At 50.4% G+C, this 108,470-nt stretch overlaps 5 protein-coding genes and 2 long non-coding RNA genes across 15 annotated transcripts in view; 3 read left to right on the top strand and 4 right to left on the bottom strand.

Annotated features, from left to right (window-relative positions):
• Positions 1-13,226, bottom strand: part of FBRS (fibrosin) — a 13,539-nt gene extending 313 nt beyond the window's left edge. Inside the window, exons 1-18 of one of the 3 annotated variants that reach the window (XM_002826353.6) lie at positions 10,512-13,224; positions 10,047-10,226; positions 9,278-9,313; positions 9,160-9,189; positions 8,026-8,074; positions 7,635-7,935; positions 5,981-6,282; positions 5,577-5,782; positions 5,418-5,462; positions 5,096-5,191; positions 4,791-4,859; positions 3,958-3,987; positions 3,509-3,580; positions 3,062-3,179; positions 2,877-2,957; positions 1,860-1,943; positions 1,521-1,728; positions 1-1,431 (exon numbers count right to left, since the gene is read on the bottom strand). The exon at positions 1-1,431 is cut by the window's left edge and continues 313 nt beyond it. In XM_002826353.6, coding sequence (XP_002826399.3) covers positions 852-1,431; positions 1,521-1,728; positions 1,860-1,943; positions 2,877-2,957; positions 3,062-3,179; positions 3,509-3,580; positions 3,958-3,987; positions 4,791-4,859; positions 5,096-5,191; positions 5,418-5,462; positions 5,577-5,782; positions 5,981-6,282; positions 7,635-7,935; positions 8,026-8,074; positions 9,160-9,189; positions 9,278-9,313; positions 10,047-10,226; positions 10,512-10,970 — 2,946 coding nt within the window. In that variant the 5' untranslated portion in view covers positions 10,971-13,224 and the 3' untranslated portion in view covers positions 1-851. Of the gene's footprint in view, positions 1,432-1,520; positions 1,729-1,859; positions 1,944-2,876; positions 2,958-3,061; positions 3,180-3,508; positions 3,581-3,957; positions 3,988-4,790; positions 4,860-5,095; positions 5,192-5,417; positions 5,463-5,576; positions 5,783-5,980; positions 6,283-7,634; positions 7,936-8,025; positions 8,075-9,159; positions 9,190-9,277; positions 9,314-10,046; positions 10,227-10,511 lie in introns of all 3 variants that reach the window. The other 2 variants (XM_054534869.2, XM_054534870.2) reach the window with 2 other exon arrangements.
• An 823-nt stretch (positions 13,227-14,049) lies between these two features.
• PRR14 (proline rich 14) lies at positions 14,050-19,893 on the bottom strand. Of its 2 annotated transcripts, none has more exons than XM_024233597.3 (12): positions 19,671-19,893; positions 18,810-18,881; positions 18,518-18,686; positions 17,633-17,754; positions 17,372-17,561; positions 17,064-17,107; positions 16,127-16,236; positions 15,249-15,837; positions 15,043-15,112; positions 14,870-14,961; positions 14,524-14,595; positions 14,050-14,433 (listed from the first exon to the last, which is right to left on the bottom strand). In XM_024233597.3, the coding sequence occupies exons 2-12, from the start codon at positions 18,830-18,832 to the stop codon at positions 14,154-14,156; spliced, it is 1,761 nt and encodes a 586-aa protein (XP_024089365.1). In that variant the 5' UTR covers positions 18,833-18,881; positions 19,671-19,893; the 3' UTR covers positions 14,050-14,153. The 2 variants fall into 2 exon arrangements, with proteins under 2 accessions (XP_024089365.1, XP_024089366.1); XM_024233598.3 differs by lacking the exon at positions 19,671-19,893 and adding an exon at positions 19,350-19,657.
• A 15,664-nt stretch (positions 19,894-35,557) lies between these two features.
• LOC134760385 (uncharacterized) lies at positions 35,558-37,218 on the bottom strand. The gene is made up of 2 exons (XR_010137743.1): positions 37,086-37,218; positions 35,558-36,678 (listed from the first exon to the last, which is right to left on the bottom strand). It is a non-coding gene; the product is annotated as an uncharacterized LOC134760385 (long non-coding RNA).
• On the top strand, positions 37,097-67,073 carry ZNF689 (zinc finger protein 689). 3 transcript variants are annotated; one of them, XR_008514863.2, is made up of 6 exons: positions 37,097-37,223; positions 41,710-41,895; positions 46,049-46,178; positions 51,471-51,767; positions 58,840-59,034; positions 59,984-60,097. XR_008514863.2 is itself a non-coding variant. In XM_002826345.4 (3 exons), the coding sequence occupies exons 1-3, from the start codon at positions 59,581-59,583 to the stop codon at positions 65,373-65,375; spliced, it is 1,503 nt and encodes a 500-aa protein (XP_002826391.1). In that variant the 5' UTR covers positions 59,048-59,580; the 3' UTR covers positions 65,376-67,073. The 3 variants fall into 3 exon arrangements, 1 of the variants encoding a protein (XP_002826391.1); XR_002911844.3 differs by lacking the exons at positions 41,710-41,895; positions 58,840-59,034; positions 59,984-60,097 and having other exon boundaries at positions 37,106-37,223; positions 51,471-54,194; XM_002826345.4 differs by lacking the exons at positions 37,097-37,223; positions 41,710-41,895; positions 46,049-46,178; positions 51,471-51,767; positions 58,840-59,034 and adding exons at positions 59,048-59,785; positions 64,192-67,073.
• A 12,120-nt stretch (positions 67,074-79,193) lies between these two features.
• On the bottom strand, positions 79,194-83,774 carry LOC134760384 (uncharacterized). Its single transcript, XR_010137742.1, has 2 exons — positions 83,537-83,774; positions 79,194-83,312 (listed from the first exon to the last, which is right to left on the bottom strand). It is a non-coding gene; the product is annotated as an uncharacterized LOC134760384 (long non-coding RNA).
• An 82-nt stretch (positions 83,775-83,856) lies between these two features.
• ZNF785 (zinc finger protein 785) lies at positions 83,857-94,126 on the top strand. 2 transcript variants are annotated; one of them, XM_054534865.2, is made up of 3 exons: positions 83,857-84,218; positions 84,336-84,464; positions 86,143-94,126. In XM_054534865.2, the coding sequence occupies exons 1-3, from the start codon at positions 83,975-83,977 to the stop codon at positions 87,024-87,026; spliced, it is 1,257 nt and encodes a 418-aa protein (XP_054390840.1). In that variant the 5' UTR covers positions 83,857-83,974; the 3' UTR covers positions 87,027-94,126. The 2 variants fall into 2 exon arrangements, with proteins under 2 accessions (XP_054390840.1, XP_009248920.1); XM_009250645.4 differs by having other exon boundaries at positions 83,961-84,179.
• A 2,179-nt stretch (positions 94,127-96,305) lies between these two features.
• Positions 96,306-100,435, top strand: ZNF688 (zinc finger protein 688). Of its 3 annotated transcripts, none has more exons than XM_054534866.2 (3): positions 96,306-97,219; positions 98,214-98,327; positions 99,723-100,435. In XM_054534866.2, the coding sequence occupies exons 1-3, from the start codon at positions 97,066-97,068 to the stop codon at positions 100,241-100,243; spliced, it is 789 nt and encodes a 262-aa protein (XP_054390841.1). In that variant the 5' UTR covers positions 96,306-97,065; the 3' UTR covers positions 100,244-100,435. The 3 variants fall into 3 exon arrangements, with proteins under 3 accessions (XP_054390841.1, XP_009248922.1, XP_054390842.1); XM_009250647.3 differs by lacking the exon at positions 96,306-97,219 and adding an exon at positions 97,563-97,903; XM_054534867.2 differs by lacking the exons at positions 96,306-97,219; positions 98,214-98,327 and adding an exon at positions 97,563-97,903.
• Positions 100,436-108,470: the final 8,035 nt, after the last annotated feature.

Genomic DNA, 108,470 nt, shown 5'->3' with positions numbered 1-108,470 from the left:
GTCCTGGGGGCACTTGGAAATGGGGTGAGGGGGACTGAGCCATTAAGAGGTGGTGGAGTCTGAGATTTAGAGGCTGAGCCTTTGGGGGTGGGGGCAGAGTGAACGGGAACATGTTGGGGGAACCGGGGCTGTCAGCCAAGCAGGAAGCTTCTGCCCTTCCCTCCAGCCCAGGTCCCCAGGTCCCGCCCCCTGTTGGTCATCTCCTGCTGGCCCCACCTTCCCAGGGAGAAGCCTGACTGTCCCTTCCCAGCTCTTCCTCCTGTAGTCCCCTTCCCCCACAGAGAGGCCAGAGGCTAGGAACACAGCACCAGTCTGAGGGTTTAATTAACCAGGAAGGGGACTGTTGGGAGGGGCACCCCTGTAAAAATGTACAAAAGGTCTTGGGGCTATGTGAAAGGGGTGATAAATATGTACATGGAACCCCCCTTCCTTGAGCCCCTCCTCCCCCAGCCCTCGGAGGGCATGAGGACTTGGGTGGTAGGTGAAGGGGAGGGGGCACTTTGGCCTCTGGCTTAGTGAGCCCTTGGGGAGGCAGGCCCAGGGCCTAGAGGCCCTTAGAGGGGCAAAGGTGTACCTCAGTAGGCCCCATGGCCCCCAAGATGAGCCACACTCCCATGCACACGCCCCTCTCCCTCTCTAGAGGCTGTGAGCTCTGCTCTCCCAGTGACCCTATACTCCATGTGATGCTTGGTCTCATGGGGGTTGAGGCTTCTGTTCCCAGGTTCCATGACCTCAGAGGTGGCTGGTGAGGTTATGACCTTTGCCCTCCAGCCCTGGCTTAAAACCTCAGCCCTAGGACCTGGTTAAAGGAAGGGGAGATGGAGCTTTGCCCCGACCCCCCCACCTTCCCCTCACCTGTCAGCCCGAGCTGGGCCAGGACCCCTAGGTGGGGAACTGGGCCGGGGGGCGGGCACAAGCGGAGGTGGTGCCCCCAAAAGGGCTCCCGGTGGGGTCTTGCTGAGAAGGTGAGGGGTTCCCGGGGCCGCAGCAGGTGGTGGTGGAGGAGCCAAGCGGCTGTAGAGCAAGGGGTGAGCAGGTTCCAGACCGTAGAGGCGGGCAGCGGCCACGGCCCCGGGTCCAGTTAGCTCCTCACCCGCCTCATAGAAGCGGGGTGGCCTTGCCAGGCGTGGGGGTGCTGCCAACCAGGTTGGCTCCAGGAAGCCAGCACAGCGATCTGGTGGGCTAGGGCCCAGAAACGGGGGCGGCCGGGGCCTCTCAAACAGCAGGTGAAGGCCCTGGGGCCCAGTGGCTGCTGCGGCGGCGGCAGCAGCAGCAGCGGCAGCAGCAGCAGCAGCGGCGGCGGCAGCCTCCTCCTTCCGCTCTTCCTTTACCCGCACGGATTCCTTGGTTGGCCGAGGCCCCTCCTCACCAGCCCGGGCCTTGGGAGTAGCAGGAGAAACTCGGAGCTGGGGCCGTGAGAAGGGGAGGTCCCTGGAGGGCAGGTGTGGGCAGAGAATGAAGTTCTCCAGGGACAGCAGGGGCTGAGAGTGGGGCAGAGGTGGGGTGGGCGGGAAGCACACCTGTCCTTCTCCTCCTTGGTGATGGAGGGCTCCCTCCGCTCCACAGGCCGCTCCTTGTCTGAGCCTGGAGTCCGGGCGGCCTCAGGGGGCCGGACCCAGGCAGGAAAGGTCAGAGGACTGCGGTGCAGGCGGCCCCATGGGTCCGGTGGGGAGGCGAAGGCTGGTGGGGCCCCTGGGCTTTCTTTCTGGGCAAAGACGGCGCCGGAGTCTGGGCAGAGGGTGAAGCAGAGAGTGACAGGGGCCAGGAGTGGGAGGCCCCATTCAGGCCTCCTCCCAGACCCCCGCCTGAGCTCTCACCCCGTGGCCGCAGCGCCCCCACCCCACCGCACCCGCACTCACTGAATGTGGGGCTGCCCAGGCCTCCAAAGGCCCCGTTGGAGAGGGCAGCCAAAGAGGCGAAGCTTGTGGGACGCCCAAAGGGATCTGTAGGAGGAAACGGGGGTGGTCAGAGCACTGGGCAGCCGGTGCTGAGCAGGCACCAGGCCTGGCTGGGCAGAGGCAGGACCGGCGCCTGGAATCCTCAGCTGCCTGCTTTCAGCAGCCATGTGCTGAGCACTTCCTTGGGCCAGGAAGGTGTTGAGCTTTGACAAGCACCCTGTCGGTTAACCTCACAAAAAGCCCAAGAGGTGGTTAGGATCATGCCCACTTGAAGATGATGAAACAGGCTCAGAGAGGTGAAATGACTTGCCAGTGGTCATCTAGCCAGGGAGCGGTACCAACCCAGGGCTTCCTTGACATGAAGTCACGCTCTTCTCCCCAACTCCCCAACACCAGCCGCCCGGACCCATCACAGCAGATCTCCGCTCCGCAGCAAGCCTGAAGACCTTGTTGGCTTCCCCCCACCTGACATGCAGGGCACTTCCCGACCTGACCCTAACTTCATGCATGCGTCACACAGCCAGACAAAACAACTAACCTATCCCGCCACTGGAATGTCACCATGTCCCCAGCCAGGAACACCTTTCTCCAAGCCACCAGGCTGAACTCCTCCTTGTCCACCCAAACCCAGGTGAAACCTCCCCAAGAAGCCTGCCAAGATCCTAGGAGTCAGTGGCCATGCTCTCCCCTGGGCCAGCATGGCCTCCCCACCTTCCCCTTCTAGGTGGCATACTGCCCCTGCCACTGGCTACTGGGAGACAGGGCTCCAGCTGGCAGAGACTGAAGTAGCCCTGCCTTTCCCTACTCATTTTACAGATGAGGAAATCAAGGCTCAGAGAGGGTAGAGTAACCTGCCCAAGGTCACTAAGCAAGTGCAACCAGGTCTATCCTGCATTCCAGCTGCCTGCTGGGTCTGATTTCCATCTCCTGGAAGTCAGGGACAAAGCCTGGGTTGCCCAACACGCCCTTGGCTCTTACCAATGTGGGTGCTGGGGCTCAGGAAGGGTCCGTGGGCCCCGGGAGCTGCCGTGAAAGGGTTGGCTGCAGCGTGGACGGCACCTGGGGCAGAGAGGTGGGAGATTCTGATGAGGCTGAGTGGGCACAAGCTGGGCCTCAGGCTATAGACAGGGAACCTCAGGCCCGAGGGGGCTGGCCAGACTCACCAGTCGCAGTGAAGAGGGAGGCCGGGTGGGAGAGCTCCTGCCCAGGGGGCAGGGCCCCATAGGGCCCCGGAAGGCAGGGCAGGAGGTCGTTCCGAAAGTCAAGCTTGTGGGAGTCACCCTGTGTGGGACACAGGGAGAGGGGCAGTACATGAGGAGCCGGTCTGGTCTCCCTCTTGTTCTCTCACCCGTGGTTCCCCTCCAAAGGCTGGCTGGCACCCAGATGGGGCCTGGATGCCTATCTTCTGCCTCTCTCGGAGCCTTCTCTGAGCAGCCCCCTAATGAGCCAGAGAACTAAGGTGCCAGCCATAGAACTGTTCAGCAGTGATGGCGGACAGGAGACAATGTTTCTGGCCAAGATTCTGCTGAGCTCTGTTGAGAGCCAATGCCCAGAGCTCAGTCCTCCCCTGACTCTGAGACCCACTCTCCCCAGCCCTCCGGCCCCAGTACCTTCATTTTCTCCTGGTGTCTCAGGATCATGTAAGCCACACGCACGTGCATGGCACACCACTTCCCTGGTTTCTGCCGCCCCAGAAGGATGACCAAAGGGAAAGGGAAGGAAAGAACGTTCACTCATCATCCACTCCAAGCCTGGCTCTGGGCCCAGCCTCGCCACAAAATATCCCTACTCATCATTCCTACAACCAAGGGATGACTAGGTTCATTTTACAGCCTAGGAAACTGAGGCTCAGAGAGATCAACTGCCTTGCCCAAGGTCCCATGGCCAGTTCCATCCGAGCCCAGGTCTGCAACTTGAAAGCCCTCACTCTCTGCTGTTCCACATCTGGCTGCCTCCATGTTCTGGGCTTCTCACTTATTCCCAAGCAAAACCCCCCTTAGCCAAACACGCTAACACCAGCCCCCAGCCTCATGCAGCCTGAGGTCCTCACACAACTCACCCTCAAAGGTGGCCGGAAATGGTCGGGGATCTGGGGATGGCAAAGGAGAGATGGGAGGCGACTCAGACCCGAGTCCTGGGCCAGGCGCCTCGCATCTCCACAGCATCCACTCACCCCCAACATGCCTGAGACACTGGGACTCCCTCAAACCCTTCCTGCTCAGGCCCAAACTCCTTTCCCCATCTCTCCCAGTCTAGGCATCTCTCCTCCAGCACAAGGTTTCTGAACCAAGCCCCAGGGAGGTGCCCTGCTGGAAGGCTGCGGGTGGTGAGGGGGCAGGCAGGACAGGTTTCTCAGAGAAGCTATCCTATTACCAACTTTAGAGTATAGCAGTCTGTTTAAGATTTCTTTAGGAAAAATGCCTTTGAAGGAAGTTGGAAAACCTCTGGCCTAGTCTTCCCTGTAGGAAACTGGTCCTGTGCGTTTCACAATGTTCCCGCAGCCCTGGGGTCTACGCTGCCGCAAGTGCTAAGGGGAGGGAGGCTCTGGCTCTCCTCACTTCACCAAGGGGCAGCTTATCTTTTGTTTTCCGAACAGGGCTTCCTGGTATGATGTCATTTGGAAAAAAAGTGTTTTGTAACTTTATTAAAAAGTTTGAAAACCACTACAAAAATCACTGTGCTAATCATCTTATTTCTGGGACAAGCTCATGAAACTCTCATTCCTCATGCCTGGGAAAGCCAGCTATTTACAGAAATTCCCTCTATTAGACACCCAGGAACACCCGATTGTGAATTCAAGGGAGGAATCAGCAGTTCACTCTCCTCAAGTCAGTTCTGTTCTCCCCGCAACACACCTTCCAGCTCCCCCAGGACCTGCCCTGGCCCCCTCACCTGTGTCCCCTTCTGGGAGAGCCCGCTCGGCACCGGCCCCAGTCGTGGTGGCAGCTCAGGGTTCGTGCTCTGGGAAAGGGGAGTGGAGGGATCAGACAGGAGAGCTGGCACCAAGCACAAAGGGGTCCAGAACCAAGCTGGGACACTGGGCAGGGAGGGATCATGGCTTTGGAGAAAACTGGGTGCAGCAGGGCAGGGCAGGAGGATAGGCAGGACTTTGGGGAATGGGAGGAGGGTGCTCGGACCCAGCGTGTCTGGGTTTGTCAAGATGGTAGGCGGTGGTGGTGTCTGGATTGGGAGCTCACCTTGGGCTGGAAGGCCCCCTGCAGGGAGCCAAAGGAGACAGCCGGCGGGAGGCCTGGAGGCAGCCCGGGCACTGCGGGAGGGAAGGCCGTGTACGGCTGTGGAGAGAAGGGGGACTAGTCCAGGTGGGGGTGGAGGCGCAGCCCAAGTCCAGCCTGCCCGTCAGTCCACGGGCCTCCACCCTAAAGCCCCCCAGGGAGCTGTCCCAGGCTCAAGGCTCTTGCTTTTGTGCTGAAGACTGGACCCCAGCAGTCAGGGTCACACGCATGGACGCAACCACGCCCACACCACACACCCCACACGCACACACACACACACACTCACATTATGTCGGAAAAGGCCTTCCATCTTTCCTGGATATTTCTCAAACTAGGGAAGAGAAGGGAAGAGTAAGCTGCCAGCCAGGGACCCGGGCCTTCCCCCGGAAGCCATGCCCTCCCCTGAGGCCTCCGAGCCTCATCGCCAGCCCAATGAGGAGCTCACCATGTGGGGGCCGTGGGGTGGCAGCAGGCCCGGGGGATAAGGGGTGAAGTGCTGGTGGGTGTGCTGGTGGGTGTGCTGGTGCTGGTGGTTGTGCTGGTGGAACTGGAAGGCCAGGGGCCGGGCCGAGCCCCCTGTCCCCACCACCTCAGGGCCACCCTGGGCATTCAGGTAGCGAGAGTTCAGGTCCTGGCCGATCAGGTCCTGCTCTGTGGGAGGGGACGGGAGAAGGCTTTAATGCTGTCGCCACATCAGCCTCCTTAGGCCCAGGTGACTGCCTTCCCTCTGGCCTCGAGCCACTCCCTCCTCAAGCCCTGCTGTCTGCTGAGGCCCAGGTGCCCCAAAGCCAACTGGGCCCGAGCCTGGGGTGATGGCCCCCCACCCCCCGGCCAGGACCCCAAACTCACCAGAAAGGGCGTTAGCGGCTGAGGCCCCAGGGTGCCCTGGCACCTGCAGCAGGGGTGGGGGTGGGGGCAGGGTGGGGCCAGGGGAGAACAAGGAGGGGTGGTGGGGTGGTGGGGGGGGCCGCAGCCCGGGAGGGGGAAAGCTGTGGGTGGACAAAGGCAGGGGCAGTGAGGGCGTCGGGGGCCGGTGGGTGAGCTGCGCGGACGAGGAGGAGGCAGATGAGGAGGAGGAGGACGAAGAGGATGATGAGGGGGGAGGCTGAGCCACGGGAGGGGCCGGGGCCTTGGGGGGCGGCCGTGAAGAGCTGGGGAGAGAAGTGGGGAGATGAGTGAGGGGTTGGGAGGTGCCAGCTCTGACGGGAGGGGGTCAGAAGCCTGGGTGATATCGTGACCCTGGTTCTCCAACACGGGAGGTGGCAGAACCCGGCCCCAGGACTGCCCCCCACAAGGGAATCCGTTCTCAGACTGAGGTGCCTCCCACACCCAGCAACCCCCACTTCTCCCTAAGTCTCTGCATCCACACAGCTGCCTCTGCCATCTCTGGCCAGATGACTTTCCCTTTCTGACTCAACCACAGCACAGAACAGATCATTCATGTTGACGCTTAATTAGAACAAGCCACCTGGGGTCCCACCCTACAACAGTGGAAGCAGCACCACACTGGCCTGGCCTGGGAGTCAGAAGACCTGAATTCTAGGCCCATCTTGCCATGAATGCCCGGGGTGACCTTGAGCAAGTCACTGCCCCTCTCTGAGCCTTAGTTTTCTCAATAATAACAATGACAATGACGGTGACAAAAGAGAGCATCAATAGTAAGTGTCAATAGTTCTTACCCTGTGGCGAGCACCTGCTGTAGGCCAAGTGCTGGCACCTGCTTTAAAAGCTAATCCAAGTCTCCAACACTCCACGCCACCTTCCCCACTGCTGCCCAGCAGAGTAACCATCTGAACTGCATTAATGGCTTCTTTTAAGAACTCAACTCAATTTCCTTTTTTTTTTTTTAACTTAGCCTCCCCCTAAGCAATCGCGTGTGAAATCAAGGGGCCGAGGCATGACACTCAGCTTTCTAAAGCTCACAAAAGCTAACTCAGGACTATTTTTTAAAGTGTACTCACGTAAGACCTGAAATCATCCCATATATCACTGATGCTGAATGTACACACTTTGGGAAACACTGCATTCACTCGTAGTTAATCCTCATAACAGCTTTAAGATGAAAGTACTATGATTATTCCATTTGACAAAAAGAGGAAATCAAGGCTCAGAGGGGTTAAGTGACTTGTCAAAAATCACACAGCCAGGAAGCGTCAGAGCAAGAATTTAAATCTGGGTCTGACACCAAAGCCAGCGCTCTTAACCATCATGTCAGCATTTCCCAAAGTATGTTCCAAAGAACACTATTCCGAGCAGACTTGCCTGCCTGAAAAAGCCTTCTCACCAGCAAATACAACTGGGAAACAGCACAGCCTGGATTCCCCTGCACGGGAATGTGTAACGGACTAAATAAGTCCTGCAGTCATCTCTTTCCATTTGTTTTCCTCAAACTTTTCAGCCTCAGAATCCTTCTTTAAGTCATACCCCACAGGTACCATCCTGTGTCTCCGCCACCAAATTGACCAGGCCCTTCCGGACCGCATCAACCCCCCAGACCACTCACCTGCCAGTGCTGAGGTCCAGGCTGCTGCCATATGGAGAAGTGCGGAGGCCGAAGGGTGAGACCCGAAGCTGCAGCTGGGGCTGGGGTGGGGGTGGCAGACTGGGAGTGGCCGGCAGGGGTGCAGGGGGTGAGACAGGAGGCCGAGGGACCGGTGGAGGCGGTGGTTCCTTTGGGGGGAAAGGCACTAGCAGCGGGTCGGGCCCCGGGGGCTGTTCTTGGCTCCGCTCCAGGCCCGACACTTTAGGGACCACGGAGAGTTTTGCTTCACAGTTCCCATTGAAGGCGCCGTGGGGGCCCGAGGCTGTGGGGCAGGATGGCAGACATGCTCAGTTGAAGCTCATGCTCACCCCACTGCCCTCCCGTGCCTCCAGCCCCAGACCTTGGGACCAACCTTTGCTGGTTGAGACAGTAAAGGATGGGTCGAGGTCATCATCGGAGACCTGGGGAAGAAGGGCAAGGGATAGAGTTAGGTTGTGGGTGGGCCAGGCCTCCATCCAGGAAGGCCAAATAGCCTCTGGAGGCTGCTAGGAACTGGTGGTAGTGGCAAGTCTGTTCCTTCAGTTTAGCTGAGATCCATCAAAGACTGGGCTCTAGGGGGCTGAGCTTGGAGAAAAAGCAGAGTGGAGCAGCTGACCCCAAGAATCCGATAGGCCAGGAGGACTAAATGGAGGCAGCGTTGAAGCAGCAGAGAAGCAGGCAAACCAAACCAAAACGTCCGAGGTCACTAGCTGCTGGCCCACAGGCCTCCCTGGCTTACAGATTTATTTGGTCCACCAGCGTTGGTAAAAGTTTTAAACCAACTGCAGATATTTAAGAATCCGGAGATTCCTCATTAAAACTCAGGCTTGCAGATTGCCTCAAGAATGGGCCCCCTGTTCTCGTAGCAACAATCAGCCTAGACAGATAGAGATGGATGAAGGAAATGGACAAGAACCCTCTGGTTCACCACAGTCCTATCCAGCCAACTTTTGAAACAAAAACAAGACACACATCAGGGAGTGCAAATTGACTTACTTACATGGGCCCAATGGGTAGAGCATTAACTTCTAGGACATACTATCTCACAACAAGCAAATCGCCTCTAAGAATAAACTCAAATACACCTTTATGGGCTGAGTCCCTACACTGACTATAATGATTTAGCGTCCTCACTACTCTATCTGTGGTCTCTGCTCAGACCTGAATCTAGATCTTCATTCTAAGATGGGCAGAAGGCCCATCTCAGTGCCACAGCCACTCTGGGTTTCCGTGGAGAACCAGAAGTAGCTCAAGGGCTTTGGAAAGGATAGTATGCCAAAGCACGGACCGTCCATTCCTTGGTCAGCTAACCCTAGTCACCAAAAGAAAAAATGACGCCATTTACCCTCGCAATCCACCCCCGTTCCTCCCAAAAACCTAATCCTGACTCAACCTAAGCCATGTTTCTCACTCAAGGGAAGGCTGTCTGCTGCACGTAGAAGGCCTTTATGCTGCAGTCCCTTTTACAAGCAGTGACACTGCCCACCCAAGCTCTAGCCCCACTCACCCTCTCGTCCAGATCACTTTCCGCGTCACACTGGGGAGAAGGAAAGACAGAGGTGTCACGAGAGGGAAGAGGCCCAGGGTGGAGCGGGGAGGGGCCAGGACAGGTGGATAGCACTTACTATGTATCCAGCTTCCAGAGAGTGACGGGAGGACGCCTGAGGAAGACCAGAGTCCAGAGGTGAGGGAGGCGGCTGCTGAGGCGGCTGGGAAAGTCACAGCTCCCAGCAGGGCGCTCACGGGCCTCCAGGATCTACTCTCAGCCTCTCCTCCCAGCTGCTTCTCCCGCCACTGCCCACTCGGGTCCCAGTGCTCTCACCATTCCCTAAATACGCCAGGTCCTCACGTCTTCGTGCTCTTGCTCAAAACAACTTTTCCCCGTGTCTTTTCTTAGCAAACTTCTGACTATACTTCAGGACCTGACTAAGACATCCTAGGGGGCTTTCCCCAACCACAACTCTCCTCCCATCCCCCAGGCAGCACAAGCGGCTTCCTCATGTGGGTTTCTGTAGCATCTCTCCCCATCTTTGTCTTCTGTAGCTTCTCAAATTAAGGTCTAGGTGTTTGCTTGCTATTTCTTTGCTGCTGGACTGCCACCACCTCGAGGAAGGGCAGGGACCACAATTAATTTATGACCCAACTAAGTTCCTTTGACGCCTCTCTGAATTACCAAAACGTTAGAAGTAGACACAAAATCAGGCAAAACTAGGTGCACCTGACTGTAGACAGGCCTTCGTCAGACCCAGATGAGTGAGAGCTCAAATTTACCCTACTTGCCTCTTTGCCCTTAGAGACTGGGGTCTCTGTTTACAAGGGGCAGTGGCGTTGCTGATGAAAAACGGGGCTGCGGGAAATACATTCTGCCTAAAGAGTTTTAAAGGACAAGCTCACCTCTTTTCTTCTCCGCTTATTGGGCCATTTTCGGGCCCGATCCCCAGGGGGCCGGCCAGGCTCTCGATCAGAGCTGTCCCCTGGCTCCCCGGTGGCCCCACTGGAGCCCCCCCTCTTCCGCTTCCCAGAATGCTTCAGCCGATGTTCCAGTCGCTCTGGGGGCTGAAGAGATGCATCCTTCTGTGGAGGAGGAGGTGGGGCTGAGGTGGATGGAAAAGGGCAAGCTCCCGATCCCTCTAGGGGTGACCAGGCTGCCGAAGTACCCCTCGGGCCGGGAAACCGGGTCCCCAGAGACGAGCTCTACCTCCTCCCACCCCAGGGCGGGGCAGAGGCCTGGCCAGAGGAGCCGGTTGCTCTGGTTTGGGGTGCCAGCATTCCCCCTTCAACTCCACCCACTAGGGGCACTGCACCCTCCTTGCTGCCCCTCGGAAACCCCCAAAGCCCCCCAGCCCCATTAGGCCCCACCTGCAAGGCCTCGAGGGTGGCGAAGCTAGCGATGGCGAAGCCATCGATCAAGTCCTCCTCCTCCTCTTCCTCCTCCTCAGGCTCCTCCTCGGCTTCCCCGTCGTCTGCGCCCCCCTCCTCCTCCTCCTCCTCCTCTTCCTCCCCGCGGCTGCCCGAGCCGGCAGGCCGCTTCCGAGCTCGGGGTCGCGGGGGTCGAGGTCTCGGACGGGGCCGCCGGCGTCTCGGGCCCCCAGGCCGCTCTCCAGACGAAGCTGACGACCAAGGCCTGGCGGGCGGCGGCGGCGACGACGAGGACGAGGAGCCGCGCGGGGCGGCCAACAGGGCCCGGGGCGCGTCGCCGCCTGGACCTCGGCGGCGCCGCTGCTCCCGGTCTCGGTCTCGGCGCGAGCAGCGCCGCCGTCGGCGCTCCCCCTCTGCTGCCCAGCCCGGGCCCGGGGCCGCGGCCGCTGCCGTCTCCATGGCGACCGCCCTCAGCGCCGCATCCGGAGGCGGCGGGGCCCGAAGCGGCCTGTCCGCAGGCCCGGGGTCGCAGGCGCGGCGCTGGCGGCTGCACAGGGACGAGAGGGCCACGGCTTCCCCTTTAAAGCCGGATCTGCTGGCCCCGAGCTTGCCCCAAGGCCACGGCCCGGGGAGCCGGCGCCGCCCCCGGGGCGACAAGCCCGAGGGCCCCCCTTGCGGGCTCGGCGGGGCCGCGACGGCGAAAACGGGGCGGCCGTCCCTTTAAGGCGAGGCCCCAAGTTGTCCAGCTCCCGGCCCCTTTAAGACGACCCGACAGCGTCCGGCGGCCTAGTGCGGTGACCGCCCCCTGCCAGGGGTCGAGGCAAGTCTCCCCGAGGAAGAGGAAGGGCCACCCCTTTAAAAGGGGCCGAAAGCTCGCCCCGAAACGCAGACCGCCCCTTTAAAAGTGTCTCAAGTCCTCCGGCTCAAAGAGGCCACCCCTTTAAGGAGTCCACGGTCCTTCTAACAGCAAACCGTCCCTTTAAGGGCTCGGAGTTAATTTCTAGTCCTCCACAAGCGGCCACTTCCCCTTTAAGTTGAATTTAAAAGACTTCTTGTGTGTGGGAGAGGAGGACGTAAAGAAAAACCCCACTCCCCCAGTTCTCCCAACGGCACAGTTCTCAATTTGTCAGCGTCTGTTCGGCGGCTTCCCCTTTAAGGCTGGCGTTGGAGTCCGCCAAGTTCAGTGGCCACCCCTTTAAGGAGATTTAAAGGGGCCTCCTCCAGGCCCAGCTCCTCCAGCCTCCGCCTCCGGTCGCCATGAAAGGCGCGAGGCGGGGCGGGGCCGCGAGGCCAGCCCTCCAAAGCCCCGGATGTGAGGCAACGGTGACGGGTACAGCTCCTCTGTCCGCCGACATAAAAGTCTCTTCCTCCTTTCCTCCGTCTCTGTCCGACTTGGGCCTTAGGGGATCCGGAACGGCCGATGGGCAGCGGGGGAGCTCCAGCGCAAACTCCTGTTGTCTCCTTTGGAGTCTTAAGGCGCTTCTCCGCCAGGACTTCCCTGCCCCTCCTCCCTCTTCCTCCTCAGCCTACGCCTCCTTCCTCTCTCGGCCTCCTCCCACTCTCCGCCCCCTTCCCCTCACCCCCCCCACGAGCGCAGTCGCTGATAGGCTGGGAGGGCTACGTCAAGGCGAGGGGCGGAGCCAAACCCGAGGGAGTGGGTGCATGTAACCGCCTTCAAATCTTGGATTGGGTTACGTCAGATTGGCTCCGCCCTTCCCCCAGTCTTGTGACTCGACTGGTTAGAAGTAGGTGTTTGGGGCGGTTCCCGCAGGGCCCCGCCTCTTCCTGCTGTTTGTTTATTGGCCGGTCTCCTGATGGCGTCGAGGCGAGGGGCGGAGACGCGGGGCCTGAGGCGTTGGGGGCGGTTGGCCGCTGGGGGGCGCGCGGCTGCGAGAGCTTCCATTCTACAGCCAGTTAGGTCATCGCCTCCTTTCCGCCGCTCAGCGCGGCCCACAGACAGCCTGGCGTCTCGCGCACGCGCGTGGCGGCGCTGCCGTCAGGCTGGCTGCTTGCGGGTCGTTCCGCGGCCCGGGGTGGCCCGAGCGGCCGCGTGTTATGCCTGCGCCGGCCGCACTAACTGGCAGCCGCGTCCCTTCCAGGCGCGGCTGCTGGCAGCGGTCCCAAGTGCTAGCAATTCGAAAATGCCTTGCACCTGCATGAGCGCTTCTCCGCGTTTGTGACTGCGTTTGGTAATAATTCCACGAGGGAGATGCTGTCAGACCCATTTTACTGGGACGGAAAGGAATGCGCGCACAGACGGGCTGGTAGTCTCCTAGCCACGTCTATGTCAGCCACTGCCCTGTGATGCCTCTCAGTTATGAAAGATGCACCCCACTGCTCAATGTGACTGGCTTAAAAAAAAAAAAAAGAGAAAGCCATTTCTGGCCTTCGGTTGCCCGGGTTACCGTTTTAAAAGTGGACAGCGTGCTGAGATGCCTGCTTTGCTTTCTCGTCCATAAAATGACTAATTCCCTGTCGCAGGGACATGTGCAGGTCAAGCGCCTATGACAGTCGTCGTGAGTGCTTCATTATGGCCCATTACTCTTAGCTCTTTGTTTTGTTTTGCTTTTTTGGAGGGACAGAGTCTGGCTGTGTCCCCTAAGCTGGAGTGCAGTGGTGCGATCTCAGCTCATTACAACCTCTGCCTCTCGGGTTCAAGTAATTCTCCTGGCTCAGCCTCCTGAGTAGCTGGGATTACAGGTACACACCAAGACACCCAGCTAATTTTTGTATTTTTAGTGGAGACGGGGTTTCACCATGTTGGCCAAGCTGGTCTCGAACTCCTAGCCTCCTGTGATCCACCTGCCTCGGCCTCCCAAAGTGCTGGGATTACAGGCGTGAGCCACCGCACCTGGCCTAGCCGTAGCTCTTGAATCCAGCAGCAGGTCCTGGCCTGCATGTTAGCAGGAATTCAGGGCCATCTTGATCTTCAAGGCCTTGACCCACTATAGGCCTTTCAGTCTCCTTGATATAAATGAATTGGGAGAACCCAGACCAGGGTCTAGGGTCACAGTATCATCTGGCACTGATTCAGAAGTGTCCCTCCACACAGGAGAATCCTCTAATCAAGAGAGTATCTCTAGGCCGGGCATGGTGGCTCATGCCTGTAATCCCAGCACTTAGGGAGGCCAAAGCAGGCAGATCACCTGAGGTCAGAAGTTCAAGACCAGCCTGGCCAACATGGTGAAGCCCAGTTTCTACTAAAAATCCAAAAATTAGCGGGTGTGGTGGTGCACGCCTATAGTCCCAGATACTTGGGAAGCTGAGGCAGGAGAATCGCTTGAATACGGGAGACAGAGGTTGCAGTGAGCCAAGATCGTGCCATTGTACTCCAGCCTGAGTGACATGAGTGGATCTATCTATCTATCTATCTATCTATCTATCTATCTATCTCAAGTGACCACTTCACCCCCTCCCTGTACTCTGTACCCAACCCCTGTCACCATCTCTGGCACCAGCCCCAGTTCCCAGACCTTTAGGGGTCAATGTAGAAACATCGGCCAAATCAATCTTAAACTCAGCTAGAGAGACAAAAGAATCAGAAACATATCGAAAACTTTACTAGAAATATATAGAAAAAAAAAAATAACTGCCTGGGAGGTTTCCCGTCCCTTCAGGATGGATAACCAGCAGATGGGGCACCTAGGTCCAGTGGGGCTGCTCCCGATCTACTGTTTCTTCCTCCAGGAGCAAGGCATCTAGCTCCTCCAGCCGCTGCTGGAGCAGAGGGCCCACATCAGGGCTGGGGGCCACATTGGGAGGAACAGTCCTGCCCCCTGCAGCCCGGACCCCACGGGACGGCCTTCGTGATCGAGGAAGGCTGCTGTCCCGAAATTCCACAGCCCGCCGGAGCTTCCTTGAGCTGGTGAAAATCAGAGTCCCATTGCGCTCCCGGGGTTCCTCGAAGATGGTCTCAAAGGTCCTGGACAAGGCAAGGAGAGGAGCTGGTTATCAGGGTGCCCCACAGCTCCAGATTTCCCTCTGCCACCCTCTAGCCTTCCAAGTGTCTCACCTCCTGGTTGTGGGTGATTGGTAATTCTTGTTGGTGTAAATTTCTTCCAAGCTGAACTCCTTCTTGTTCAACCTGTGAGCAAAGAGCAGAGGCCACTGAGAAACCTTGGGCCAGTGGGGCCTGAAGGGACAGGTAAGGCCTGGTCTGTATTTCAGTTTCTCGGACATGTCAGGGCCAGGAGTGCTACATAAGGCAGACAGGCAATTTTGAGTACAAACCATCCCCACACCGAATTGAATCCTCCAGGCTGGACTGTGCTCCCTGAGGGGAGACAAAGCTATACTTCAGGGGACATAAGCCTGCATCTGTTTGGCCAAGACAGCTCAATGCCCAGTGAGCCCCTCACCTGATTGGTCGAGGCAGTCCCATTGGTGTAAGGTTTAGCTGAGGACGGGCTGGTGTTCTGCGTATTCTAAATCGAGAAACCTTTCCCATGGTCTGCAAAAATGGGGCAGAGGGTGAAAGGGTGACATGGGCTCAGGCCCCCACTAGTCTCTTCTACCCGATCTGAATGCCTACCTTGGTCTCAGGGTCTGAAAGCACCTGGTCCTTTGAGGCTCTTGGCTCCTTCCCTTTGGTTGAACCCAACCTGCCAAGAAGGTCAAGGCTCAGGGACAAACAGGATTCACTGCATTATCCCCCGTCTCCTGCCCACTGGATACTCAGGGAAGCAGGCTTGGACCAGGCTGCGGCCAGGCTTCAAGGGGGTTTTTTGAGAGCACTACCTGGGTTCTGCTGGTTCGGAGAAGGAGGAAGTGGATGCCGTGGACGAGCAAGATGTGGCGAGAGAAGGGGAGGCTCCCACTCCTCCGAGAGGGAAGACCTCTTTCCGGAGACAGGGCCGAGGGGGTGGCGGGGCTCGGGCCATTTCCCCACCACCCACAGTGTGCCGCCGCGGCCGTGGCCGGCTTGGTTGGGGTGGAGCAGGTGGCCAGGTGCAGGTACCTGGGCCAGGGGGCCTCAGATCAGGGCAGGAGTAGCTTCGGCCCAGAGAGGGCTTAGGGAGAGGTGCTGGGGTATTGTGGTCCTGAGTCCGCCACTGGCGGATTGGGGGCCGGGGGCTGACAGACGCAGTGCCCTCAGCAGCCCCAGACTGCTCGGCCTCTGAGATGGCGATCTTCAACTCCAGCTTCATTGGGGGGGACGGGGGTGGGGGCTGTGGGGTTTTGTTGGGCGTGAGGAAGATGTCAGCAAAGCTCTCCAGCTTGGAGCGGACGGAACGGAAGAGCGGGGCCAAGCCCCAGGGACTGAGGCGGGGGCGTAAAAGGCTGGACGGTGGTGGGGTGGATGGGAGCTCCAGAGCAGGATCTGGGGCTGAGGAAAGGAGAGGGTCACAGGTGGATATTCCTTGGCTGCAGTGTCTCAGCCCCTCCCCACATGCTCCACTTTGTGCACAGGGGAATTAGCCCACCCTTAAAACACTAAGTTCTGCATTTAAGAATTGAACTTCAAGCCTCTGACATTGATATCCCATCTTCATATACAAAGCCCTGCCCTGGGAGGTGGTTTAAGCCCTATCCCCACCTCTGTACCTGACACTTCCAAGCTCAACTAGGATGTCCCAGACCCCCAAGTCTCATCCGATCTCTACCCAAGTCCTTACCTGGTGGTGGGCTCTCCAGAGGATCTGCAGGCAGAGCAGATGGCTGGAATGGGGGTTCTAGGTCCCCGGGTGGAGGCGTTGGCTGGCGAACTATCCTCGTGGGCTCAGCTCTGGGGTGAAGGGAAGGTAAAGGCTAGGGGAACTTCCAGGTATCCCACCTGAGCCAGCAACTCCCCTATCCCTTAAGGCTTCTTCTGTTTTTTTTTTTTTTTTTTTTGAGACAGAGCCTTGCTCTGTGGCCCAGGCTGGAGTGCAGGGGCACAATCTCAGCTCACTGCAGCCTTGAACTCCCGGGCTCAGGCAGTCCTCCCACCTCAGCCTCCCAAGTGGCTAGAACTACATGCATGGACCACCACATCCAACTAATTTAAAACAATATCTTGTCTGAGCGTGGTGGCTCTCGCCGGTAATCCCAGCACTTTGGGAGGCCGAGGCGGGTGGATCACCTGAGGTCAGGAGTTCAAGAGCCTGGCCAACATGGTGAAACCTCTTCTCTACTAAAAATACAAAAATTAGCCAGGCATGGTGGCAGATGCCTGTAATCCCAGCTACTTGGGAGGCTGAGGCAGGAGAATCACTTGAACCCAGGACGCAGAGGTTGCAGTGAGCCGAGATCACACCATTGCACTCCAGCCTGAGCGACAGAGCAAAAACTCCGTCTCAAAAACAAACAAATAAATAAACACAACGTTTTGTAGAGATATGGTCACAGTGATGTGGTTGCCCAGGCTGGCCTCAAACTCCTGGGCTCAAGCAATACTCCTGCCTTGGCCTCCTAAAGTGCTGGCATTAGGCATGAGCGTGCCCTGCCCCTTAAGGCTTTTTAAGATGCCACAAGGAAGGATTGGATCAATCAGTCCCGATGCCCCTAGCTCTGGCTACCTGGATGATGGCTGTTGCCTGGATCCTTTGATAATCCCTACTCCAGCCCTCTCACCTTTGTGCTGGGATGATGAAGTTGGGGGTCTCATCAATGAAGCCCTGGATAAAAATAGGGGATGTTTGTGGGGAGGCAGGGAAGCCTCCTTAGTGCCCCACATCCTGACTCTTTCAGTTCCCGGATACCTGCTTGGGTTCACGCCAAAGATGTTTTTATATAGTCTTTGCTCAGGCAGTGTCTGCCACCTAAAATGCCATCCTCCTCACCCCAAGAAAAACCCACCTAAGACTCAGGCCTCCTACCCTTCTTCTATCCCTGCTGGAACCCAGCAGAACCCTTGACATCCGTACCCTCAGTTCCCATACCTCAGCTGGGGGTCTAGGACTGGCGATGTCTTCTAGCATCACCACCAGGGTGGGCTGGGGGGCCCGGTCCACCTTTTGTGAAGGGCCCTCCTCTGGGCCAGGGGTTGTCCTTGATCGCCGCCTCAGGGTGGAAGAGGTCCGGTGGATGCGGCTCAAGGGCTCGCGACACAAACACAGAGGGTCGGGAGGCCTAGCAAGGGAACAGCAAGATTAAAATGGCTCAGCTGGGCCCTCGGCTTGCCCCCATCCTGCCATGCTCACCTGGCCTGCAAGGACCACCCGGCCTGCAGGGGTGGCGAGGCAGGCGGCTGCCTGTGGACAGGATCCTGACGGTAGCTGTGGTGCCGTGGGATGGAGGTCTCCTTTGAGGGCACCACGGGGACCTGGAAGAGAAAGAGGTGTCAAGAGCAAGGTGATAGAATGAAGCTGGACGGGACAAGGTCTCCCTGTGCCTAACAGTGCCCTGAGCCACAAACATAACAGAGATTGGGGCTAGAATTCACTTGGATCCAAAGAGATGAAGTGGACTGAATTAGGGGCCAGATATTAAGAGTCCTAAACTGCAGGTGTGTGGGACCTGGGTCATCTCATCCACGCTGTTTAGAGAAATGAAAAAGACAGGGTGAGCTAGGGTGAGTCACTGCCTTTTTTGGGCCACAGTTTTTCTTATCTGTGCAGTGGAGTCAAAGACCTCAGCCTGCTTCCTAAGGAGGCTGGGCTGGGAAGGAAGCAGAAGAGTTTCGGCCCGGCGCCGTGGCTCACGCCTGTAATCCCAATACTTTGGGAGGCAGAGATGGGAAGATCGCTTGATGCCAGTTTGAGACCAGCTTGTGCAACATAGCAAGACCCTGTCTCTAAAAAAAAAAAAAAAAAACAGATAGAAAAAAAAAAAAAAAGCAGAAGAGTTTCTCAGAGTTACAGGGATGTGGTTCCAGCCCAAAATCGTTGGTGGGGGGAATGGGCATTGCGCAATTCTAGGTTGGAGTAAGTGGGAGCCAAGCAGGACTCTAGCATGAGGGAGGCTGCCTGAGGGCTCAGTACAATGATGGATTTGGACTTAAGTTATCCTCAGTAGGGATCTGGCCCGAGTTTGGTAGTGAGGAATGTCATGGGGGAATAGAGGGTCTCTTGGTTCAGGGGACTCACCATGTGAACAGCCATGACATCTTCTAGCACCACGGCCAGGACCCGCCGAGAGGCCTTTTCCAGGGGAGAAGGGGCCCCCGGGAGCTGCAGCCTCGGCCGTTTCGGGCTCCTGGCTCCCCATAATGCTCGAGTCAGAGGCTGGCGGCACAGACGCGGCTGGCCAGGCGGGCTGGAGGATGAAAGAAGCAGAGGACGGTCGCCCGAACCTGTCGCTGGGTCTGTAGTTTCCCGGCACGGTCGCCAGGATCCCCATCTCCCGGGGTCAAGACAGGCGGGCCGGGTGCGCTCTCACCTGGAGTCCCCGGGCAAGTCCATGGGAGACGCAGCGGCTCCGGGGGGTCCCTGGGGAATCCCAGGCTGCGGCCTGGGGTAAGGGGGGAGCGGGGGAGCGGGGGGTGAGGGCTGGCCCCTTCCCTGGGGCTCCGCCCTTCATGGTCCGCCCGCAGCTCCCCGTAGCCCAGCGGCCGCAGCCCTGGGGCGCGAAAGGGCGCCCCCGGCCGGTCGCCCGGAGCGGGTGTCCTCCCGCTGCCACCGCCTCGATCAGCGGATCACTCGCGCCCTGCCTGGCACCTGCCGCCAGAACCCAGAATGCAGCGGCCCCAGTTCTCCCGCGGCCCGAGCCTCCCGAGGCCTTTGTCCCTGCAGATTATGCCCCGAGATCCCCCGGGATCCACGGGGATCCCGGTCCTGGGAGGCTATTTCCGCTGGATCCCTCTGCGATCCTCCTCCTCTCCCAGCGAGTGGCCGAGGACTCCAAAGCAATACTCCACACATCGACGACCCTCCATCCCACCAGATCCCCTAGACTGGATCCCTGAGGAAAGAATCCTACAGCGCGGTTCCACCAATCAGACGCCGGGCGAGGCTTCTCCTTCCCCTGTAAGCTTCAGCGCCGCAAAGCTCCGCTCAGACAGGGGCGGCCCGAGCTGGAGCATCTCCGAACTCAGCGTAGATCCCCAGGGATCCACTGTCAAGCAGATACCCACTTCACTCCAATCCCGGGAGGTCCCGCCCACAGACGCCCCCTCCCTCCTCGCGTCCCCGCCCAGCGGTCTCCCCCGGCCCGGGACCAGATGGTTCAGAAGTTTCCCTCCCCGCCCCCACTCCCGCCCTCTCTCCAGCCACTCCTTGCCCTCCCCCAAGCGCTGCTCACCGCCGCCTCCCGTGGATCCCGGGTCTTCCGCAGCTCCCACCTCCGGCTCCTTTAAAACCAAGCTTACCCAACGCTGCCCAACCGCGGATGGCCTTCTTCTCGGAGCCTCTGGACACCGCCCAATCGCCGGTCCCCGTCTTCCGGGGTGGTGAGAAACTAAGTGAAGCCACCTGGCGGCCATCATCCCTAGGGGCAGGAAGCCAAACTGAGTGGCGCCGCCATGATGGTTGAGGGCAGATGTCTTAGTCCTCGTTGAACCGTGGTGGACCGGGTGGCGTCATCTTTTGAGGGCCATATACAATGCCAGGTTTCTTGAGATGTTGAGACAACCGATTGAAGCTAGAGTGCCGCCACGTTTTTTAAGGGCATCTTCCGGTTCTTTCGTTCTTAGGCCAATAAACGTCGACTGAGTGCTAACGATATGTGAAATTCCCAATTTCCTAGAGTGGCCTCGTTTGAGGAAGGTTCCGGCATCTTCTTGGGTTCATTAATTGGGTTCCCACGGCCCAGGGTCCGAGTTTAGGAGGGGGTGGCGGAGGCCCTGAGTCCGAACACCCGGGATCAAAGACGGGCTGGTGCGGCCTGTGGCTTGGTTGCTGGCGCCTTGTCCTGGAGAGATGGGGCCGAGCTGAAGTGGGGAGGAGACTGGGGGCGCTGAGCTTGACTTCCTCTGAGTGTTGCCTACCTACTTCTTCCTGGAGAAGTGGGGGTGCCCGCTATCCGCGCAGAGGTCTATAGGACAGGGGCATCTTTGCAGGAAGCCAAGAATATACCTTGGTTTGCTCGTGGGGCCCGGCTCTCAGGAACCACTCTCTCAAGTGGGGCCTGCATGATGGGGGAGGTGTAAATAGTCCTGAGGAGTAAGGGATCAGGGTGGGACGCTGCTGCTTGGAGGAGCTGCGTCATGGACCCTTTACCGGGAGCTGGGCTATTGGTGGGGAGGAAGTGGGCATGTAGTGGCTTCTTGCAGCACTATGAAGGTGCCCTGACCGCTTAACCAAAGCCCATGTCTGCACTAGTTCTCCTTCCCCAGATTCCCTGGTCCAAACCAGTCCTTCTTTTCTTTTTTAATTTTTTTTTTTTTTTTAATTTGAGGCAGGATCTCGCTATGTTGCCCAGGCTGATCTTGAACACCTGGGCTCAAGTAGTCCTTCCGTCTCAGCGTCCCAAAGTGCTGGGATTACAGGCGTGAGCGCCCAGCACCAGTCGTTATTTTGTTTTCTTAACAGAACGAGAGACCCTGAAGCCTAGAATCCTGGGTCCGAGATAAGGAGCAGAGGTGCTTCCTGGTTTACGTGTCATAATTCTTTCTCAGGGGATTGAGTGATGAAAGTGATAAAACAGGGCCGGGTGTGGTGGCTCACACCTGTTATCCCAGCGCTTTGGGAGGCAGAAGATAGCGGATCACTTGAGGCCAGGAGTTCAAGACCAGCCTGGCCAACATTGGCAAGACCCCATCTCTAAAAAAAAAAAAATACAAAAAAATGAGCCGAGCATGGTGGCGCACGCCTGTAGTCCCAGCTACTCAGGAGGCTCAGGTGGGAGGCTCTCTTGAGCCTGGGAGGTCGCAGCTGCAGTGAGCTATGATCACACCACTGCACTGTAGCCTGGGCGACAGAGACCCTGTCTCAAAACAGACAAACAAACAAGGGATGATATGGAAAGAGCATAATCGGGAAGAGCTTATGTGGGAAATGGAGGCTCCCCAGCTCCGTCTCTAAGGACTCATGCAGGGGGACGTTCTTCCAGGACTACAGCATCTCTGTAACAGGAGGTCCGCTGGGTCCTCTGGAAACCCGTTCAGACTTCTGGTGGGAGCAGGCCGCCGTGGTTCTTCCACGTAGAGGTGTTCTCTCTCCCTCTGGATTAGGACTGGCAGTATGGGTGCCTGAGGAGGTACAGTGATGTTTCATCCAGCTGTGAGTGCTTGGAGATTCTTCCAACCTTGCCAAATTAAGAGCTAAACCCCACAGGTGCTTTTCAGGCCCCAGGGCAGGAAAAACCTTCAAAAGCAGAGCAGGCCTAACCTGAGTTTTTAGGTATTTTTTGTTTGTTTGTTTTTTGTTTTTGAGACGCTCTGTCGCCCAGGCTGGAGTGCAGTGGCGCCATCTCAGCTCACTGCAACCTCCACCTCCTGGGTTCAAGTGATTCTCGTGCCTTAGCCTCCCAAGTATCTGGGACGACAGGTGCTCACCACCACGGCCGGCTAGTTTTTTGTATTTTTAGTAGAGACGGGGTTTCGCCATGTTGGCCAAGCTGGTCTCAAACTCCTGGCCTCAAGTGATCCGCCTGCCTCGGCCTCCCAAAGTGCTGGGATTATAGGCATGAGCCACCACACCCGGCCCTAATCTGAGTTTTGATTCTCCAGGTCTCTTGAAGTCAGTGACACCAAGGGTAAAAGATGTAGTCCAAAGAAAAGTCCTGGACCTGAGTATTTGGTAGGAAGAGCCCACCCGTGTGACACTAACTTGGGGTGCTAGAGTTCATCAAATGGAAGTCTAAGGTAGACTGTGGCAGTCTTGGCCCTTAGCCCAGGCCAGCAAATGTGAGCCCTCATGATCTTGCGGTCTTACCTCTGCTCTTTTTGTGACTTCCCATTTCAACAACTTTACTTTGCCCACTGCCTTACACAGGTGGTGGGCACACTGGGGTGTACCCCAGTGTATGCTGATGCATTAGCAAGAGGGCCCCACACAGCCTCCAGTGGGGCTGCTGGTGTGGCTGTGGGTGCACTTCAGTGTGTCATTATTCAGAAACTCAGGGTCCGTTTAGACTCTGTGTGGCCCATCTTTCTTTTTTCTTTTCTTAGACAAGGTCTTGGTCTGTCACCCAGGCTGGAGTGCAGTGGTGTGATCATGGCTCACTGTAGCCTTGGCCTCCTGGGCTCGAGTGATCCTCCCACCTCAGCCTTCCGAGTAGCTGGGATCACAGGTGTGCACTGCCACACTCAGCTAATTTTTTTATTTTTATTTTTTTGAGACGGAGTCTTGCTGTGTCACCCAGGCTGGAGTGCAGTGGCACGATCTCACTCGCTGCAACCTCTGCCTCCCAGGTTCAAACGATTCTTCTGCCTCAGCTTCCTGAGTAGCTGGGATTACAGGCATGCACCACCATGCCCAGCTAATTTTTGTATTTTTAGTAGAGACAGGGTTTTGTCATGTTGGCCAGCCTGGTATCAAACCCCTGACCTCAGGGGATCTGCCCGCCTTGGCCTCCCAAAATTCTGGGATTACAGGTGTGAGCCACTGTGCTCCGCCAGTGATATAATTTTTTTTTAAATTTTTAGTATAGACAAGGTCTTGTTATGTTGCCCAGGCTGGTCTCAAACTCCTGGGCTCAAGAGATCCTCCTGCCTCAGCATCCCAAAGTACTGGGATCACAGGCATGAGCCACCATGCCTGCCTCCCTGAGAGTTTAGAGTTAATATCACTGCATTTATATCCCTATGTGCAAGATTATCACTGGGTCTGCTGCTTTCCTCAACTTGAGTCCCTCTCCACCCTGAAGTACTTGGTTCAACTAAGTTTCAGCACATTCCTGCCAGTTTAACTCTCCTGATGAGGAGCTTTCTAGACTTCCCCCAGGGGCTCCTCTACTTTGGCCAGCTACCTCAGCTCAGGTTGCTTTTTTTTTTTTTTTTTTTTTTTTTTGAGACAGAATCTTGTTCTGTCATCCAGGCTGGAGGACAGTGGCTCAATCTCGGATCACTGCAACCTCTGCCTCCAAAATTCAAGCGATTCTCATGCATCAGCCTCCCAAATAGCTGGGACTATAGGCACATGCCTCCACACCTGGCTACTTTTTTGTTTTTTGTTTTTTTTTGAGACAGAGTCTTGCTCTGTTGCCCAGGCTGGAGTGCAGTGGCACGATCTCGGCTCACTGCAAGCTGCGCGTCCCGGGTTCATGCCATTCTCCTGCCTCAGCCTCCCGAGTAGCTGGGACTACAGGCGCCCACCACCATGCCCAGCTAATTTTTTGTATTTTTAGTAGAGACGGGGTTTCACTGTGTTAGCCAGGATGGTCTCGATCTCCTGACCTTGTGATCCGCCCACCTCAGCTTCCCCAAGTGCTGGGATTACAGGCGTGAGCCACCGCGCCCGGCCTGGACCCTTTAAATATATATATATTTAAATTTTTTTACCAGCCAGCATCATGCTAAGTTTTGTCAATAGATGTCTGGAGAGACATTGCAGGAAGAAAGAGTTTTGCTTCCCGGTTCAGCAAACCCTCCTGGGAGGCTCCTGAAGCACAAGTGGGTTCCCAGCTCCCTGCCTCTGCAGGGCAGGGTGGCCAGCAGAACCCCAGGGTCAGCAGCTCCCCCAGGTGCCCTCTGGATGGTTTTGCAGTGGAGTCCCTCTGCGGAGACACCTGCCCATGAACAGCTTTCCCTGGCACCCAAGAGAGTGGATTTCCAGCAAGTTCCACCAGACTGGCACTCCAGCGACTACTGTACTTCAGCGACTTCTGTACTTCTGTGCCCTCTCCAAAAACTTGTGGATCTCAGGAAGGAAGGAGGCCTCTTTCTTTCCTTCCTTTCTTTCTTTCTTTTTTCTTTCTTTCTTTCCTTCCCTTCCTCCCTCCTTCCTTCCCTTTCCTTCCTTCCTTTCTTTCTCTCTCTTTCTTTCTCTCTCTCTCTCTTTCCTTCCTTCCTTCTCTCTCTCTCTTTCTTTCTTTCGACAGGGTCTCACTCTGTCACCCAGACTGGAGTGTGGTGGCTCACCACAACCTCCATCTCCCAGGCTCAAGCGATTCTGCCTCAGCCTCCCAAGTAGCCGGGATTATGGGCACGTGCCACCACGCCTGTCTAATTTTTGTATTTTTAGTATAGTTGGGGTTTCACCATGTTGACTAGGCTTGTCTCAAACTCCTGACCTCAAATGATCCACCCGCTATGGCCTCCCAAAGTGCTGGGGTTACAGGCATGAGCCACCGCGCCTGGCCAGAAGGAGGCTTTTTCTTGTATGCTCTGTCTCCGCCTAAGAGGAGTTGTGGCTGCTCCTTGTATTAGGTTGGTGCAAAAATAATTGTGGTTTTTGTCATTAAAAGTAATGGCAAAACCGCGATTACTTTTGCACCAACCTAATATCTGCTTTTCTTGCATTTTTTTTTCTTAGAATTCTGTTTACTTCTTATTATCTGTAGTGGGCAGAATTTTGTCTCCCCACCTCCCCCCACCCCACCAAAGATATTTTCAAATCTTGAACCTTTCACTTCCTCTGAATGTGACCTTATTTTGTTGTTGTTGTTGTTGCTGTTGTTGTTTGACACAGGATCTTGCTCTGTTACCCAGGCTGCAGTGCAGTGGCTGGATCTTGGCTCACTGCAGCCCCAACCCCCTGGGTTCAAGCAGTCCTCCTGCCTCAGCCTCCTGAGTAGCTGGGACCACAGTCACATACCTCCACACCCTACTAATTTTTATTTTTATTTATTTATTTTTTTTTGAGATGGAATCTCACTCTGTCGCCAGGCTGGAGTGCAATGGCGCGATCTCGCCTCACTGCAACCTCCACCTGCAGGGTTCAAGTGATTCTCCTGCCTCAGCCTCCCAAGTAGCTGGGACTACAGGCATGTACCACCATGCCCAGCTAATTTTTGTATTTTTAGTACAGACGGGGTTTCACCATGTTGGCCAGGATGGTCTCAATCTCTTGACCTCGTGATCCACCTGCCTTGGCCTCCCAAAGTAATTTTTAATTTTTTTTAGTATAGACGAGGTCTCACTATGTGGCCCAGGCTGGTCTTGAACTCCTGAGCTCAAGCAATGCTCCTGCGTTGGCCTCCCAAAGTGCTGGGATTACAGGAATGATCCACCACGCCCAGCCATGACCTTATTAGGAAATAGAGTCTGCAGATGTAATCAAGATCATACTGGATTAGGATGGGCCGTAATATAATGACTGGTGTCCTTGCAGGAAGAGGGAAATTTGGACACAGACACGTAGAAAGGAGACTGTTATGTGAAGACAGGCACAGACGTACAGTGGGAGAATGACATGTAGCAATGGAGGCAGGAATTGGAGTGTGGCATCTGCAAGCCAAGGAATGCCAAAGATTGTCGGCAGCCACCAAAAGCTTGGAAAAGGCAAGGAAGGATTCTTGCCAGGCGGGGTGGCTCACTCCTGTCGTCCCAGCACTCTGGGAGGCTGAGGCGGGAGGATTGCTTGAAGCAAAGAGTTTGAGACCAGCCTGGGCAACAAAGCGAGACCTCACCTCTACAAAAAAATAAAATAAATTAGCGGGGCATGGTGGTGCATGCCTGTAGTCCCAGCACTTTGGGAGGCAGAGGTGGGAGAATCGCTTGAGCTCAGAAGTTTGAGGCTGCAGTGAGCTATGACTGTACCATTGCATTCCAGTCTGGGAGATGGGGTGAAATTGAGCTCTCCTGAATGAATCTATGGTAATTTGTTATGTCAGTTTTAGAAAAATAATACACAATCTAATCATTTCTCTAATCCTGTTATTGTTATATTATTATTATTTTTTTGAGATGAAGTCTCACTCTGTCACTCAGGCTGGAGTGCAGTGGCACGATCTCAGCTCACTGCAACCTCTGCCTCCCGGGTTCAAGAGATTCTCCTGCCTCAGGCTTCCGAGTAGCTGGGACTACAGGTGCCTGCCGCCATACCCGGCTAATTTTTTGTATTTTTAGTAGAAACAGGTTTTCACCATGTTAGCCAGGATGGTCTCGATCTCCTGAACTCGTGATCTGCCCGCGTCAGCCTCCCAGAGTGCTTGGATTACAGGCATGAGCCACTGCACCTGGCTATTGTTGATTTTTTAAAAATATTAAACCTTTCCTTGTTCAAATTACCATGTGGTTTCTCTGTCTTGATTTGACCCAGACTTAATCATCACCAACAAATGTAGGTACGAGTGTTTCAGCATTAAATAAAATGGAATATCTGAATTTTGAAAGTCCCCACTTGCAATTACTGTGCAGATATTTTAGAGGATGGGCCATTTGCAGGAGAGGTGTAAAGTCTGCATTGAAGACATAATCCTTAAAGTCGTTTTGAATGCTGCTGTCACACCTGAAAAAAAAAATGAGCACAGATGGTGCCTCTGAGGACAGATGGCTCAGATGAAGTGGAGGAAGCTGGGCTGGGCAGCTGCCAGCTTGTCTAAAGGTGATTCCCGGCATCCTATACTTTCATGTGGAGGCCAGATCTAGGCAACATTCAGAAAGCGAGTCCAGCCGGGGATGGTGGCCTGCACCCAGAGTCCCAGCTACTCCAGAGGCTGAGGCAGGAGGATCACTTGAGCCCGGTAGGTCAAGGCTGCAATGAGCTGTTTATGGAGCCACTGAACTCCAGCCTGGGCAGCAGAGCGAGACCCTGTCTCTAAAAAAAAAATAAAAAATTTCCAGATAGAGGTGTCTAGAAATCAATACTCACGGCTAGAGTGGCAATGCTGGGGCATTGAGGTCTAAGAGACAGAAAACAGATTCACACCACTGTGACCTTTCCTCTAGAGAAAGAGGAAGGCCTAAACACGGGACAGTCAGGGTTTTTGGGGGAGCAGGAAGGCTCTAAATATGGGCTGAGGTGTCTATTTATTTGTTCAGTACATTTGTTGAACTCCAGCTGTGAGCCAGACACAAAAACACTATGGTGAACAAGACAGTGAGAGTCCTTGTCTTTAGAGACAATGAAATAGACCAACACAATGAGATAAATGCTCAACTTATATACAGGTTCCCAAAAGGGCACATTGCAGAGCTACAGGAGAATGCTTCCCAGAGAAGGTGATGAACAATGTGACTTTAAGGAAAGGAGTTGGGAAGGAAGACTGTGCATCAGTCATCACCGCACGTGCAGAGATCCAGGGGCAGAAATTGAGGAGAATGTAGATAATTTGGTTGTCAGCCCATCAGAGCTAACACATGTCTTTTTTTTTCTTGAGACAGAGTCTGGCTCGGTCACCCAGGCTGGGTGCATTGGCGTGATCATAGCTCACTGTAGCCTTGACCTCCCAGGCTCAAGTGATCCTGCCACCTCAGCCTCCCAAGTAGCTAACACCACAGGCACATGCCACCACACCCAGGTAATTAAGAAACAATTTTTGGGCTGGGTGCAGTGGCTTATGCCTGTAATGCCAACACTTTTGGGAGGCTGAGGTGGGCAGATCATTTGAGGTCAGGAGTTCGAGACCAGCCTGGCCAACATGGCAAAACCCTGTCTCTAACAAAAATACAAAAAATTAGCCCAGTGTGGTGGCTTGAGCCTGTAATCCTAGCTACTTGGGAGGCTGAGGCAGGAGAATGCTTGAACCCGGGAGGCAGAGGTTGCAGTGAGCTGAGATCATGCCACTGCACTCCAGCCTGCCCGAAAGAGCAAGACTCTGTCTTAAAAAAAAAAAAAAAAAGAAAAATTTTTATAGAGATAAGGGTGTTCTCGCTATGTTGCCCAGGCTGGTCTTGAACTCCTGGGCTCAAGTGATCCTCCTGCCTCAGCCTCCCAAAGCTCTGGGATTACAGGTGTGAGCCACTGGGCCTGGCCACACATGTCTAAACAAAAAAGTTTTTTTTGTTTGTTTGTTTGGTTTTTTCTTTTTTGAGACAGAGTCTCGCTCTGTCACCAGGCTGGAGTGCAGTGGCACAATCTCGGCTCACTGCAACCTCTGCCTCCTGGATTCAAACAATTCCCCTGCCTCAGCCTTCCGAGTAGCTGGGACTATAGGCACATGCCACCATGCCCAGCTAATTTTTTGTATTTTAGTAGAGACGGGGTTTCACCGTGTTGGCCAGGCTGGTCTCAATCTCCTGACCTCGTGATCCGCCCACCTCGGCCTCCCAAACTGCTGGGATTACAGGCATGAGCCACGGTGCCCGGCCAAAAAAAAAAAATGTTTTGAACACTCCTTTTACTCTGATGCAATAAATGAATAGATAAATAAAACATCTATAATACTACTTTTAAAAGTCAATATAGGCTGGACACATTGGCTGATGCCTGTAATCCCAGCACTTTGGAAGGCCAAGGCAAGCAGATCACCTGAAGTTGGGAGTTTGGGACCAGCCTGGCCAACATGGCAAAACTGCGTCTCTACTAAAAACACAAAAAATTAGCTGGGCATGGTGATGTGCACCCGTAATCCCAGCTACTCAGGAGGCTAAGGTGTGAGAATTGCTTGAACCGGGGAGGCAGAGGTTGCAGGGGGCTGAGATCGTGCTGCTGCACTCCAGCCTAGACTCCGCTCAAAAATAAATAAATAAATAAATAAATAAATAAATAAATAAATAAATAAATAGTACAGGCCGGGTGCTGTGGCTCACGTCTGTAATCCCAGCACTTTGGGAGGCCGAGATGGCTGGATCACCTGAGGTTGGGAGTTTGAGACCAGCCTGACCAACATGGAGAAACCCCGTCTCTACTAAAAGTACAAAATTAGCCGAGTGTGGTGGCACATTCTTGTAATCCCAGCTACTCGGGAGGCTGAGGCAGGAGAATCACTTGAACCCGGAAGGCAGAAGCTGCAGTGAGCCGAGATTGCACCATTGCACTCTAGCCTGAGCAATAAGACCGGAACGCCATCTCAAAAAATAAATAAATAAGTAAATAAAAATAAAATAAAAAATAAATGTTACAACTACACGGTGGGCATGGTGGCTCACAACTGTAACCCCAGCTACTTGGGGGGCTGTGGTGGGAGGATTGTTTGAAGCTAGGAGTTCAAGACTCCCATCTCTACCAGAAAATAAAGAAAGAAAAATAAATTGAACTAGTGGTTACTCTTGTGGTAGGGTAGTAATTAGGACGGACATGAGGAGCCTTTAGGATGCTACAGATGTTTTGTTTTGCTTTGTAGAGACGGTCTCTGCTGGAGAGAAGTAGAGTAAAGAAAAAAAAAAAGGGAGGGAGGGTCTTGCTCAGTTGCCCAGGCTTGAGTGCAGTGTTGTGATCATGGCTCACTGCAACCTTGAACTCCTGAGCTCAAGCAATCCTCCCACCTCAGCCTCCTAAGTAGCTGGGACTACAGGTGTGAACCCCCATGCCCAGCTAAATATATATATATTTTTTGTTTGTTTGTTTGTTTTGTTTTTGTAGAGAGGGGGTCTCACTCTGTTGTCCAGGCTCCTCTTGAACTCCTGGCCTCACCCAATCCTCCCCAGCCTCAGCTCCCAAAGCGCTGGGATTGTAGTCATGAGCCACCACACCCAGCCAATGTTTTGGTTTCTTGATATGGGTACTGGTTTCTTGATATGGGTGTGTTTACTTTGTGACAATGCATTGAGCCTACACTTAGGATTTGTGCACTTTTCTGTATTACATAATTCTTTAAAAAAATTTTTAAATACAGCTGGGAGCAGTGGCTCACGCCTGTAATCCCAGCATTTTGGGAGGCTGAGGCAGGCAGACTGCTTGAATTCAGGAGTTTGAGATCAGCCTGGGCAATGTGGCATAACCCTGTCTCTAAAAAAAAAAAAAAAAATTAGCCAGGAATGGTGGTGTGAGCCTGTAGTCCCAGCTACTCCAGAGGCTGAGGTGGGAGGATGGCTTAAGCCCAGGAGGTAGAGGTTGCAGTGAGCTGAGATGCCATGACTGCAATCCAGCCTGGGCAACAGAGCCAGAACCTGTCTCAAAATATATACATATTTTTTTTTGGCTAGGTGCGGTGGTTCATGCCTGTAATCCCAGCACTTTGGGAGGCCGAGGCAAGTGGATCACGAGGTCAGGAGTTCAAGACCAGCCTGGCCAATATGGTGAAACTCCATCTCTACTGAAAATTCAAAAATTAGCCGGGCACAGTGGTGCATGCCTGTAGTCCCAGCTACTCAGGAGGCTGAGGGAGGAGAATCTCTTGAACCTGGAGGCGGAGGTTGCAGTGAGCTGAGATTGCACCATTGCACTCCAGCCTAGGCAACAGAGCAAGACTACGTCTCAAAAAAATAAAAATTTAAGTAATGTATATGTCAGTATGTAATGCTTGGGTAGGGCTTTGCTAGGAGATTTGGTGAAGTTGTCATATTGAAGTTGTCATATGCTTGTACCTCCTCATAGGATTTCTATGAATATGACAGCCGCAAATTCAGAGTGTCACAGGTGAGTGGTGTTGGCGATTCAGATTCCAAAAGTGTGGCCACCTGTGTCATGATTTTGCAAAATGACAATTCTTGGTAATATTCCAGACAAAACAAAATACAATCTTTGCTCAATTTATACATGTCTGCCTTCCCAGAAAAGTCAGGATTAAAACCATGCGTATATGTTCGTGTTTATATAAAAAATGAATTTAGATTCTCTACTCAGTTATTAACCTGTTCTCATGTACATGGATGGCCATGGGGCATTCTGAAAATGATGGTGGACGACGGACAGTTTTTCACTGAGTGAGACTGTCTGGCACTGTGTAGGACACAACTGATCCCCATGGGTTAACCCATTAATGCCAGAGGTCCACCATCACTCACTGCGACCAAAACACCCCCTCCTAAAAATTCACAAAACAACCCCTAAGGGGTGGCACTGCCCCTGAGGAGAGCCACTGCTTTCAGGCCACGGAATTAGAGCACAAGGTTCAGCATCTGAGGAGGGATCTGCACGGATTGGGAGGTGAAAGGATTATTCAGGACTCAGGGAAGCTCAGCTTAATTGGAAGAAAAAGGTAGTGGGGAAAAAATGGGGACTGCTTAGCTTTGCAATACTTGACTCCATAAAGATTTGATATAAATGAACAAGTGAGCCAATGAGTGAATGAGTGCTACAGGAAATAAGAAACTATTCACATTTTAAATTAAATTAAAAAAAATTTTTTTGAGACAGAGTCTCGATCTGTCGCCCAGGCTGGAATGAAATGTCATGATCTTGGCTCACCACAACCTCCACCTCCTGGGTTCAAGCGATTCTCCTGCCTCAGCCTCCCAAGTAGCTAGGATTACAGGTGCACACCACCATGCCCAGCTAATTTTTGTATTTTTAGTAGAGACAGGTTTCATCATGTTGGCCAGGCTGGTCTTGAAATCCTGACCTCAAGTGATCCACCCGCCTCGCCTCCCAAAGTGCTGGGATTATAGGCATGACCACCGCGTCCAGCCCTAATTTTTATTTTAAGAGACAGGGTCTTGCTCTGTTGCTCAGGGTGGAGTGCAACGGTGCAGGCATGGCTCACTGCAGCCTCCAGCTACTGGGCTCAAGCGATCCTCCCGCCTCAGCCTCCTGAGTAGTTGGGACTACAGGCACGCACTGCCACGCTCAGCTAAGTTTTTATGTTTTCATTTTTTGTAGAGACAGGGTCTTGTTTTGTTACCCAGGTTATCTTGATCTCTTGGACCCCAGCAGTCCTACCACTTCGGCCTCCCAAAGTGCTGGTATTATAGGCATGAGCACCTGACTCTGTTTTCTTGTTTTATTTATTTATTTATTTTTGAGACAGGGTGTCACTCTGTTGCCTAGGCTGGAGAGCAGGGGCACAATCTCACCTCATTGCAACCTCTGCCTCCCAGGCTCAAGGGATCCTCCCACCTCCACCTCCCAAGTAACTGGGACTACAGGCGCACACCACCATGCTAGGACAATTTTTTTTTTTTTTTTTTGAGATGGAGTCTTGCTCTGTCGCCCAGGCTGGAGTGCAGTGGTGCAATCTTGGCTCACTGCAACCTCTGTTTCCTGGGTTCAACCAATTCTCCTACCTCAGCCTCCCGAGTAGCTGGGATTACAGGCACCTGCCACCACACCCTGATAATTTTTGCTTTTCTTTTTTTTTGAGATGGAATCTCACTCTGTTGCCCAGGCTGGAGTGCAGTGGCATGATCTTGGCTCATTTCAACCTCTGCCTCCCAGGTTCAAACAATTCTCTGCCTCAGCCTCCCAAGTAGCTGGGATTACAGGTAGCTGCCACCACACCCAGCTAATTTTTGTATTTTTAGTAGAGACGGGGTTTCACCATATTGGTCAGGCTGGTCTTGAACTCCTGACCTCATGATCCACCTGCCTTGGCCTCCCAAAGTGCTGGGATTACAGGCATAAGCCACCGCGCCCGGCCGCTAGGACAATTATTTATTTATTTTTGTTGTTGTTGTTGAAACAGAGTCTTGCTCTGTCGCCCAGGCTGGAGTGCAGTGGTGTGATCTCGGCTCACTGCACCCTCTGCCTCCTGGCTTCCAGCAATTCTCCTGCCTCAGCCTCCTAGGTAGCTGGGATTACAGGTGCCTGTCACCACATCTGGCTAATTTTTGTATTATTTTATTTTATTTTATTTTATTCTGTAGAGACGGGGTTTCGCCATGTTGGCCAGGCTGCTCTCAAACTCCTGTCCTCAGGTGATCCTCCCGCCTCAGCCTCCCAAAGTGCTGGGACTACCAGCGTGAGCCACTGTGCCAGGCCATTGTTGTTGTTGTTGTTGTTGAGACAGAGTTTTGCTCTCGTCATCCAGGCTGGAGTGCAATAGTGCCATCTCAACTCACTGCAACCTCCGCCTCCCAGGTTCAAGTGATTCTCCTGCCTCGGCCTCCCCAGTAGCTGGGATTGCAGGCACCCACGACCATGCCCGGCTAATTTTTGTATTTTTAGTAGAGATGGGGTTTCACCATGTTGGCCAGGCTGGTCTCGAACTCCTGACCTCAGGTGATCTGCCTTCCTTGGCCTCTCAAAGTGCTGGGATTACAGGCGTGAGCCACTGTGCCTGGCCTCAGAATGAATATTTTTAAATAAAATAACTGATTTATCCTAATCTACCAGTACATAAGGGACTCTCAGGACTGGCAGGGAAAAGCCATGAAAAGGAGGGACTCAGATAACGCCCATGTTTTGGGACATTAGGTCCAAAACATATTGCTAGTAACAGGAGGGAAGTCTAATTGAAGAGTCAATGAAAGTTTCTAGGAAAAATAAACTCGTAACCCAACAATCATGTGAAAATATTTAGCAGCCATTTAGATGTGTCGGCCTAGAAGGAGGTTACTCAACCTCAGAGCAATTAATATTTTGGACCAGATAATTCCTGTGAAGAGCTGTCCTGTGCATTGTAGGATGTAGTATTAATAGCAGCATCCCTAGCCTCTACCCACTAGATGTCAGTAGCACTTACGTCTCCTCCCTGTCTTTCTGCCCATTTGTGACAAACAAAAATGTCTCCAGACATTGCCAAATGCCCTTTAGGGGCAATCACCCCTAGTTGGGAATCACTGGCCTACAGAATATTGAAACCAAGGCAAAGAGGGTGGAGGCTTGAACCTTGGGGAAATATATTTTATTTATTTATTTTTATTTTTTTTTTTTGAGATGGAGTTTCACTCTTTTTGCCCAGGCTGGAATGCAATGCCGTGATCTTGGCTCACTGCAACCTCCACCTGCTGGGTTCAAGTGATTCTCCTGCCTCAGCCTCCTGAGTAGCTGGTATTACAGGCGGGTGCCACCACGCCCGGCTAATTTTTTTTTTTTTTTTCAGATTTTCGCTCTTGTTGTCCAGGCTGGAGTGCGATGGCACGATCTCAGCTCACTGCAACCTCTGCCTCCCCAGTTTAAGCGATTCTCCTGCCTCAGCCTCCTGAGTAGCTGGGATTACAGGCACCTGCCACCATGCCCAGCTAATTATTTGTATTTAGTAGAGAAGGGGCTTTACCATTTTGGCTAGGCTGGTCTCCAACTCCTGACCTCAGGTGATCCTCCCACCTTAGCCTCCCAAAGTGCTGGATTACGGACATGAGCCATGGCGCCTGGCCAGAAATTTTTTTTTTTTTTTTTTTTCAGACTGAGTCTCACTCTATCACCCAGGCTGGAGTGCAGTGGTGCTATCTCAGCTTGCTGCAACCTCTGTCTCCGGGGCTCAAGCTATTCTCGTGCCTCAGCCGCCTGAGTAGCTGGAATTACAGGTTCACACAACCACTCCCAGCTAATTTTTGTATTTTTAGTACAGATGGGGTTTCATCATGTTGGCCAAGCTGGTCTTGAAGTCCTCACCTCAAGTGATCGGCCCACCTCGGACTCCCAACGTGCTGGGATTACAGGCATGAGCCACCGCACCTGGCCAGAAATGTACTTTTAAAATGAAGGGTGGCCAGGTGCGGTGGCTCACGCCTGTAATCCCAGCACTTTAGGAGGCTGAGGCATGAAGATTGCTTGAAACAGGAGTTCGAGACCAGACTGGGCAACACAGGGAGGCCCTGTTTCTGGGATTTCAGGCACGAGTCACCACGTAGGGCCTTCATCTAATTATTACCTCTGTATATTTTCCATGGTTTCCCATTTTTTACCTCTTTCATTACTATTGCATTTGTTTAGATTCTATCATCCTTGAAGGTCCAGCTGCAATAGCAGCCCCACCCATGCATCGAAGCCTTCTGAGGTCTTTCGTTCTTCTGAGTTCCTAGGGCATCTTTTAATGTCCCTTCTGCCTCCAATTGTGCCACCTCCAGCCTGGCCAACATGGCAAAACGCCGTCTCTGCTAAAAATACAAAAATTAGCCGGGTGTGGTGGCACATGCCTGTAATCCCAGCTACTCAGGAGGCTGAGGCAGGAGAATTGCTTTAGCTCTGGGAGGCGGAGGCTGTAGTAAGCCGAAATAGTGCCACTGCACTCTAGCCTGGACGACAGAGACTCTGTCTCTAAATAAATAAATAAATAAGCAGGGCGCAGTGGCTCACACCTGTACTCCCAGCAATTTGGGAGGCTGAGGTGGGTGGATCACCTGAAGTCAGGAATTCGAGACTAGCCCGGCCAACATGGTGAAACCCCGTCTCTACTAAAAATACAAAAATTAGCCAAGCATGGTAGTGCGCGCCTGTAATCCCAGCTACACGGGAAGCTGAAGCAGGAGAATCGCTTGAACCCGGGAGGCAGAGGTTGCAGTGAGCTGAAATTGCACCATTGCACTCCAGTCTAGGCAACAAGAGCGAGACTCCATCTCAAAACAAACAAACAAAAAAAACAAACAAAATGCTGCTGACCTCAGAAGACTGGATGGAGAAATTTTTTTTTTTTTTTTTTTGAGTCAGAGTTTTGTTCTTGTTGCCCAGGCTGGAGAATAATGGTGCGATCTCAGCTCACTGCAACCTCTGCCTCCCGGGCTCAAGCGATTCTCCTGCCTCAGCCTCCCGAGTAAGTGGGATTACAGGCATGCGCCACCACGCCCGGCTAATTTTGTATTTTTAGTAGAGACGGGGTTTCACAATATTGGTCGGGCTGGTCTTGAACTCCTCACCTCAGGTGATCCGCCCGCCTCGGCCTCCCAGAGTGCTGGGATTACAGGTGTGAGCCACCGTGCCCTGCCTGGATGGGGATAGTTTTGTAAACTATAGAGTGAACCCAATTTTTGGTAAAGTTACAAAGAATTTTCACACATTTTGAAAGTTTTATGGAGCTAGAATGCACATATCACAAATATACCTATTTGAAGTGTACAATTCAATTTTTGTGCTAGCATCAAAATTTTAGTGCACTTTCATGATCACAAAAAGAAACTGCATATTCATTAGCATTCACTCCCCATTCCCCCTCGTCCTTCTTTTCCCTGGGCCATAGCGTCTGGCCAATTAAACAGATTTTTGTGCTAGCGTGGCCACAATCAGTACTAGCACATTTTCATTACCCCGGAAAGAAACTCTGTATTTATTAGCATTCACTCCCCTTTCCCCGAGTCCTTCTATAGATTTGTGTATTCTGGATATTTCATATTTTATAAAAACACCTTCACACATTTTTACTTGACTTCCAGGAGGATTTTTCTTTTCTTCTTTTTTTTTTTTTCTTTTTTTTTGAGACAGAATTTCGCTCTTGTTGCCCAGGTTGGAGTGCAATGGCGCGGTCTCGGCTCACCACAACCTCTGCCTCCCGGGTTCAAGCGATTCTCCTGTCTCAGCCTCCAGAGTAGCTGGGATTACAGGCATGCGCCACTACGCCCGGCTAATTTTCTGTTTTAGTAGAGACGGGGTTTCTCCATGTTGGTCAGGTTGGTCTCGAACTCCCTACATCAGGTGATCCGTTCAAAGTGCTGGGATTACAGGCGTGAGCCACCGTGCCCGGCCCAGGAGGATTTTTCTTTGTAAGAATCATCTGTGGGGGTCCATCCCTCCTATTTTACAGGAGAAAACAGACGGTTATCTAGGCTTTGTGAATGCCAAGTTCGCACGCGGCTTTCGGACTCCGTGGCTACATTGTCTGGCCGGGATTTCGCGATTTCGAGGGGGGATGCTCGGCCTCCTCCCACTAGCGTGGTTGGGGCCTCGGCCAGGGCCGCGTTCCGCGGGGGCGAGCCCCAGGGTTCTGCCACCGCACCGTTGACCTAGAATGCACGTGGGGACAGCCAAAGGTCCAGTCTCCAGTCTCGGAACCCGCGGGCCCCTGAACACGTCTGCCTGCTTGGTCTTCTTTGAACCCAAGTCCCACCGCCCACCAGGATCCTAACGACGCCGGCCTCGGGAACTCCCACGCACGCGCCGTTCAAACGCCTCCGCCCTCCGCGGCCCAATCAACGCGCACCTTGTTTGGACGTTCGACCGGAAGCGTCCTATCAGCGAGCGCGATCCTAGAGACTGACCAGGACCCGCGACGCCCGTTTGGGTGGGCAGTGCCAGTGCGCTGAAGGGCAAGCCGCAGGGGAAGCCTGTGCCTTATATGGTAAGGTTAGCTTGACTAAGGGAGCGAAGGGCGTCACAATGCTTTTGGAAACAGGTGGTGAGGCTGGCATCGCCATGTTTTCTAAGGGACTTTCTCAGGATCAGATCCAAAAATGAGTGGTCCTTTAGGGGCTTTTTTTTTTTTTTTTTTTTTTTTTTTGAGACGTTGTCTCGCTCTGTCACCCAGGCTGGAGTGCAGTGGCGCGATCTCGGCTCACTGCAACTTCCGCCTCTCGGGTTCAAGCAATTCTCCTGCCTCAGCCTCCAGAGTAACTGCGATTACAGGCGCCCGCCACCACGCCAGGCTAATTTTTGTATTTTAAGTAGAGACGGGGTTTCACCATGTTGTCCAGGCTGGTCTTCAACCTCTGACTTCAAGTGATCCGCCAACCTCAGCTTCCCAAAGGGGCTTTTAAATGTAAGGGCCGCGCAGGGGCTCCGAGTGGGCATGAAAGGTTGGGAGGGGCCCTAGCCATTGCCTTTTTTGTTATTGTTAAGGCTGACTTTTTTTTTTTTTTTTTTTTGAGGCTGTTGCCCGTTCTAGAATGCAGCGGCGTGATCTTGGCTCACTGCAGCCTCGACTTCCCTGGCTCAAGTGATCCTCCCACCTCAGCCTCCCGAGTTGCTGGTACCACAGGTGCCACCACCGCGCCCGCCTAATTTTTTTTCTTTATATATATTTTTTTGTAGTGACGGGGTTTCGAACTCCGGGACTCAACGGAGCCTCCCATCTCAGCCTCTGGGTGAGATTATAGGCGTTAACCGTGACTCTCTACCCAGTATTAAAAAACTCAAACACTCCAGGCGCAGCAGCTCACGCCTGTAATCCCAGCACTTTGGGAGGCCAAGGCAGGTGGATCACCTGAAGTCGGGAGTTCGAGACCAGCCTGGCCAACATGGCGAAATCCCGTCTCTACTAAAAATAACAAAAATTAGCAGGGCGTGGTGGCGGGCGCCTCTAATACCAGCGATTCGGGAGGCTGAGGCAGGAGAATCGCATGAACCCAGGAGGCGAAAGTTGCAGCTAGCCAACATCACGCCATTGCACTCCAGCTGGGGCAACAAGAGTGAAACTCTGTCTCAAAAAAACAAAAACAAATAAAACATTGCTGGGTGCGGTGGCTAACGCCTGTAATCCCAGCACTTTGGGAGGCCAAGGCGGGCGGATCACTTGAGGTCAGGAGTTTGAAACCAGCCTGGCCAACATGGTGAAACCTTTTCTCTACTAAAAATACAAAAAAATTAGCCCAGCGCGGCAGTGGATGCCTGTAATCCCAGGTACTTGGGAGGCTGAGACAGGAGAATCCCTTGAACTCGGGAGGTGGAGGTTGCAGTGAGCCGAGATCATGCCATTGCACTCCAGCCTGGGCGACAGAGCAAGACTTTGTCTCAAAAAAAAAAAAAAACCAAACATTTAAAAAATAAAAAACCAAACAAGGCCGGGCACGGTGGCTCATGCCTCTAATCCCAGCACTTTGGGAGGCGCAGGCAGGCAGATCACTTGAGGCCAGGAGTTGGAGACCAGCCTGGCCAACATGGTGAAACCCTGTTTCTACTAAAAATACAAAAATTAGCCAGGCATGGTGGTGGGAACCTCTAATCCCACAGGCTGTGGCAGAAGAATCGCTTGAACCTGGGAGGTGGAAGTTGCAGTGAACCAAGATTGCGCCACTGCACTCCAGCCTAGGCGACGGAGCGAGACTCCATCTCAAAAAACAAAACAAGACAAAACAAAAATGAAAAAAAAAATTAGCTGGGCATGGTGGCAGGCACCTGTGGTCCTAGCTCCTCAGGAGGCTGAGGTGGGAGGATCTCTTGAGCCCAGGAGTTTGAGGCTGTAGTGAGCTGTGATTGCACCACTGCACCCCAGCCTGAGTGACACAGTGAGACCCTGTGTCCATACACAACAAAAGCAAAAGAGGAATACAAAAATAGCTATATATTTTTAGTGTTTGCATTTAAGAAACTGATGCTTTTAACACACTAATACATTACAATATAATTATTATACTCATTGTTATAAGAGAAAAATAATACATAAGGCAAGGTAATGAGGCCTAGTTCCTAATGAGGGTTTTCTTCCAATTCAATGTCTCTGGGTCCAGAATACTTGCTTGAGGCTAAAATAAAGGTTTAAATTTTAGAGTTTTGACTGAGTGTGTTGGCTCGGGCCTGTAATCCTTGCACTTTGGGGAGCCAAGGTAGGAGAATGGCTGGAGCCCAGGAATTTGAGGTTACAGAGAGCTATGATCATGCCATTGCACTTCAGCCTGGGCAACAGAGTGAAACCCTGGCTCTTAAGAAGGAAAAAAGTTCGATAAGTATCCCCAACTTCCTAGTTGAGGACCTGTGAGTTGTTTCCCTTTTCCACCAGGGACTTCCTCTGGGTCTCCTACACCTGCTCTGCCTAATTTCTTCTCCCTCAGGATCTAAGAGGTCCAAACCACCTTTTTAATTTTTTTTAATTTTGTATATCAATGGGTTTCTAAAAGTAACACAACTGGCCAGGCACAGTGGCTCATGCCTGTAATCTCAGCACTTTGGGAGGCCGAGATGGGCAGATCACCTGATGTCAGGAGTTCGAGACCAGCCTGAACAACATAGCGAAACCCCGTCTCTACTAAAAATACAAAAATTACCTGGGCATGTTGGCATGCACCTGTAGTCCCAGCTACTCAGGAGGCTGAGATAGGAGAATCACTTGAAGCTGGGAAGCGGAGGTTGCAGTGAGCCGAGATCCCGCCACTGCACTCCAGCCTGGGCGACAGAGTGAGATTCTGTCTCTAAATAAATAAATAAATAAATGTAACACAACTAAAATCTTTTCTTCACTGACCCCTTTCCCTGTGAATGATACAGAGAGAGAGGGCTGCAACGTACAGGTAGGGAGGGAAGCTACATTTTGTTTAGCATATAACTGAACTCAGGTCTTGTACCACATTCTTTTTAAAGAGGGTCCCTTTAATTATCACACTTAATCTTCGTGACAGCCCTAAGAGGGAGAAATTATTATCCGTGGAAATTAAAGCAGAAAGGCTAAGTCTCTTGCCAGTGAGGAGCAGAGGTTAAATTTGCTTTGTAAATGGGAATTCTCAAGGAAACATAAGCTCTTTGGAAAGGGGCCCAAAGATGACTTTTAAGTGTTTGAAGCTTTAGGTACATTGCTTTTGGTTGGAGTGGGAGAGTTGTGAAGGTCAGTCCACGCCTGGAATCCCTCCAAGGTGAAAATCAGTGTTTCCTGTGCCAGTCATTTAAAAAGATTAGAATGGGCCGGGCACGGTGGCTCATGCCTGTAATCCCAGGGATTGGGAGGCTGAGGCAGGAGGATCACTTGAGCCGCGAAGTTCGAGACCAGCCTGGGCAACATGATGAAACCAGGTCCCTACAAAAAATGCAATAATTAGCCGGGCATGGTGGTGCATGCCTGTAGTCTTAGCTCCTTGGTAGGCTGAGGTGGGAGGATCACTTGAGCCTAGGAAGTCGAGGCTGCAGTGAACTGTGATTGCACCACTACACTGCAGCCTAGTGATGGAGTGAGACCCTGTATCTGTCTCTGTCTCTCTCTCTCTCACACACACATGCACGCACGCACACACACACACAGTAGCACGAGTTGGGATCTCAGTTCTTTTATCCAGATTGAGGGTGATATCTTCTAGAAGTCTAAATGAATCAGCCTGAGAGAGTGATGGAAATGGGAGATACCCTAGTAGCCAAGGAATGGAACACTGAAGCCGACTGTACTTCTGTTGATGGCTGTTGTGATATCTCGATTCTTCTTGGTTTAAAAGAATTTAGACAAGAGACACAACAAAAAAAGTGTAGCATATAGTAATTTATTGCAAAAGAAAAAATATTTTGTAAGTTAGATGCCACAGCCTGGGCAACCCGTTTCTACTAAGAATAGAAAAATTAGCTGTGCGTGGTGGCACACACCTGTAGTCCCAGATACTCGGGAGGCTGAGGTGGGAGGATTGCTTGAGCCCGGGATGCGGAGGTTGTAGTGAGGCGAGATCGCATCTCTGCACTCCAGCCTGGGTGACAGAGCAAGACTCTGTCTCAAAGGAAAAAAAAAAGTTATTTGCAGAATAGACAGGACATTCTGAGAGTGTGAGGATTCGGGGCGGGCTGCTGTTAAGGATGAGACAGCAAAGACTGACACTAGGAAGAGTCCCTTTATGGGAGTCTTACACGATTATTCACAAGGGGATGGGAAGAGGTGTCACTAGTAAGCTTGTTTTGGGTGGTCCTCTGGGTGCACATGCGCAGTAGCTGTACATGCTTGTTCATACCTCGTCATTCAGCATCTTAAATCTCCACCCAGGGGTGTATTTTTACTATGATAATGAGGAAAGGATCAGTTTGAGGATGGGTAAAATGAAAATGTGTATGCTCTCTAGAAGGGACAGTCCCTACTGAAGATAGCTTTGCTTGAATGAGCTCAATTACAATGCGAATGCTGAGGCTTATTATGTTGGTTACCACAGCTGCTGGATCCCGAGAACATGATCATCAACCTTCAAGTCTTCTCCAAGAATGTATACTGTAGTGTGTCTCACTGCTTAGAGATAGCAGAACATACTAGGAAGCAGCCTTCCTGTTGGCCAAGCTCTGTCTCCCTCAGATAACCCTTTGGAAATAACTGCCTACCACAGACCCCATACTTTACACAGGTAATGCATTTAAATCTCACATGACATTTCTGTGAAATAGGTAGCATGATCCCAGCTTCACAGATGAACCCCCCACTTGCTTACTTCCAACAGCTGCCGCCAGGTGGAGCCACGGTTCAAAGGAGGTTCTCCTGATTCCAAGGCCTGACCTCTTCCCTCTGAACTACGAATGAACCTATTTGCATTTCCTGTGCCTCATAGCCTGTAAAGGGGGTGAATTATGGAATGAGGGTCCGCTGTACGCCACTAGGAGTAAAAAGACAATCTGTTCCTTTGGGTAGAGAAGAAGCACCGAGGAAAGAGGAAAGCAAAGACAATCGTTTTCTTTTTTCTTTCTTTTTTTTAATTGAGACGGAGTTTCCCTCTGTCGCCCAGGCTGGAGTGCAGTGGCCCGATTTCGGCTCACTGCAACCTCCACCTCCCAGGTTCAAGCGATTCTCCTGCCTCAGTCTTCCGAGTAGCTGGGACTACAGGTGCGCACCACCACGCCCAGCTAATTTTTTTTTTCGAGACAGAGTCTCGCTCTCTCTCCCAGGCTGGAGTGCAGTAGCGGGATCTCAGTTCACTGCAAGCTCCACCTCCCGGGTTCACGCCATTCTCCTGCCTCAGCCTCCCGAGTAGCTGGGACTATAGGCGCCCGCCACCACGTCCGGCTAATTTTTTGTATTTTTGGTAGAGACGGGGTTTCACCATGTTAGCCAGGATGGTCTCGATCTCCTGACCTCGTGCTCCGCCCATCTTGGCCTCCCAAAGTGATGGGATTATAGGCATGAGCCACCGTGCCTGGCTGAGACTCTACTTTCAGTTCTTTTGCCTAGTACCTGGAATTGCCGGATTATATCGTAATTCTGTGTTTCTGCTTTTACTTTTTTGAGAAACTACCATATTGTTTTCCACAACAGCCGCACCATTTTTGCTTTCCCATCAACACTGCACAAGAGTTTCAGTTTCTCCACATTATCATCAGCACTTACTTTCTGAATGTTAATAGTTCTTTTTTTTTTTTTTTTTAAGACGGAGTCTTGCTCTGTCACCCAGGCTGGAGTGCAGTGGTGTGATCTCGGCTCACTGCAACCTCCACCTCCCAGGTTCAAGCAATTCTCCTAACTCAGCCTCCTGAGTAGCTGGGATTACAGGCGCCGGCCACCACGCCCGGCTAATTTTTGTATTTTTAGTAGAGACGGGGTTTCACCATGTTGGCCAGGCCAGGCCAGTCTCAAACTCCTGACCTTGTGATCCGCCTGCCTCGGCCTCCCAAAGTGTTGGAATTACAGGCATGAGCCACCGTACCTGCCCTGATGTTTCTAATGGTTGCCATTATAATGAGGGTGAGGAAAGTATATATTTTTGAATATTGACCACAGCCTCACCCTAATCATCCCTGCTGAAAACAATTGCTTTATTAATTTGTTTGTTTTATTTGAGAGACAGGGTCTCCCTTAGTTGCCCAGGCTGGAATGCAGTGGCACAGTCATAGCCCATTGTAGCCTCAAACCTTTGGGCTCAAGTGATCCCTTTCAGCCTCCTGAGTAGCTGAGAATACAGGCGCATGCCACCATGCCCTATTGCTTTATTTTTTATATTTTTGAGATGGAGTCTTGCTCTGTCGCTCAGGCTGGAGTGCAGTGGTGCGATCTTGGCTCACTGCAACCTCTGCCTCCTGGGTTCAAGTGATTCTCCTGCCTCAGCCTCCTGAGTAGCTGAGATTACAGGCACACACCACCATGACTGGCTAATTTTTATATTTTTAGTAGAAATGGTGTTTCACCATGTTAGTCAGGCTGGTCTCAAACTCCTGACCTCGTGATCTGCCCACCTTGGCCTCCCAAAGTGCTGGGATTACAGGCGTGAGCTACCATGCCTGGCCTATCATATTCCCTTCTACACAGGCATAAGCAATCTGACAAATGATATCTCTGTTTGTTGCACACACGATCATCCTGTATTTGGATGTGTTGTATTTATTTTTATCCTTTATCACCAAGTATTTCCGAGCATAGTAATGTGGTTTTACCCTCTTGTTGTCTTCTAAATTTCACTTGGTATCTCTTAAAGTAGCCCTTATTCTTTTTTTCCTTCTTTCTTTCTTTCTTTTTTTTTTTTTTCTGAGACACGCAAGCTGGAGTGGGCATGGAAGTGCAGTGGCACCATCTCGGCTCACATCTCCGTGTGAGCCACCATGCCTGGTCTTTTTTTTTTTTTTTTTTTTTGAGACAAAGTCTCGCTCTGTCACCCAGGCTGGAGTGCAGTGGTGCGATCTCAGCTCACTGCAACTTCCATCTCCTGGGTTCAAGGGATTCTCCTGCCTCAACCTCCCAAGTAGCTGGGATTATAGGCACCCGCCACCATGCCGGGCTGATTTTTTTTTTTTTTTTTTTTTGAGACGGAGTCTCACTGTGTACCCCAGGCTGGAGTGCAGTGGCGTGATCTCCGCTCACTACAAGCTCCGCCTCCTGGGTTCACGCCATTCTCCTGCCTCAGCCTCCCGAGTAGCTGGGACTACAGGCGCCCACCACCACACCTGGCTATTTTTTAAAATATTTTTAGTAGAGACAGGGTTTCACCATGTTAGCCAGGATGGTCTTGATCTCCTGAACTCGTGATCCGCCTGCCTCAGCCTCCCAAAGTGCTGGGATTACAGGCGTGAGCCACCACGCCCGGCTGTCAGGCTGATTTTTATATTTTTAGTAGAGACAGGGTTTCACCAGGTTGGTCTCCAATTCCAGGGCTCCAGTAAGTTGAGCTGCCATGCCCAGACCACCTTATAATTCTTAGTTCCAATTATCTTGTCTCTGCAAAACAAGAATAAGAAAGAACAGGAGGAAGAAATGATGGCCAAAAGTGAAACAAGAAAAAAAGAGAATTAAAAAATAAACTTAAAAAAATGCAAAGGAAAAAATAGAAACAACAACCAAACAAACAAATAATAAATAAATGGGGGTCAATGGCCGGGCGCGGTGGCTCATGCCTGTAATCTCAGCACTTTGGGAGGCCGAGACGGGCGGATCACGAGGTCAGGAGATCGAGTCCATCCTGGCTAGCATGGTGAAATCCCGTCTCTACTAAAAATACAAAAAATTAGCCGGACGTGGTGGCGGGCGCTAATAGTAGTCCCAGTAGCTAGTAGTCCCAGCTACTGGGGAGGCTGAGGCAGGAGAATGGCGTGAACCCGGGAGGCGGAGCTTGCAGTGAGCCGAGATCGCGCCACTGCCCTCCAGCCTGGGCGACAGAGCGAGACTCCATCTCAAAAAAAAGAAATGGGGGTCAAGAAACTGAATGTGGCCTGTGTGAGGAAGTGGTCAGTATGTCACAGGTGGCGGGACCCCTGGAGAAGCCAAAGGCCCTATCTGCAGGGCCTGTGGCCAGACATGGCCTGGGGGCTCCTCAACCATGGGGTGACAGTGCACTCAGGCTCCAGTGGCTTTGGCTCCCTCCTCTTCCTGGGCAGCCCCTCCAAATCCACTTGCTGGAGCAGCCCTTCCCTGTAACTGCTCAAAGCAAGGGTCTGCTCCTCAAAGCAAGGGTCTGCTCCAGCATCCGCTCATTCATCCGTAGAGACGAGACACCCTGCTGCTGCCCCCAGAGTGTCCACTGCATTCGAACAAGTGGGGCTCTGGCCACCCACAGGCACACACATGAGGGAGAAGCCGTAGGCATGTCTTGACCGTGGGCAGCTCTTTGCCTCCACCTCACTGTTGGTCTGATACCAGGAAATCCACTCTGGTGACCGTCCCCATGTTTGTGTGTTGGAAGCCAAAAGAATGAGGGTTGTGACCAACTCAGTATACCACTGGAGGCTATATGAGCAAACAGCAAACTGTTCTCATGAATGCGGGATGTCGGCAAGCTGACAACTGCTGCTGCCAGAAGGATTGCTGAGGATGGTCATGCCGCAGGTGAAGTGTTCCTTGTGGTTATCTATAGGAACATCTGGAGCCTGTTGTATAAAGAAAGCAATTATGTGAGCCTGTGATAAATCAAGCAGCTGATCAACTGTTGCCTCTTCCTCCCTGTTGATTCTACCTAATAAATACGAAGGGCTGTAGAAGCTCAGGGCCCTTATTCCCTAGAAGCAAGGAGCCCCCTGACCCCTTCCTTAAAACAGATCCTTTTGTCTTTGTCTTCATTTCTGCGTTTATCCTCCTTCGTTCAGTCTCAAACCAACAGCCACAAGTGGTGCCCGATCAGGGACATGAAGGAAGAAGGTCTGCTGGAGCAGAGAAACTGAAACTGACCAGACGAACGAGAAACCCCGGGACAAATCTGCTGGCAGAGGATATAAGGTCAGTGCCCTAAAGAGATACTGGGAGTGGGAAGTTTGTGAATCAGGGTAACATGGGGCAGAATTTTTCAACTGAGGAGCAACATTATGTGCAGTTGCTTAAAGTTTTACTTAAACAATCTGGTGCTCAGGTTAGTTCTCAAACACTAAGCTGCTGCAGGAGGTTGTTATGCATAACCCATGGTTTCCACAGACAGGCACTCTCGATGCGGAAAATTGGGACGGTGTAGGGGAAGGATTAAAACAGGCTTATCAAAAAGGTCTTAAAGTTGATCCTTCTGTTTTGACTTTATTCCATACTGTCCTCCTGCCGTTGTCTCCTTCTTATTCTGCCGGATAGCAGGAGCCATGTTCTGAATCTCAAATTTCAAAAGAATCTTTTGTCCCACCCACAGCGCCCATTGAAATAATAAACAGGAGAGGAAGGATGAAAATTGGCCTGTACCGCCTCCTCCAGTAGCGGAAACACCTGTACTGTCTCCTTCAGTAACAGAAATAGAGACCCCAATACAAAGAATTCTACACTCTGCTGCCATAGCTGGAGAGCCCTTCGAACCTTGTGCTTTTCCTATTTCTATAAGGCTGGATCCAAATAATCCACAGCAGTTTATTCATGAACACACCCCACTAGAGTTTAAGTTGTTGAAGGAATTAAAAGCTCATGTACTGAATAATGGAGTTTAGAGCCCATTTACTTTAGGATTGCTAGAATCTTTATTTGGAGCTATGCGCCTTCCACCCTTTGATGTAAAGCATTTGGCCCGCACTTGTTTGTCTGCTAGTTCATACCTGACATGGAATTTAAATTGGCAAGAACTGTGTGCAGACCAGGCTAGACAGAATAGTGCTGCTGGACACAGGGACATTACAGAGGATATGCTGTTGGGTAATGGCCCTTATTCAGACCTGGAACATCAAATGGCACTCCCAGAAGCTGCTTATCAGCAGTGTGCACTGGCTGCTAAACGCACGTTGGCCACAATTCCAGAGAAAGGGGGTCCCAATACAATTTTTTTCATGTGCCATGCAAGGGTTGCAGGAGCCCTCTGCACATTTTCTTGCATGATTACTAGAGGAGTGAGGTGTCAGATTCCTCATACCGTGGCTGCAGAGATGCTAACTTTAACTTTAGCTTTTGAGAATGCAAACGTGGATTGTAAACGTGCGCTGGCTCCTGTGAGATGTACAAAAAACAGGAAATTTTCTCAAAGCCTGTCAAGATGTGGGAACTGAGCTTCATCGCTCTACAATGTTAGCTCAAGCAACAGCTAATTTAGTAGTAGCCAAATCTAGAAAGGGCCAAAGGTCAAACTCTAAAAGGGGAAAATGTTATAATCGTGGAAAAATCAGACGTTTCAAAAAGGAATGCCGTCATACCTCTGGGCAGAAGGGATCTTATAATGCATTACCCCACCCCCAACAGAAAAAAACGCCAGGACTTTGCCCTCATTGCAATAAAGGAAATCATTGGGCTAATCAATGCCATTCACAATTTCATCAGAATGGCACTGCCCACATTGGGAAATGAGAAGGGGGCCTGGACCCAGGCCCCTCAAGCAATGAGGGTGTTCCCCATCCAGGCCACAACCCCGCTTCAGGGGTGGATCTCCAGAGGCACATTGATTCCCTCTCCCCAGGAACACCTGGAAGTGCAGGAATAGATCTCCCAGTCGGAGAACGGGTTACGTTAGTCAGAGGAGACAAAAACCGCTAAAATTCCCACTGGCATTTGGGGTCCTTGGCCAACAGGATATATGGGATTAATTTTGGGTAGAAGCCGTCTCAACTTACAGGGCATTACTATAGTCCCAGGAATTGATTCTGATCATGAAGGAGAAATTCAAGTAGTGGTAATGTCACAAGATCTGTGGGTTTTTGAACCAGGAGAATATACAACTACTGCTTATTCCCTGCAAATTACACCCTTCTCCACATAAGGAGAAATGAGGGAATCAAGGATTTGGGAGTACAACTAGGAGGGAAATTTACCCCAAACGATAGCTTCTAATCAACCCACCTGTACAGTGCAAATTAAAGGAAAAAAGTTCTATGAGCTTATGGATATGGGAGCTGACGTATCAGTAATATCTAAAAACAATTGGCCCCCATCCTGGCCCCTGCAATTAACTTCTACATCCTTAGTGGGAGTAGGAAAAGTTCAAAGTGTTCAACAGAGTGTTGAGATTTTACCCGTCTCAGACCAGATGGACAGTCGTGTACTTTTCAACCTTATGTTGCAAATATAGCTGTTAACCTATGGGGCCAAGATTTACTTACAGCATGGGATATGAGACTTACAGCATGGGATATGAGACTTACAAATGAAACTATTGACAATCCAGGATTTAAAATGTTAAAGAAAATGGGATATCAGAATGGAAAAGGCTTAGGAAAGTCCCTACAGGAAAACCCTGATCCTATATCAATAACTGGGCAAACAGAAAAGGGCTAGGTCGTCAGGATTTCTGACAGGGGGCATTAATATTTCTCCTCCACCCACTGCTTTGCCGCTAGAGTGGCTGACTGACAAACCTGTATGGGTGGATCAATGGCCCCTATCACAGGAGAAACTAACTCAACTCCATCAGCTAGTAAAAGAGCAGTTGGATGCAGGACATATTGAAGAGTCAGCCCCTGGAATTCATCAGTATTTGTAATTCCAAAAAAGTTAGGAAAATGGCAACTGTTTCATGATTTGAGAGCTATTAATGCACAGATTAAACCACTGGGTGCATTACAGCAAGGTCTGCCATCCCCGGCAGTCATTCCAAGAGACTGGCCTCTTGTAGTATAGATCTTAAAGACTGCTTTTTGTTGTTGTTGTTGTTCTTATACTATTACATGAGCAGGATAGGCCTTGATTTGCCTTCTCTGTGCCTTCTGTTAATCAAAAAGAGTCTGTCTCTCATTATCAATGGAAAGTTTTACCCCAAGGCATGCTCAACAGTCCTATGTTATGTCAGCATTTTGCAGGACAGGCATTAAAGGAGCCTTGGAATATGTTTCCCACTGCCTACATCATTCATTATATGGATGATATTCTTTTGGCTGCTTCTACAGATCAAATTTTACATCAGTTATTCAGATAAATAAAATGGGCTTTGACTAAATGGAATCTCAAAGTAGCTCCAGAAAAGGTGCAAACAACCTCCCCATACCAGTACTTAGGCACTACTGTTACTGAAAGAAGTGTTTGGCCTCAAAAAGTAGCTCTCCGTAAGGACAGATTACAAATTCTGAACGATTTCCAACAATTATTGGGGGATATTAACTGGCTGCGCCCAATGCTAGGTATTGCTACTTATTAACTCAAACAGCTTTATCAGACCCTCCAAGGAGATTCTTCATTAAGCTCGCCTCTGCAACTTACTAAGGAGGCAGAAGCTGAGTTACAGCTTGTAGAGCAGGTGCTTCAGCAACGACATGCCTCCCGGCTACAGCCACAAAAGCCTTTGCTTCTGTTTATTCTTCCTACCCTCCATTCTCCAACAAGACCTTTAGGCCAATTCATAGACAAATCTGTAGTAGTATTAGAATGGCTTTTTAAAAAATCTAGTCAGACAGTGAAATCTTTGCAAGTTTATCTTTAATTACTCAACTTATAACAATAGGTAGGCAGAGATCAAAAATGCTTATGGGATATGATCCAGAAAAAATTATTGTTCCCTTAGATTCCCAACAACAGGCAGCAGCATGGGAAATGTTGACTGCATGGCAAATTGCTCTCACAGATTTTGTAGAAATAATAGTTAACCATTATCTATCAGACAAAATTTTGCAATTTGATAAAGCTCACCCTTTTATCCTTCCTGTGATTACTCATCACAAGCCTATTCCAGGCGGACAGACTTATTTCACTGATGGCTCTTCCAAAGGCCAAGCAGCTGTTTATGGACCTAAGCATACTCAAACAATAAAGACCTCTGGAGTTTCAGCTCAGTGCTCAGAACTAATGGCAGTTATTCAGGTTTCACAGCTCACCGCTTCATCTCCTATTAACATTGTCTGTGATTCAGCCTATGTTGTGAATGTAGCCAGTCGCATTGAAACTGCCACTATTAAAAGCACCCTAGAACCAGAGCTGTTTAACTTATTTCTAAGACTTCAACAAGCCATTTTCTCTCGTGCTGTTCCTTTTGATATTTCTCATATCCACTCTCACACACAACTCCCTAGACCACTATCTCTAGGTAATGATAGAGCAGATAAAATGATAAGTTCTGCATTTCAACAAGCCCTAGTTTCTCATGCATTATTGCATCAAAACACCTCTGCCCTTACTCGTATGTTTCATCTGCTTCGCAGCCAGGCTCAAGCTATTGTGCAAGCCTGCCCTACTTGCCAGCATGTCCCTGGTGTTGCACCCATGGAAGGATGCAACCCATGAGGCTTGGCTCCAAATGAAATCTGGCAGATGGATGTTACACATATAGCAGCCTTTGGCACACTCAGCTATGTTCATGTGACTATAGACACCTACTCTCATATGTTACATGCCACATGTCAAACAGGGGAAACAGCTGTCCATGTCCGATGACATTGTGATTATTCGCCCATATGGGGGTTCCTAAACAATTAAAAACTGACAATGGATCTGCTTATGTTAGTCATGCTTTTCAAAATTTTTATAGTTATGGGCAATCACTCATAAAACAGGAATTCCTCATAACCCTCGAGGACAAGGAATCATAGAGCAGGCACATCAAACATTACAATGTATGTTGAAACAACAAAAAGGGGGAATAGGAGACCAATTAACCACTTGAAACAAAATTACATTTAGCCTTATTTACTTTAAATTTTTTGACTCCTGGTACAGATAGTAAGACTCTGGCAGAATGACATTGGCAAATGTTAGAGGGAAAGAGGAAAGTTTATCCAAAGGTATTATGGAAATCCCTGGAAGAAGGACAATGGAAAGGCCCAGTGGATTTACTGACGTGGGGACGAGGATATGCTTGTGTTTTTTTTTTTGTTGTTGTTGTTGGTTTTTTTTTTTGGGGGGGGACAGAGTCTCGCTCTGTCACCCAGGCTGGAGTGCAGTGGCGTGATCTTAGCTCACTGCAAGCTCTGCCTCCCGGGTTCATGCCATTCTCCTGCCTCAGCCTCTCCGAGTAGCTGGGACTATAGGCGCCCGCCACAATGCCAGGCTAATTTTTTGTATTTTTAGTAGAGACGGGGTTTCACTGTGGTCTCGATCTCCTGACCTCGTGATCTGCCCACCTTGGCCTCCCAAAGTGCTGGGATTACAAGCGTGAGCCACCGCACCCAGCCTATGCTTGTGTTCTTACAGGAGATGGACAAACCACGTGGGTGCCCTCTAGGTGTGTGCGACCATGGAATGGGGGACTGGAGGGATCTGTGGATCCCAACCATGCGTCCGGTTCCCCCAGTATGAGCCATGAGCCAGTGGAATCTGAATGCGAAGACGGAACGAGGGCCGACTGGAGTCACAATGACATCAACCCCCATAACATGGGGACCGATCAAGAAGACCACACAGGAAGCTGAAAAACTGCTGGAGCGCCAGGGTCAGGCAAAAACCCCTGACTCCATGTTTATGGCCACGCTAGCTGTAATATCCTGTGAGGTATGTTTTCCCTGTGCAGAGGCAAAAACATATTGGGCATATGTTCCTAACCCACTGGTAGGGTGACCATACTCTGGAGTGACACTCCTCCTGAGATATATCATGATCAAGGAGCACAGGTACCAGGACCCCTAATCCCCCCTGACACAGAGCAATTAGACTCTCAGAACAATGGTATCAATTATACCACTCCATTGGAGGAACTTCCTTTATGCATCACCCAGGATACCTCACTCAACTGCAGTTGCCTTGCAATTCAATCCCAAGCATGGCTGAGTTATCATGGAAATATTATGTACCTATTAGGCCTTAGCTCTATTAATATCACTGGTGTGGTTACTAATCACTCCCGACCCCATCACCCAAATTGTATTGATTGTACAGAATGGGCTCCCTTTGATAATTCTCACCCCCCTCCTTGGGCCCACTGTCTTGGCCCCTTAGCTAGACAACAGTCCATGTTAATGGGAGACATTATTGACTGGGGTCCCCGTGGTCATTTAGATGGGAGAGATGAGAATCAGACCTCATGGCATAAACTTCACTAGCACTGGTGGCAAAACTTTAACATCTCTTCACTACATCGCACTGGGATTCAATCCCAATCTGTCATGTAACTTGCTTGGCACGGAATGGGCTTTAGCCCACCTTTGCCTCAATGGCATTATCAAGGAAAGAGAGGTCCAATTCAGGAGTCGATATGGAAGGCAGCACTCACATTTATGAATGGCAGCATTTGGGTTGGGACACTATCCAATAATAGTGCTCAACACAGTTTTAATGTTACCTTTATAGAAAATATTACCACCCAATTCACAATTTGTGTTTTTTTGTTTGTTTTTTGTTTGTTTTTTTTTTTGAGATGGAGTCTTGTACTGTCGCCCAGGCTGGAGTGCAGTGGTGCGATCTCAGCTCACTGCAAGCTCCGCCTCCCGGGTTCACACCATTCTCTTGCCTCAGCCTCCTGAGTAGCTGGGACTACAGGCTCCCGCCACCACACCCGGCTAATCTTTTTGTATTTTTAGTAGAGACGGGATTTCACCCTGTTAGCCAGGATGATCTCGATCTCCTGAACTCGTGATCTGCCCGTCTTGGCCTCCCAAAGTGCTGGGATTACAGGCGTGAGCCACCGCGCCTGGCCTACAATTTGTGTTTTTAAGCCCTATGTCTTTCTAGTAGCAAAAAAGGACCAACTCCAGGTAAACGATGCCCAGTTGACTTGTGATTCCTGTCAGCTGTATAATTGCCTTAATCATAGCACAATACAAACACACAGCATATCCACCCTAATAATTCTAGGTCACATTCCCGGATTATGGATTCCTGTAAATCTGTCCAAGCCTTGGGCCCCTGCTTTGCATTTTGTAAAACTCCTTATTACTCAGCTTACTCATCGTGCTCGTAGAGCCTTAGGCATGATAATTTTTGCTATAGTCTCCTTAGTTACATTAATAACCTCTGTTGTGGTGTCCTCTGTAGCACTGCATAGCTCCATTTAAACAGCTCAATATGTAGAAAATTGGACGCGTATAGCCGACCAGGCATGGATGCTTCAAAATAAAATTAACACCGAGATACAAACAGAAGTGGCAATGTTAAAGACTACTCTTCTGTGGCTAGGAGAACAAGTACAAAGCTTGCAGTTGCAGCAGCAATTGCATTGTCATTTTAACCATACTCATATTTGTGTAACCAATTTGGAATACAATCAAAGTGAATATCCATGGAACCTTGTAAAGGCCCATTTACAGGGAGCTTTTACATCCAATGTTACTTTTGATATTAATGATTTACAAAGTAAAATCCTTAACTTGAATAAGCAAACTCAAGCATTTCAGCCCTCTTTAAAATATTGGGCAGAATTCCAGCAACTTTTAGAGAGCCTTAACCCTTGGACCTACTTCAAATAGCACCTCAGTGTCTTTTGTGTAATTATCGGAAAAATGTTATGTTTCTGTTTTTTGTTCATAGTCTGTAAAGTCAGCTGGACCACCAGCTGGCAATTGAGAGCTGCACAGCCTGCAATTACCTTTATTCAATTAATGCAAAAACAGAAAGGGGGAGATGTTGGAGGCCGAAAGAATGAGGGTCGTGACCAACTCAGTATACCACTGGAGGCTATATGAGCAAACAGCAAACTGTTCTCATGAATGCAGGATGTTGGCAAGCTGACAACTGCGTCTGCCGCCAGAAGGAATGCTGAGGACAGTCACACACCAGGCGCAGTTGTTCCTTGTGTTATCTATAGGAACATCTGGAACCTGTTGTATAAAGAAAGCAATTATGTGAGCCTGTGCTAAATCAAGCAGCTGACCAATTACTACATCTTCGTCCCTGTTGATTCTACCTAATAAATATGAAGGGCTGTAGAAGCTCAGGGCCCTTATTCCCTAGAAGCAAGGAGCCCCTGACCCTTTCTTTACAACAGATCCTTTTCTTTGTCTTCATTTCTGCGTTCGTCCTCCTTTGTTCACTCCCGAACCGACAGCCACATTTGTGGGTCATGCAGTGTCTAATTCTCCCAGAGAGCTCACCTGGTCCAGCACCAGCTGCCCCCACACAGGGGACGAGCTCTGCCAGGGCTCCGACTGCAGCCACCTCTTCCACCTGAGGAGGGCGTTGTCCATGCACATATGCAGATGTGTGCACAGATGTGGGTGCCAGGTTGCATTCCCCTCCCTTGTGGCTACCACCAGGCACATGCACTTGGGTGAGCACTGCCACCACTGCCTACAGTGTGGCACTCCCCTTGCTGACTGGGAAACTTGCTCCAGCACCAGCTTATCCACACAGGAGAGAAGCCCTACTGGTGCTTTGACTGCGTGTGGCGCATGCACCAAAGAGGCTCCCTTGGCCATTTATAGACACACGCATATAGGTGAGAAGCCTCAGTCCTGCTCAGAGTGTGGCATCTGCTTCTCCTGCTAAAAAAAAGAAAAAAATAAATAAAAGCTTGACTTTTCCCTTTTTAGACGGAGTCTCACTTTGTCCCCTAGGCTGGAGTGCAGTGGTGTGATCTTGGCTCACTGCAACCTCTGCCTCCCGTGTCCAAGTGATTCTCCTGCCTCAGCCTCCCAAGTAGCTGGGATTACAGGCATGCACCACCACTCTCGGCTAATTTTTTGTATTTAGTAGAGACAGGGTTTCACCATTTGGGTCAGGCTGGTCTTGAACTCCTGACCTCAGGCGATCCACCCGCCTCAGCCTCCTGAAGTGCTGGGATGGATTACAGGTGTAAGCCACCACGCCCAGCTGGCCTGACTTTTCTTAACAGATTCATGCAGCCCAGGTTTTTTGTTTGTTTGTTTTTGTTTTGTTTATTTATTTAAACACAGAGTCTCACTCTGTTGACCACGCTGGAGCACATGGTGTAATAATCATAGTTAACTGCAGCCTTGAACTCTTGGGCTCAAGTCATCCTCTCGCCTTAGCCTCCCAAAAAGCTGGGACTACAGGCATGAGCCATCATGCCCACACGCCCAGCCACAATTAGGAGGCTAGAGCTCCTGCCTTTTTTTTTTTTTTTTTTTTTGAGGCAGGGTCTCATTCTTTCGCCCAGGCTGGAGTGCAGTGGTGCAATCTTGGCTTACTGTAGCCTTGACCTCCCAAGTCTCAAGCGATCCTCCCACCTCAGCTTCCCAAGTAGCTGGGACTATAAGTGCCCGACACCATGCCTAGCTAATTTTTGTATTTTTTGTAGAGACAGGGTTTTGCCATGTTGGCCAGGCTGGTCTTGAACTCCTGGGCTCAAGCAATCCCCCCACCTCAGCCTCCCAAAGTGCTGGGATTATAAGTGTGAGCCACCACACCTAGCCTGTAACTGTAGTTTTTTTTCCACCACCTCTGTTCAAACATCTCCTTCCTCTGAATATCTCACTGCTGCCTCCTCATCCTCCTCCTCCTTCTTCTTTCTTCTCCTTCCTCTTTTTTTTTTTTTTTTTTTTGAGACGAGTCTCGCTCGGTCGAAAGCTCCGCCTCCCGGGTTCATGCCATTCTCCTGCCTCAGCCTCCTAAGTAGCTGGGACTACAGGAGCCCACCTCCATGCCCGGCTAATTTTTTATATTTTTCGTAGAGACGGGATTTCACCATGTTAGCCAGGATGGTCTTGATCTCCTGACCTGGTGATCCGCCCGCCTCGGCCTCCCAAAGTGCTGGGATTACAGGTATGACCCACCAAGCCCAGCCTTTTTTTTTTTTTTTTTTTGAGACTTAGTCTTACTCTGTCACCCAGGCTGGAGTGCAGTGGCACCATCTTGGATCACTGCATCCTCCGCCTTCCAGTTTCAAACGATTCTCTTCAGCTGGGCCTGGTGGCTCATGCCTGTAATCCAAGCACTTTGGGAGGTCGAGGCGGGCAGATCAGCTGAGGTCGGAAGTTCAAGACCAGCCTGACCAACATGAAGAAACCCCATCTCTACTAAAAATACAAAATTAGCTGGGTGTAGTGGCGCACGCCTGTAATTCCAGCTACTCAGGAGGCTGAGGCGGGAGAATCACTTGAACCCGGGAGGCGGAGGTTGCGGTGAGCCGAGATTGCTCCATTGCACTCCAGCCTGGGGGACAAGAGCAAAACTCCGTCTCAAAACAAAACAAAACAAAAAACAATTCTCATGCCTCAACCTCCCAAGTAGCAGGGACCATAGGCATGTGCCACCAAGCCCAGCTAATTTTTGTATTTTTAGTAGAGACAGGGTTTTGCCATGTTGGCCAGGCTGGTCTTGAACTCCTGGCCTCACGTGATCCACCCACCTCGGCCTCCCAAACTGCTGGGATTACAGGTGTGAGCCACTGCTACCGGCCTCATTGCCTTCTAATTTTGTGACTTTTCCTGCCACATTGTTTGTCTTTATTCCTTGAAAGCTTTGAGGTTAGTGTTTTGCCCATAGTATGTGCTTTACAATATGAATTAAAGGGTTAGAGAGATAGATATGTATGTCACTAGCTAAGAGATGTGGCAAATGGTATATTCTCCTGCTTGCAGGACCCTTGGGGGTGGCATTGAGCTGGTGAAACTCTGCAGTATAACACATACATAGAAGTAGGGGCTAGGCCGGGCGTGGTGGCTCATGCCTGTAATCCCAGCACTTTGGGAGGCAGAGGCGGGTGGATCATGAGGTCAGGAGTTCGAGACCAGCCTGGCCAAGATGGTGAAACCCCGTCGCTACTAAAAATACAAAAATTAGCCGAGCACAGTGGCGGGTGCCTGTAATCTCAGCTACTCGGGAGGCTGAGGCAGGAGAATCACTTGAACCCAGGAGGCAGAGGTTGCAGTGAGCCGAGTTCGCACCACTGCACTCTAGCTTGGGCAACGGAGCAAGACTCCGTCTCAAAAAAAAAAAAAAAAATGGCTGGGCACGGTGGCTCACACCTGTAATCCCAGCACTTTGGGAGGCCGAGACAGGTGGATCATGAGGTCAGGAGATCAAGACCATCCTGGCTAACACGGTGAAACCCCGTCTCTACTAAAAATACAAAAAATTAGCTGGGCGTGGTGGCGGGCGCCTGTAGTCCCAGCTACTCGGGAGGCTGAGGCAGGAGAATGGCGTGAGCCCGGCAGGCAGAACTTGCAGTGAGCCAAGATTGCGCCACTGCCCTCCAGCTTGGGTGACAGAGCGAGACTCCATCTCAAAAAAAAAAAAAAAAAAAAAAAAAAAAGTGGCGGCTAATGGGGTGGGTGCTGGCTTGTTCCATCAGCAATTTTCAGTTCAGTGCCTTTCATATACATGCTTGTATCATTCTGTTATGATTCATTGTGAATTTACATGCTTTACTAGACTGTAAGCTCCATTCAAAGCATGGCCTATGACTTATTTATGTAGGCTCTCCCAATTGCCTAGCACTATGCTTTGTACGTTGAACAAACGTCACGTGAAAATAATGTAGGGAGATTATGCAGAATATTGAACTTGAGAAGAAAACAAGAGCTCAGGTGGATTCCTGGTTTAGCAAGCAAATTAGGATACTGTAAAGGAAGGATGCCTATCAGTGGTATGAATAAAGCCTCTGTCTGCCCCAGGTTTAAATCTTTATTCCCGCTCCTTACTAGCAGTATGGCCCTGGAAACTCATGGAATCCCTCTGAGATTGTTTCTTCATTAGTAGAACCAGGATGATAACCATTGGTTCACAAAATGCTAGTAAAGAATTAATAATGGGCTGGGTGTGGTGGCTCACTCCTGTAATCCCAGCACTTTGGGAGACCGAGGTGGGCGGATTGCTTGAGTTCAGGAGTTCGAGACCAGCCTGGGAAATATGGCGAAACCCCATCTCTACCAAAAATACAAAAAATTAGCAGAGCACTGTGGGTGCGTGCCTTCACTCCAGTCTGGGCAATGGAATGAGACCCAGTCTCAAAAAAAGAAAAAAAAGCGAATAACTAATGGCCCTGGTGCTGTGGCTTATGCCAGTAATCCCAGCCCTTTGGGAGGACGAGGCAGGAGGATCACTTAGCCTAGGGGTTTGAGACCAGCCTGGGAAACACAGGGAAACCCTGACTCAACAAATAACATAAAAAATTAGCCAGGCGTGGTAGTGCACACCAGTAGTCCCAGTTACTCTGAAGGCTGAGGCGGGACGATTGCTTGACCCCAGGAGTTAGAGGCTGCAGTGAGCTGAGATTGCACTACTGCATTCCATCCAGCCCAGGTAACAGAGTGAGACACTGTCTCAAAAAAATAAAAATAAGGCCGGGCATAGTGGCTCACGCCTGTAATCCTAGCACTTTGTGGGGCCGAGGTGGGTGGATCACTTGAGGTCAGAAGTTCGAGACCAGCCTGGCTAACATGGTGAAACCCTGTCTCTACTAATAAATATGAATATTAGTAGTGCGTGGTGGCACGCGCCTGTAATCTCAGTTACTCGGGAGGCTGAGGCAGGAGAATCGCTTGAACGTGGGAGGCGGAAGTTGCAGTGAGCCGAGATTTCACCACTGCACTCCAGCCTGGGCGACAGAGCACGACTCTGTCTCAAAAATAAATAAATAAAAATAAAAAATAATAAAGATGAAATATGTAACATGCTGGGCATGGCGCCTGCCCCCAGGAAATGCTAACCATAATTCCCTCCCCTAAAGGGCAAACAAAGAAGATAACCAGTCTCCAAAGTCAAGGATGCCCTGAGAACACCAGTAAAAGGAACTCAGGATAATCTCAGCTCTAACTCGGCCAGAGTGGCTCCATCGCTCAAATCGTTCCCTCCTTCAGTGATTGGCTGAGCCTGCCAGAGTCGAACAGCGGAAAGCAGCCCCAGGGCCTCTTGCTGCCCCCAGGTCGGTGCAAGTCGCTTCACAACTCCTTGTAGCCGCCTGATCCTAGCAGTCCAGCTTCCTGCCCTTATGCAGCTCTTGGCTTCGTTCAAACGGACCGCCTTTGCTAGCACCCAATCAGAACGCTCGATCTTCGGCTCTCGTCCAATGAACGCGCGTAATGGGGAGGGGAAAAAAGACGGCGTGAAGCCCAATCGCAGCGCCATTACACTTGAGGGCAAAGAGGTTAGGAAGCCGGCATGGCGCTCCGGTCAATAAAATCGATAGCTGGAAGCTGCCTGTGTTCCAGGCAAAGGCGGTGCGGTAGCAGCGCCGCCATTTTCCCCGAAGGCATCTTCCGGTGCCTTTCACCCAAGTTCGGGCAGGAGTTTCCTGAATAACAGCAAAAGGTTTCCGTTAGCCCCGCGGGCGGCCGATTCCGATTCCCTCCGGGCCTCCCCGGCCACGCTCAGCCCTGGTCCGGCAGGGGCTCCTCGATCCCAGGGGCCGCCAGCGCCCGAGGGCCGAGGCCTGGACGGGGAAGGCCGTGGCGCCGGCTCCTCGGGTCCCATGGCGCCACCTTCGGCTCCGCTCCCCTCGCAGGGACCAGGAGAGGCCAGACCCAGTCGGAAAAGGGGCAGGAGGCCGAGGGCTCTGAAGTTCGTGGACGTGGCCGTGTACTTCTCCCCGGAGGAGTGGGGCTGCCTGCGGCCCGCACAGAGGGCCCTGTACCGGGACGTGATGCGGGAGACCTACGGTCACCTGGGCGCGCTCGGTGAGGCCGGCCCCATCCGCTGCCGCGGGGCGCGAAGGGATGCAGGAGCCGGAGAGGGTGTAGGCAGGGAGGCCACGGTCCTGGCAGGCGACCAGGTTGTCAGGGGAGGTGGGCAGGGGCTTAGCAGGAGGTGCCGTCGGGGAGATACTACTCGGCGTGATCTAGGAGCTGGCCTTATGATTTGTTCTCTTTCCCCAGGGTGCGCAGGTCCCAAACCAGCCCTCATCTCCTGGTTGGAACGAAACACCGATGACTGGGAACCGGCTGCTCTAGATCCGCAGGAGTACCCGAGAGGGCTAACAGTCCGGAGAAGTGAGTGCTAAATAACCACGCAGAGCCTGCAGCCCTCCTATAACGTTCTACCTCTAACGGCTCCGTCCAGAGTTTTGGTTTGGCTAGGGGTGGTTGCCGCGTATTTAGTGTATTCATCTTCCCAGCCTCTTGTGTCTGGTGGTGTGGGGCCGGTCCACCACACAGAGATTCCTATGTCAGTCTGCAAGCTGCAGTTTTCCATTGTGTGAATGAATCAGTGGGCTGCTTCTTCGTCTTTTTTTTTTTTTTTTTTTTTTTGTAGAGACATAGTCTTGCTGTGTTGCCCAGTTTGGTCTTGAACTTCTGGCCTCAAGCGATCCTCCGGCCTTGGCCTCCCAAAATGCAGGGGTTACTGGCGTGAGCCATTGCAGCCAGCCAGAATCAGTGAGTTTTTAACAGGTGCTACCCTCTGCCTCCTTTCCAGGATCTCTGCCTCTAGCCACCTTTGAGTTGGACCAAAGAGATCCTAAACTTCTCAGAGTTTTCTGGGTTTTGGTTGAAGGGAGCTCACGGGGAACAGCTGCCTGGGATGCAGGGGCCTCTTTCTGCTCTTACGGCAGGATGACCCTTATCAGCGAAGGACATACTGCAATCTCCCCAGAATCCAACAAGGCTCTGCTTAACCCCATTCAGGTAGAAGGGTCCCAGATCCACTCATAGAAGATGCAGCTGTCTGGGCTGGAATTTCAGAGCCAGATTCTTCAAGACCAGGGATAGCTGTCCAAGATTCAGATCTGACCATTGTATTTCCTTGCTTAAAACTTTTCAGTTAATTTTTGCCAAGGTTGTTAAATGGCCATTGGTTATATCTAAATCACCTGGGGAACTTGGTAAAAACGCAGGTTCCAGGACCCCATCCCAGAGCTATTCATTCACTCGTGTGAATGTTTAGGAACTTCCATTTTTTAAATAGCCTCAGCTGATTCAGATGTGCATCTAGGTTTGAAAACTGGCCGGGTGGTGGCTCATGCCTGTAATCCCAGCACTTTGGGAGGCCGAGGCGGGTAGATCACTTGAGGTCCGGAGTTCAAGACCAGCCTGACCAACATCGTGAAACCCCATCTCTACTAAAAAAATACAAAAATTAGCCAGGCATTATGGTGGGCGCCTGTAATCCCAGCTACTCAGGAGGCTGAGGCAGGGAGAATTGCATGATCCTGGGAGGTGGAAGTTGCAGTGAGCCGAGATCATACCACTGTACTCCAGCCTGGGTGCCACAGTGAGACTCCATCTCGGGGGAAAAAAAAAGAAAAGAAAACCATTGGGTAAAATACAGTCCAAGGTCTTTAACAATGCTAACAGCAGTGGTTCTCAAAGCGTGGTCTCAGACCAGAAGCAGCATTACTTGGAAACTTGTTAGAAATGCACATTCTTGGACCCTCCCCCAGACCTGCTGAATCCAAAACGGGCACTAGGGCCTGGCAGTCTGTTTCAGTAGATCCTCCAAATGATTCTGATCACAGTGGAGTTTGAGAACCATTGGCTTAGAGGGCCTTTTGACCCAGTCACTGCTAGCTCATACCTCGCAGGTTTCCATATCTTGCCTTACACTCTTTTTTGTGTGTGTGTGAGACGGAGTCTTGCTCTGTTGCCCAGGCAGGAGTGCAGTGGCACAATCTCAGCTCACTGTAACCTCTTCCTCCCAGGTTCAAGCAATTCTCCTGTCTCAGCCTCTGGAGTAGCTGGGACTACAGGTGCCCACCACCACGCCCGGCTAATTTTGAGTAGAGACAGGGTTTCTCCATATTGGTCAGGCTGGTCTCGAACTCCTGACCTCAGGTGATCCGCCTGCCTTGGCCTTCCAAAGTGATGGGATTGCAGGTGTAAGCCACTGCGCCTGGCCTGTCTTGCTTTACACTTTGTGTCTAAGAAGATCTTAGGGCCTGTGCACACTGTACACTGAGCCTTGGGACTTATGTTTCTTTTCTTTTTTTGAGACGGAGTTTCGCTCTTCCACCCAGGCTGGAGTGTAGTGGTGCAATCTCGGCTCGCTGCAACCTTTGCCTTCCGGTTTCAAGTAATCATCTTGACTCAGTTTCCCAAGTAGCTGGGATTACAGGCGCCTGCCACCATGCCCGGCTAATTTTTGTATTTTTAGTAGAGGCAGGGTTTCACCATGTTGGCCAGTCTGGTCTCGAACTCCTGACCTCGCAGTCCGCCCACCTTGGCCTCCCAAAGTGCTGGGATTATAGGAATGAGCCACTGTGCTTGGCCGGGACTTAACGTTTCTAACACTGCATAATTTTAATTCTTTTTTTTTTTTTTTTTTTTTTTTGAGATGGAGTCTCGCTCTGTCATTCAGGCTGGAGTGCAATGGCGCGATCTTGGCTCACTGCAACCTCCGCCTCCCGGGATCAAGCGATTCTCCCACCTCAGCCTCCTGGGTAGCTGGGATTATAGGCACCCGCTATTGTGCCCAGCTAATTTTTGTATTTTTGTAGAGACGGGGTTTCACCATGTTGGCCAGGCTGGTCTTGAACTCCTGACCTCAGGTGATCTGCCTGCCTCGGCCTCCTAAAGTGCTAGGATTACAGGCATGAGCCACCACGCCCAGCCACATTTTTTAAAGAATCAGCTAAGTCAAATAAACCATCCACAATGGAATTCTGTGCAACTGTAAAACAGAAAAAAGATTTGCTGACATAAAATGATCTTTAGAATATATTAAGTGAAAAAATGAAAGCACAGTAAAGTGTGTATAAGGTGTGTATATGTTATCTTTTGTATAAGAAAGGTGAGCTGGGCATGGTGGTTCATGCCTGTAGTCACTTTGGGAGATAGAGGCGAGCAGATAACCTGAGGTCAGGAGTTCGAGACCAACTTGGCCAACATGGTGAAACCCCGACTCTACTAAAAATACAAAAAATTAGCCGGGCATAGTGGTGCATGCCTGTAATCCCAGCTACTTAGGAGGCTGAGGCAGGGAGAATCGCTTGAACCCGGGAGGCGGAGATTTCAGTGAACTGAGATCACACCATTGCACTCCAGCCTGGGTGACAGAGCGTTACTCTGTCTCAAAAAAAAAAAAAAAAAAAAAGAAAGGTGGGGAAGGGAACATATGCTGTAAAGCATTTATATGCAATCTGTTATGAAAGAAAGATGGGGAAGGTGACATTTGTATTGCATCAAAAAAATGGGAAGAAACTAATATGGTTTCTACAAGGTAGATGGTAAAAAGGTGGCAGCAAGACTTCTCTATATTCCTTTTATTAATATTTTGACTTGTTTGTTTTTTGAGATAGGGTCTTGCTCTGTTGCCCAGGCTGGAGTACAGTGGTGCCATCATGGTTCACAGTAGCCTTGAACTCCTGGGCTCAAGTAATCCTCTACCTCAGCCTTCCAGGTAGCTAGGACTACAGGCAGGTGCACGTGCCACCATGCCAGGCTAATATTTGTATTTTTTGTAGATATGGGGTCTCACTATGCTGCCCAGGCTGATCTTGAACTCCTGGGTTCAAGCGATCTCTTGCCTTGGGCTCCCAAAGTGCTGGGATCACAGGCATGAGCCACCATGCCTGGCTGATATTTTGGCTTTTGAATGATGTAAGCTCTTCAAAAATATTCCTTTTTTTTTTTTTTTTTTTTGAGATGGAATCTCTCTCTCGCCCAGGTTGGAGTGCAGTGGCGCAATCTTGGCTCACTGCAACCTCTGCCTCCCGGGGTTCAAACGATTCTCCTGCCTCAGCCTTCTGGGTAGCTGAGATTACAGGTGCGTGCCACCACGCCCGGCTAATTTTTGTATTTTTAGTAGAGACAGGGTTTCACCATGTCGGCCAGGCTGCTCTCAAACTCCTGACCTTGTGATCTGCCCGCCTCCGCCTCCCAGTGCTTAGGATTACAAGCGTGATCCACCGCGCCCGGCCTCAATTTTTAAAGTTAGTTTAATCTCCGAGAAATCTTCCTAGACTTCTCCAAGCTGGGTTAGAAGCTCCTGTAATGCACACCATATTTGCATGATAGTATGTCACACTTAGCTGTCTGTGGCACTAGGAATTGAGGCCAGGGGGTGAGTCTATTGGTCTTGTAACCTACAATGTAATTGACAAGAGCAGGAGCCCAGTATTTGTTAAATTAATTCTTCTGTATTCCTATAGAAAGCAGAACCAGAAAGAAGAATGGGGAGAAGGAAGTATTTCCGCCTAAGGAGGCACCCCGAAAGGGGAAGCGAGGCCGGAGGCCCAGCAAACCCCGACTGATTCCCAGGCAGACGTCTGGGGGCCCCATCTGCCCTGACTGCGGCTGTACCTTCCCTGATCATCAGGCCCTGGAGAGCCACAAGTGCGCCCAAAATCTAAAAAAGCCTTACCCTTGCCCAGACTGTGGGCGCCGCTTTTCCTATCCATCCCTGCTGGTCAGTCACCGGCGGGCACACTCCGGCGAGTGCCCCTATGTTTGTGACCAGTGTGGCAAACGTTTCTCCCAGCGTAAGAACCTCTCCCAGCACCAGGTTATCCATACAGGTGAGAAGCCCTACCACTGCCCTGACTGTGGTCGCTGCTTCCGGAGGAGCCGGTCCTTGGCCAATCACCGGACCACACACACAGGCGAAAAACCCCACCAGTGCCCTAGCTGCGGACGTCGCTTCGCCTACCCCTCCCTGCTAGCCATCCACCAGCGTACACACACGGGAGAGAAGCCCTACACCTGCCTCGAGTGCAACCGCCGCTTCCGCCAGCGCACGGCCCTCGTCATCCACCAGCGCATCCACACGGGCGAGAAGCCCTACCCGTGCCCGGACTGCGAGCGGCGCTTCTCCTCCTCCTCTCGCCTGGTCAGTCACCGGCGTGTGCACTCCGGGGAGCGTCCCTATGCCTGCGAGCACTGTGAGGCCCGCTTCTCCCAGCGCAGCACGCTGCTCCAGCACCAGCTCTTGCACACCGGAGAGAAGCCCTACCCCTGCCCAGACTGTGGGCGTGCCTTCCGGCGGAGTGGCTCCCTGGCCATCCATCGCAGCACGCACACAGAGGAGAAGCTGCACGCCTGCGAAGACTGTGGTCGCCGCTTTGCCTACCCCTCGCTGCTGGCCAGCCACCGGCGCGTGCACTCGGGCGAGCGGCCCTATGCCTGCGACCTTTGCTCCAAGCGTTTTGCTCAGTGGAGCCACCTGGCCCAGCACCAGCTGCTGCACACGGGGGAGAAGCCTTTCCCCTGCCTCGAGTGTGGCCGGTGCTTCCGCCAGAGGTGGTCTCTGGCTGTCCACAAGTGTAGCCCCAAGGCCCCAAACTGTAGCCCTAGATCTGCTATCGGGGGCTCCAGTCAGAGGGGCAACGCCCATTAGAAGGGGAAGGACTGCCTACGTTCATTTCATTTTATGGAGGGTCCCAGAAAAGGGAAGGAGGAGCCCCAGGTCATACAGGGCAGAGTTAGAACTAAACCCGGGTCTCCTGCTGCACAGAGCTGAACTTTGTATCTTGCACTGCACTGGCTGCCTCCCTGTGCGTGTCTGGAACAGTCCCATTAGGAGAGGTGACATCATTTGGTTAAAGTTTTCCAAGCTACCCTATCCTAAGATAGTTTGTGTGGATATCAGGGCTAAAAGTTCTCCCCATCTATTTTAGGGGCTGTCTGCTTTTCTAGTCTGTGCACACAGGGATTACCTGTCATCTTGCATGCAATCAGGAGAATCTCATAGGGGCAGGACCTTCCCCTACTCTGCCTCTTCCTCCATACTAGGTTGGAAAAATCTGGTTTAGCCCACTTTTTGCAACATTCCTGCCAAGTGGTCTTCTACCCATTGCTTGAAAATCTCCTTTGACAGGGAGCTCACTACCTCACAAGGCAGGTCATTTCATTGTGGGATCTATAGAAGGCTAAGTACCACATTTTCCTCTAAACCTTGCCTACGACATGTTTAATACTTCATCTACATGGCAGCCCTTCAGATAATCACAACCACTTTGCCCCCAAGTTTTCAGGTTAAGTAGCATGAATTTGGTCATTCCTTAAAGACAGGGTTTCAATTTCCACACATGATCTCTGCCAACAGGCACTGGGTTTTCAGTGTCCTTTTTGAAGGGTCATATAAAAATAAGGTAACACCCACAGTGCCACTACACCTTCTGGGGCTGGACTTGTTTCAGCAGCTTTGGTTGCACTGAATTTGGGGGAGCTGCATGGTACCAGGGGTTTATTGGGTTGCAGATATATAAATGCCCTAAACTTAAAAAAAAAAAAAAAAGCTATAAAGCTAAGTCTTCATCTTGTGTTTGGAAAATTGGTTCAAGCTGGGTATGAGACATAAGCGTAGTCAGCTCTGGGAGAAGGTTGCTCTTAAGGAGAAGCAGGGACCTGTGGTTTAGCAGCAGGAAGTGCAAATGGGACTGGCTTGTGCTCTACCTGGCAGACCTGGATTGGCTTCAGGCAGCCAGTGCCTGGAAAAGCCTGGAGAATTGGGCCGTACTTGACCCTGATTCTCATCAGGCACAGATGAATCACAGGCACCTAAGAATCGGCACAGAACTTCCATGAGGCCTCAGTCAGCATTTTTTCACAAAATGAGCTGAGGCCATTCAAGGAGGCTAGAAAGAGGGAATTGAATCCAGAGAGGAAGAGTCTATAGTCATCAAGTTGTATCCATGCCAGCCTCCCTCCAGAGAGGTGGCAGCAGCGTGGCTCAATCTGATCCACCTCCATGGCACCCGCTGGGTAGGTGCTTCATAAAGCTTTACCAAGTTAGATGTGAACAAGGCCTACCACTTTGCCTTGGGCAGCTGCACCAAATTAGAATTTCCAGATGTGACTCATTCCAACATCTGGAGTGGGTCATCCTTTACCCCTGTGGCTCTTTCCTGCAGCTCTCCTGATCTCAGCACAAGCAGGGGAGCAGCTGGAGAACACAGCTTTATGTAATTACCTCTGTTCAATATTTAGCAAGTTGCATTGTAACATTGTAACTGTTTGTTTCTCCTTGGATGGTGAGCTACCCCCAAGAAGGGGTCATATCAGATTGGGTCTCATTAAAATGTCTGATGAATGAGTTCTCTTCCTTGTGGAATTACTTTTTACAAGATATCAATCTGGTTCCTTGACTCTGTAGCAATTTTTGCTATTCTGATGGGAGAGCCAGACTTTCAGACCAGGAGACCTGCCCTGCCCAGCAGAGCCCTATTACCAGGTCTGCCCAGCCCCCTGGTAGAGCCGGCTCTTTCCCCTACCCTTTGTCACCAGAATGCAAGGATTTCCTCAGTTAGGAATTGTATAACTTTCTTTGGGACTGGATTGTAATTCATAAAACTTGGGAGCCACTGATGGCTAAATTCCATTATGTGGTCTGTGGAGAGCAGAAATGGGAGACAACTTCCTAGGTTCCCTGAAGCACTTCAATCCACCCGAGCTGGGATCCTGGTTCCTCATTCAGTGAGAGATCCTAGCATCCTTCCAATAACTTCCCCTTTCCGCTTAAGGTGGTTTGAGTTTCTGTTATTTGCAGTCAAAAGAATGAACTAATACACAGCCTCCGTCTGGGTTAATTTCCCATCTGCCTCCATGCCTAGATATGAGCTGTGAAGAAAAACACTGCATTGCTGCTGAGAGGGACCACGATACCTTTCCTGACCTTCATCCTCAGTAGAACCTTCAATATTATGTCTTATGGGCTGGGTGCGGTGGCTCATACCTGTAATCTCAGCACTTTGGGAGGCCAAGGCGGGAGGATTGTTTGAACTGGGAGTTTGAGACCAGCCCGGGCAACATAGCAAGACTTAGAAAGCAACAACAGTAATAATATTATGTCTTCCATATATATATATATATATATATATATATATATATAGAATTAAAGTTAGATATAAACTAATAGTTTATATACAAATGTATAAATATAAATATAAATAAATATATAAATACTCTGGTAGTCCAGAGCAGGACCACACTATAGGCAGTGTGCCCAGAGTAGCATTCCATATATTCTTTTTTTTTTTTTTTGAGACGGAGTCTTGCTTTGTCACCCAGGCTGGAATGCAGTGGCGTGATCTCGGCTCACTGCAACCTCTGCCTCCTGGGTTCAAGTGATTCTCCTGCCTCAGCCTCCCTGGTAGCTGAGACTATAGGTGCCTGCCACCACACCTGGCTAATCTTTTGTATTTTTAGTAGAGACGGGATTTCACCATGTTAGCCAGGATGGTCTCGATCTCCCGACTTCATGATCCGCCTGCCTCGGCCTCCCAAAGTGCCGGGAATTCAGGCGTGAGCCACCGCTCCCTGCCCACTCCATATATTTTTAACCAGTAAATACCTCCTCTTTCACTAGGAAAATACAAGGGGTCAAATAGGAGCTTCTTTAACATTCCACTCCCTGCCATTACTCCAAATTGACCAGCGTGCCCACTCATATTTACTTCTGATCCATCTCGGCAAGTCCTGGACATACAATGTTCAGCAACACAGCTGGGCCTGGGTTTCATCCCCTTCTGCCCCTCAGGGACTTTGCTCTATTATTCCTACTTTCTAGTCTCCTAGTTTTATGGTTTCAGATTTCCTTTCTTATCCCAAAGACACTCCAGCCTATAAGCATGCTAAGATCTGCCTTTAAAACAATAAAAAAGAACTTTTCTCTCGATCCCTATTATTTTCAGCTAAATGCCTTGAAGCAGTAGCCTACATTCACTGAATCCACTTTTTTCTTTTCTTTCTTTTTTTGAGCTGGAGCCTCACACTGTCACCCAGGCTGGAGTGCAGTGGCACGATCTCTGCTCACTGCAGCCTCCTCCTCCTCCCAGGTTCAAGTGATTCTGTGCCTCAGCCTCCTCAGTAGCTGAGACTGCAGGTGTATGCTACCACACCCAGCTAATTTTTGTATTTTTGGTAGAGACGGGGTTTCACCATGTTGGCCAGGCTGGTCTCAAACTCCTGACCTCAAGTGATCTGCCCGCCTCAGCTTCCCAAACTGCTGGGATTACACGTGTGAGCCACTGCACCTGGCCTGAATCCACTTCTGTTTATTCTTTGGCCTACTGCAATGTTAATAGCCACTTGACTGAGCTTTTATGATGTTCCATGTACTGTGTTAAGCACTTTATATACATTCCAATCTAATGTTCACAAGAACTCTATAAAGTAGGTGTTAGCAGACACTCCTCCATGAGTCTCCCTGATGTGACTCCAAATTGACCAGCGTGCCCACTCATATTTACTTCCAATCCATCTCGGCAAGTCCTGCCTTCACATCTTGCTGAGTTGGCAAAAATCGCAAGTCCCTGCCTTCAATAAATTCTCAGACTTGAGCCTATTCACAGACCTAGAGTCTCCTGAATGAAGGGTAGGCTGGGTTCCCTTGATGAAGGACTTGATGTCAGTTCTACACTGACAAAAACATGCTGTAGACCTTCTAGCCTTTTCCAAGTGTACTTGCAGCCATTTAGCAAGCACATTAGATTGGAATGTATATAAAGTGCTTAACTCAGTACATGGCACATCATGAAAGCTCAGTCAAGTGTCTATTAATACTGCAGTGGGCCAAAGAATAAACAAGTGGGTTCAGTGAATGTAGACTACTGCTACTGTGAGCATCAGGGAAGGGGAAGTAACTAGAGTTTCCAGAGATTTGTTGACATTGGACCTAAACTAATTTTAATTCTAGGAGATACAAAATTTAGTTTACCAGGTGCAGTGGACTCATGGGATCAGGTGTGTGTAGGAATGGGTTAACTCAGGAGGTGTAGGTTGTTCGAACCCTGCACATTCCAAAGAAAGCTCATCTTCAGAACTGGCATTTGGTCTGCTCCTGGGAAATAACTTCTGAGCCCGTGGAATATTTTATTTGTTTAGTGTTTTTGTATGCCAGAGGTCTTGGGCCATGCCATCATGCTGTACCAGTCTGAACAAATAAGTTTATCCTAAGTGTGATTTATAGTGAACATTGTTTTTTGCTCTGGGGTCTGAGTAGCAGAGATCAGTAGTGTGGACACTCCAAGCCTATGTGACTGACCCCCATTAAAAACCCCACACATGGCCAGGCGTGGTGGCTCACATCTATAATCCCAGCACTTTGGGAGCGCGAGGTGGGTGGATCACCTGTGGTCAGGAGTTTGAGACCAGACTGGCCAACGTGGTGAAACCCTGTCTCTACTAAAAATACAAAATTAGCCAGGTGGTGGTACACATCTGTAATCCCAGCTACTCGGGAGGCTGAGGCAGGAGAATTGCTTGAACCTGGGAGGCAGAGGTTGCAATAAGCTGAGATTGCGCCATTGCTCTCCAGCCTGGGCAACAAAAGTAAGACTATCTAAACAAACAAACAAAAAACCAAAACAAACAAACAAAAAAAACCTGCACCCTAATTCTTGGGTGAACTTCTCTGTTTGGGAACAATCAGCACCTGTTGTCAAAAATCATTGCAGGGAGAAAAAAGCATATCCCTGTGATACCCCACTGGGAGTAGACACCTGAAAGTTTGTGCCTGGTTGCATCTGGATTTTGTTCCATGTACCTTATCCCTTTGATGATTTTAATCTGTATCCTTTTGCTTTAATAAACCATAAATGTAAGTATAACCAATAAATAAAAATAAATAAGCAAAGCCCTTGCCACTCATTACCCAGCACATTTCTCAGGACAGTGTTTGCAGCAAGCAAACCTTGAGGGAGAGGTAATGTCTGCATCCAGGACAAAGAGCAGCTTCCTTACTGCTTACTATAAAACAGCAGATGGCTGGGCATGGTGGCTCACAACTGTAATCCCAGAACTTTGGGTGGCCAAGGCAGGAGGATTGCTTGAGGCCAGGAGTTTGAGACTACCCTGGCCAACATAGCAAGACCCCATCTTATTTATTTATTTATTTAGAGAAGGAGTCTCACTCTTGTCACCCAGGCTGGAGTGCAGTGGTATAATCTTGGCTCACTGCAACCTCCACCTCCTGGGTTCAAGCAACTTTCCTGCCTCAGCCTCCCAAGTAGCTGAGATTACACTCACCTGCCACCATGCCCAGCTAATTTTTGTAGAGACAGGGTTTCACCATGTTGGTCAGGCTGGTCTCGAACTCCTGACCTTAGGTGATCTGCCTGCCTTGGCCTCCCAAAGTGCTGGGATTACAGGTGTGAGCTACCGCTCCAGCCCAACCCCATCTTTAAAAAGGAAAAAAACAGCAGGAGCTTCTTTTTCCTCCCCTATGATGCAACTCACTGTGTGTCTAGCATCCATCTGGGCACATCCCACGTTGCCCCTGCAGGGGGCAGAAGGGAACCAATGCAGGCATGCTCATGCTGCTTGTTGTGCCCTGAACAGTAAGGTCTTTTGTCTCTGTTTTCTGACAGCATCCATGAAACAATAACAGATCCATTTATTAACCCATAAGTAGGGCAGCCTCAAATTCCAGATCTGACAGTAAGTATTGTTTTTCTTGACCAGATGAGGAAACAGAGGCACAGTGACATTAAATAGCTTGTCGACTGGGCACAGGGCTGCACAGCTATAATCCCAGCACTTTGGGAGGCCGAAGCGGGTGGATCACCTGAGGTCAGGAGTTCGAGACCGGTCTGACCAACATGGTGAAATCCCGTCTCTACTAAATGCAAAAAATTAGCCAGGCATGGTGGCACATGCCTGTAATCTCAACTACTTGGGAGGCTGAGGCAGGAGAATCACTTGAACCCGGGAGGCAGAGGTTGCAATGAGCCGAGATTGCGCCATTGCACTCCAGCCTGGGCAACAAGAGCGAAACTCCATCTCAAAAAATTAAAAAAATAAATAAATAAATAACTTGTCCAGGATCACATATCTGGGTGACTGTAAAGTCAGCCGCTATACAATGTATTATTCTAAGACTGTCTTTTAAGATAACTGATGACCTAGTTAACAAATCAGTGCTTCAGTTTTTATCTTACACCCCTTAGTTTTCCTACTTAAACTCTCTTGTAACTTAGCTTTCATGCCCCGCATTCTTCTAGTCTTCCTGGTGCCGCTTGTGGCTTCTGCTAGTGTGTACATGTGAGAATTCCTTCCTAGCAAGAAAGAGTCTTGCTCTGTGGCCCAGGCTGGAGTGCAGTTGTGCGATCATGGCTCACTGCAGTCTCTACTTTCCTGAGCTCAAGTGATCCTCTCACTTCAGCCTCCTGAGTAGATGGGACCACAGGCATGCGCCACCACACCCAACTAATTTTTTTGTATTCTTTGTAGAGATGAGGTTTCTCCATGTTGCCCAGGCTGGTCTCGAACTCCTGGGCTCAAGCAGTCCTCCTGCCTTGGCTTCCTAGAGTGCTGGGATTACAGGTGTGGGCCACCTCGCCCGGCCTTATGTTTTTTCCAAATCCCAAAAATAATCAGTAAAGAAATTGGGAAAATGCAAAAAAGTGATAATTATTTGTTATTTGTTTGTTTGTGTGTTTATTCATTTATTTATTTTTGAGATAGAGTCTTACTCTGTTGCCCAGGCTGGAGTGCAACGACAAGATCTTGGCTCACTGCAACCTCTGTCTCCTGGGTTCAAGCAATTCTCCTGCCTCAGCCTCCCAAGTAGCTAGGATTACAGGCATGCACCACCACGCCCAGCTAATTTTTTTTAATTTTTTTATTTTTTATTTTTAGTAGAGATGGGGTTTTGCCACGTTGGCCAGGCTGGTCTTGAACTCCTGGTCCTGGTCTCAGGTGATTCACCTGCCTCAGCCCCCCAAAGTGCTGGGATTACAGGCGTGAGTCACTACACCCAGCTCATCTGTATATCTTCTTTGGAGAAATGTCTATATAAATCCTTTGCCTGCTTTTATCTTTTTTTTTTTAATTCTTTTTTTGAGTGGTGTCTTGCTCTGTTGCCCAGGCTGGAATGCTGTGGTACCGTTTCGGCTCACTGCAACCTCCACCTCACAGGCTCAAGTGATTTTCCTGCCTCAGCTTCCTGAGTAGCTGGGATTACAGGTCTGTGCCACAATGCCGGCTAATTTTTGTATTTTTAGCAGAAATGGAGTCTCGCCATCTCTGTTGGCTAGGCTGGTCTCGAATTTCTGGCCTCAAGTGATCTGCCTGTCTTGGCCTCCCAAAGTGCTGGGATTACAGTGTGAGCCACCGCGCCCAGCCTCTTTGTCTGCTTTTAAATTGGGATTTTTATTTTTTAGTGGTTGTTGAGTTACTGGAGTTCTTTATAAATTCTGAATATTAATCCCTTATTAGACACATGATTTACAAATATTTTCTCCCATTCTGTGGGGTGTCTTTTCATTCCCAATAGTGATTTTGCTTTTTTTTTCTTTTGAGATGGAGTCACTCTGTTGCCCAGGCTGGAGTGCAATGGTGCAATCTTGGCTCACTACAACCTTCACTTCCCAGGTTCAAGTGATTCTCAGGCCTCAGCCTCCAGAGTAGCTGGGATTACAGGCATAAGCTACCATGCCCAGCTAATTTTTGTATTTTTAGTAGAGACGGGGTTTCACCATGTTGACCAGGCTGGTCTCAAACTCCTGACCTTAGGCGATCCGCCTGCCTCAGCCTCCCAAAGTGCTAGGAGTTACAGGCGTGAGCCACTGCGCCCAGCCACAATTCATTTTAAAAGTTTTGAAAGACACAGTAAAGTTGAAGGACTTTTACAAAGAATACCCATATACTCACCACCTAGATGCTACCACTAACATTTAGTGTATCTGCTTTATCATGTAACTATCAGTTTCTCTACCAGTACACTTTGTTTTTGGGTGCATGTAAAAAAATTGCTGTAATCAGTACACTTCACCCGTAAACATTTCAACATGCATATCATTAACTAGAGCTCCACATTTGTTTTACATATTTTTTGAGTTAAAAGTACATAAAATGCACAAACTTTAAGTGTATATTTGCTGAGTGTTGACAAAGACATATATATCTGTAACTGAAACCCCTATCCAAATACATAACATTACCATCATCCTAGAAAGTTGTCTCATGTGGCTGGGTGCAGTGGCTCATGCCTGTAATCCCAGTAGTTTGGGAGGCCGAGGTGGGCGGATCACGAGGTCAGGAGTTCGAGACCATCCTGGCCAATATGGTGAAACCCCGTCTCTACTAAAAATACAAAAATTAGCTGGGCATGGTGGCATGTGCCCGTAATCCCAGCTACTCGGGAGGCTCAGGCAGGAGAAGCGCTTGAACCAGGGAGTCAGAGATTGCAGTGAGCTGAGATTGTGCCGCTGTACTCCAGCCCGGCGACAGAGTGAGATTCTGTCTCAAAAAAAAAAAAAAAAAAGAAAAGAAAGAAAGTTGCCTTATGCCCCTTCCTAGTCAATTCCCATTCCCACCCCACCAGAGACAACTACTATTCTAATTAGTGTTCCGTGTTATAAAACTTCATATAATTGGAATCATACAGTGTGTATTTTTTTTTTTTTTTTTTTTTTTTTTTGTCTAAAGCTTCTTTTATTCAGCATAATGTCTCTGAGTCCTGCTTCTTTTTAGACTTTCTTGAGTTCAGAGCTGGGAGAGTGCTCCCACATCAACAGAGTAGTTGACAAACTCAGAAATGCTCCTCAACAATGTTACCTGTGTTCATTTGTTACTGTAAGAAATTACTAGAAACTGGTGGCTAAAAACAACACAAATTTATCATCTTATAGTTCTTCAGGTCTAAAGTTTGAAAATAGGTCTTATGGGACAATCGAGGTGTTGGCAGGGCTGCATTCCTTCTTTAGAGGCTCTAGGGAGAATCTGTTTCTTGCCTTTTCCAGCTTCTAGAGGCTGCCTGCATTCCTTGGCTAGTGGCCCCTCTCCAGCAACTGCATCACTCCACCTCTGCTTTTGTTGTCACATCTCCTTCTCAGACTTTGACCCTCTTGCCTCCCTTTTATAAGGACCATTGTGATTACATTAGACTCAACAGGTTAGTTTTCCTAACTCAAAATCCTTAGTTTAATCACATCTGCGAAGTCCTATTTGCCAATATAAGGTAACACAGTCACAAGTTTTGCAGATTAGGATGTGAAATCTTTGGGGTCCATTATTCTTCTTAATTCATACATAATAACTATACACAAATATGGAGTATGCGGTGATGTTTCTATACATATGATGTGTAGTGATCAAATCAGGGCAATTAACATACCCATCATTTAAAACATTTATTATTTCTTTGTGTTAGGAACATTCAATATCTTCTCTTCTAGCTATTTGAAAATATACAGTATATTATTGTTATCTATAGTCATCCTACAGTGCTATAAAACACTGGAACTTATTCCTCCAATATAGCTAATAATTTAGTGTCCAGTGTCCATTAACAAATTTTTCCCTATCCCACCCTTGCCCCTACCCTTCCCTTTCTAGCCTCTAGTAACATCTATTCTGCTTTTTTTTTTTTTTTTTTTTTTTTGAGATGGAGTTTTGCTGTTTGGCCCTGGCTGGAGTGAAGTGGCACAATCTCGGCTGACTGCAATCTCTGACACCTGCGTTCAGGCAATTCCTGTGCCTCAGCCTGCCGAGTAGCTGGGATTACAGGCATGTGCCACCACGCCTGGCTAATTTTTGTATTTTTAATAGAGACAGGGTTTCACCATATCGGCCAGGCTGGTCTCGAACTCCTGACCTCAGGTGATCCACCCACCTCGGCCTCCCAAAGTGCTAGGATTACAGGCATTAGTCACCACACCCAGCCTCCACTAAATTTGACTCCCCAGAACTTAACTACTGTTGACTGGAAGCCTTACCAATAACATAAATAGTCAATTAAAACATGTTTTGGGGTTGGGTGCCATGGTGCATGCCCGTAATCCCAGCTGAGACTGAGCCAGGAGGATTGCTTGAGCTTGGGAGGCGGAGGTTGCAGTGAGCCGAGATCTCCCCACTGCACTCCAGCCTGGGTGACAGAGCCAGACCTTTTCCTAAAAAAAAAAAAAAAAAAATCAGATAGCAAATATTTAAATATATATATACTCTTTTGGGCTCACGCCTGTAATCCCAGCACTTTGGGAGGCTGAGGCGAGAGGATTGCTTGAGCTCAGGTGTTCGAGACCAGCCTGGACAACAAGGTGAAACCCCGCTTCTACAAAAAATTAAAAAATTAGCCAAGCATTTTTTTAATTGCTTGTGGCATGTACCTGTATTCGCAGCTACCTGGGGGGCTAATGTAGGAGGATGGCTTGAGCTCAGGAGGCGGAGGTTGCCAGGATGGTAGCCACTGCACTCCAGCCTGGGCGACTGAGCCAGACCCTGTCTCAAAAAGAAAAAAACAAAAACATATTTTGTATGTCATATATATCATATACTGTACTCTCCCCCCGCCTTTTTTTTTTTTTAATTTAGAGATGGGTCTTGCTCTGTCACGAAGGTTGGAGTGCAGTGACGTGATCATAGCTCAACTGCAGCCTGAAACTCCTCAGCTCAAGGGATCTTCCTGCCCCAGCCTCCTGAGTAGCCGGGACTACAGGTGCATGCCACCACGCCTGGCTTATATAGTGTATTCTTATCATAAAGTAAGCTAGAGAAAAGAAAATGTTATTAAGAAAATCATAAGGAAGAGAAAATATATTTACTATTCATTAAGTGGAAGTGGATCATCATAAAACTCTTCATAATCATCATCTTCATGTTCAGCAGGCTGAGGAAGAAGAGGAGGAAGAGTTAGTCTTGCTGTTTCAAGGGTGGCAGAGGCAGAAGAGGTGGAGAAGGGGGAAGGAGGAGCAGAAGAGGCAGGCACACTGGTGCAACTTTATGGAAATACATCATAATTTCTGGAAATACATCATAATTTCATAATACATCATAAGTACATCAAAAAATAATGACTTTTTTTGCTTTTTCATTTCTCTAGACACATTTCTATACAGTACCAATCCTTCTTCTACTGTTTGCTTTAGTTTCAGTGCCCATATCATAGACGGGTCTAAGTCATAAAAGAAGTCAAAAGCAGTCTTAAATGATGGAAACCCTCCTGCCAGATTGTCTAATGTCAATTTGTTTTCTGGCACTGCCCCTTTTCCATCTTCCTTATCATCTGGCACTGGTTCAGAAGCACTCATCTCTACCAAGTTGTATTCTAATTCCTCTGGTATGGTGTCTATTAGCTCTTCAATTTCTCCAAAATCCATGTTTTGAAATCGTTCACCCCCTACCTTTTTTTTTTTTTTTTTTTTTTGCCATATTCACAGTCTCTTTCGTGATTTCCTTGATTGGCTCTTGTCATAATTTCCTATGAAGTAACGCCTAATATCTGGGCATAGTTTTCTCTAGTAGTCACACTATTGGATACAGTTTTCTCCTGTAGGAATTTGTTTCAGGTTTGATGGCTTTCACAGCTTTTTCTATAACAAAGATGGTGTCTTCAATGGTGTAATCCTTCCAGACTTTCATGACGGGGTTCTCTTCCATAGGGTTGACCATCCTTTCTATAGAGTACCATGTGTAATGAGCCTTAAAGATCTTTATGACAACCTGATCTATAGGCTGAATTGGAAGTGTTGTGTTTGGGGGTAAGTAGGCCACTTCACCACCAAAGGTGTTGAACTCATGGGGTTCTGGGTGGCCAGGGGCATTGTCCAATATCAAAATAACTTTAAAAGGCAGTCCTGGCTGGGCGCGGTGGCTCACGCCTGTAATCCCAGCACTTTGGGAGGCCAAGGAGGGTGGATCACCTGAGGTCAGAAGTTCAAGACCAGCCTGGCCAACATGGTGAAACCCTGTCTCTACTAAAAGTACAAAAATTAGCTGGGCATGGTGGCATGCGCCTGTAATCCTAGCTACACAGGAGGCTGAGGCAGAAGAATTGCTTGAACCCAGGAGGTGGGGGTTGCAGTGAGCCGAGATCATGCCATTGCACTCTGGCCTCGCAACAAGAGCAAAACTCCGTCTCAAAAAAAAAAAAAGCTTCCAGATAGGTGAACATGTGGAGGTTCCTGGAGGGGTAGCATGCATACTCAGGGAGGGCATGGAATCTTTGCTCCCCTTCCCCCATATCTCACCCACTACATCTCTTCATCTGTATCCTTTGTAATGTCCTTATAATGAACCAGCAAATGAAACACAGAGTTTGATAAAATTTGTCCAAATTGGGCAGAGTCTAAGTGACGTGCCAGTGGCTTGTGCATCTCACCATCTGAGGGACCCCACCTGATAATGGTGTTGTGAGGAACACAGACTAGACTCTCTAGCTGCAGGCAGTGGATGCCCAGGAAGGAAGATCTGTGGCTGCGGACAGAAATCTAGTGGCTCTAACCTGTCAGTCATGGTCTGTATTTCCTTGTGCTTTAATTTCCCTTTAATAAAATGAGATGGTGGGCCGGGTACAGTGGTTCACACCTGTAATCCCAGCACTTTGGGAGGCCGAAGCGGGCGGATCACGAGGTCAGGAGTTGGAGACCAGCCTGGCCAATATGGTGAAACCTCGTCTCGAATAAAAATACAAAAATTAGCTAGGCATGGTGGTGTGTGCTTGTAGTCCCAGCTACTTGGGAGACTGAGGCAGGAGAATTGCTTGAACCCCCGGAGGCAGAGGTTGCAGTGAGCTGAGATTGCGCCACTGAACTCCAGCCTGGGCAACAGAGCAAGACTCCGTCTCAAATAAATAAATAAATAAATAAGGCCGAGTGCGGTGGCTCATGCCTGTAATCTCAGCACTTTGGGAGGCTGAGGCAGGTGTATCACGAGGTCAAGAGATCGAGACTATCGTGACCAACATGGTGAAACTCTGTCTCTACTAAAAGCACAAAAATTAGCTGGGCGTGGTGGTGCATGTCTCTAGTCCCAGCTACTCGGGAGGCTGAGGCAGGAGAATCACTTGAACCCGGGAGGTGGAGGTTGCAGTGAGCTGAGATTACCCCACTGCACTCCAGCCTGGTGACAGAGTGATACTCCGTCTCAAAAATAAATAAATAAATAAACAAACAAAATAAATAAAAATAAAATAAGATGGTAAAAGGGGATGGAGAAAGGCAGGCCTTTACTGGCCAGGTACTTCCTGACTTCAGGGATAAAGCACAGATGTACCCCATCCAGAAAAACGTTATTGTTGTTCAGGCCTTTTTTGTTGTACACCCAGAAGACTGCAAGCTAGTATTTCTCTTTTCCCTTCAAGGCTCAAGGATAAGCACCTCTATAGATAAGGGAAGTACTGATCATAAACCTGACTGCATCTGCACAAAACAGTGGAGTTAGCTTATCCCTTCCTGTTGTAAGTCCTGGTGCTTGCTTCTCTTCCTTACTACTAAATGTCCTTTGTGCCTTTTTTTTTTTTTTAGATGGAGTTTCACTTTTGTTGCCCAGTCCCATGGCGCAATCTCGGCTCACCGCAGCCTCTGCCTCCTGGGTTCAAGCGATTCTTCTGCCTCACCCTCTCTAGTAGCTGGAATTACAGGGGATCTATGGAACCAATGAACCATACTGGAAAACCTCAGGAGATCCACCAGCCTCGGCCTCCCAAAGTGCTGGGATTACAGGTGTGAGCCACCGCGCCCAGCTACAGTGGTTTTATTTTTTTATTTTTTTTTTTTGAGACAGAGTCTTGCTCTGTCGCCCAGGCTGGAGTGCAGTGGCGCGATCTTGGCTCACTGCAAGCTCCGCCTCCCGGGTTCACACCATTCTCCTGCCTCAGCCTCCTGAGTAGCTGGGACTACAGGCCGCTACAGTGGTTCTTGTACTGGATCAATTTATCTGGAAATGGTGGGCAACTGCAGCTGCAGACCTCAGTCTATGGTACATACCAAGCAATTCAACTTTTTCTTGAAATGTCATGACTTTGCTTCTTGGGAGTACTTCCCAGCATCACTAGTGGCACTTTGTATGGGTCCTATGGTGTTATTTAAGGTTTATGGTACTGTGCTAAACACAATGAAAAATGAGACCCAAGAGATTACTTTTTACTCTGATATGCAAATTACTGGGGTGTGAACTTTTTTTTTTTGAGACAGAGTCTCACTCTGTTACCCAGGCTGGAGTGCAGTGGCACGATCTTGGCTCACTGCAACCTCTGCCTCCCAGGCTCAAGCAATTCTCATGCCTGTAATCCCAGAATTTTGGGAAGCTGAGGCCAGTGGATCACAGGAGGCCAGGAGTTTGAGACCAGCCTGGGCAACATGTGAGACCCCGTCTCTACCAAAAATACAAAAAACTTAGCCAGGCATGGTGGCACCTGCCTGTAATCCCAGGTACTCCAGAGGCTGAGGCACGAGAATCCCCTGAACCCGGGAGGGGGAGGTTGCAGTGACCTGAGATTGCACTGCTGCACTCCAGTTTGGGTGACACAGGGAGATTTCATCTAAAAAAAAAAGAAAAAAAGAGAATATTATCAGCATCCTAGAAGCATCTATTATTGTACCTGGCTCTGATTTTTAATAGCATGGATTAAGTTTGCTGTTTTTTTTTTGTTGTTGTTGTTGTTTTGTTTTGTTTTTGAGATGGAGTCTTGCTCAGGCTGGAGTGCAGTGGCGCGATCTCGGCTCACTGCAACCTCCACCTCCTGGGTTCGAGCAATTCTCTGCCTCAGCTGCCTGAGTAGCTGGGATTACAGGTGCCCGCCATCACACCCTGCTAATTTTTTGTATTTTTACTAGAGATGGGGTTTCACCATCTTGGCCAGGCTGGTCTTGAATCCCTGACTTCATGATCCACTCGCCTTGGCCTCCCAAAGTTCTGGGATTACAGGCATAAGCCACCGTGCCCGGCCATAGTTTGTCTGTTTTTATACATATGTTTTCTATTTTAGAGACAGGGTCTTGCTCTGTTGCTCAGGCTGGAGTGCAGTGGCATGATGATCATGGCTTACTGCACCCTTGACCTCTGGGTCTCAAGCAGTTCTCCCATCTCAGCCTCCTGAGTAGCTGGGACCACAAGTGCACACCACTATGCCTGGCTTATTAAAAAAAATTGTTTTTGTAGAGATGGTGTCTCACTATATTGCCCAGGCTGGTCTCAAATTCTTAAGCTCAAGTGATCATCCAGCCTCAGCCTCCCAAAGTGCTGATATTACAGGCCTCAGCCACCAGCCTAGCCTACTTGCAGTCTTTTAAAAAGAAAAACTATAGAAATGGAATCTTTTTTTTTGAGATGGAGTCTTGCTCTGTCACCCAGGCTAGAGTGCAGTGGTGTGATCTCGGCTCATTGCAACCTCCACCTCCTGGGTTCAAGTGATTCTCCTGTCTCAGCCTCCCGAGTAGCCGGGCCTACAGGCGCCTGCCACCTCGCCCAAATAATTTTTGTATTTTTCGATGGGGTTTTGCCATGTTGGCCAGGCTGGTTTCAAATTCCTGACCTCAGGTGATCTGCTGACCTCGGCCTCCCAAAGTGCTGGGATTACAGGCATGAGCCACCGCATCCGGCCTAGTTTTTACCTATTATAAGAAGTGTTGAGAACATTTGAGTAAATGCATTTGAGTAAACATACGTATGCATATCTGTTGGGTATACACCTGCAAGTGGAATCACTGGGTCATAGGGTATGACATCTATTCAGCTTTAGTAGATACTGCCAGTTTTCAAAAGCGGCTGCACCAATTCACACTCCACCAGTAGTGTAAAAGAGGATAACACTTGAGAAACTTGCTTTTGACTATATATTCTTTTGAATTTGGTTATATATATTCAGCTAAGACAGCAGAAGAGGTGATTTATTATATGGTTGTTACACTTGGCCACCAGTGAACACAGAAATGGTCCAGAATATCACAGGTCCGGAGCAAAGGACCAACATGCAGTTTTGGTTATGAGCAAGGTGAGTTTCAGAGGTGGTCTTGGCGACCAGATGGAGATGAAGTTCTAGATGCATTGAAACAAGCTCTGGACAGTAGCATGCAGCCCAATAACTGTACCAGCATCCCCAGCCTCTGGATTCCACGTTTCTGCTCCTGTAGCCTCCATGGGTGCATAAGCTTGTGATTTACTTGGACCTCTGCCTCATCTTTCTTCTTTTGCGCTTCAGCCTGCGCATTCGCTTCCTCCACTCGGCTCTCATGGTGCAGAGGTTTCCAAGAAGATGGTGTGAAGGCTGAGATCATTTGGTTATATTATAAAATAGAATGCAAATTCACACGAGTTTTTATTTTTTATTTATTTATTTTCTTAGAGACGAGGTCTTGCTATGTTGCTCAGTCTGGTCTCGAACTCCTGGCCTCGTGATCCTCTCACCTTCGGCCTCCCAAAGTGCTGGGATTACAGGCCTGAGGCCTGAGACACTACACCCAACTGAATTCACATTTTTTTTTTTCCTGAGATGGAGTCTCACTCTGTCACTCAGTATGGAGTGCAGTGGCGCGACTATGGCTCACTGCAAGCTCCGTCTCCTGGGTTCAAGTGATTCTCATGCCTCAGCCCCCCAAGTAGCTGGAATTACAGGGGTACACTACCACACCTGGCTAATTTTTCTGTTTTAGTAGAGATGGCGTTTCACCATGTTGCCTGGTTTCGAACTGCTGACTTTAAGTGATCCACACACCTCAGCCTCCCAAAGTGCTGGGATTACAGGCATGAGCCTCCACACCCGGCCGAATTCACATGAATTTTAAAGTGATGTCTTCGAAGTGGTTTCACTGTGGGGATGGGCAGCTTTTTGTTATACATCTAGAACATTCCTCTTCTGTTTCTATGAATACTTGGTTGGAAAGGGCTGAAAAACGGTCTTAAGAGATTATCTGATTCGTTTCCCAGTTTTATTACTCACGTATCAGCTGTAATTTGAACATAGGTTTTCTGATTGAGACATGACTCAGATGGTATTAAACATTACTACAACACATCCGGGCGCGGTGGCTCACGCCTGTAATCCCAGCACTTTGGGAGGACGAGGCGGGTGGATCATGAGGTCAGGAGATCGAGACCATCCTGGCTAACACAGTGAAGCCCTGTCTCTACTAAAAATACAAAAAGTTAGCCGGGCGTGGTGGCGGGCGCCTGTAGTCCCAGCTACTCGGGAGGCTGAGGCAGCAGAATGGTGTGAACCTGGGAGGTGGAGCTTGCAGTGAGCCAAGATCACACCACTGCATTCCAGCCTGGGCGACAGAGCAAGACTCCATCTCAAAAAAAAAAAAAAAAAAATTACCATAACACTATAAATTCATATCTATTATAATAGTACTTTGTGCAGGGCCCTACCCTAAGCCCTTAACCGAACCCGGAAGCGAGAAGATGACTTTTGTTTGTTTTTAGAGATGGGCGCCCAGCTCTGTCGCCAACCTGGAGTGCGGGGGCGCGATCTCGGCTCACAGCAGCCTCCACCTCCCAAGTTCAGGCGATCTTCCTGCCTCAGCCCCCACGAGGAGCTGGGACCACCGGCACGCTCCATCGCGCCCGGCCAGGAGCTGACTTTGAATCCGGGCTCTGCGCCTGGCCTTCTGCATCTCTAAAAGGAAAGACATCTGTGACCTCGGGGCAAAGGTCAAATTAGATCCTGGGTAGGATCCTGTTCCCGCAGCCCCTCGGGCTGGCCCTGCCAGGAGTACTCGGAGCTCAGAGCTGGGATCCGCAGTCCCTTACCCACCCAGTGCAACGTCGCCTAAGGCTTTGCGCTTCACCTTTATTCACCTCGAAGCCCTGGACATCCGCATCTGCCCTAAGGCTTCTCACCTCAGTAGCAGAAGGAAGTCGCGTCAGCTGGCCACAGCCTCTCTCCTAAGAGGCCGTCCGGGAAAAGCGAGTCAGGGTGGACCCTGAGGCCCCCTCAGCTCCGGCTATTTTCAGATCTGTCGCTCCTTCACCCTCAGCCTTTCAAACAGGCCGCTCCAGAAAGCCCAATCACAGCCTTCCTTCTTCTCCTGGCCTCCCGGCACTGTCCAATCAACGTACGCCATCTATCGGTTGGTGGTGTTGCGGGGCCTCCCTTCCCGCTGGTTTCCCTCGTGGTGTGTAAAGGCGAGAGGAAAGGCGAGGGGTGTTGAAGCCAGGAAGGTTCCATCTTGGTTAAGGGCAGGAGTCCCTTACGGATTTGTCTGAGGAAAGACAGGAAAGCGCCAGCATCTCCACCTTCCCCGGAAGCCTCCCTTTGCCAGGCAGAAAGGGTTTCCCATGGGGCCGCCCCTGGCGCCGCGCCCGGCCCACGTACCCGGGGAGGCCGGGCCCCGGAGGACGAGGGAAAGCAGGCCGGGCGCCGTGAGCTTCGCGGACGTGGCCGTGTACTTCTCTCCCGAGGAGTGGGGCTGCCTGCGGCCAGCGCAGAGGGCCCTGTACCGCGACGTGATGCGGGAGACCTTCGGCCACCTGGGCGCGCTGGGTGAGGCCGGGCGCTCCGGCCGGGATACCCAGTCCGTCGGTGGGAAGCGGTGATCGGTGTCCCTAGAGGCTAGTGGGCTGGAAGCGGGGCGCCGAGGGAGCAGCCTCATCATCCCCTCCCGTGCGCTCAGCCGAGCCCATTGTTTCTCCTTCGCAGGATTTTCAGGTCCCAAACCCGCTTTTATCTCGTGGGTGGAAGGAGAAGTGGAGGCGTGGAGCCCGGAGGCCCAGGATCCCGACGGTGAGAGCTCTGCAGCTTTCAGCAGGGGCCAAGGCCAGGAAACAGGTACTTCATTTGAAACCCCAGTAGGTTGCCGTGAAGAAGCCCCAACCCCCGCCGCCAACTCACATCCTCAGCGCAGGCTGCCCCCTCCAAAGTCCCATCCTGTCTCACTGCACCTTACCCCAGAAACGTCCTCATCTCACTGCAAAATGGCCCGATGGAACAGCGAAATTGGGATCTATGGAACCGATTAACCATACTGGAAAAACTCAGTTTAATGCAAAATAGAGCTTGAGCTTCCTAGGAGGTCAAGGGAAAGGGGAAACCTGTAATTTGATTTTTGTTGTGGGATAAAATGAAGACAGATGTTCCTCTTGGATATTAATGATGTGAACCAAGTGTAGTAAATAACACCATTAATTAGATTTTTAAATGAAGACGAACTGTTTTTCCTGCAGCCCTGATACCGGAATAAATGCTTGTTCCCAGAAGGTCTTCCTGTGGAACCTAGTGAGGCAGTCCAAATGTAGACTTATTTTTTGAGACAGAGTCTCACTCTGTTGCCCAGACTGGAGTACAGTGGCATGGTCTAGGCTCACTGCAACCTCCGCCTCCCGGGCTCAAGCAATTCTCCTGCTTCAGCCTCCTGAGTAGCTGGGATTACAGGTGTCCGCCATCATGCCCGGCTAATTTTTGTATTTTTAGTAGAGACGGGCTTTCACCATCTTGGCCAGGCTGGTCTTGAACTCCTGATCTCGTGATCCACCTGCCTCGGCCTCCCAAAGTGCTGGGATTACAGGTGTGAGCCACCGTGCCCCGCCAGCAAGTGTAGACTTTTTGGTGATGGTAAGAGCAGAGAGGAAAGGTGCCAAAAGAATTTGAGTTGGTACCAAAGGTCATTGAATGTCTGTTTTGTAAAGGGATCATAAACAGGTTCAGGATGGTAAGTGCCATGAGGACTGGGACCATCACTGTGTCCTCAAAGCCTGACACAGAGTTAAGTGTTCAATATTGTTCACTCCTCTTTTTTTATTTTTTTGAGACTGAGTCTTGCTGTGTCGCCCATGCTGGAGTGCAGTGGCACGATGTTGGCTCACAGCAACCTCCACCTCCCCAGTTCCAGGGATTCTCCTGCCTCAGCCTCCCAAGTAGCTGGGAATACAGGCGCCTGCCACCTCGCCTGGCTAATTTTTGTAATTTAGTACAGACGGGGTTTCCCCATGTTGGCCAGGCAGGTCTCGAACTCCTGACCTCAGGTGATCTGCCCACCCCAGCCTCCCAGAGTGGTGCTGGGATTACAGGCGTGGGCCACCACGCCCAGCATTTTTTTTTTTTTTTTTTTAGAGAGTTGCCCAGGCTGGAGTGCAGTGGCCCGATCACAGCTCACTGTCCCTTGAATTTCTGGCCTCAAGCGATCCTCCCACCTCAGCCTCCTGAAGTGCTTGGATTACAGGTGTGAGCCATGGCACCCGGCCTGACTCCTCTTTCATTATCTCCAGTGCTCAAGGCCTTCCTGTGTTAACCTGCAGCCCATGGCATTTGCTTTTACTCCAGGCTGGCTTTCAGGGCTTCATGAGGCCCTTATCATTAAGCCGTGCTCCCTGGGGGCCATATTCTGAACCATTCCTGCTGCCTTCCAAGGCAGGACATGGCCCCGGAATACGCTGGTTTTGATTTTATCATCTTCCCTGTCTCAGGATCCAGGGATGAGTTTCTGATTTTATCATCTTCCCTGTTTCAGGATCCAGGGATGGGAATGAGGAGAAGGAAAGGCTGAAGAAGTGTCCAAAACAAAAAGAGGTGGCGCATGAAGTGGCTGTCAAGGAGTGGTGGCCCAGCGCCGCCTGCCCAGAGCTCTGCAACCCTAGGCAGAGCCCCATGAATCCCTGGCTCAAGGACACTCTGACCCGAAGACCGCCCCACTCTTGCCCAGACTGTGGCCGCAACTTCAGCTACCCTTCCCTCCTGGCCAGCCACCAGCGGGTCCATTCCGGGGAGCGGCCCTTCTCCTGCGGCCAGTGTCAGGCGCGTTTCTCCCAGCGCAGGTACCTGCTCCAGCATCAGTTCATCCACACCGGCGAGAAGCCCTACCCCTGCCCCGACTGCGGGCGCCGCTTCCGCCAGAGGGGTTCCCTGGCTATCCACAGGCGGGCTCACACCGGGGAGAAGCCTTACGCGTGCTCAGACTGCAAGAGTCGCTTCACTTACCCCTACCTGCTGGCCATCCACCAGCGCAAGCACACGGGCGAGAAGCCCTACAGCTGCCCTGATTGCAGCCTCCGTTTCTCCTACACCTCCCTGCTGGCCATCCACAGGCGCACACACACCGGCGAGAAGCCCTACCCCTGTTCTGACTGCGGCCGCCGCTTCACCTACTCTTCCCTCCTCCTCAGTCACCGGCGCATTCACTCCGACAGCCGGCCCTTCCCCTGCGCGGAGTGTGGGAAAGGCTTCAAGCGCAAGACCGCCCTGGAAGCCCATCGGTGGATCCACCGCTCCTGCAGCGAGAGGCGCGCGTGGCAGCAGGCCGTGGTGGGGTGTTCAGAGCCCGTCCCTATTTTGGGAGGCAAGGATCCTCCAGTTCACTTCCGGCACTTTCCAGATATATTTCAAGAGTGTGGGTGATGGCGTTCACACAAACTGGTCAGCGTTCCCCTGGAGAGGAAGAGGCAAGGTTTGTGCATTTGGGGGATAAGGAAAGGAAGCGGGCGTTTGAGGAAAACAAAGTTCTGCCTTAGGAAAAAAGCAGAGGTAGGGGCACAGAGGGCTGTGGGGAGGAGGCAGGAATCTGAAAAGGTGCCTGGGGGTTGACCCCATTTTCTGAAGCTCCAGCACACAGGGCCCCGTGTTCCACGTCCCATCCTTCACTGAAAACCATTCACCTAACTGGCTTTTCCTTCATGATTGTTCTCTCCCTTGTAGCTCTCTACTTTTCTCTCTACCTGTATCTCTCCTACTCCTCTGAGATGGGGTCCCCTACATTTCAGTGCCTATTAAAGGAGCCTGCACCCACTCTGGACCCCCCAGAATAGAGGGGATACCTCAGGCCTGTCCCTCGGCGGGTGGCGGGGGGCAGCTCATCCCAGGATTCTTTTTTTTTTTTTTTTCTGAGATGGAGTCATGCTCTGTCGCCGAGGCTGGAGTGCATTGGCATGATCTCGGCTCACTGCAACCTCTGCCTCCTGGGTTCAAGCAATTCTCTGCCTCAGCCTTCCGAGTAGCTGGGATTAAAGGCATGCGCCACCAGGCCCAGCTAATTTTTGTGCTGTTAGTAGAGACGGGGTTCCACCATCTTGGCCAGGCTGGTCTTGAATTCCTGACCTCGTGATCCACCCGCCTCGGCCTCCCAAAGTGCTGGGATTACAAGCGTGAGCCACCGACCCCTGCTGAGGATTCTGCCTTTTACCAATGCAGGTGAAACATCTGGCAAGGAGACACCTGGAGTGTAGGTGTTCCTTGGTCTTGAAGACCTAGAGGTGGCCATAGAGAGGACAGTGGCCTCAGGTGGGGAACTCTCCCGCCCCACTCTCATTCTGCAAGTGCACAAACTATCAAACATAATGGACTCTGGAACTGGGCCAACTCTTCACTATATGCATTAGTGATTGCAGTGTTTTTTTCTTCTTCAGATATTTGCGTGTTCCCTGGATTTTGTATTTTTTGATAAAGATATATTCTTGGGCCACAGTAACTGGAGATATAATGTAATGCTGGAGGATTCTTTTTTTTTTTTTTTTTTTTTGAGACAGTCTCTGTCTGTCGCCCAGTCTGGAGTGCAGTAGCCCAAGCTACGCTCACCGCAAGCTCCACCTCCCAGGTTCACGTCATTCTCCTGCTTCAGCCTCCTGAGTAGCTGGAATTACAAGCACCCGCCACCACGCCCAACTAATTTTTTGTATTTTTAGTAGAGACAGGGGTTTCACCGTGTTAGCCAGGATGTTCTCGATCTCCTGACCTCGTGATCCTCCTGCCTCGGGCCTCCCAAAGTGCTGGGATTACAGGCGTGAGCCACCGCACCCGGCCTCTTTTTTTTTTGAGATGGAGTTTCACTCTTGTTGCCCAGGCTGGAGTGCAATGGCATGATCTTGGCTCACTGCAACCTCCGCCTCCCAGGTTCAAGCGATTCTCCTGCCCCAGCCTCTTGAGTAGCTGGGATTACAGGTACCCACCACCATGCCTGGCTAATTGTATTTTTACTAGAGACAGGTTTCACCATGTTGGCCAGGCTGGTCTCCAATTCCTGACCTCAGGTGATCCACCTGACTCGGCCTCCCAAAGTGCTGGGATTACATTTTTTTTTTTAAAGAAAGAATAAATTAATTGTGATTAAAGTTGAAATCAAGGCATAGTCTTTCCAGTCTAATTTTTACTGTAATGCTTGTATGTCAACAGTTAAGAAGGCCGGGCGCGTTGGCTCACGCCTGTAATCCTAGCAGTTTGGGAGGCTGAGGAGGGTGGATCACTTAAGGTCAAGAGTTCAAGACCAGCCTGGCCAATATGGTGAAACCCCATCTCTACTAAAAATACCAAAAAAAAAAAAAAAAAAAAAAAAAAAACAACGGCCAGGCATGGTGGCTCATGCCTGTAATCCCAGCACTTTGGGAAGCCGAGGCGGGTGGATCACGAGGTCAGAAGATCGAGACCATCCTGGCTAACACGGTGAAACCCCGTCTGTACTAAAAATACAAAAAAATTAGCAGGGCATGGTGGCGGGCGCCTGTAGTCCCAGCTACTTGGGAGGCTGAGGCAGAAGAACGGTGTGAACCCAGGAGGCGGAGCTTGCAGTGAGCTGAGATGGTGCCACTGCACTCCAGCCTGGGCGACAGAGTGAGACTCTGTCTCAAAAAAAAAAAAAAAAAAAAAAAATTAGCCAGGCGTGGTGGCATGCACCTGTAATCCCAGCTTCTTGGGAGGCTGAGGCAGAAGAATGGCTTGAACCTAGGAGGTGGAGGTTGCAGTGAGCCAACATAGCGCCACTGCACTCCAGCCTAGGCAACAGAGCAAGACTCTATCTCAAAAAAAAATAAATAAATAAGGCCTGGTGTGCCACTGCGCTCCAGCCTGGGGAACAGAGTGAGACTCCAGTCTCAAAAAACAAAACAAAACAAAAAACAACAGTTAAGAGAGTTCTTTCTGGCCCATTTAGATCTGCTAGCCCTACTTTTGAAGAGGAAACTTTTGAAGGAATGAACAAAAGAGGTAGGTGGGACTAAGCATTTCTGCATTCCAGAACTGGTGGTCAGTGACTCAAATATCTCTTTGAAAAGACTGCTTCTTTGAATCCTTGGGTTCCAAGACAATTATTAATGGGAACTGGGGCCAGGCACAGTGGCTCACACCTGTGATCCCAGCACTTTGGGAGGCTGAAGCTGGTTAATCACTTGAGGTCAGGAGTTTGAGACCAGCTGGGCAATATAGTGAAACCCCATCTCTACCAAAAAATTAGCCAGGTGTGGTGGCACATGCCTGTAGTCCCAGCTACTCAGGAGGCTGAGGCAAGAGGATCACTTGAGCCTGGGAGACAGAGGTTGCAGTAAGCCGAGATCACTCCATTGCACTCCAGCCTGGGCTACAAAGCAGGACTCTGTCTCAAAACAAAAACAGAAACAAAAACTGGGAACTGGGTGTTATCTTTACTTCACCACATAGCCTCTCCTGAATTGGTAGACCTGGATTCCTAGCCTGGCTCAGTCCCCACTGGCTGTGTGGCCTTTAGCATCACCTAGATTCTACAAATAACATTTTTCTCTATTTGTTTTACACATGTCAATCTGCCTATCCATCCCTCTATCCATTCATTTATCCATTTTATTAATGTATTTCAAAGTAAGTTGCAGACATCATTACATTTCACTTCTAAACACTTCAGCATACAGCTGAGTTTTATGCAAGAAACTTCAGCTCTCAGCTGGGTACAGTGGCTCACACCTGTAATCCCAGCACTTTGGGAGGCTGAGGCAGGAGGATTGCATGAGCTTGGGAGTTTGAGACAAGCCTGGAAAACAGCAAGACCTCATTTCTACTAAAAATTTTAAAAATTAGCCGAGCATGGTGGGGGAGGCTGAAGAAGGAGGATAGCTTGAGCCCAGGAGTTTGAGGCTATAGTGAGCTATGATGGCGCCACTTCAGTCTGAGTAACAGAGCAAGACACTATTAAAAAAAAAAAAAAAAAAGAGCCAGGTGCGGTGGCTCACGCCTGTAATCCCAGCACTTTGGTAGGCCAAGGTAGGCAGATCACCTGAGGTCAGGAGTTCAAGACCAGCCTGACCAACACGGAAAAACCCTGTCTCTACTAAAAAAAAGAAATACAAAATTAGCCAGGCATGGTGGCACATGCCTGTAATCCCAGCTACTCAGGAGGCTGAGGCAGGAGAATCGTTTGACCCCAGGAGGTGGAGGTTGCAGTGAGGCAAGATCGTGCCATTACACTCCAGCCTGGGCAACAAGAGCGGAACTCTGTTTCAAAAAAGAAAGAAACTTCAGCTCCCACTTAAAGTTCAGTTGTACTCTGTTATTGACAAGTAAAGTCGATTGAAGCCCAGTCATCTCCTGTATGTTTTGTGACTTCTCATAATTATCTGATCAAGAGTCTTGAAGAAACATTTACAATTTGATGGCAATAAACTAATTTGAAAGCAAGAGCATTTTGTTGTTCTTGTTATTTCTTGAGACAGGGTCTCACTATAGCCTAGGCTGGAATGCAGTGGCACAGTCACGGCTCACTGCAGCCTCCACCTCCTGGGCTCAGGTGTTTCTCTTTCTCATCTCAGCTTCTTGAGTAACTGGGACTACAGGCACATGCCACTGTGCCTGACTAATTTTTGTATTTTTTGTACAGATGGTGTTTTGCCCAGGCTGGTCTTGAACTCATGGGCTCAAGTGATCTGTCTATCTGAGCCTCCCAAAGTGGTAGGATTACAGGTGTTAGCCACTGTGCCCGGCCAATTTTTGTATTTTTATAATGAGTGGCAGGAAAAACAACTCATCAGCTACTTGGGATGGAACAGTTTTAGTCTTACTTCAAAGTTTGTTTCAGGCCTGGTGCTATGGCTCATACCTGTAATCCCAGCACTTTGGGAGGCTGAGGACGGTGGATCACTTGAAGCCAGGAGTTTGAGACCAGCCTGGCCAACATGGCAAAACCCCATCTCTACTAAAAATACAAAAATTATCAGGTTGTGGTGTTCTCAGCTACTTGGGAGGCTGAGGCACGAGAATTGCTTGAACTCGGGAGGCAGAGGTTGCAGTGAGCTGAGATTGTACCACTGCACTCCAGCCTTGGCCACAGAGTGAGACTATGTCTAAAAAAAAAAAAAAATGTCTGTAATCCCAGCACTTTGGGAGGCCAAGGCAGGCGGATCATGAGGTCAGGAGATCAAGAGCATCTTGGCCAACATGGTGAAACCCTGTCTGTGCTAAAAATACAAAAACTAGCTGGGTGTGGTGATGCATGCCTGTAATCTCAGCTACTCAGGAGGCTGAGGCAAGAGAATCGCTTGAACCAGGGAGTTGCAGGTTGCAGTGAGTCGAGATCATGCTACTGCACTCCAGCCTGGCAACAGAGCGAGACTCCATCTTAAAAAAAAAAAAAAAAAAAAGTTTCTTTCAATCTGTTTAGTTAATATTTTTATTGTTCAGCTTCATCTTCTTAAGTCTTCTGCATACTTAGTTCAAAAAGAAGTGATTTACAACATAGGATCTGAAGAAACAAAAGTATTTTTGGTTCAAGTTGCTACTGTGTTTAAAAGGAGAATCCAAATAGCCACTCATCTGTAGTCTTAGCTACTCAGGAGGTGGAAGTGGGAGTATAGATCACTTGAGCCCAAGAGTTTCAGGCTGCAGTGAGCTTTGATCTTGCCACTGCACCCCAACCTGGGTGACAGAGTGAGACTCTGTTTCAAAATGACAATAATAGGCTGGGCATGGTGGCCCACACCTGTAATCCTAGCACTTTGGGAGGCTGAGGTGGGAGGATCACTTGAGCCCAGGAGTTCCAGACCAGCCTGGGCATCATGGAGAGACCCCATCTCTACAAAAACGAAAATTAGCCAGGCATGGTGTTGCACACTTCTAGTTCCAACGACTTGAAGGCTGAGGTGGGAGGATCACCTGAACCCAGGGAGGTTGAGGCTGCAGAGAGCTGTGATCATACCACTGTACTCCAGCCTGTGTGACAGAGTAAGAACCTGTCTCAATAATAATGATAATTAATAATAATAATCAAAATAGGAGAATCAAAATAAAACATGCAAATGGTCAACAGGTACATGAAAAAATGCTCAACACCACTAATCATCAGGGAAATGCAAATCAGAACTACAATGAAGCCGGCCTGGTGGCTCACCCCTATAATCCCAGCAGTTTAGGAGGCTGAGGTGGGCGGATCACCTGAGGTCAGGAGTTTGAGACCAGCCTTCCCAACATAGCGAAACTCCATCTCTACTAAAAATACAAAAATTAGCTGGGCGGCTGGGCGCGGTGGCTCATGCCTGTAATCCCAGCACTTTGGGAGGCCGAGGTGGGTGGATCACGAGGTCAGGAGATCAAGATCATCCTGGCTAACACGGTGAAACCCCATCTCTACTAAAAATACAAAAAATTAGCTGGCGTGGTGGCAGGCGCCTGTAGTGCCAGCTACTCTGGAGGCTGAGGCGGGAGAATGGCGTGAACCCGGGAGGCGGAGCTTGCGGTGAGCCGAGATCGCGCCACTGCACTCCAGCCTGGGCAACAGAGTGAGACTCCGTCTCAACAGCAACAACAAAAAAAATTAGCTGGGCATGGTGATGCACGTATGTAATCCCAGCTACTCAGGAGGCTGAGGCAGGAGAATCGCTTGAACCCAGGAAGGGGAGGTTGCAGTGAGCTGAGGTTGCGCCAGTGCACTCTAGCCTAGGCTGCAGAGCGAGACTCTGACTCAAAAACAAAAAAGCACAAGAGATATTATCGTACCTTAGTTAGAATGGCTGTTATTAAGAAGACAAAACATGATGGGTATTGGCAAGGATGCTAAGAGAAGGCAACTCTTGACCGGGCGCAGTGGCTCACGCCTGTAATCCCAGCATTTTGGGAGGCTGAGGTGGGCAGATCACCTGAGGTCGGGAGTTCAAGACCAGCCTGACCAACATGGAGAAACCTCATCTCTACTAAAAATACAAAATTAGCCAGGAGTGGTGGCACGCGCCTGTAATCCCAGCTACTCGGGAGGCTGAGGCAGGAGAATTGCTTGAACCCTGGTGGCGGAGGTTGCAGTGAGCCAAGATTGCGCCATTGCACTCCAGCCTGGGCAACAAGAGTGAAACTCCTTCTCCGAAAAAAAAAGAGAAGGGAACTCCTACACACTGTTGGTGGGAACGTAAGTTAGTACAGCCACTATTGAAAACAGTATGGCGATGTCTCAATAAAACAAAAACAGAACTACCATGTGGGCTGGGCGTGGTGGCTCACACCTGTAATCCCAGCACTTTGGGAGGCCGAGGCTGGTTGATCACCAGAGGTCAGAAGTTCACAATAGCCTAGCCAACATGGTGAAACCCCTTCTCTACTAAAAATACAAAATTTAGCTGGGCGTGATGGAGAGTGCCTGTAATCCCAGCTACTTGTGAGGCTGAGGCAGGAAAATCACTTGAACCTGGGAGGCATAGGCTGCAATGAGCCGAGACCACGGCATTACACTCCAACCTAGACAACAAAAGCAAAACTCCGTCTCAAAAAAAAAAAAAAAAGAACTACCATGTGATCCAGCAATCCCACTACCTGGAATTTATCCAAAGGAAAAGAAATCAGTATATAAAAAAGATAACCTGCATCTCTGTGTTTACTGTAGAGCCGTGTTTGCAATAGCAAAGATATGGAATCAACCTAAGTGTTGATCAGTGGACAAATGAATAAAGAAAATATGATATATATACACAGTGGACTTCAGCCATAAAAAATGAAATCATGTTTACAGCATGGATGGAACTGGAGATCATTATGTTAAGTGAATAAGCCAGACACAGAAAGGCAAATATCACATGTCCTCACTTACATGTGGGAGCTAGAAAAGTTGATCTCACGGAGGTAGAGAGTAGAATGATACCAGAGATTGGAAGGGTGTATGTGGGTGGGAGAGGTGGATGAAGAGAAGTTGGGTAATGGGTACAAACATACACTTAGGAAGAAGGGATAACTTGTAATGTTCAATAGCAAAGTAGGGTGGCTGTAGTTAACAAAGTACTGTTCCATAGCTAGAAGAGAGGACTTGAAATTTTCCCAACACACAGAAATGTTAAATACTCAAAGTGATTGATACCTTAAATATCCTGACTTGATTATTGTACATTCTATGTATGAAGCAAAGCAAAATATCACATGAGCTCCATAAATATGTAAAAATTTTGTGTATCAATATATTTTTTGTTTTGTTTGCTTTTCTTTTTTTTTTTTTTTTTTTAGATGGAGTCTTGCTCTGTTGCCCAGGCTGGAGTGCAATCGTGTGATCTCGGCTCACTGCAACCTCCGCCTCCCGAGTTCAAGCCATTCTTGTGCCTCAGCCTCCTGAGTAGCTGGGACTACAGGCGTCCGACTCCACATCCAGCTAATTTTTGTATTTTTAGTACAGACGGGGTTTTGCCATGTTGGCCAGTCTGGTCTCGAACTCCTGACCTCAGGTGATCCTCCCGCCTTGGCCTCCCAAAGTGTTGGGATTACAGGCACGAGCCACTGTGCCCAGCCCAGTTTTTTTTTCTTTTTGAGACAGGGTCTCACTCTGTCGCCCAGGTTGGAGTGCAGTGGCATGATCTTGCTCACTGCAACCTCTGCTTCCTGGGTTCAAGAAATTCTTGTGCCTCAGCCTACTGAGTAGCTGGGACTACAGCTGTGCACTACCAGACCTGGCCAATTTTTGTATTTTTAGTAGAGATGGAGTTTCACCATGTTGCCCACGCTGGTTTCTAACTTCTGGCCTAAAGCAATCTGCCCACCTCAGCCTCCCAAAGTGCTGAGATTACAGGTGTGAGCAACTGGGCCAGGCCTAAATTAAATATTTTCAAAATTTAAAAAATACTCATTTCTAAGGATATATTTTTCCTTATATAATTTCTACAGTATTCACCACATGGAGTGCAGTGAGGCAGTTCTAGAACTCAAGGTAATAATGTAAGCATATTAATAATATTTAATTATTAACAATTAATAAGTAATCAATTAATAATATATGCATATGAGATCAGCAGGAGTCACACTAAAAGCCAAAAAGTATTTCAGGTGAAAAACAGCAAGGGTAGGCCAGAAAATACAAAGAAATCTTAACTGAAAAGTCAGCAATAAAAAACACTATTGAATAAAAAGGAAGGCTCGATATACTAGGGCTGGCAGGGGAGCCAAGCAAGTAGATCCAGAGCCAGAATGACAGAAGGGACCTGGTAGGCCTTGCTTGTTATCTCCAGCAACCAGACCCACGCTTAGCAAACAGTATTCTGCATCCTGTGTGATTGCAGGTATATTCCAAATGTGGAGATGAAGGCAACTAATATTTACAGTCCAATGCCGCCAGCCATGACGATGACCCATCTTGGCCGAAAAATAAAGACCTTAAATCTAGGAAGCGGAGGATACAACCCAGGACAGCAGGAAGGGGAGACCCCGTATGAGAAGAACTGAGGCCCAACCCAGTTTAGAGAGGAGACTGAAGGCTAAAGGAGGAAGTTTCCCAGGAAAAAAAAATCAGGATTTAAAAGTTGATGCTATCTTTGGTAATTTGGAACAACGTAAATAAGTAGAAATGGCAGGGCCGGGCGCGGTGGCTCACGCCTGTAATCCCAGCATTTTGGGAGGCTGAGGCGGGAGGATCACCTGAGGTCGGGAGTTTGAGACCAGCCTGACTTAATGTGGAGAAACCCTGTCTCTACTAAAAATACAAAATTAGACGGGCATGGTGGCTCATGCCTGTAATCCCAGCTACTTGGGAGGCTGAGGCAGGAGAATCGCTTGAACCTGGGAGGAGAAGGTTGCAGTGAGCTGAGATAGCGCCATTGCACTCCAGCCTGGGCAACAAGAGTAAAACTCCTTCTCAAAGAAAAAGTAGAAATGGCCGGGAACCGTGGCGCATACCTGTAATCACAGCACTTTGGGAGGCCGAGGCAGGAGAATTGCTTGAGGCCAGGAGTTCCAGACCAGCCTGGGCAACATAGCAAGACCCTGTCTCTGTTTTAAAATTTAAAAATTAGCCAAGCATGGGGTGTGCGCCTGTGGTCCAAGCTACTTGGGAGGCTGAAGTGAGAAGATCGCTTCAGCCCGGGAGGTCGAGTCTGCAGTGAGCTAGGATCGCACTGCTGGGCCACAGAGCAAGACCCTGTCTCAAAACAAATAAAAAATAAATTCGTGTATGTTAGCAACAATTACAATTTAATTTAAAACTTCCCCATTCCGATTCCATCCTCACCAAGCACGTTCCTTCGCCTGCAGCTTCCGTCTAGAGCCTGAGAGAGCCGAGCTGCGGATGCCAGGGACTGGGTGGACTCCGCAGCTAAGCTACTGTAAAACACGCACCTGCTTCTACCGCGGGTGCACACATGGTTTGCCAGGGTGTGCGCGTCTTCCCAAGGGGTCTGGGGACCAAATTCCAGCTCCCGCCATCGGGAGGCACGGTAAGAGACCGTAGGGGACACAATCCCGAGCACCGCAGATGCCGAGGTCCCCGCTGCACTCCGGTCTGTCAACAGAGGCTTCGGGACCGCGGGGTTCCTTCACATGCCCCGCCAGTCCCAGGCCAATCACCGCGCAGCTTCTTCCGGGATCGTCGCCAATCATCGGCCGTTGCGTATTGCGGGTACAGAGGGGTAAGTGAAGCTTCGGTCCCGTACATCTTTCTTGAAGGCAAGAAGCCTCTCCTCTACTTCCCAGACACCCCGCCTCCCCCACTAGAAAAAGCAGCCGAAGCGGCTTTAAGGGCAAGTGGGCCGATGAGGCCAGAGAAGTCAGAAAGGCTCCATATTTGATATGGTCAAAGAATGGCGCCCTTAAGAGCAGCCTGTGACAATTGAAGCTAGGTGGTCGCCATATTTTCTGAAGGCACCTTCCGGGTCCCTTAACCCGGGTGTCTATGTCCAAGCGGCCATGAAGTGAATAAACACTGAGGAATTATATTTGTCCCTATCAGAATCCTCGAATCCCTAGCAGCCAGTCCCTGCTACTTCGGTTACCTCGGCTGCGTTCGGACGCCACGGCTGGGCGGGGCCGCCCTTCCTGTGGACGACAGCTGAAGCCGGGAGCGGGGAGGCGGCGGCTCCAGGGACCTGGCGGCCGCCGATCGGGGCTGCGAGGCCCCATGGCGCCGCCCCCAGCCCCGCTCCTGGCTCCGAGGCCCGGGGAGACCCGGCCTGGTTGCAGGAAGCCCGGGGCTGTGAGCTTCGCGGACGTGGCCGTGTACTTCTCCCCGGAGGAGTGGGGCTGTCTGCGGCCCGCGCAGAGGGCTCTGTACCGGGACGTGATGCGGGAGACCTACGGCCACCTGGGCGCGCTCGGTGAGAGCCCCGGGTCCGAGCCCCCTCCTCCTTCACCGGGTTCACAGGGGAGATGATGTAGAAGGGCCGAGAGGACTGTGAGCCCTAATCCCGCACTCTTGCACCAACACCAGCAGCCACCTCCCGTTCCCAGGGCTTCAGGTACCCCCTCGGGAGTGTTTTCACCCGCATCCACTTCATTCAGGCAGCAGCACTGCAGCCCCGTCCAGGTTGAGTATAAGCTCCGAGGGGGTGCCCTCAGCCTGGAGGGGAATGCCATCTTCCCACGATGGCCTCTCAGGCCCACGCTGTGATCCCTGTTCTCTCCCAGGATTCCCAGGCCCCAAACCAGCCCTCATCTCTTGGATGGAACAGGAGAGTGAGGCTTGGAGCCCCGCCGCCCAGGATCCTGAGAAGGGGGAAAGACTGGGAGGAGCTCGGAGAGGTGAGGGATAGTCCCGGGTCCCCCGACTTGGTTTTCCAGGGCTTCCTGTCTAGCAGAGTTTCTTTTCAGGCCCCCACTTCCAGCATCCCTAAAGAAATTCAACTGTGTTGGGTACTAGAGGAGTAAAGAAGGCAGACCTGGTACAAAGTTTTCAGAACATAGGACAGCGGTCCTGTGAGGACTGGGAGTCCAGTCCAACATGCTTGGGCTTCCAGGTTTCTCTCATTTTCTCTCTCTCTCTCTCTTTTTTTTTTTTTTTGAGAGGGAGTCTCACTGTAGCCCAGGCTGGAGTGCAGTGGTGCGATCTCGGCTCACGGCAACCTCCGCCTCCTGGGTGCAAACGATTCTCCCACCTCAGCCTCCCGAGTACCTGGAATTACAAGCACAAGCCACCACGCGCGGCTAATTTTTGTATTTTTAGTAGAGACGGGGTTTCACCATGTTGGCCAGGTTGGTCCTGATCTCATGTGACCTGCCCACCTCGGCCTCCCAAAGTGCTGGGATTAAAGGCGTGAGCCACTGTGCCCAGCCAGCTCATTCTCCCTCTTTCAGGAATAACTAAAACTCCCCAAGAATGGAAGTACCTTTAGGTCTGCCTTTCACATTCCTCAAGTGAAGCAAAGTGGCACAAGAAAAAATGCCCAGTCATTGACAACTTGGCTTTTCTCCCTTCCCCATCCCCCAGTGGAGTGACCTTGAGCAAATGTTTCCTCGTCTGTAAGAGTCTTACCTTACAAAATATGGAGAAACCACACTAATAATAGCCCCTGCTTGGCCGGGTGCGGTGGCTCATGCCTGTAATCCCAGCACTTTGGGAGGCTGAGGCGGGAGTTCAAGTGCAGTTCACCTGAGGTCAGGAGTTCAAGTGCAGTTTGGTCAACATGGCGAAACCCCGTCTTTACTAAAAATACAAAAATTAGCCGGGCATGGTGGTGGGCTTCTGTAATCCCAGCTACTCGGGAGGCTGAGGCAGGAGAATCACTTGAACCTGGGAAGCGGAGGTTGCAGTGAGCTGAGATTATGCCACTGCACTCCAGCCTGGGTGACAGAGTGAGACTCCATCTCAAAAATCAATCAATCAATCAATCAATCAATCAATCAATCAATAAAAGCCCCTGCTTCCTGAGCACTTCCTAAGTGCTTAACATGCATCTACTCAGCTAAACCAGCAAGGCTGTGAAGTCAAAAGCCATTATTATTCCCATTTGATGCATAAGGAACCAAGGCTCAGATAAGTCACTTTTAGGATATCTGAATCCTGTTTACCTTGTTCTAAAGCCTGTGTGTTAATCACTGGACAGAACTTCCCTCACTGCCTTAAGTGAAAAGCATTCTATAACCTGAGACAGTCTGTGCAAAAGTGTTTGTAAGTGTAACTTAATTCCGGTTTCCCAGGAGATGTCCCAAACAGGAAGGAAGAGGAACCCGAGGAAGTCCCAAGAGCCAAAGGGCCTAGAAAGGCTCCTGTGAAGGAGAGTCCTGAAGTGCTGGTGGAACGCAACCCTGACCCAGCTATTAGCGTGGCCCCGGCACGGGCACAGCCACCCAAAAATGCTGCCTGGGACCCGACCACAGGAGCACAGCCCCCGGCACCCATACCCAGCGTGGATGCTCAGGCCGGCCAGCGGCGCCACGTGTGCACGGACTGCGGCCGCCGCTTCACCTACCCCTCGCTGCTGGTCAGCCACAGGCGCATGCACTCGGGGGAGCGGCCCTTCCCCTGCCCCGAGTGTGGCATGCGCTTCAAGAGGAAGTTCGCAGTGGAAGCGCACCAGTGGATCCACCGCTCCTGCTCCGGGGGGCGGCGGGGCCGGAGGCCTGGGATCCGGGCTGTGCCTCGGGCCCCCGTTCGAGGTGACCGGGACCCGCCTGTGCTCTTCCGGCACTACCCAGACATCTTCGAGGAGTGCGGCTGAGCGGCACCGCAGGCTGGAGTTGAGCCTGACCTTGGCACGAAGGACTGACGGAGCCCTGACGTGGGCCACTGAGTCGGGGACTCCGGAACTGAAATTCATGCCCTGGGCTTTCCTCAAGGATCCCTCAAGTTTCCAACTTGTAAAAAGAAAAGTGCCTGTAAAGATTCGAATAGATTAGACTTGCCACCCCTCTCCCCAGTCTTTTGTTAAAAAAAAAAAAAAAAAAAGAAGAGAGTGAGATCCTGGACTCATTTCAAAGTGTTATCTGAAGATCAGGTGCAACAGAGACCTTTGTATCATCTCAGGAACTAGCCACTCCTTATCTATTTCAGATGCAGATGCTGAGGGGGACCAAGGCCTGGGGAGGGGACCTACGTGGAGGGCGTGGTCAAACCCTGCCTAATTGTCATCAGCAGGGGACCCAGACGCTGGAGTGGATGGGAGTAGAATAGATGCAGGTGGCAGAAATCCAGCCTCTGTTGGGAGGCCAAGGAGGGAGGATCGTCTGAGTCCAGGAGTTCAGACCAGCCTGAGCAACAGGCTATCTAGCGATATCTAGATATCTAGGATATCACTATCTAGAGATAGTGAAATCCTATCTCTACAAAAAAAAAAAAAAATGAACCAGGCATAGTGGCACATCGTGCCTGTGGTCCCTGCTACTTGGGAGGCTGAGGCAGGAGGACTGCTTGAGCCCAGGAGTTCAAGGCTACAGTGAGCTATGATTGTGCCACTGTACTACAGTCTGGGCAACAGAGCAAGACTTCATTTCTTTCTTTTTTTTTTTTTGAGACAGGGTCTCACTCTGTCACCAAGGGTGGAGTACAGTGGTGCCATCTCAGCTCACTGCAACCTCTGCCTCCCGGGTTCAAGCAGTTCTCCTGCCTCAGCCTCCTGAGTAGCTGGGATTACAGGTGCATGCCACCATGCCCAACTAATTTTTGTATTTTCAGTAGAGACAGGGTTTCACATGTTAGCCAGGCTGGTCTCAAACTCCTGACCTCAGGTGATCCACCCACCTTGGCCTTCCAAAGTGCTGGGGTTATAGGCATGTGCCACTGTGCCTGGCCAAGACTCCATTTCTTAAAAGAAAAAAAAAAAAAAAAAGCTGGCGCAGTGGCTTATGCCTGTAATCCCAGCACTTTGGGAGGCCGAGGTGGGCAGATCACCTGAGGTCAGGAGTTTAAGACCAGCGGCCAACATGGTGAAACCCCGTCTCTACTAAAATACAAAAATTAGCTGGGCATGATGGTGGGTGCCTGTAATCCTAGCTACTCAGGAGGCTGAGATGGGAGAATTGCTTGAACCCAGGAGACGGTGGTTGCTGTGAGCCAAGATTGCGCCACTGCACTCCAGCCTGGGCGGCTGAGTAAGACTCCGTCTCAAAAAAACAAAACAAAATAAAAACTAGTCTCTGCAACTTACCCCAGGCACAGCTGGTAAGTCACGTGAACTTCCTGAGTCTCAGTGCCTCCTCTGTAAAATGAAGATGAATAATATCTACCTCAGGGTTACCGTGGAGACTGACATTTTAACAAGATGTATGACATAGTAATTGTGCAATATACGTTTGTTGAAAGAGTGAATTACTGTGGATGGTCTACACTTTAGATAGTGTAAAGAAGCCTGCCAGGGAGCCAGGGCATGGATATCAATAACCATGTTTGCAGATAAGTAAACTGAGACTCAGAGAGATAACGTGATGCTCTCAAGTTTTCACACCCATATGGCAGCATGGCTGGAAATGAACACAGAGCCCAGATGTCTCTACCACTTCCTCTGAGAAGTCAGATCTGGACAGAAAACACGGGCTGGGAACTCAGGATGCAGGTCCCAGCCCAGCCTGGTCGGGCAGTGTGAGCAGAAAACTGAGAGTCCCAGCAAGTGCCCCTTTTCTTGTCCTTTCCTTTTCTCTTTTCTTTTTTTGAGATAGAGTATCACTCTGTTACCCAGGCTGGAGTGCAGTGGTGTTAACATGGCTCTCTATAGCCTTGACCTCCTGGGCTCAAGCAATCCTCCCACCTTTGCCTCCTAAAGTGCTGGGATTACAGGTGTGAGGCACCTCGCCTGGCCAGTTTTTACTTAGAAGGCACAGTCATGCTGGGCGTGGTGGCTCACGCCTGTAATCCCAACACTTTGGGAGGCCGAGATGGAAGGATCTCTTGAGCTCAGGCGTTTGAGACCAGCCTGGGCAACATAGTGAGGCCCCCATCTCTACAAAAACAAAAATCAGCCAGGTGTGGTGGCACGTGCCTGTAGTCTCAGCCACTTGAGAGGCTATGGTGGGAGGATCACTTGAGCCAGGGAGACTGAGGCTGCAGTGACCCATGATTGCGCCACTGGACTCCAACTTGGGTGACAAAGTGAGACTCTGTCTCAAAAAGAAAAACAAAAAAGAAGGTACAATTAGCAGTCAGTGACTGTGTGTTGAGTGCCTTCTGTTGAAGGGACTGTGCTAGGTAATAAGGGAATTCCACGATGAGGAAAGCTGACCCTATTCATTCATTCATTCATTCATTCAGCAAACACCCTCTTGAAGCCTCTGTGGGTTTTTGTGCTGGGCTCCAGTGATACAGCTGAGTCAGGGCCCACGTTCGACATGGGAAGAGAGTAATTGGCGCTATGACAGAGGAAGCCCAGAGACACCACCTCACCTAGGCTGGTTGGTGATATGCCCGGAAATGCTCCCGGAAGGAGATGGCTGTGCTTCCCATAGCCTATGAATTGGTGTTGGGGGAGATTTTCAGGCAGAGGAAACAGCAAAGGAGTCTTGCTTCATAGAAAGAATAAAAGACACTTTGGGAGGCTGAGGCGGGCGGATCACTTGAGGTCAGGAGTTCAAGACCAGCCCAGCCAACATGGTGAAACCCTGTCTCTACTAAAAATACAAAAATTAGTTGGGCATGGTGGTGGGCACCTGTAATCCCAGCTACTCGGGAGATTGAGGCAAGAGAATTGCTTGAACCCGGGAGGCAGAGGTTGCAGTGAGCCGAGATCGTGCCACTGCACTGCAGCCTGGGCGACAGAGTGAGACATTCTGTCTCAAAAACGAGAACAAAACAAAACAAAAAAACTAGATAAGGAAGAATGGGAGACAGATGCAGCCGAGAAGGGGGTCAAATCTGGGAGGGCCACAGATGCCACCAGAGGAGCTTGAGATCCATTCTGTAGCACTGAGGAGCCACAGAAAGTTCTTGAGCAAGTGCAGTGCTGTTTGCCAGGTGCTATCAGAAGATATCTTTGCAAAGCAGTGTGGGTGTGACCTGGTTGGGGGACAGAGCTAGACACTAGAGATCTGTTGGGCATTTTTTCCTAAGTGAGGGTCATTGAGAGCTGGGACCAAGGTGGTGACCTTGGAATTAGGAAGAAAGACACAAGAGGCTTCTGACAGAATCTGCAGCTCGGTGACTGCCAATATGAGCCAATAAGACCCAGAGGTTCCAGTATGGAGAGCCGGAGCCAGGCGACCCGGTGCCCATCAAGGGGCGATCAGGAGTAGGAGGGTGTGAAGGCCAAGGGTGATCCGTTCTGGGGAGCAGTGAAGCCAAGGAGAAGGTGCAGCTGGAGAGAGAAGGCCCTGCCAGTGAGGGAGGAGCAGAACCAGGTGAAGTGTGTCAAGCATAGAGCTGCTCTGGGCAGCCCCAGCGCTGGTGCTGGACACAGGGCAAGTGCTGTCTGCTATTTCTCTTTCTCTTTTTTTTTTTTTTTTTTTTGAGTCGGAGTTTCGCTCTTGTTGCCCCGGCTGGAGTGCAATGGCGCGATCTCGGCTCACCACAACCTCCTCCTCCTGGGTTCAAGCGATTCTCCTGCCTCAGCCTCCCAAGTAGCTGGGATTACAGGCATGCACCACCACCCCAGCTAATTTTGTATTTTTAGTAGAGATGGGGTTTCTCCGTGTTGGTCAGGCTGGTCTCGAACTCCCGACCTCAGGTGATCCGCCCACCTCGGCCTCCCAAAGTGCTGGGATTACAGGCATGAGCCACCGCGCCCGGCCATGCTATTTCTCTTTCTCATTGGCGCATTTAACAAATAGCTGCTAAGTGTTTACCATGCACTAGCTGTTATTCTCCATGCCAGAACATAGCAGGGGAAACAGACACAGGAACCCTCTTGGAGCTTCCTTTCTATGAGGGAGAGACAGGTGATAAACTAGAACACGAATGAAGCAAGGGACTGCGAATGCAAATACTAAGGATTATAAAGGAGCTTGAACAGTGATGTGCAGAAAGAGCCTGCTGGGGACGGACACTAAGGCTGCGCCATGTTGAGAAAGAGCCACAGGGAACAGGGTTAGGGGACGGGGAGTGGGGAAGGGCAGGGTTCAAAGGCTTGGGGCTGGGGTCGGGGAGAATAGGGGGTAGAGACGTTTCCAAAGAAAGGGAACAGCAAGTGGGATGCTCCAAGCTAGGGATGAGTTCCCACAAGGTGCACAAAGGACATCTGTAGCTGTGCTGAGATACCAAGTGGAGAAGATTGACAGATGGGCTTAGGGAGGGGGAGGCGCTCCCACAAGGCTCTCGCTTCCCATGATGCTAAGTATCTTTTCTTCCTTCTCTTTCTAACCCCCGCCCCGACACCACGTCTTCTTTCTTTGTGACAGGGTCTAGCTCTCTCTCCTGGGCTGGAGTGCAATGGTGCAATCATGGTTCACTGCAGGCTTGATCTCCCAGGCTCAAGTCATCCTCCCACTCCAGCCTCCCAAGTAGCTGGGATCACAGGTGCACACCACCGCACTCAGCTAATTTTTTTTCTAGACAGGGACTCACTATGTTGCCCAGGCTGGTTTCAAACTCCTGGGCTCAAGATGTCCCCCTGCCTCGGCCTTGCAAAGTGCTGGGATTACAGGTGTGAGCCACCACACCCAGCTCCATGATTCTCAGTATGTTGGGACATCACTGGGTTGTCTTTGTTTTTGTTTTGTGGTAAATATACATAATACAAAATTTATCATTTAGACTATTTTTGAGTGTACAGCACAGTTCAGTGGCAAAATGTGTAATAGTACTGTTGTAGAACCATCACAGCCCTCCATCTCCAATTTTTTTTTTCTTTTTTGAGACAGAGGAGTCTCACTGTGTCATCTAGGCTGGAATGCAGTGTTGGGATCTCAGGTCACCACAGCCTCTGCCTCCTGGGTTCAAGCAATTCTCCTGCTTCAGCCTCCGGAGTAGCTGGGATTACAGGTGGGCGCCACTACGCCCAGCTAATTTTTGCATTTCTAGTAGAGACAGGGTTTCACTACGTTTGCCAGGCCGGTCTCGAACTCCTGACCTGGTGATCCACCTGCCTCGGCCTCCTAAAGTGCTGGGATTACAGGCATGAGGCACACCGTCTGGCCCGGAAAGTTTTTTTTAATGTGAAAAAATATTTTTAGAGATGGGGTCTCATTGTCGCCCAGGCTGGAGTGCAGTGGCATGATCGTAGCTCACTGCAGCCTCAAACACCTGGGCTCAGGCAATTCTCCTGCCTCAGCCTCCCAAAGCACTGAGACTACAGACATGTGCTACCGTGCCCCCGGGGCAGACTACATTTCTTTATTGAAGGCTGCCCTGAACCTTAAATTTGCCAAAGAGGACCGTCAAGGGGAATGGAGAAGGCTGTTTTTTTTTCTCCATAGAGCTTCTCATGGGAATACTGTTCTGCACAATACACTCTGAGAATGCTGAAGCCAGAGAGATGAGGGGACATAATTTTTTTTTTTTTTCCCAAGACAGAGTCTTGCTCTGTCGCCCATGCCGGAGTGCAGTGGTGTGATCTTGGCTCACTGCAACCTCCACCTCCTGGGTTTAAGCGATTCTCCTGCCTCAGCCTCCAGAGTAGCTGGGATTACAAACGCACACCACCACACCCAGCTAATTTTTGTATTTTTAGTAGAGACGAGGTCTCACCATGTTGGCCATGCTGGTCTTGAACTTCTGACCTCGTGATCCACCTGCCTCAGCCTCCCAAAGTGCTGGGATTACAGGCACGAGCCACAGCACCTGACCCAAGGAGGGGACATAATTAAGATCATGAAGCTGAGTCAGTGGCAGAAGTAGGCCTGGAACCCAAATCTCCTATTTCCCAGGCACTGCCCTTCCTGTTTTCACTACACTAGGCTACAGTGACAGATGGACAGCAAAGGCAAAAGGCTGGAGGCCCAGAGGCCAGCTAGGAGGCCCCCGGCCTAACTCAGCAAGGGCCTGAGCAAGAGGGGACAGCGGTGAGAGATGCTACAGGGGACCCTTTGTGAAGCGTTTGTCACCCATCCTGGGCAATTTCACACACTTCCTAGATATCTGAACAACCCCCCATTACATGACCCCTAAACAACCCTCTTACTTATTTTTAGTACTTATCATAGTCTGTGATTTATATTTTTCTTCTTTACATTTATTTATTTATTTATTTTGAGATGGAGTTTCGCTCTTATTTCCCAGGCTGGAGTGCAATGGCACGATGTCGGCTCACAGCAACCTCCGCCTCCCAGATTCAAGTGATTCTCCTGTCTCAGCCTCCTGGGTGGCTAGGATTACAAGTGCATGCCACCATGCCCCGCTAATTTTTGTATTTTTCGTAGAGATGGGGTTTCATCATATTCCTCAAGGTGGTCTCAAACTCCTGACCTCAGGTGATCCACCAGCCTCGGCCTCCCAAAGTGCTGGGATTACAGGCATGACCTACCGTGCCTGGCCTTATTTATTATTATTGTTTTTTGAGATGGAGTTTCTCTCTGTGGCCCAGGCTGGAGTGCAGTGTGCAATCTCTGGTCACTGCAACCTCTACCTTCAAGCGATTCTCCTGCCTCAGTGTTCTGAGTAGCTGGTGCTACAGGCACGTGCCACCATGCCCATCTAATTTTTGTATTTTTAGTAGAGACAGGGTTTCATCATGTTGGCCAGGCTGGTCTCGAACTCCTGACCTCAAGTTATCTGCCTGCCTCAGCCTCTCAAAGTGTATATTTTTTCTCTTTACATTTATATGGCAGTGTAGTAACCTAGCCTAAAATCCCACCTCTCTCTAGTTGCTAAGGTTTTGCCTTCAATAATTTGAGGCATTCCAGCCTGGCTTCTGGGGTCAGTGAGCCAAGATCATGCCATTGCACTCCGGCCTGGGGCACAAGAGCAAAACTCCCTCTCAAGAGTAGAGAGTAGAGGCCGGGTGCAGTGGCTCACGCCTGTAATCCCAGCACTCTGGGAGACCCAGGCGGGTGGATCCCCTGAGGTCAGGAGTTCGAGACCAGCTTCGCCAACATGGTGAAACCCCCCCTCTCTACTAAAGATACAAAAAATTAGCCGGGCGTGGTGGCAGGCGCCTGTATTCCCAGCTACTCAGGAGGCTGAGGCAGGAGAATCGCTTGAACCCAGGAGGCAGAGGTTGCAGTGAGCCGAGATTGCACCATTGTATTCCAGCCTGGGCAACAAGGGCGAAACTCCGTCTCAAAAAAAAAAAAAAAAAAAAGAGAGAGTGTGTAGAGTGGAATAGAATAGAATAGAAAAAAATTAAAAAAGAACTAAAATAAAATAAAATAAAGACTCGGTGCCGGGCACGGTGGCTCACGCCTGTAATCCCAGCACTTTGGGAAGCCAAGGCGGGGGGATCACGAGGTCAGGAGATCGCGACCATCCTGGCCAACATGGTGAAACCCCGTCTCTACTAAAAATACAAAAATTAGCTGGGCGTGGTGGCGCGTGCCCGTAATCCCAGCTACTCGGGAGGCTGAAGCAGGAGAATCGCTTGAACCAGGGAGGCAGAGGTTGCAGTGAAGGGAGATCGCTGCACTCTAGCCTGGCGACAAAGTGAGACTCTGTCCCCCCCAAAAAAAAGACTCGGTCACTGAGTGGGCCTCCTCGAAGGGCCTCCTCTAAGGGACCGGGAAGGGGACGTCAGGCCCTCGGTCGAGAATCTTGGACCGGTTTCCCCTTCCCTGCAGTCTTTGCTGCCACCTGCCTGAACCCAGGTCAAAGCGGCCGCACCCATCTTAACTACGGGCAAGAGGCGCTGCCAAGGCCGCCTGGGAGGAACAGCAAGAGAAGACTTTTCCAGCAGGAACAAACCAGGTCAGCAACACCGGATCGATATTCAAGCTGTTCAATGCCTTTCTCTAAAATGAAGAGAAGCTGGACTGTCGCCAGCCATCTTTTCTTCTTCTTCTTTTTTTTTTTTTTGAGACAAGAGTCTCACTCTGTCACCCAGGCTGGAGTGCAGTGGCACGACTTCAGCTCACTTCAACCTCTGGCTCCCGGGT

The sequence above is a fragment of the Pongo abelii genome, chromosome 18, assembly GCF_028885655.2.
Source record: "Pongo abelii isolate AG06213 chromosome 18, NHGRI_mPonAbe1-v2.0_pri, whole genome shotgun sequence".
NCBI classification, from domain to species: domain Eukaryota; kingdom Metazoa; phylum Chordata; class Mammalia; order Primates; family Hominidae; genus Pongo; species Pongo abelii.
Note: the sequence above shows the minus strand (reverse complement) of the source record. Positions and strands in the feature narration are given on the sequence as shown.

Bases quoted from the DNA above. Each gene is read 5' to 3' on its own strand.
- PRR14 (XM_024233597.3), bottom strand. From the start codon at position 18,832: ATGGACTTGCCCGGGGACTCCAG. The intron at 16,237-17,063 runs GTGAGAGGGCTG...CCTTCACCCCAG, and splicing joins TTCATCATCCCAGCACAAAG to AGCTGAGCCCACGAGGATAG. The intron at 14,596-14,869 runs GTGAGGGGCTCA...CTTTGCTCACAG, and splicing joins GGACTGCCTCGACCAATCAG to GTTGAACAAGAAGGAGTTCA.
- ZNF689 (XM_002826345.4), top strand. From the start codon at position 59,581: ATGGCGCCACCTTCGGCTCCGCTCCCCTCGCAGGGACCAGGAGAGGCC. The intron at 59,786-59,983 runs GTGAGGCCGGCC...CTCTTTCCCCAG, and splicing joins CGGTCACCTGGGCGCGCTCG to GGTGCGCAGGTCCCAAACCA. The intron at 60,098-64,191 runs GTGAGTGCTAAA...GTATTCCTATAG, and splicing joins AGGGCTAACAGTCCGGAGAA to AAAGCAGAACCAGAAAGAAG.
- ZNF785 (XM_054534865.2), top strand. From the start codon at position 83,975: ATGGGGCCGCCCCTGGCGCCGCGCCCGGCCCACGTACCCGGGGAGGCC. The intron at 84,219-84,335 runs GTGGGAAGCGGT...TCTCCTTCGCAG, and splicing joins CCGGGATACCCAGTCCGTCG to GATTTTCAGGTCCCAAACCC. The intron at 84,465-86,142 runs GTACTTCATTTG...TCCCTGTTTCAG, and splicing joins GGGCCAAGGCCAGGAAACAG to GATCCAGGGATGGGAATGAG.
- ZNF688 (XM_009250647.3), top strand. From the start codon at position 97,708: ATGGCGCCGCCCCCAGCCCCGCTCCTGGCTCCGAGGCCCGGGGAGACC. The intron at 97,904-98,213 runs GTGAGAGCCCCG...GTTCTCTCCCAG, and splicing joins CGGCCACCTGGGCGCGCTCG to GATTCCCAGGCCCCAAACCA. The intron at 98,328-99,722 runs GTGAGGGATAGT...CCGGTTTCCCAG, and splicing joins ACTGGGAGGAGCTCGGAGAG to GAGATGTCCCAAACAGGAAG.